The following is a 144179-nucleotide window of genomic DNA, read 5'->3' on the forward strand; positions in this document are numbered from 1 at the left end:
GTGGTGGTGGTGGGTGGTGGTGGCGGCTGTGGTGGGTGGTGGCGGTGGTGTCGGCGGCGGCTGTGGTGGGTGGTGGCGGCGGCGGCGGTGATGGGTGGTGGCGGCGGTGGTGGTGGGTGGTGGTGGCGGCGGCGGCTGGTGGTGGTGGGTGGTGGTGGTGGGTGGTGGCGGCGGGTGGCGGTGGTGGGTGGCGGTGGCTGGTGGCGGGTGGCGGCTGGTGGTGGGTGGTGGCGGCGGGTGGTGAGTGGCGGTGGTGGGTGGCGGTGGCTGGTGGCGGGTGGTGGCGGGTGGCGGGTGGTGGCGGGTGGCGGCTAGTGGTGGGTGGTGGCGGGTGGCGGCTGGTGGTGGGTGGCGGGTGGCGGCGGGTGGTGAGTGGCGGTGGTGGGTGGCGGTGGCTGGTGGCGGGTGGCGGCTGGTGGTGGGTGGTGGCGGGTGGCGGCTGGTGGTGGGTGGTGGCGGGTGGCGGCTGGTGGTGGGTGGTGGCGGGTGGCGGGTGGCGGCTGGTGGTGAGTGGTGGCGGGTGGCGGCTGGTGGTGGGTGGCGGCTGGCGGCTGGTGGTGGGTGGTGGCGGCTGGTGGTGGGTGGTGGCGGCGGGTGGTGAGTGGCGGTGGTGGGTGGCGGTGGCTGGTGGCGGGTGGCGGCTGGTGGTGGGTGGTGGCGGGTGGCGGCTGGTGGTGGGTGGTGGCGGGTGGCGGCTGGTGGTGGGTGGTGGCGGCGGGTGGTGAGTGGCGGTGGTGGGTGGCGGTGGCTAGTGGCGGGTGGTGGCGGGTGGCGGGTGGCGGCTGGTGGTGGGTGGTGGCGGGTGGCGGCTGGTGGTGGGTGGCGGGTGGCGGCGGGTGGTGGGTGGTGGCGGCGGGTGGTGAGTGGCGGTGGTGGGTGGCGGTGGCTGGTGGCGGGTGGCGGCTGGTGGTGGGTGGTGGCGGCTGGCGGCTGGTGGTGGGTGGTGGCGGGTGGCGGGTGGCGGCTGGTGGTGGGTGGTGGCGGGTGGCGGCTGGTGGTGGGTGGTGGCGGGTGGCGGCTGGTGGTGGGTGGTGGGGGCGGGTGGTGAGTGGCGGTGGTGGGTGGCGGTGGCTGGTGGCGGGTGGCGGCTGGTGGTGGGTGGTGGCGGGTGGCGGCTGGTGGTGGGTGGTGGCGGGTGGCGGCTGGTGGTGGGTGGTGGCGGGTGGCGGCTGGTGGTGGCTGGTGGCGGGTGGCGGCTGGTGGTGGGTGGTGGGGGCGGGTGGTGAGTGGCGGTGGTGGGTGGCGGTGGCTGGTGGCGGGTGGCGGCTGGTGGTGGGTGGTGGCGGGTGGCGGCTGGTGGTGGGTGGTGGCGGGTGGCGGCTGGTGGTGGGTGGTGGCGGGTGGCGGCTGACGGTGGGTGGTGGCGGGTGGCGGCTGGTGGTGGGTGGCGGCTGGTGGTGGGTGGCGGCGGGTGGCGGCTGGTGGTGGGTGGCGGCGGGTGGCGGCTGGTGGTGGGTGGCGGGTGGCGGCGGGTGGCGGGTGGCGGCTTGTGGTGGCGGGTGGCGGCTGGTGGTGGGTGGTGGCGGCGGCGGCGGTGATGGGTGGTGGCGGCGGCGGTGGTGGTGGGTGGTGGTGGCGGCGGTGATGGGTGGTGGCGGCGGCGGTGGTGGTGGGTGGTGGTGGCAGCGGCGGTGATGGGTGGTGGCGGCGGTGGTGGTGGGTGGTGGTGGCGGCGGCGCCTGGTGGTGGTGGGTGGTGGTGGTGGGTGGTGGTGGTGGCGGTGGTGGGTGGCGGTGGGTGGTGGCGGCTGGTGGTGGGTGGTGGCGGCTGGTGGCGGGTAGCGGCTGGTGGTGGGTGGTGGCGGCTGGTGGCGGGTGGTGGTGGGTGGCGGCTGGTGGTGGGTGGTGGGTGGTGGCGGGTGGCGGCTGGTGGTGGGCGGCGGGTGGCGGCTGGTGGCGGCCAGCTGGGACACACCCTTCACCACTGAAGGTCTGAGCACAAATAACCATATGTCTCTCTCACCCACCAGCCCAGTGTTGCCAGCTCGCGCTCTCAAAATGTTTCCTTCAAAGATTGTATATTATCTTTGAACAACAAGTTTGATTATCAAGGAAATAATGCATATATTATTGTCACATTAATACTGTGCAATATCTTATTACATTCCTGGTAAATAATTATAATTTGAAACAGGACAAAAAATCCCACATATATATAAAAACCAACATTAGAGATCACGAGGCCTAGGCCTCGTGATCCTGCCTCCCTGGCCTGCTACACTTACACACCTCACACTCTTAACTCTCTCATAATCACTCTTACTCTCTGTCACTCTTACTCTCTGTCACTCTTACTCTGTCACTCTTACTCTCTGTCACTCTTACTCTCTGTCACTCTTACTCTCTGTCACTCTTACTCTGTCATTCTTACTCTCTGTCACTCTTACTCTGTCACTCTTACTCTCTGTCACTCTTACTCTCTGTCACTCTTACTCTCTGTCACTCTTACTCTGTCACTCTTACTCTCTGTCACTCTTACTCTCTGTCACTCTTACTCTCTGTCACTCTTACTCTGTCACTCTTACTCTCTGTCACTCTTACTCTCTGTCACTCTTACTCTCTGTCACTCTTACTCTCTGTCACTCTTACTCTCTGTCACTCTTACTCTGTCACTCTTACTCTCTGTCACTCTTACTCTCTGTCACTCTTACTCTCTGTCACTCTTACTCTCTGTCACTCTTACTCTGTCACTCTTACTCTCTGTCACTCTTACTCTCTGTCACTCTTACTCTCTGTCACTCTTACTCTCAATCACTCTTACTCTCATTCTTACTCTTACTCACTCTTACTCTCAATCACTCTTACTCCCAATCACTCCTACTCCCAATCACTACTACTCTCAATCACTCCTACTCTCATTCTTACTCTTACTCTTACTCCCAATCACTCTTACTCTCAATCACTCTTATTCTCATTCTTACTCTCACTCTTACTCTTACTCCCAATCACTCTTACTCCCAATCACTCTTACTCTCAATCACTCTTACTCTCAATCACTCTTACTCTCAATCACTCTTACTCTCATTCTTACTCTTACTCACTCTTACTCTCAATCACTCTTATTCTCATTCTTACTCCTACTCCCAATCACTCTTACTCCCAATCACTCTTACTCTCAATCACTCTTACTCCCAATCACTCTTACTCTCAATCACTCTTACTCTCAATCACTCTTACTCTCAATCACTCTTACTCTCATTCTTACTCTTACTCACTCTTACTCTCAATCACTCTTATTCTCATTCTTACTCCTACTCCCAATCACTCTTACTCCTACTCCCAATCACTCTTACTCCCAATCACTCTTACTCTCAATCACTCTTACTCTCAATCACTTTTACTCTCAATCACTCTTACTCTCAATCACTCTTACTCTCACTAACTTTCAATCACTCTTACTCTCACTCTAACTCTCAATCACTCTTACGCACTATTACTCACTCTTTCTCTCAGTCATCCTTACTCACTCTCATACTCACTCTTACTCTGTCACTCTTACTCTCTGTCACTCCTACTCTCTGTCACTCTTACTCTCTGTCACTCTTACTCTCTGTCACTCTTACTCTCTGTCACTCTTACTCTGTCACTCTTACTCTCTGTCACTCTTACTCTCTGTCACTCTTACTCTGTCACTCTTACTCTCTGTCACTCTTACTCTCTGTCACTCTTACTCTCTGTCACTCTTACTCTCTGTCACTCTTACTCTCTGTCACTCTTACTCTGTCACTCTTACTCTCTGTCACTCTTACTCTCTGTCACTCTTACTCTCTGTCACTCTTACTCTCAATCACTCTTACTCTCATTCTTACTCTTACTCACTCTTACTCTCAATCACTCTTACTCCCAATCACTCCTACTCCCAATCACTACTACTCTCAATCACTCCTACTCTCATTCTTACTCTTACTCTTACTCCCAATCACTCTTACTCTCAATCACTCTTATTCTCATTCTTACTCTCACTCTTACTCTTACTCCCAATCACTCTTACTCCCAATCACTCTTACTCTCAATCACTCTTACTCTCAATCACTCTTACTCTCAATCACTCTTACTCTCATTCTTACTCTTACTCACTCTTACTCTCAATCACTCTTATTCTCATTCTTACTCCTACTCCCAATCACTCTTACTCCCAATCACTCTTACTCTCAATCACTCTTACTCCCAATCACTCTTACTCTCAATCACTCTTACTCTCAATCACTCTTACTCTCAATCACTCTTACTCTCAATCACTCTTACTCTCATTCTTACTCTTACTCACTCTTACTCTCAATCACTCTTATTCTCATTCTTACTCCTACTCCCAATCACTCTTACTCCTACTCCCAATCACTCTTACTCCCAATCACTCTTACTCTCAATCACTCTTATTCCCAATCACTCTTACTCTCAATCACTCTTACTCTCAATCACTTTTACTCTCAATCACTCTTACTCTCAATCACTCTTACTCTCACTAACTTTCAATCACTCTTACTCTCACTCTAACTCTCAATCACTCTTACGCACTATTACTCACTCTTTCTCTCAGTCATCCTTACTCACTCTCATACTCACTCTTACTCTGTCACTCTTACTCTCTGTCACTCCTACTCTCTGTCACTCTTACTCTCTGTCACTCTTACTCTCTGTCACTCTTACTCTCTGTCACTCTTACTCTGTCACTCTTACTCTCTGTCACTCTTACTCTCTGTCACTCTTACTCTCTATTACTCTTACTCTGTCATTCATACTCTGTCACTCTTACTCACTCTCAGTCACCCTTACCCATTCATACTCACTCTCTCACTCTTACTCTCATACTCTTACTCTCAATTACTCTTACTCTCAATCACTCTTACTCCCAATCACTCCTACTCCCAATCACTCCTACTCTCAATCACTCCTACTCTCATTCTTACTCTTACTCTTACTCCCAATCACTCTTACTCTCAATCACTCTTATTCTCATTCTTACTCTCACTCTTACTCTTACTCCCAATCACTCTTACTCCTAATCACTCTTACTCTCAATCACTCTTACTCTCAATCACTCTTACTCTCAATCACTCTTACTCTCATTCTTACTCTTACTCACTCTCAATCACTCTTATTCTCATTCTTACTCCTATTCTCACTCTAACTCCTACTCCCAATCACTCTTACTCCCAATCACTCTTACTCTCAATCACTCTTACTCCCAATCACTCTTACTCTCAATCACTCTTACTCTCAATCACTCTTACTCTCAATCACTCTTACTCTCAATCACTCTTACTCTCACTAACTCTCAATCACTCTTACTCTCACTCTAACTCTCAATCACTCTTACTCTCATACTCACCCTTACTCTCAATCACTTTACTCTCACTCTTACTCATTCTGTCACCCTTACTCTCACTCTTACTCACTCTGTCACTCTTACTTATACTCACTCTTACTCACACTTACACACTCTCTGGCACTCTCACTCACCTTCAGTCACTCTTACTCACACTTACACACTCTCTGGCACTCTCACTCACCTTCAGTCACTCTTACTCACTCTTACCCACTCTCGCTCACTCTTACTCACTCTAGTTAATAAGAACACGCCAATATAAGACAACAAAACGTTTTCAGATTCTTTCTCACCACTTTCCAGCAACTTTTATAATTTATATAAATTATCTTAGGGAATAATACATAAATTATATATTTAAACATGATATTAGTGTTTAGTGGAATGCATAAGGAGTCAAATTGTGTTAAAAAGAGCGATTTTTAGAAAATTTGGAAAACTACTTTTTTCTGTTCATATTATAACTAAATGGATTTTAAAGGTTTCACTCAGCCAATATATATCATTCACAATTTATTAATGAATTTTACAAAAAAACACCATAAATTTTATATTTAAACATGTAAAAACTATTTGTTTTACATTTGGAAGAAAATAATTGTAGAAAAACAATTTATAATTAAACCTTTGTGTTTGGATTTTTTGAGTAAAAGTTTCTCAAAGGCTCTCCTGCACCATTCTCAATGCAAATCATTCCCACACCTATGGGAAGAGATAGGCGAACGTTGTGTAGATGATTTGTGTTTGCTGGGTTGACTCTCCCAACGGTTTTTTTTTTGGGGGGGGGTAAGGACGGAGGGGTGAACGTTGCCCCTCCCCCCACCATGTGAGACATTGCGCCACTGTCTTTAGGCCTCCCCCTCCTTGTGACGAAACGGGACGCCTGAGGGTGAGGGAGGCCTGTGATTGGTTTAGGCATCTCTACTCCTAGCTGAGTTTTGGCGCGAACAGCTGTGATTGGAAGCGGCACCATGGAGTTGTGCCGGCTTTGTGCTGATTGGTCAAGACAAGGTAGGGGGGAGAGATGGGCATTTTGAGTTCCCTTAGCCTGCCAAATAGGCAGTTTGAGCTGGGCAGTGAGCTGGAGCAAGACGTAGCTGGCTGGAGATGTCAGCCTGCCACCTCCACCCCCCGTTAATCGCTGTGTCATTACTCATCGTGGATGGCACTCCTGCCATCCTGGGTTGTGTCAAGGCCCAATTTGCGTGAAATTGGGGCCGATGAGGTACGGAAGGACCAGTAAAAAAGCCTCAGAGACAGTGGGCACCCATGAGGCAGCTGGCAGAGCCTCATGGTGTAACAGGTGGTTCGAATATCCTGTCTAGTGTTGACGGACAATTGGTGGAATATGGGCAGGGCCTCCTAGTGTAATTGAGGGTGATATTACAGGCCCCTGTTGGACTTTGAATTTCACCTGGCAGCTTCCATGTGGTGACGCCGCCGGCCATTGTCACCCGAGTGTACGAGCGAGCATGCTGATGATGGGGTGTGAAGTGATCTCCCATCCACGTGTGTATGCCGGTGGGCGCCAACCAGCCAGTCGAGGGCCACCCCAGGCTGCCCGTGCGCCACCCGCGCCGCCCACCTTAGCCAGCTGCCCGGAGGCCACCCACCCAGGCCACCCACGCAGCCAAACCCCACCCCACCCCCCGCACCAGCTCTGCCCAGATGGGGTGCTGTGTCGTCATGCGCTACCCTTGGCCACCCCGTAGGGCCACGAGGTGGCTACATGTTTGGGCCACGTGGTTAGGCCACCTTCCCTGGACATTCTAGGGCCACACCTCACACGAGGAGCGAGCTAGGTGTTTACAGCCAGAGAGGTATTGACCAGGGAAAGGATTGTGGAGGAGTCAAGGAGCCGTGAGTACAATTAAAGTGATACAGTGAGGAAGCAGCTGAGAGACAGCTGTCTGTACTGTCGTCCAGGTGACTGGTTGGGATGTACCTGGAGATGGATGTTGTACACGGTACCACACTGTAGATATAGAGTTATATATATAAGTGTGTAGACTGACTCGGGTATGTAACCGGTCAGTGTAGAGATTTACCATATAAATGATCCAGTTGTCGATTCTATATAATCGGTCAGACTGGATTAGTGCTATGGAGTACCAGCATGTAAAATTATAATCATTGCAGAGGTAGGCAGGCCAGTGTTGCAGGGATGTCAGTGGATACCCTGAGGTCTGTGTAGTTCAAGATACATATATCTGGTGATATAATTTTCATTGATTATGTGAATGCCATTTCTATGTGTTCATTTGCATGTTTTATGTACTGGGTTGTGTGGTGAGTCAGTAGATGTGATTGCCTAATGATGTCATTAGCATGTGGGGTATGCTGACGGCATCATTATGTTGCAGGTTTGTGCAGTGTTGTTATCAGGTATACGATATTACTGCCCTAGGAGCTGTGTTGAGGGTTTAAGGGACCTCTAGGATTATTCAGGGGAATTGACAGTACTTAATGAGAGCAGGCAATTGATTTGTTAATTGCCATGCTGAGGTAAGTGTGTGCTCACAGTAGTCCTTTGCAACGGTTGCAAGATATGGGGGGCAGTAATACTGGTATACTCTTGTTGTTGCCAAACCGTGTGTCATTACTGTGTGGGCACAGTAATTAACGAGTTGCAGTAGCCGCAACCGTATGTGGGCAGTGCATTTGTGTTGTTATGCATGCCGTAGTAAGTGTGACCTATGTAACACTGGGGTTACTTTGTTTCTTTAAGTTGTGTTGAGGACTTAAGGATTCAGTGAGTTAATTAAAAGGGGTAATTAACTAGATAAGGGGTGCACACTTAATGTTGAGTGAGTGAGAGCTGTTAGAGGAGAACAGTGTTGAGCTTGAGCGAGATTCGTCTTGGGAGCAATTAATTGTCCATGTGACAACTAATTGACCACTCTAGCTAATTATGTAATTAGCCTTCTCATCATGAATTCACGTAGTGGGAGAGGATCTGTCAGTATTTGTGTTAACGTAATTTGCTCGGGACTAATTACCTTTCTGGGGTATAACAACTAGTGGCTCATGATAATTAGTGGAGTAATTAACGTCTGGAGTCTTGAGGACTCAGATGACTCAGTAAAGCGAGGTCATGGAGCTAGCATAAATCGTTATATTAATCATATCCTGTCTGAGGACAGTGGATTAATTGCACTCATGTTAATTAGGGTAATTAACTCCTTTCCCGTGAATTCACAGTGTTTGATGAGACCTGCTTAGGCAGTGCGGAGTGAGACGTATTTATGTATGATTAATTATCGGTCCTGGTGACAGTTAATTAAATGCTCGGAGTTAATTAGGGTAATTATCACTCAGTAAAGTAAATTTTGACAGACTGTTGAGAAGCTACCAAGTTAGGGTAGGCTTAGTTAACATAACTCAATGGGGATGTAATTAGTGGTCCGTTTGACCTTAATTGAGAATTACTCACTGAATACTTGCAAGGAGTCAAGTGTGATGTAATATAAGAGAGTTTTGAGTTATTGTTAACAAGATAACATGTGTTAAGAGAGACAAGTGTTAATGATTAACGTAGTGTAGCATGTTGTTGTTGTCTACGAGAGACAATTGTTTGTGATTACCATAGTACTTTGTTGCTGACTGCTGTGATCAGTCAATTAACGTAATTAATCACATAATCAGTTTGGTAATTGATTAAGGCAATTTCTTTTGTTTATCGTCTGGTGATGAGAGTAAAGTAACTTAGGGATTACTGGAGCTGTGTCCTAGAATCCCACCTTGCCTGACTTTGTTTACTGTTTACAGTGCAACTTCTTGTAGGGAGTTGCAAAGAGTGTTCACACTAGGTTGTGATAGGGGGAGTCACTGTTGGACTACCCACCTAGTTACGGGGGTCACTCCTGTTTGGAAGGAGGACCCTTAAGCTTGTGGTTTGCTCCCACTTTTCCTTTTTCTATTGGACTCATGCTTAACTGCCGTGAGCAGCCTTTAAACTTGTAGTCCATCTCCTAAGAGAGGTAGGCGTAGAAAAAAATCTCACATCCTCCATGTCGACGCCAGTGGTACCGGCATCGGGGGCGTCCTGATGCAACAACGAGGCGAGGAGGTTCTACCTGTTAGCTACTACAGCTACAAGTTAAAACCTCACCAGAAGAATTACAGCACTATCGAAAAGGAACTTCTCTTCATCGTCCTGAACTTACAGCACTTTGCATCATACCTACAAGGTGCTCGGTCTACCACCATCTACTCGGACCACAATCCCCTACGCTTCTTGCAGCAAGCCCAATTCACCAATCAACGACTTCTACGATGGGCTTTGTATCTGCAGAGTTTCAACCTGGAGAGCTTCTACATCAAGGGTTCTGACAACATCATAGCAGACGCCCTCTCCAGAGTCTATGAGGTAGAAGCATACCACTCTACCATCAGAAGAAGTAACTTGACCCGTTAGAGCAGACTTCGGGGGAGAGTTGTAACGGTAATCTCTTTCAAGAGAGATTGAGACTGCTCTTCCCTACATAAAGTTACTTATATATATACAACACTAAGATGCTACCTTCAAGATACGTCTACCAGTAGCACAAAACGTTTTGACCAGGAGGCAAACGTATCCTAAACTCCCCCCACTCCTCACTCTCTCCATGCCGGCTCGCCACTGTCGTCAACCAGCAAACTACCATTCCAGCCTGCCTGCTTCTGATTGGTGACTCGCCGACTGCACACCTGCACCTCTGCACCTCAGCGCCCTCTACCAAGTCGATGTCTGGGCTTGAACCAGCCACTGAAGTTAGAATTTCCTTGTGCTCTCAAGCTGTGAACAACCAACTGATATACGCTCTGATTATTGGTGGAGGTTCTCAGCTAGCGCTATATTCTCAGCACCTGTTTAATCATTCTTTTGTCTTTATTTTATTTGCAGAGTAACGTCACCCTTGTTCTTAATTTTTATGTTATATTTTTTAGACTTGTTTGTTTGCACTGTACATAGCCAAAGAATTGTCTTATTCATAATTTTTTAAAGTTAATTAAAGTTTCATTGTTCATACTATGTGTTTTGCGTGTCTTCATTTACTTTACCATAGACAACAGCCAAGCAGTCGATCTTTTTTTTCTAAAATGTGCTAGGCATTGACACCAGCCATTAGGAGGACTGCCGAACACCTACACTTCTACACTTTCCTGTCACTATATATATTGTGACGGTAACGCGTTGGTGTTCGGCTGTTCAAAAGCTAGGGGTATGGCCTCGTCACATATAGAAAAAAAAATAGAAAATCTGGAACTTCGTCTGTGGTAAGGTAAGGAGAAGACACACAAAACACAAGTAAATTTTAACAATGAAATTTTAATTACGTTAAAGAAAGCAAAACATGAATAAAATGGACATACAAATTCGTATAATAAAATCAATCAAAGTAATAAGAATAATCAAATGGCAAAATGAAAAGTTACGTTAAGACAAGTGAGCAAATAACAAGAGTATGGCAAACAAAGTAAATAGGTGCAGGAATAGTGGCTTCAAGCTATCACTTCTCTTAGTACACGTAAGCCTGGGGCTTAGTCTACCAACGAGACGTGTTAACTTGTCGAAAGCACGGGATATTCTGAGGACTGAGGTCGTGGCGGCCCCAGACATCAAGTAGTATGGTGGGTGGAGTGCAGTTACAGCTGGACCTGCAGCCAATCAGCGAGAAGCAGGCGACAAGACAGGTAGTTTGGCGGTTCGAGGTGGAGCAGGTGTTCCTGGCTGCATACGTTTTGCTCTCTGGCAAACCTTGGAGATGTTGTTGTCGTTGTTGGATATTTCTTCCATAGTAGTTGTATATAGATTTGCAGAGACGTATTTTGGAGGGAAGAGCAGGCTCAATCTCTTAAAGGAGATTATCGTCACAACTCTCCCCCGAAGCCTGCGGTTCTGGAAGAAGTACGTCGTTATGTGGTGGAGTAATAGATGGAGTCGCTTCTACTTCATAAACTCTGGAGAGATCATTGGCTAAGATGTTGTTGGAATCTTGGTATAGCGTGTCTCCAGGTGGAATTTCTGCAGTTATCAAGCCCATAGTAGAAGATGTTGAGAAGAGAAGTGGGCGTGCTGTAGGAGGTGTAGGGTGGTGTGGTCCGTGTTGATGGTGGACCGAGCACTTTTCAGGTGTGGAGTGAAGTGCTGGAGCTTCAGGATGATGAAGAGTAGCTCCTTGCCAATTGTTCCGTAGTTCCTTGTAGCAGTAGTCGCTGACAGGTGTATTCTCCTCGCCTCGTTGTTGCATCACGACACCACCAACGTCGGTACCACAGGCGTCGACATGGAGGATGAAGGGCTTATCTGACGAGGTGAGAGTGGAATTAGAATATGGCAAAGGAGCACGATTATTATCCTGAAAGTATTTGGGAAGATCATTAAGGATTTCGGAATTAGAAAGCGCTGACTCCTTGTCAGTGCTTTCGGGAGGAGAAGCTGGGAAGGTCTCACTGTGGATGTAGGGTTCTGTGAAGGTAGAATAATTTATTAGGACAGTGGGAGGAGTACCATTATATTGCTTCAGGAGGTTGACGTGACACAGCTGGGTCTTCCGCCGCCTATCTGGAGTCTATATGACGTAGTTGTTGTTGTTTCTGCACACTTTGACGCGTTAGGGTCCTGAAAACCTGTTTTGTAAAGGTGAACCTGGGATAGGGAAGTATGCTAGAATGAAGTCTCCTGGCTTAAATTTTCGTACTTTGCTGGTCTGGTCGTAATGAGTCTTCATCTTCTCCTGGGCTTTCAATAGATTATTATGGGCAAAACGGTGGACTCTCTCTAGAATGTGTTGAAGGTTTTGAAGAAACTGGGGCACATTCTGATGCTCACTGAAGGTGGCATCTCGGAGAGAGTCTTTGAAAGCCTTAAGGGGAGTACGGCACTTACGGCCGTAGAGCATCTCATAAGGAGATACTCCTAGGGACTCATTGGGGAGGCTTCTGTAAATACACATTATAAGGTCGATTTGCTTATCCCAATCCTTAGAGGTTTCACTACAAAACTTTTTCAAGAGTGCTTTGATAGTCTGATGACTACGTTCAAGAGAACCATGTGAAGCAGGATGATAGGGGCTGGAAAATACCTGTTTGATGTTGAACTCCTCCAGTGTCCTTTTGAAGAGATCACTGGTGAAGTTGGTACCACAGTCGCTCTGAATCTCCCTGGGAAATCCGTATTGAGTGAAGATCTTCAATAGATGTTTTACAACCGTAGCAGCCGTGATGTTCTTCACTGGAACTGCTATGGGAAATCTGGTGGTAGGACACAGGATGGTTAAGATATAGGCGTTACCTGAACTGGTCCGAGGTAAAGGACCAACACAGTCTATTATGAGTCTGTGGAAAGGTTCCGCAGGCACCTGTATGGGAATCAGTGGCGCTCTGGGAATGGAGATGTTCGGTTTGCCTGCCATCTGACATGTATGACACTGTTTTACGTACTGTTTGACGCTATTTACCATACCTGGCCAGTAGTAGTCTTCACGAATTCCATGGTAAGTCTTGTTGAAGCCGTAGTGGGAGAGTGCTCCGTGGGCCAGGTGTAGAATAGTGGGCCGCAGGCTGGTAGGAATCACAAGTTGTTCGATGTTGGCCCAATCGTCCTCCTCCTTCAGTTTACTGGGTCTATATCTGCGGTAGAGCAAGTCGTTCTCTAGGAAGAACCCAGGAATACTGTCGGGTTGAGTCTCAGCCTGGAAAAACAATGGTGTTAAAGTAAGATCTTCCCTCTGCAACTTACGGAACTCCAACTTGGTCAGATTCGGGGGTAGTTTCTGAGGGTCTTGAGGGACAGCGGTAGCAGTAGAGTCAGCTGGCTGTGGACGTGCGGCTTGTGCACGGGTGGTCACGAGAACCGGAGGAGAAACTTCATCACTCTCTTGAACCTCTGCTGGAACATACGCTAGAATAGGGTTACTTGGCACAGAGTTACACACCTGGGGTTTGTCCATGACGATCAGGTTGGTTGGTTGCAGGTCTTCTGCCAAGTCGTTGCCTAGGAGAAGTTGCACTCCAGGCATGGGAAAAGGCTTTTCCCTGACGGCGACTTGGACTTTTCCGTTCACGTAGGGACAATCCAGGTGGACTCTGGCAAGAGGGTATGGAGTGGTAGCAGTGAGGTCAGTGATGAAGACAGTTTCTCCGGTGTAGACGATGTTGGGCACAGCCGACTTCAAGATGATCGATTGAAGAGCCGCTGTGTCCCTCAAGATCTTCAATTTGAAACGTCCCTCCGGATTTGAACCATTGGCAGAGACAGTTCCAGTATACAGGTGGTTACTGAAAAGAGAAAGATCATTAACATTAACACCAACATTCATCACAGGCTTACCGGACTTAGGAGGAGTTGGTTTTGGTTTCTGTGGGTCAGTGGTTCCCTTGTATTGAGACTTACCACACTTGTCTATGGTATGTCCATAGAGTCTACAATACTTGCAGTACAATTGCGAGCCAGCTTGATCGGTGCTCACTTTCTCGTAACTGTACCACGACTTCTTACTGGAGGATGGTTCGGGTGTCAGCCGGTGGATGAGGCTGTAAGTGTCAGCCGACTTAGCACACTTCAGGTAGTCGGTTTCTTCTTTATCTGCCAAGTAGAGACGGACAGGAGGCGGCACACGCCTCAAGAATTCTTCAACTAGCATCAGGTTGACGAGTTCTGTAAAAGTAGAGACATGTGCTGCTTCCAGCCATTTCATGAAATATCTCCGTTTTGTGTTAGCAAACTCGAGGAAGGTAGTGGTACTTGCCTTCAGGTGGTCACGGAATTTCCTTCGATAACTTTCTGTGGAAAGGAGGTAGGCGTCCAATACTGCTTGTTTCAGAGTCTGGTAGTCATTCTCAGACGCCAAAGTACTGAGTGTGACTGCAGCTCTACCTGTAAGATGGACTCTGAGAAGTGTGGCCCATTGGTCGACAGGCCAACTGAGTTGATTAGCAAGGGTTTCAAAGGTGAAAAACACATCAACTTCTGCTTCTACAAAGGATGGCATTAACTTACTTGCATGTGATATATTAAAACTGACGGGAAGATTGGCAGTAGCTTGCTGGCGTTCAGTGAAGTGTGAAGTTTCCAAGGCGATTTCGCGTTGACGACACTCTAGAGCCAGAGTCGCTTGTTGCTTGTCATGTTCGCGTTGCATCTCCAACTCGCGTTGTTTGGTTTCAAGCTGTACTCGTTCACGTTCACGGAGTAATGCGACCTCACGTTCGTATTCTTCTCTCCTCAAGGCAGCTTCGCGTTCTTGTTCTTCTCTCCTCAAAGCAGCCTCACGTTCGTGTTCTTCCCTTCGTATGGCAGCTGCTCGTTCTTGTTGTTCGAGGGCTTCCCTTTGCTGCTCGCGTTCAATCTTGGCCAGCTCTACTTTGAGTTTCATCGTTGTCAAATCAGTTTTATCTGCAATATAGTAAGTTTCATGAGTTTCAGAGTCTATCTTACCTTGCTCTAAATAGTAATCCAGCAACAGGTTGTGTAGGTCATTTTTGTTGGCTTGGTAGGGAACTTCTAGTTGATACTCATGTGCAAGAGTTTGTAATTCAGTCCTCTTGGCACGACTTAAAGTCCCTATTTCACCTGCTGGATTTGCACGGAAAGCTTGGAGACGAAACATGGTGAAATTAGCAAATAAATTTACACGAATATATAGTTATAGTGAATGTCAGAAACAGGACAACGTGGCAACTGGTACCTATCCTGTGGGATCTTTAACAATTAAAGTTAAGTACAAGATGTTAAATGATTAATTTAAATCAAAGGCGCAGGAAATCTTGTACCCGGTACTCGTGTAAGAGGATAAGGGCAAGAAAATCCTACTAACAAATGAAACAGAGTTTCGAAAACAAATGAAACGGTTAATTGCCTCAAAAGTAAAATTGGTAGTCCAAGGATGTAGGCATACCTTGCCGAGTCTCTATAGGACATAAAGCAAGTTTTTCCTACTGTAATTTAATATGATACTTACAGAATTAGCGAACTTTTGTGCTCTGAAAAAGTAAGCTAATTCCCTACCGTTGTATGTATCATCATCTCTGACTGACGTGTACGGGTGCGAGGTGTCAACTGGTGACGAGAACTGCTGCTGAGGTCCCAATTCAGCAACTAAAGTTCGAGCTAGAGGAACTATGGCCCTCTTTGTCCTCCTACAGTCAGATTGCAGAAGATTGGGTGCACTTGAACCGGGGCAGACCACAGTACCAGGGTACCAATATGATGATCTGTCAAAAATGAGAAATATCCAAGGGACAAAGATGGTAAACACGAGTAATAACACGGAGGGAGAGATGACCAATTAAGAGTATGACTGCGGCCTACAGTCACCACGTAATCCAAAGTTGTCTCACCTTCACCATATGCTACTCTCATAATGCACAATACACCGCACCATATAAAAAATGAAATTGAATATGAAAAATAGTAAAAGCTACGTTAACAAAGTTAAATACGCTTACCATTAATTACCACTTGGCACCAGTACCTGAGTGAAGCATCCCGGACAGGCCCCCATATAATATGTGACGGTAACGCGTTGGTGTTCGGCTGTTCAAAAGCTAGGGGTATGGCCTCGTCACATATAGAAAAAAAAATAGAAAATCTGGAACTTCGTCTGTGGTAAGGTAAGGAGAAGACACACAAAACACAAGTAAATTTTAACAATGAAATTTTAATTACGTTAAAGAAAGCAAAACATGAATAAAATGGACATACAAATTTGTATAATAAAATCAATCAAAGTAATAAGAATAATCAAATGGCAAAATGAAAAGTTACGTTAAGACAAGTGACCAAATAACAAGAGTATGGCAAACAAAGTAAATAGGTGCAGGAATATTGGCTTCAAGCTATCACTTCTCTTAGTACACGTAAGCCTGGGGCTTAGTCTACCAACGAGACATGTTAACTTGTCGAAAGCACGGGATATTCTGAGGACTGAGGTCGTGGCGGCCCCAGACATCAAGTAGTATGGTGGGTGGAGTGCAGTTACAGCTGGACCCGCAGCCAATCAGCGAGGAGCAGGCGACAAGACAGGTAGTTTGGCGGTTCGAGGTGGAGCAGGTGTTCCTGACTGCATACGTTTTGCTCTCTGGCAAACCTTGGAGATGTTGTTGTCGTTGTTGGATATTTCTTCCATAGTAGTTGTATATAGATTTGTAGAGACGTATTTTGGAGGGAAGAGCAGGCTCAATCTCTTGAAGGAGATTATCGTCACAATATATATATATATATATATATATATATATATATATATATATATATATATATATATATATATATATATATATATATATATATATATATATATGACAATGTCAGACCACGGAGGAAAATGAAACAGGAATTTCCTTAAGTACTTTCGCATATTAAATACATCTTCAGAAGGAATGATTCAGATTCCATCTTCAGATTCCTTCTGAAGATGTATTTAATATACGAAAGTACTTAAGGAAATTCCTGTTTCATTTTCCTCCGTGGTCTGACATTGTCACATTCTTAATCACGTGTTTATTTTCGTGATATACACACACACACACACACACACACACATATATATATATATATATATATATATATATATATATATATATATATATATATATATATATATATATATATATATATATATATATATATATATGTTGTACCTAGTAGCCAGAACGTCGTACTCGGCCTACTATGCAAGGCCTGATTTTCCTAATAAGCCAACTTTTCGTGAATTAATATATTTTCTCTAATTATTTTCTTATGAAATGATAAAGCTACCCATCAGACTTGAAATAAAAATGAATTTTGGAGAATTGATTTTTCAATTTCCATCAACAGTGAAAAGAAACATAAGAAAGATCGAGAAAATTCGTGTTAGAATTATTTATCTTACTTTTTCGGTCATATTTAATAATATATGTCTACAGGAAAGACTGCTACCAAAATATACTAATATAAAAACACACGACCCAGCAGCAAGGAATCAAGCCTTCACGATAAAATATCACCAAGATCTGATTCGTAATCAGATATACAAGGCAGAAAATGAAATCAAAGACAACAAAACGCAACTACTTCATGCTACAAACGAATGGAGAAACAGCAACATCGACGAAAGTCTCCGTACTCGCATCGAGCAACACCTCGACATCCTCACAGACCGACATCACCTCAGCACTGAAAGAAGGATAATCAAGTAACTAACAACGTTATATGGAGTACCTATGGCGATTCCACGACCAAGAGACGGCTTCCTGAACCTTGCAGGAATCAACCTCACTGAGGACCAAGTCACTCTCCTAAATCTGGGTATAAACTGTCACGTTATGTCCAGACCAAGTGAGATGGCCCGGAAAGTGGAGTTGGAGATTCTGTTGGACGACATATTCGACCTCGACGCACAAAAGAAGGTCACCACCAAAGACACATTACAAGCAGAACTTATTGCGGAAGGAGGAAAGAATCGAGGCAACTACAGAAGCACCATACTGTCCCCCGAGCTCAAAGCGGTAGCTAAGAGCCTTCGTGAGAACAAGGAGATAGTTGTCAGGGGAGGTGATAAGTCGCCAATATACGTCATTCTCAAAAAAGACGAATATCTTGCGAAAATGAACATCATACTCTCTGACCAAACTAAATTCCAAAAGGTAACGAAGGACACTACAGCCGAATTGAAAGCAAAGGTCAACAAATTGATCGAAACTGTGAACGCCAAGAAATTCGGAATCCACATGCCAAAGATTATTGGGGAATATAAACCTGGATATGCGTATGGAAATGTCAAGACACACAAGCCTGGAAACCCACTTCGGCCAATCATTAGCCAGATACCCATACCCACGTTCAGACTGGCGAAACGACTCAACGGCTTGCTATATATATATATATATATATATATATATATATATATATATATATATAGGAGGCAGGAGGCATATATATAGCACGGCAGGAGCCGCAGCGACACACAGAGAAAAACAAAAGTCAGTCAAGTACAGGCAATTAGATCAAAGGTACAACTTCGTTCCAATAGGGTCTGAGACCCTAGGCCCATGGGGTGAGAGTGCAAGAAGGTTTCTTAAGGATCTTGGTTCCAAGCTCATTGACACCACAAGAGACCCTAGAGCAGCAAGTTTTCTCTTTCAGCGCCTCAGTGTCGCGATCCAGAGGGGAAATGCCCGCTGCATCCTCGGTTCCTGCCCGGCGTCGGAGGAGTTCGAGGAAATCTACAGCCTCTAGGAAGCGAACTTTTTCTTGTGTCCTCTTAATGTTCATTTTTTGTATAAAATCAGATATGTAACTGTATAACCTTGCATAATAAAGTGTACATCATAATAAAAAAAAAGGGGGTGGTAGGAGAAGTGAACACTCTTTCGTATTCAGAGATAAATGTCAAGTTTTTCCCTGAGTGCTCTGTGTTCCCTTCTCTGAGGCTGTGGGTCCCTATAATTGCACCAGTGGTGGTACCCCCCTATATATATATATATGTCGTACCTAGTAGCCAGAACGCACTTCTTAGCCTACTATGCAAGGCCCGATTTGGCTAATAAGCCAAGTTTTCCCTAGTTAATATATTTTCTCTAATTTTTTTCTTATGAAATGATAAAGCTACCCATTTCATTACATATGAGGTCAATTTTATTTTATTGGAGTTAAAATTAACGTAGATATATGACCGAACCTATCCATCCCTACCTAACCTAACCTAACCTATCTTTATAGGTTAGGTTAGGTTAGGTAGCCGAAAAAGTTAGGTTAGGTTAGGTTAGGTAGGTTAGGTAGTCGAAAAACAATTAATTCATGAAAACTTGGCTTATTAGGCAAATCGGGCCTTGCATAGTAGGCCGAGAAGTGCATTCTGGCTAATAGGTACGACATATATATATATATATATATATATATATATATATATATATATATATATATATATATATATATTTATATATATGTCGTACCTAGTAGCCAGAATGCACTTCTCGGCCTACTATGCAAGGCCCGATTTGCCTAATAAGCCAAGTTTTCCTGAATTAATATATTTTCTCTATTTGTTTTCTTATGAAGTGATAAAGCTACCCATTTCATTGTGTATGAGGTCAATTTTTTTTTATTGGAGTTAAAATTAACGTAGATATATGACCGAACCTAACCTAACCTAACCTAACCTATCTTTATAGGTTAGGTTAGGTTAGGTAGCCGAAAAAGTTAGGTTAGGTTAAGTTAGGTAGGTTAGGTAGTCGAAAAATAATTAATTCATGAAAACTTGGCTTATTAGGCAAATCGGGCCTTGCATAGTAGGCTGAGAAGTGCGTTCTGGCTACTAGGTACGACATATATATATATATATATATATATATATATATATATATATATATATATATATATATATATATATATATATATATATATTGTGACGATAATCTCTTTCAAGAGAGATTGAGCCTGCTCTTTCCTACCTAATGTTACGTTAAATCTACAAGTATAAGATGCTACATTCAAGATACATCCACCAGTAGCACAAAACGTTTTGATCAGGAGGAAAAACGTACCCAAGAACCTTCCTACTCCACACACCCTCCACGCCGGCTCGTCGTCAACCAGCCAACTACCCTTCCCAGCCTGCCTGCTCCTGATTGGTGACTCACCGACTGCACACCTGCACCGTGCACCTTAGTGCCCTCTACCTGAGTCGATGTCTGAGCCTGGACCAGCCATCAACTTCAGAATATTCTTTTTGCTCTAAGAGTTGACATCTCTCTCTGGCATACTAAGCTCTCTGGCTTTTGTATATTACGGGAGGTCTCAGCCATAGCCAATATTCTCAGCACCATTGTTGACTTCTTGATGTGTAGTGCCTCGCAGACGTCAAGCCGCCTGCTATCGCTGTATCTATCGATGATTTCTGTGTTGTTTGCTAAGATTTCTCTGGTGATGGTTTGGATGGTTGGTGATGGTTTAGTTCTCTGGTTATCACCAGAGAAATCTTAGCAAACACAGAAATCATCGATAGACACAGCGATAGCTGGCGGCTTGACGTCTGCGAGGCACTACACATCAAGAAGTCAACACCAGCAATCAACAGCCAATTAATGCACAACTATATTCTACCCACTTCAAGACTCCATTCCAATATAGAATCATCAAGAAATATGGACCAATAGGCTTTCTACAATTACTTCCATTCAATACCCATTGTTTCGTGTTCTGTCTTGTGTTTGAATTTAATACCCATTCAATACCCATTGTTGAAAGTTTGTTTTCACCTCATCCACCTCACCCAAATGTAGATATAAAATCGAAGATGTGTAAGCTCTATTCAGTTTCAGTTGTGTGTTTGTAAACTAAAGTCTTTGAAAATGAAATAAGTTTTACGAAACGCGCTCAAGTGTCGCGTCAGACTAGAAATAATAATGATTTTTGGAGAATTGATCTTTGAATTACCATCAAGAGTGAAAAGAAACGTAAGAAAGATCGAGAAAGTTCGTGTTAAAATTATTAATCTTACTTTTTCGGTCATATTTAATAATATATGTCTACAGGAAAGACTGCTACCAATATATATATATATATATATATATATATATATATATATATATATATATATATATATATATATATATATATATATATATATATATATATATATATATATATGTCGTACCTAGTAGCCAGAACGCACTTTTCAGCCTAATATGCAAGGCCCGATTTGCCTAATAAGCCAAGTTTTCCTGAATTAATATATTTTCTCAAATTTTTTTCTGATGAAATGATAAAGCTTCCCATTTCATTATGTATGAGGTCAATTTTTTTTTATTGGAGTTAAAATTAACATAGATATATGACCGAACCTAACCAACCCTACCTAACCTAAGCTAACCTATCTTTATAGGTTAGGTTAGGTTAGGTAGCCGAAAAAGTTAGGTTAGGTTAGGTTAGGTAGTCGAAAAACAATTAATTCATGAAAACTTGGCTTATTAGGCAAATCGGGCCTTGCATAGTAGGCTGAGAAGTGCGTTCTGGCTACTAGGTACGACATATATATATATATATATATATATATATATATATATATATATATATATATATATATATATATATATATATATATATAAATATAGGAAGGGAGTACCACCTCTAGCTGGAAGAAGGGGGACCCATAGCCTCGGAGGAAACCACGCATAACGCATTAGAGGGAATGTTTAGATCCCCTGATATATATATATATATATATATATATATATATATATATATATATATATATATATATATATATATATATATATATATATATATATATATATATATATATATATATATTTGATCGATGTTCCCTTCGGGAATTTTAATTTTAAGATGAATAGGAAAACCAGGGAAATACTGAACATCTAGTTTCAGATTCTTTACTTTGAAATGCATAACGTTTCGAATACTTCTCGTATTCATCATCAGATCTAAAAGAAAAAACAGAAATCACAACTCACAATAAAAAAACTAGTAAACAAAGAACTCATATTGAATATAATTGCCTATCAGAGAGCAGAGAGGAAAAAGATTAAAAAAGAAAGCACTTAAGGTTACTTAAAGTGATCAATACAAATAAAACTTATTAACTACCACATAGATATAAGCTAAATTAAAAGTTAATGATATTACAAGAGGAATTTTAAAACTAATAAAAACAAACCATACTACTAAATTCAAACGAAGTGATCAACTAGAGTGAAACTTGTTAGTTAACACATGGATACTAAACACTATTACAAATATTAATATAATGACTTCACATCTACAAACAATGTATGTAAAATGAAAGAAAAATAAACGACAATTATAAAGTATTAACCAAAATCTTTTAAAAAACTCAAATATAAAGCAAAACTAAATACCAAAAAATGTTTTATATATCCTAAATAAAAATATATAATAATGTACAATGTCAATACTTGAAATAAGTAAGAAAGGGCAAAGACATGGTAAACTAAACAAAAATTATAATACAATTAAAATGCCAGTATGACTTATAGATCAAATTACAGGGCCTACTGTGCCCTATACAGTGTACAATTGAACAGCTGAAAGGTTGCTGTTTAACAGAGGCCGCAGCTCCCTTATATATAAGGATTCCATTACTCTCAAATCTGACTGGCTATTCATACAAGTGTCCAGAATTTTAAAAACAGATTCCAGCAGAGAATGATTAAACTCATAACAATGGTTTCTAATCTCCGAAAATGCTGGTTTAGATAATAGTAATCCAGTCCTAAAAGATACTCCCCGGTGTTCAAGTATCCTAATCTTAAAGTTCCGAATGAAACTCCCGATATATCCAGCATTACAGCTGGAACAATTATACATATATACGACATTAGAGCACAGGGTGTAGGCACTTTTTCTTTAAATTTAAAATAAGAGCCTATGGTATTTGTGTTGACAAAAATAAATCTAAAGTCTATTGACTTTATGCTACTATTGACTTTATGCTACTATTGACTTTATGCTACTTCCCCTGGCCCACGCTGTGGCATTGATCTCATTAGTTCCTTTGACAGGTTTGTCAATTCTAACTCTAGTACTCTTTCGGACCTGTCTGCCTTTAGAGGGGCCCTTATCCCCGTTCTTGACAGCTTGTTTTCCAAAAATAACCACCTTCCTCGTCGCTTCCAGCTTTCCCTTGCCTCCCTGAAATCTAACAACTCTATTCTTATCCTTCCTTCCGACAAAAGCAATTCGGTGGTTGTCCTTGACCGTGAGGACTACCTCCGAAAAGCAGATGTCTTGCTCTCTGACTCTCGCACTTATGCTCCTCTGACTTCTAACCCTTTGGATCGCCTCAAAACTTCCTTTAACCGCAAACTAAGACAGCTCTCTAGTCTTTGCCCTCATTAAACGTTTCCGTGTCATCTGCCCTTCTCTTCCTTATTTCTATGGTCTTCCTAAGACTCATAAACCTGGTGTTCCTCTTCGTCCAATCATTTCTTCACGGGGCTCTGTCAGCTATCCTCTTGCCTCCTGGCTCGCTAAAACCCTGACACCTTACCTTTGCACTTTTTCCCCTGCCCACCTTCGTCACTCTCAGGACTTCATAGAAAGACTGCGCCTGCAGCCCTCTTGTAAGATGATTAGTCTTGATGTCGACTCTCTGTTCACTAATGTTCTGCTCGATGACGTTCTCTCTTTCCTCAGACAGAAGGCGTCAGAGGGCCTCCTTCCTCTCCCACTTCCCACTGACGTTTTCCTCGATCTCATTAGACTCTGTGTTGAATCTAACTCTTTCTCTTTCGACGGTAAATATTACACTCAAACTTTCGGTGTCGCTATGGGTTCCCCTCTCTCCCCTGTTCTTGCTAATTTCTACATGGAATACTTCGAAACTGTTCTTCTTCCTTCTCTTGATACTTGTCCCTCTCTCTGGCTTCGCTATGTTGATGACATTTTTGCTTTATGGCCTCATGACCTTAGTCTTTTCCAGCCTTTCCTCGCCTCTCTTAACAATCTGGCTCCTTCTATCCATTTCAAAGTTGAGTGGGAATCTAATTCCCTCCTTCCTTTTCTTGATGTTCATGTTCACAGCTCTGTGTCTGGGTTCTCTTTCTCTGTCTACCGTAAACCCATGCATAGTGGCATGTACATTCACTTCTTTTCCTACCATCCTCTTTCTGTTAAGAAAAGTGTCCTCGTCTCTCTCTTCCTCCGCGCTCTACGCATCAGCGACCCTCAGTTTCTTGTTTCTGAAATTGCCTTTATCTACAAATCATTCTCTCGCCTTGGTTATCCTTTGCATTTCATCAACTGTGCCCACTCTCAAGCTAAACGAAATTTCTTTCATCCTAAACCCGCTTCCAACACTAGTAGCACTGTACTAAGCCTTCCCTTCATATCTGAACTCAAAACTTTTACCAATACCTTTCGTCCTCTTGACATTAAACTCGCCTTTCGACAAACTAACACACTTCGTAGCAATCTAGTTCACACTGCTCCTAATGCTTCTAATGCTGCTGGTGTCTACTCTATTTCTTGTTCATCTTGTCCTCTCCAATACTTTGGCGAAACTGGCCGTACACTGAATGACAGACTTAAAGAACACAAGAGAAGTGTTAAGTCTGCAGACACTAACAATACTCTCTTCTGCCATGTGAGGGATTCTGATCATCCCATTGATTGGTCTTCCTCCAAAATAATCTTTCCTGCCTCTACTCTACACAGACGCCGTCTTGTAGAATCGGCTCTTATACACAATGTACCCAACATGAACTTGAGTCCTGGCTTTGTTCCTGTGGACTCTTCCCTTTCACAGTATATACTCAAATGCTCTAATCTTTCTAACAAACGTGACTTAACATAAGCTTACCCCTTCCATTTATCTTTCTTTCTCTTTCCTTTTCTTTCTCTCTTCTCCCTGTTTCTGTTCATTGTCTTCTCCTACGCTCCCTTGCTTTCCTCTTCTTATTCCTATTACTTTCTCCTTCGGTGGTTATAATAGGAGCTGCCTCGTATGGGCCAATAGGCCTTCTGAAGTTCTCATTATTACTACTATCCCCTACACCTTACTTTCCTCCTCAGCTCTCTCTTGCCTATTTATTGCCTGTCCCTACCTCCTCATCACAATCGACTTGAGAATGGTCCAGGACGGACCGAAACGTCGTCGTCCCTTCAACTTCTAGTGTGTGGTTTGGTCAACATACTTCAGCCACGTTATTGTGACTCATCGCCTGCAAATCTAAAGTCAACTTCAGGATAACAATGCTGCAACAGTTTCCTCAATCGACTCCTTACAGAAAAACTAATAGTGCCATAAAATGGCAATTTAATATCCCTTTCTACTGTAGTAATCCTACAGGATGGGTGAAACTTCTTATTTAAGAAATTTCTTATAAAGGAATAAACCATATGCAAAGGATAACCATTATTTGAAAAAAAATCACAAGAAAATTAATTTCTTGATCAAAGTTATTCCAATTTGAACATAAAACAAAGGCCCTATTCAGTAGAGTATTAATTGCATTTTTCTTAAAAATATCAGGAACAAAAGAATTCAAATTTAAACCTAAACCAGTCAAAGTTGGTTTTCTGAAAACATTAGTGTTGAACCCATTATTTTATTTATTTTTATCAATGTTATTCACTTTGACATCAAGAAACGACAATGAATTATTCACTTCACACTCTGCAGTGAAACGTATATTACTATGTTGTGCATTAAGAAACTCTCTAAATTTCTCAATAAGACATTGGTCCTTAAATAACAAAAAAGTGTCATCTACATATTTCCTGTACAAGACTGGTTTAAAGTCCAAAGGACATTTATCAAGCCAATTTTTTCCCTGAAAACTCAAAAAAGCATTAGCCAGTGCAGGACCTAAGGGAGAACCCGTTGCTACTCCATCAATTTGTTTATAATATTTATTATTAAACATAAAGAGAGAGTCTTTAACCGCTAATTCTAACAACCGTCTGAATATTTTACAACAAAACCAAGACACTAAATTAGTGTCAGCAAATAACTGATTTATACAAATATCAATGGTTTCCAAGATAGGAATATTAGTAAAGAGTGATTCAACATCGAAACTGGCCATTATAGTTGGGAACTCAAAATTTGAAGAGAAAAGTTCCCTTACAAAATCCTGAGAATTTCTCACAGTAAATTCATTATGCATTAATGGTTCTAATAATGGAACCAGAAACTTTGCCTGTTTGTAATTAAAAGTACCAATTGCTGATAAAATAGGACGAATCGATATACCTTTTTTAAGAACCTTAGGTAACCCATATAAGATGCCTGGCTTAGAGCCAGTTGCAAGCAATTTTGTATAATCAAAAAGAAAGTCTTTCAGACCTCTTAAAACTCTATTTAGTTTATCCTCACATTTCAAAATATACGAAAAGCGGTCTATATCAACCACATAAATTTAGAGGGGTCTTTTAACAATCTTTCAAGCTTAATCACATAATCTAACTTGTCCAACGCCACTACACCCCTACCTTTATCTGGTCTAGTAATACAAATACTTCTATCATTCTTTAAACCATTAATACAATCTAATTTCCTATTATCAAATGGAGGGAATGTAGATTTATATTTACCAAAGTCATTAAAGACTTCATGTGCTAAGGAAGAAACAGTACTGATGATATTTGTCCAACTATAATTTGTACCAGTCCTTAGGGTACAAGTTTTTAATGTATTATATAACCGCTCAAAACCTAAAAAATTATTAACAAATTTAGGTTTTTTACACGTCAACCCGAAGTCTAAGCCCAAAGAGAGAAGTTCTTTCTCGATGGGAGACAAAATTCTATTTGAAAAATTAAAAACCACCTTATCAGGGTCCACCGAATTAAATGTAGGTATACCCAAGTTCTGCATTTTCTTCCCGTGAATAAGTCTACATTTTTAAACCTTTATCATTATAATTCTCATATTTACATTTTAAGGATGTAAAATCAACCCAGGAAACCAAGGTCTTAAATTTCTCCAAGTTCCCAATCAATTCACTTTCAACTTATATACCCACTTCTGCTTTTCCGAAATTTCAAAATCCAACAATCTTAATAGCCAAGAATTATATTCAATTGTTAACGCAAATATGTCGAAATACACTTTAAACCTAAGGAATCTTGGGACCAAACGATGCACCTTGCAGGTTTGCAGAAATTCCAAATCCAAACTAGCCTTCTTAAATGCGAAATCCACTATTTATATTCTTCTGTATAAAGTAATAAAGTAACTACAGGTCTGTATAAAGTAACTACAGGCACCTTGCAGGTTTCTGCAAACCTGCAAGGTGCCTATATATATATTATATATAAATATATATATATATATATATATATATATATATATATATATATATATATATATATATATATATATATATATATATATATATATATATATATATATATATATAAATATATATATATATATATATATATATATATATATATATATATATATATAAATATATATATATAAATATATATATATATAAATATATATATATATAATACATATATATATAGGGGGGTACCACCACTAGTGCAATTATAGGGACCCACAGCCTCAGAGAAGGGAACACAGAGCACTCAGGGAAAAACTTGACATTTAACTCTGAATACGAAAGAGTGTTCACTTCTCCTACCACCCCCTTTTTTTTTTATTATGATGTACACTTTATTATGCAAGGTTATACAGTTACATATCTGATTTTATACAAAAAATGAACATTAAGAGGACACAAGAAAAAGTTCGCTTCCTAGAGGCTGTAGATTTCCTCGAACTCCTCCGACGCCGGGCAGGAACCGAGGATGCAGCGGGCATTTTCCCTCTGGATCGCGACACTGAGGCGCTGAAAGAGAAAACTTGCTGCTCTAGGGTCTCTTGTGGTGTCAATGAGCTTGGAACCAAGATCCTTAAGAAACCTTCTTGCACTCTCACCCCATGGGCCTAGGGTCTCAGACCCTATTGGAACGAAGTTGTACCTTTGATCTAATTGCCTGTACTTGACTGACTTTTGTTTTTCTCTGTGTGTCGCTGCGGCTCCTGCCGTGCCGGCAGAGAGGGTGATGTATGTCGTTGCCAGGGTGGATACGCAAGTATAGTCCCATGCTAACTGCCTGCCACCCTTCCACGGACGCAGTGTGATTCCATCTGGTCGGCCGGCAAAGCTAACAGAGTCACGGTTCAGTAGGTTGCGGGGCTCTCTCTCCGCTGGACACTGAGCAGAGGCAAGGCTTCTTTTAATGATGTCGTTGACTTCGTCGTGTCTAGTGTGCCAACCACCCGATTTTCCACAGTGAAGGCCATGCAATCCATATTCGTCAGCATCTGCCTCGCCGCAAATACACCTGTGAACAGTGTGGATAGGGGCAGCAAGGCGGAGAGCGACTGCAATACGGAGCTCCTGCGGATCAAGACGTGTGCCTGTCGCAGACATAGGGACTGCTAGAAGGAAGTCCCCTGCATGGGGAGCCTGCACAGCTGTGAGGCGTGCACGATTACTGGGGGTTGTTGCTGCCTCCAGCAAAGCTGTGGCTTCTTTGTCTACAATGGGGCTGTCCCAACTGGATTGTTTCTTGGCTTTCGGCATGGCTGGTCTGAGTGCTGGGTCTGTCATGGCACCCCATTTCGTGTCGCATTCCGTGTAGTGGGGGTCCTGTATCCCCGCTACATCACTCAGGGTGTCAGGTAGAATTTCCTTAACCAGGTCATCTGATGCTGAGGAGGAAGACAGGAAGGCTGGGACAGCAATTTGGGTGGCGGTGCGGACACCCAAGCCACCGAGCCTGACAGGAAGAGTGGCTTGTTTCCACTGGCATTCGTTGAGGGAGAGGTTAACAACTTTTTCCAGCATGGTCTTCAGTAGGAGGTCATACTCGTCAAGCTTTGGGTTGTTGTAAGATGGGGCGCACCTCAGAAAGTAGGTTAGCCTCGGAAGGGATAGGCATTTGGTGAGGAGATAAAAAGCATCGTGGGCATCGATGTCACCTATTCTGTCTTCCATCCTCCTAAGGTCTGCGATTTTCTTGTCGAGGATCTCCTCAATGGCGTTAGACCCGAGGGGAGCTCCAAGGAGGGTGCTGTTCTCGGCCCCAATGACATGGGCTCCAGGCAAGGCAGACCTTATTCTAGCTACGATGTCTGGGTTGGAGGAGACTACTTCACACTTGGAAGGGTTCAGGACGAGACCCAGGCTTACTTCTTGCTCCCTTATTTTCCTGATATCTGACAAGAGGTGGTCTACGGTGCCAGCTATAGTGCCATCATCCAAAAACCAGATGTTGAACTCGCTGGACAAGCTTTCGGTGATTTCTTTTAAGACTAAGCAGAAAAGAAGGGGAGCAGGAGGATCACCTTGCTGAACACCTTCACATGATCTGATTTCATGTTCACCAAAGAGCAGTTTTGACTCACCACTGTAGCAGGATAGTATGAACGGGTAGAGGGGCCGGAAATGGCGATGTACGGCACAAAGTACTGCATCTCTTCTTACCATGTTGAAGGCATTCTTAAAGTCCAGTTTGAGCAGGGCCTTTTCATCAGAAATGTTGGTGATGTATGCTCGTGCTGCATGGGCAGCCGCTTCACAGCCTTGGGGGGATTCCAAATCCTAGCTGGATTGGTTTCAGCAATTCAGCCGCTTGCTGGCTGACAACCCTCGTAGCAGCCTTGGCAATCAGGCGTCGGAGAGTGTTGCCAACAGCGATTGGCCTGATTCCTTCGTCCTTCTTTTTGAGAGCACAGAGGGAGGCACCAAAAAAGAGAGGCCTGATGACCTCAGGTATATCACCAGCCAGGCACGCGTTGACGAACCTTGTGAGTTCCATAAGAAGATCTTGTGCAGCATCACCAACCGCAGGATTTAACATCTGCTTGATATGTTGAGGTTTTAACCCTGTAAATCCGCCTGCTGACCCAGGTGGAAAAGAAAGGGCTGCTTTGTAGACCTCAGATTCACCAACGATTAATGGGTCTGAAATGGTGTCGGCTGATGGCGGAACGATGTTGTCGCCTTGAGGGGCTCTGGGTGGGTGCTTGCTTTGCAGGGCCCGTGCTGTGGCTGAGTTTCGAGGAGCAATTTTCTCGTCACTGGTGAGGACTCTAATAGCACTTGCGGTATTTCCCTCTTCAATTTTCTTGGTGATTTGTGCTCTGATTTTGTACATTTCCGGTATGTTGTTGTTACCATTTCTGCGGTGGGTGTGTTTTGCTCGCAGAGGCAGGCGAACTAGGTTGTCCCCCCTTGGGTATTCATTTATCGCCCTCAGGACCGAGGAAGCAAGTGATTTGTCCCTCCTTGGAGGGACGGTGAGGCATACATTGCCAAACAGAAGGACATTATGCCACGCTTGAATGTTTTCCGGTGCATCATTGACCCTTCTCAGAAGATTACAAAGTTTGGCTGCTGCATTTGGGCGGGCTGCTTTTGGGATGTGTGGTAATGTTCTAGCAGACGTCGCTATGATCGCTTGGGTGAGGTTCTCAGATGAGATTAGGTTAATGGGAGTCTCTTCCCTAACTGTTAATGGCAGCTGGCCATTGCTTCCCTTCGGAAGCTGGTGGGAACCGCTGCATCTTTCCTCGTTGAAGGTGTGAAAGCGGATAACACCACCGTTGGAGTTTATGGCGGTGTTTTTGTTGCATACTCGGCAAAAACCTCTTTTAGGAGCAGTTGTTGGCACCTCAAGGCTTGTGGAGTCCTGCCCGACCGCTGGGACTCCTTCCATTTCAACTCGGTTGGGAGAGTTAAACTGTGCATTATTCTATAGAGTGGAGCAAACACACTGGGTCATGGCCAAGCAACCGGGTGTGGAGCCAGCAACTGGGTGTGGAGCCAGCAACTGGGTGTAGAGCCAGCAACTGGGTGTGGAGCCAGCAACTGGGTGTGGAGCCAGCAACTGGGTGTGGAGCCAGCAACTGGGTGTAGAGCCAGCAACTGGGTGTGGAGCCAGCAACTGGGTGTGGAGCCAGCAACTGGGTGTGGAGCCGGCAACTGGGTGTGGAGCCGGCAACTGGGTGTGGAGCCAGCAACTGGGTGTGGAGCCAGCAACTGGGTGTGGAGCCAGCAACTGGGTGTGGAGCCAGCAACTGGGTGTGGAGCCAGCAACTGGGTGTGGAGCCAGCAACTGGGTGTGGAGCCAGCAACTGGGTGTGGAGCCAGCAACTGGGTGTGGAGCCAGCAACTGGGTGTGGAGCCAGCAACTGGGTGTGGAGCCAGCAACTGGGTGTGGAGCCAGCAACTGGGTGTGGAGCCAGCAACCGGGTGTGGAGCCAGCAACTGGGTGTGGAGCCAGCAACCGGGTGTGGAGCCAGCAACTGGGTGTGGAGCCAGCAACCGGGTGTGGAGCCAGCAACCGGGTGTGGAGCCAGCAACCGGGTGTGGAGCCAGGAACCGGGTGTGGAGCCAGGAACCGGGTGTGGAGCCAGCAACCGGGTAAGGCACTAATAAAGTTTGCAGCTTTACTGTTCCGTTCGGAATATTTTGTGGACAAAATTCCTGTCAATGTGGGACAGAAAATTGTACAAGAGATAACGTTATTACATTCGCATATCCTTCCAGTTTTGGTTTCCACTTGGCTGTTGTGGTTGGCTTTGTGTCTGGCCTAGAGCCTGTCAGATTATGAAGAGTTATTGATGCTGTGGCACGAGCCTGCTGACCAGCCGGCAGGTTTAATTGGGTCCTGGATATGGTGTGTGGAACTCCAAGGAAGGTATATACAGAGAGAGGTTACTTCAGTCCATCATGTCTAGGTCAACAGTCTACCTGTTGGTGGTGGGTCAGTATACCTGTAATGGTTTGGCGTCTTTCTCCTCATACTTCTCTTCACCCCCCCCCCATATGCCTGGCGTCTATAACAGTTTCTGAAGTTTCAGTTTCTGAGCCCAAGCGTTTCCGTCAGGCACGTATCCGAGCTGAGAACCAATGGACCATTTAAGAGTCGAGGCGGAAATTTTCAATATTTACCGAGAAAACTGCGAGAGATTTGCTTTGTAAAGGATCTTAAGTGGTTTAAACGTTTGTGAATATGGTGACCGACCTTGTGGGAAATGTTGCGTTAGAGTTTACCAGAAATGTGAGTAGTGAGTTTACCAGGCTGGACACACTCATGAGTATGTAGTGAGTTTACCAAGCTGGACACACTCATGAGTATGTAGTGAGTTTACCAAGCTGGACACACTCATGAGTGTGTAGTGAGTTTCCAGGCTGGACACACTCATGAGTATGTAGTGAGTTTACCAAGCTGGACAAGGTTACACACATAGTGAAATTAACATATATAATGTGCTAATATTCCCTATGTAATAAAGGGCAGGTAACTATCAGGAGGAAAGCGCCAAGCCGTTAAACTATATATCAGTAGGAAGGATAAGGATTAGGGATGGGACGGGGGGGGGGGGGTGTAGGTATAAATATTACTTCACTTTCCAACTGTTTTTTTTATCCATAAACAAATCCTGACATTCAGAATAATTTCCTCCGTAGCTTTGCTACTATTACCGTCTCTCTCGGTCTCGCTTCTTGCAGGTCAGCGTTCAATCCCCGACCGTCCACAAGTGGTTGGGCACCATTCCTTTCCCCCCGTCCCATCCTAAATCCTTATATCCTGATTCCTTCCAAGTGCTATATAGTCGTATTGGCTTGATAATCGTTTTTCCTTCATAATTTTCTTTCTTCTTTCATTGGCTTAAAAAGATATCACATATACAATGAGTGATATCTTGTCTATTACCCTTTATATATGTGATATCATTGTACGTAAGTGAAAGAGAAAGAGGAAGAGAGAGAGAATAGACGATAATAGCAAACTCTGAAGGTAGTTAACCTGACTATCAGAATTTCTTTTCAGGGATAAAGAAAACAGTTGGAAAGTGAACGAAAAGTTAAACCTGTACCGGAAATTATAGGGACCGAAGAACAAGTAACTGACGCTCAGCGAAGACCAGACTGCTTCCCAGCACGCAACATGAGAGAACACTGTCTGAAACATGAGAGAACACTGAAACCTGAGAGAACACTGTCTGAAACATGAGAGAACACTGTCTGAAACATGAGAGAACACTGAAACCTGAGAGAACACTGTCTGAAACATGACAACACTGAAACCTGAGAGAACACTGTCTGAAACATGACAACACTGAAACCTGAGAGAACACTGAAACCTGAGAGAACACTGAAACATAAAAGAACACTGAAACATGAGAGAACACTGTCTGAAACATGAGAGAACATTGTCTGAAACATGAGAGAACACTGAAACATGAGAACACTGAAACCTGAGAGAACACTGTCTGAAACCTGGTCATGTAGCGTAAAGGACCATCAGCAAGAAAGTACTGAAAATCACATACGAAAAACAAAATGACATTGATGAGAATGAGAGAGAACAGAGTATTTCTCATCAACCATAAATAAGTTGAGAAGGATTACAAGAGATTATAATGAGAAGGAGAGAAGTAACGTGAGAATAATAAAACAGAACTATCAAGAGATTAAGACTGATTGAGATTATATATATATATATATATATATATATATATATATATATATATATATATATATATATATATATATATATATATATATATATATATATATATATATATATATATATATGTGTGTGTGTATGTCGTACCTAGTAGCCAGAATGCACTTCTCTGCCTACTATGCAAGGCCCGATTTGCCTAATAAGCCAAGTTTTCATGAATTAATGTTTTTTCGACGACCTAACCTACCTAACCTAACCTAACCTAACTTTCTCGGCTACCTAACCTAAACTAACCTATAAAGATAGATTAGGTTAGGTTAGGTAGGGTTGGTTAGGTTCGGTCATATATCTACGTTAATTTTAACTCCAATAAAAAAAATTACCCTCATACATAATGAAATGGGTAGCTTTATCATTTCATAAGAAAAAAAATAGAGAAAATATATTAATTCAGGAAAACTTGGCTTATTAGGCAAATCGGGCCTTTCATAGTAGGCTGAGAAGTGCGTTCTGGCTACTAGGTACGACATATATATATATATCAACAGTTATCTCTTCACTTAAATATCTAAATTACTGATGAATTGCCTAAAGCAGTCATACATGTGCTAATTAGAGTCGGATCCCTTACCATTAATTGTGTCGAAGATAGAATGATCATTCGTGATGATATGTGAATGATATGATGATAAGGCATCATCATATTCGTGATGATATGATGATACCTTATACCCTTATAAGGTATAACCCGCCCACCATATACACAACGAAACTACAACGTGGCTACAACGTACCAACAATGTTTAACACCTAACAAGTTATAACAAGCAATATAACAAGTTGTAACAACTTTATTACAAGTTGTAACAAGCGGAAAATAGGGACAGTTTAGATCATCACAGTTCTTCTGTGATGATTACAATAATAATCCAGTGAGTAATATAATCCACGGAAGCTGTAATAAGGATTCGAACCCGACTCCTAGATTCGAAACCTAATCACAGCTATGGATTTTCCCCATTGCTAATGTCATTTCTCTTGTGACTCCAGTGACTGCCAAGTCTCCTGAAGCACCAACGATTCTAAGATAAACATCAACTTAGCATTTGGGATGATGGCACTATTAAACCCGCAGGTGAAGATTGAACTCATCATCTTCCGCCAAACACACACTGAAACTACGACGTTGGTACAACGTTCGAACAACTTTTAACACCTCCTAACCAGCTATAACAACCAATATAGCAAGTTGTAACAACGTTCGAATACGTTATAAACACGTTAAGCCAAGATGTAACAACTTTATTACAAGTTGTAACAAGCGGAAAATAGAGACATTTTCGGTTTGTGTTTCCAGGGCTGTCACTGAAGGAATGATTAATCTCAGTTAATGGACCCTTGGTTCGGTGCTTCTCCTAATGTGCCTTTGCTATTGGCTGCATAATGGTCGAACAATGGGGGGCCATCACATCCCACACAAAAGTTTTTTTCAGTAAGAGAGGTTATAAAGAGGCAATTAACTCTTTTGTGAAACCTTTTATCTTGCTCATAATAAAGAGAGAGGGAGAGAGAGAGAGAGAGAGAGAGAGAGAGAGAGAGAGAGAGAGAGAGAGAGAGAGAGAGAGAGAGAGAGAGAGAGAGAGAGAGAGAGAGAGAGAGAGAGAGAGAGAGAGAGAGAGAGAGAGAGAGAGAGAGAGAGAGAGAGAGAGAGAGAGAGAGAGAGAGAGAGAGAGAGAGAGAGAGAGAGAGAGTTTGAAATAAATGAGTTTCTAGGAGCAGGCTTCAGATGAGGTGAGGTAGGATAACAGCTCTTGCTTGCAATTTTACTAGTTACCTGGTCTTAAAATAAGAAAGAGGGAGAGAGAAAGTGGTAGGGAAAGTGAGAGACAATGAGAGGGAGTGAGAGAGAGAACGAGAGAGAGTGGATATCTCTGATATATCCATCCCTTGATCTCTTATCTCCCTTAAATCCTATCTCCTTCCTACGATGGCTGTCAGCTCCCCTTGGACGGGTGACACCTCCCCTTGGACGGGTGACACCTCCCCTTGGACGGGTGTCACCTCCACTTGGACGGGTGACACCTCCTCTTGGACGGGTGTCACCTCCACTTGGACGGGTGACACCTCCTCTTGGACGGGTGTCACCTCCACTTGGACGGGTGTCACCTCCACTTGGACGGGTGACACCTCCTCTTGGACGGGTGTCACCTCCACTTGGACGGGTGTCACCTCCCCTTGGACGGGTGACACCTCCCCTTGGACGGGTGTCACCTCCACTTGGACGGGTGACACCTCCCCTTGGACGGGTGACACCTCCCCTTAGACGGGTGACACCTCACCTTGGACGGGTGACACCTCCCCTTGGACGAGTGACAGCTCCCCTTGTCATACCCCATACCTGTCACGCCTTACACCTGTCACGCCTTACACCTGTCACACCCCACACCTGTCACACCACACACCTGTCACACCCCACACCTGTCACACCACACACCTGTCACACCATACATCTGTCAGCCGAGCCGTCAGCTATTTCGCGAGAGAAAGTGCCAGACACCTGAGACAGGTGTGTACCCACACGCTGAAAACACCGCCGGTCGGGAAGCCCGCCGGTCGGGAAGCCCGCCGGTCGGGAAGCCCGCCGGGAGGGGAACTCGCTGGGAGGGGAACTCGCTGGGAGGGGGACTCGCCGGGAGGGGGACTCGCTGGGAGGGGGACTCGCTGGGAGGGGGACTCGCTGGGAGGGGGACTCGCCGGGAGGGGGACTCGCTGGGAGAGGGACTCGCTGGGAGGGGGACACGCTGGGAGGGGGACTCGCTGGGAGGGGGACTCGCTGGGAGGGGGACTCGCCGGGAGGGGGACTCGCTGGGAGGGGGACTCGCTGGGAGGGGGACTCGCTGGGAGGGGGACTCGTCGGGAGGGGGACTCGCTGGGAGAGGGACTCGCTGGGAGGGGGACTCGCCGGGAGGGGGACTCGCCGGGAGGGGGACTCGCTGGGAGAGGGACTCGCTGGGAGGGGGACTCGCTGGGAGGGGGACTCGCTGGGAGGGGGACTCGCCGGGAGGGGGACTCGCTGGGAGGGGGTCTCGCTGGGAGAGGGACTCGCCGGGAGGGGGACTCGCTGGGAGGGGGACTCGCTGGGAGGGGGACTGGTCGGGGGGGGGACTCGCTGGGAGGGGGACTCGCTGGGAGGGGGTCTCGCTGGGAGAGGGACTCGCAGGGAGGGGGACTCGCTGGGAGGGGGACTCGCTGGGAGGGGGACTCGCCGGGAGGGGGACTCGCTGGGAGGGGGTCTCGCTGGGAGAGGGACTCGCCGGGAGGGGGACTCGCTGGGAGGGGGACTCGCTGGGAGGGGGACTCGCCGGGGGGGGGGACTCGCTGGGAGGGGGACTCGCTGGGAGGGGGTCTCGCTGGGAGAGGGACTCGCTGGGAGGGGGACTCGCCGGGGGGGGACTCGCTGGGAGGACGACTCGCTGGGAGGGGGACTCGCCGGGGGGGGGACTCGCTGGGAGGGGAACTCGCTGGGAGGGGGACTCGCTGGGAGGGGGTCTCGCTGGGAGAGGGACTCGCTGGGAGGGGACTACCAGGTCGTAGTCGTCTCCTCTGTGAAGGAACTCACCTCAGGTACTTCCTCGGTGATGGAGCTCACCTGGGGTACTTCCACGGTGATGGAGCTCACCTCGGGTACTTCCACGGTAATGGAGCTCACCTGGGGTACTTCCTCGGTATTGGAGCTCACCTGGGGTACTTCCTCGGTAATGGAGCTCACCTCCTGTACTTCCTCGGTGATGGAGCTCACCTGGGGTACTTCCTCGGTGATGGAGCTCACCTGGGGTACTTCCTCGGTAATGGAGCTCATCTCACGTTCTTCCTCGGTGATGGAGCTCACCTGGGGTACTTCCACGGTGATGGAGCTCACCTCACGTTCTTCCTCGGTGATGGAGCTCACCTGGGGTACTTCCACGGTGATGGAGCTCACCTCACGTTCTTCCTCGGTGATGGAGCTCACCTGGGGTACTTCCACGGTGATGGAGCTCACCTCACGTTCTTCCTCGGTGATGGAGCTCACCTCACGTTCTTCCTCGGTGATGGAGCTCACCTCACGTTCTTCCTCGGTGATGGAGCTCACCTGGGGTACTTCCTCGGTGATGGAGCTCACCTCACGTTCTTCCTCGGTGATGGAGCTCACCTCACGTTCTTCCTCGGTGATGGAGCTCACGTCTCGTTCTTCCTCGGTGATGGAGCTCACCTGGGGTACTTCCACGGTGATGGAGCTCACCTCACGTTCTTCCTCGGTGATGGAGCTCACCTGGGGTACTTCCTCTGTGATGGAGCTCACCTCGGGTTCTTCCTCGGTGATCGAGCTCACCTCGGGTTCTTCCTCGGTGATGGAGCCCACCTTGGGTACTTCCTCGGTGATGAAGCCCACCTCGGGTACTTCCTCGGTGATGGAGCCCACCTCGGGTACTTCCTCGGTGATGGAGCCCACCTCGGGTACTTCCTCGGTGATGGAGCCCACCTCGGGTACTTCCTCGGTGATGGAGCCCACCTCGGGTACTTCCTCGGTGATGGAGCCCACCTCGGGTTCTTCCTCGGTGATGGAGCCCACCTCGGGTTCTTCCTCGGTGATGGATCCCACCTCGGGTTCTTCCTCGGTGATGGAGCCCACCTCGGCTACTTCCTCGGTGATGGAGCCCACCTCGGGTTCTTCCTCGGTGATGGAGCCCACCTCGGGTTCTTCCTCGGTGATGGAGCCCACCTCGGGTTCTTCCTCGGCGATGGAGCCCACCTCGGGTTCTTCCTCGGTGATGGAGCCCACCTCGGCTACTTCCTCGGTGATGGAGCCCACCTCGGGTACTTCCTCGGTGATGGAGCCCACCTCGGGTACTTCCTCGGTGATGGAGCCCACCTCGGGTTCTTCCTCGGTGATGGAGCTCACCTCGGGTACTTCCTCGGTGATGGAGCCCACCTCGGGTACTTCCTCGGTGATGGAGCCCACCTCGGGTTCTTCCTCGGTGATGGAGCTCACCTTGGGTACTTCCTCGGTGATAGAGCCCACCTCGGGTTCTTCCTCGGTGATGGACCTCACCTCGGGTACGTCCTCGGTGATGGAGCTCACCTCGGGTACTTCCTCGGTGATGGAGCTCACCTCGGGTACTTCCTTGGTGATGGAGCCCACCTCGGGTACTTCCTCGGTGATGGAGCCCACCTCGGGTACTTCCTTGGTGATGGAGCCCACCTCGGGTACTTCCTCGATGATGGAGCCCACCTCGGGTACTTCCTCGGTGATGGAGCCCACCTCGGGTACTTCCTCGGTGATGGAGCTCACCTCGGGTACTTTCTCGGTGATGGAGCCCACCTCGGGTTCTTCCTCGGTGATGGAGTCCACCTCGGGTACTTCCTCGGTGATGGAGCCCACCTCTGGTACTTCCTCGGTGATGGAGCCCACCTCGGGTACTTCCTCGGTGATGGAGCCCACCTCGGGTTCTTCCTCGGTGATGGAGCCCACCTCGGGTTCTTCCTCGCCGATGGAGCTCACCTCGGGTACTTCCTCGGTGATGGAGCCCACCTCGGGTTCTTCCTCGGTAATGGAGCCCACCTCGGGTACTTCCTCGGTGATGGAGCCCACCTCGGGTTCTTCCTCGGTGATGGAGCCCACCTCGGGTACTTCTTCGTTGATGGAGCCCACCTCGGCTACTTCCTCGGTAATGGAGCCCACCTCGGGTACTTCCTCGGTGATGCAGGTCACCCCGGGTACTTCCTCGGTGACGAAGCTCACCTCAGGTACTTCCTCGGTGATGAAGCTCACCTCAGGTACTTCCTCAGCGATGCAGGTCACCCCGGGTACTTCCTCGGTGATGAAGCTCACCTCAGGTACTTCCTCGGTGATGCAGGTCACCTGGGGTACTTCCACGGTGATGAAGTTCACCTGGGGTACTTCCACGGTGATGGAGCTCACCTCACGTTCTTCCTCGGTGATGGAGCTCACCTGGGGTACTTCCACAGTGATGGAGCTCACCTCACGTTCTTCCTCGGTGATGGAGCTCACCTGGGGTACTTCCACAGTGATGGAGCTCACCTCACGTTCTTCCTCGGTGATGGAGCTCACCTGGGGTACTTCCACGGTGATGGAGCTCACCTCACGTTCTTCCTCGGTGATGGAGCTCACCTCACGTTCTTCCTCGGTGATGGAGCTCACCTCACGTTCTTCCTCGGTGATGGAGCTCACCTCACGTTCTTCCTCTGTGATTGAGCTCACCTGGGGTACTTCCTCGGTGATGGAGCTCACCTCACGTTCTTCCTCGGTGATGGAGCTCACCTCACGTTCTTCCTCGGTGATGGAGCTCACCTCACGTTCTACCTCGGTGATGGAGCTCACCTGGGGTACTTCCTCGGTGATGGAGCTCACCTGGGGTACTTCCTCGGTAATGGAGCTCATCTCACGTTCTTCCTCGGTGATGGAGCTCACCTGGGGTACTTCCACGGTGATGGAGCTCACCTCACGTTCTTCCTCGGTGATGGAGCTCACCTGGGGTACTTCCACGGTGATGGAGCTCACCTCACGTTCTTCCTCGGTGATGGAGCTCACCTGGGGTACTTCCACGGTGATGGAGCTCACCTCACGTTCTTCCTCGGTGATGGAGCTCACCTCACGTTCTTCCTCGGTGATGGAGCTCACCTCACGTTCTTCCTCGGTGATGGAGCTCACCTGGGGTACTTCCTCGGTGATGGAGCTCACCTCACGTTCTTCCTCGGTGATGGAGCTCACCTCACGTTCTTCCTCGGTGATGGAGCTCACGTCTCGTTCTTCCTCGGTGATGGAGCTCACCTGGGGTACTTCCACGGTGATGGAGCTCACCTCACGTTCTTCCTCGGTGATGGAGCTCACCTGGGGTACTTCCTCTGTGATGGAGCTCACCTCGGGTTCTTCCTCGGTGATCGAGCTCACCTCGGGTTCTTCCTCGGTGATGGAGCCCACCTTGGGTACTTCCTCGGTGATGAAGCCCACCTCGGGTACTTCCTCGGTGATGGAGCCCACCTCGGGTACTTCCTCGGTGATGGAGCCCACCTCGGGTACTTCCTCGGTGATGGAGCCCACCTCGGGTACTTCCTCGGTGATGGAGCCCACCTCGGGTACTTCCTCGGTGATGGAGCCCACCTCGGGTTCTTCCTCAATGATGGAGCCCACCTCGGGTTCTTCCTCGGTGATGGATCCCACCTCGGGTTCTTCCTCGGTGATGGAGCCCACCTCGGCTACTTCCTCGGTGATGGAGCCCACCTCGGGTTCTTCCTCGGTGATGGAGCCCACCTCGGGTTCTTCCTCGGTGATGGAGCCCACCTCGGGTTCTTCCTCGGCGATGGAGCCCACCTCGGGTTCTTCCTCGGTGATGGAGCCCACCTCGGCTACTTCCTCGGTGATGGAGCCCACCTCGGGTACTTCCTCGGTGATGGAGCCCACCTCGGGTACTTCCTCGGTGATGGAGCCCACCTCGGGTTCTTCCTCGGTGATGGAGCCCACCTCGGGTACTTCCTCGGTGATGGAGCCCACCTCGGGTACTTCCTCGGTGATGGAGCCCACCTCGGGTTCTTCCTCGGTGATGGAGCTCACCTTGGGTACTTCCTCGGTGATAGAGCCCACCTCGGGTTCTTCCTCGGTGATGGACCTCACCTCGGGTACGTCCTCGGTGATGGAGCTCACCTCGGGTACTTCCTCGGTGATGGAGCTCACCTCGGGTACTTCCTTGGTGATGGAGCCCACCTCGGGTACTTCCTCGGTGATGGAGCCCACCTCGGGTACTTCCTTGGTGATGGAGCCCACCTCGGGTACTTCCTCGATGATGGAGCCCACCTCGGGTACTTCCTCGGTGATGGAGCCCACCTCGGGTACTTCCTCGGTGATGGAGCTCACCTCGGGTACTTTCTCGGTGATGGAGCCCACCTCGGGTTCTTCCTCGGTGATGGAGTCCACCTCGGGTACTTCCTCGGTGATGGAGCCCACCTCTGGTACTTCCTCGGTGATGGAGCCCACCTCGGGTACTTCCTCGGTGATGGAGCCCACCTCGGGTTCTTCCTCGGTGATGGAGCCCACCTCGGGTTCTTCCTCGCCGATGGAGCTCACCTCGGGTACTTCCTCGGTGATGGAGCCCACCTCGGGTTCTTCCTCGGTAATGGAGCCCACCTCGGGTACTTCCTCGGTGATGGAGCCCACCTCGGGTTCTTCCTCGGTGATGGAGCCCACCTCGGGTACTTCTTCGTTGATGGAGCCCACCTCGGCTACTTCCTCGGTAATGGAGCCCACCTCGGGTACTTCCTCGGTGATGCAGGTCACCCCGGGTACTTCCTCGGTGACGAAGCTCACCTCAGGTACTTCCTCGGTGATGAAGCTCACCTCAGGTACTTCCTCAGCGATGCAGGTCACCCCGGGTACTTCCTCGGTGATGAAGCTCACCTCAGGTACTTCCTCGGTGATGCAGGTCACCTGGGGTACTTCCACGGTGATGAAGTTCACCTGGGGTACTTCCACGGTGATGGAGCTCACCTCACGTTCTTCCTCGGTGATGGAGCTCACCTGGGGTACTTCCACAGTGATGGAGCTCACCTCACGTTCTTCCTCGGTGATGGAGCTCACCTGGGGTACTTCCACAGTGATGGAGCTCACCTCACGTTCTTCCTCGGTGATGGAGCTCACCTGGGGTACTTCCACGGTGATGGAGCTCACCTCACGTTCTTCCTCGGTGATGGAGCTCACCTCACGTTCTTCCTCGGTGATGGAGCTCACCTCACGTTCTTCCTCGGTGATGGAGCTCACCTCACGTTCTTCCTCTGTGATTGAGCTCACCTGGGGTACTTCCTCGGTGATGGAGCTCACCTCACGTTCTTCCTCGGTGATGGAGCTCACCTCACGTTCTTCCTCGGTGATGGAGCTCACCTCACGTTCTACCTCGGTGATGGAGCTCACCTCACGTTCTTCCTCGGTGATGGAGCTCACCTGGGGTACTTCCTCGGTGATGGAGCCCACCTCGGGTTCTTCCTCGGTGATGGAGCCCACCTCGGGTTCTTCCTCGCCGATGGAGCTCACCTCGGGTACTTCCTCGGTGATGGAGCCCACCTCGGGTTCTTCCTCGGTAATGGAGCCCACCTCGGGTACTTCCTCGGTGATGGAGCCCACCTCGGGTTCTTCCTCGGTGATGGAGCCCACCTCGGGTACTTCTTCGTTGATGGAGCCCACCTCGGCTACTTCCTCGGTAATGGAGCCCACCTCGGGTACTTCCTCGGTGATGCAGGTCACCCCGGGTACTTCCTCGGTGACGAAGCTCACCTCAGGTACTTCCTCGGTGATGAAGCTCACCTCAGGTACTTCCTCAGCGATGCAGGTCACCCCGGGTACTTCCTCGGTGATGAAGCTCACCTCAGGTACTTCCTCGGTGATGCAGGTCACCTGGGGTACTTCCACGGTGATGAAGTTCACCTGGGGTACTTCCACGGTGATGGAGCTCACCTCACGTTCTTCCTCGGTGATGGAGCTCACCTGGGGTACTTCCACAGTGATGGAGCTCACCTCACGTTCTTCCTCGGTGATGGAGCTCACCTGGGGTACTTCCACAGTGATGGAGCTCACCTCACGTTCTTCCTCGGTGATGGAGCTCACCTGGGGTACTTCCACGGTGATGGAGCTCACCTCACGTTCTTCCTCGGTGATGGAGCTCACCTCACGTTCTTCCTCGGTGATGGAGCTCACCTCACGTTCTTCCTCGGTGATGGAGCTCACCTCACGTTCTTCCTCTGTGATTGAGCTCACCTGGGGTACTTCCTCGGTGATGGAGCTCACCTCACGTTCTTCCTCGGTGATGGAGCTCACCTCACGTTCTTCCTCGGTGATGGAGCTCACCTCACGTTCTACCTCGGTGATGGAGCTCACCTCACGTTCTTCCTCGGTGATGGAGCTCACCTGGGGTACTTCCTCGGTGATGGAGCCCACCTCGGGTTCTTCCTGGGTGATGGAGCCCACCTCGGGTACTTCCTCGGTGATGGAGCCCACCTCGGGTTCTTCCTCGGTGATGGAGCCCACCTCGGGTTCTTCCTGGGTGATGGAGCCCACCTCGGGTACTTCCTCGGTGATGGAGCCCACCTCGGCTACTTCCTCTGTGATGGAGCCCACCTCGGGTTCTTCCTCGTTGATGGAGCCCACCTCGGGTTCTTCCTCGGTGATGGAGCCCACCTCGGCTAGTTCCTCGGTGATGGAGCCCACCTCGGGTACTTCCTCGGCGATGGAGCCCACCTCGGGTACTTCCTCGGTGATGGAGCCCACCTCGGGTACTTCCTCGGTGATGGAGCCCACCTCGGGTTCTTCCTCGGTGATTTAGCCCACCTCGGGTTCTTCCTCGGTGATGGAGCCCACCTCGGGTTCCTCCTCGGTGATGGAGCCCACCTCGGGTACTTCCTCGGTGATGGAGCCCACCTCGGGCACTTCCTCGGTGATGGAGCTCACCTCGGGTACTTCTTCGGTGATGGAGCCCACCTCGGGTTCTTCCTCGGTGATGGAGCCCACCTCGGGTACTTCCTCGGTGATGGAGCCCACCTCGGGTACTTCCTCGGTGATGGAGCCCACCTCGGGTACTTCCTCGGTGATGGAGCCCACCTCGGGTACTTCCTCGGTGATGGAGCCCACCTCGGGTACTTCCTCAGCGATGCAGGTCACCCCGGGTACTTCCTCGGTGATGAAGCTCACCTCAGGTACTTCCTCGGTGATGCAGGTCACCTGGGGTACTTCCACGGTGATGAAGTTCACCTGGGGTACTTCCACGGTGATGGAGCTCACCTGGGGTACTTCCACGGTGATGGAGCTCACCTCACGTTCTTCCTCGGTGATGGAGCTCACCTGGGGTACTTCCACAGTGATGGAGCTCACCTCACGTTCTTCCTCGGTGATGGAGCTCACCTGGGGTACTTCCACAGTGATGGAGCTCACCTCACGTTCTCCTCGGTGATGGAGCTCACCTGGGGTACTTCCACGGTGATGGAGCTCACCTCACGTTCTTCCTCGGTGATGGAGCTCACCTAACGTTCTTCCTCGGTGATGGAGCTCACCTCACGTTCTTCCTCGGTGATGGAGCTCACCTCACGTTCTTCTTCGGTGATGGAGCTCACCTCACGTTCTTCCTCGGTGATTGAGCTCACCAGGGGTACTTCCTCGGTGATGGAGCTCACCTCACGTTCTTCCTCGGTGATGGAGCTCACCTCACGTTCTTCCTCGGTGATGGAGCTCACCTCACGTTCTACCTCGGTGATGGAGCTCACCTCACGTTCTACCACGGTGATGGAGCTCACCTCACGTTCTTCCTCGGTGATGGAGCTCACCTCACGTTCTTCCTCGGTGATGGAGCTCACCTCACGTTCTTCCTCGGTGATGGAGCTCACCTCACGTTCTACCACGGTGATGGAGCTCACCTGGGGTATTACCACGGTGATGGAGCTCACCTCACGTTCTACCTCGGTGATGGAGCTCACCTCACGTTCTTCCTCGGTGATGGAGCTCACCTGGGGTACTTCCTCGGTGATGGAGCCCACCTCGGGTTCTTCCTGGGTGATGGAGCAAACCTCGGGTACTTCCTCGGTGATGGAGCCCACCTCGGGTACTTCCTCTGTGATGGAGCCCACCTCGGGTTCTTCCTCGGTGATGGAGCCCACCTCGGGTTCTTCCTGGGTGATGGAGCCCACCTCGGGTACTTCCTCGGTGATGGAGCCCACCTCGGCTACTTCCTCTGTGATGGAGCCCACCTCGGGTTCTTCCTCGTTGATGGAGCCCACCTCGGGTTCTTCCTCGGTGATGGAGCCCACCTCGGCTAGTTCCTCGGTGATGGAGCCCACCTCGGGTACTTCCTCGGCGATGGAGCCCACCTCGGGTACTTCCTCGGTGATGGAGCCCACCTCGGGTACTTCCTCGGTGATGGAGCCCACCTCGGGTTCTTCCTCGGTGATTTAGCCCACCTCGGGTTCTTCCTTGGTGATGGAGCCCACCTCGGGTTCCTCCTCGGTGATGGAGCCCACCTCGGGTACTTCCTCGGTGATGGAGCCCACCTCGGGTACTTCCTCGGTGATGGAGCTCACCTCGGGTACTTCTTCGGTGATGGAGCCCACCTCGGGTTCTTCCTCGGTGATGGAGCCCACCTCGGGTACTTCCTCGGTGATGGAGCCCACCTCGGGTACTTCCTCGGTGATGGAGCCCACCTCGGGTACTTCCTCGGTGATAGAGCCCACCTCGGGTACTTCCTCGGTGATGGAGCCCTCCTCGGGTTCTTCCTCGGTGATGGATCTCACCTCGGGTACTTCCTCGGTGATGGAGCCCACCTCGGGTACTTCCTCGGTGATGGAGCCCACCTCGGGTTCTTCCTCGGTGATGGAGCCCACCTCGGGTTCTTCCTCGGTGATGGAGCCCACCTCGGGTTCCTTCTCGGTGATGGAGCCCACCTCGGGTACTTCCTCGGTGATGGAGCCCACCTCGGGTACTTTCTCGGTGATGGAGCTCACCTCGGGTACTTGTTCGGTGATGGAGCCCACCTTGGGTTCTTCCTCGGTGATGGAGCCCACCTCGGGTACTTCCTCGGTGATGGAGCCCACCTCGGGTTCTTCCTCGGTGATGGAGCTCACCTCGGGTTCTTCCTCGGTGATGGAGCCCACCTCGGGTACTTCCTCGGTGATGGAGCCCACCTCGGGTACTTCCTCGGTGATGGAGCCCACCTCGGGTACTTCCTCGGATCTGTATCATGATTATATGATACAATCATGACGTCTACATGATAGAATACAATGTATCATGTCTGTATCATGCATCATGACGTCTGATCATGATACAATACAATGATTGTATCATGATGACATGATACAATCTAACTGAACACGGCGGCTACTGCTACACGTGATGACACGATCGGCTTTAGTTTAATCCAAGTCTTTGAGTTTCTATTCATCTGTAAAGCTGTTATGTTGATGAACGAAGAACACCAACAAGCGTACTTCATACGGTGATGAAACCGCCAGTTCGGGATCGTTGAGACACTCAGTGATTTACTCGATGATTTACACGGTGATTTACACGGTGTTCATATTTTACATAATTTTGGTTTTGTTGCTTGTTGGAAGGTCTTCGTGGCATTCTGGTGCTTCACGTGTAGACGGAGGCGCGAACACAGCTCCACTCATCACCAGCTCTGACCTGAAACACTTAACTATTATTAACAATGCTGTAGAGAGCATTTAGGCACTGTGGTTTGTTATGAATCACGGACAAGACCCCGCACTTTAGTGTTATGAGAGGGAGACACCTTTAGCACCACTGAAACACACAGCCTGGGCCAAATATCAATTAATGTTCTAGGGGAGTGAAAGGCTAGCAAAATATATTCCAGTATACTAGTGTCACGGAATCACCCATTCTCTAAAGCCTTCAAGGGGTAACTGTTGTATGTTAACTTGTGTGTCGGATTTCCGACAATTGGAAATCAGGATTATTTCTTATTTCACGCCAATGGGTGGCATGGGGCTCGAACCTGACCCTCTGTGACCATCCCCGGACACAAACCAGTCACCCAGCAAAGTTTCTTGATCGCTGGGCCTCCCATATCTCCTCTCCATAGTTATATTTTGATACAAAAAAAAATGAAACAAAACTTTGAAACTCGGTGATGGAACTCGCCTCGGGTACTTCCACGGTGATGGAGCTCACCTTACGTTCTTCCTAGGTGATGGAGCTCACCTGAGGTACTTCCACGGTGATGGAGCTCACCTAACGTTCTTCCTCAGTGATGGAGCTCACCTCACGTTCTTCCTCGGTGATAGAGCTCACCTGGGGTACTTCCACGGTGATGGAGCTCACCTCACGTTCTTCCTCGGTGATGGAGCTCACCTGGGGTACTTCCACTGTGATGGAGCTCACCTCACGTTCTTCCTCGGTGATGGAGCTCACCTCACGTTCTTCCTCGGTGATAGAGCTCATCACCGGACGCCAGTGACCAGACCGGACGCCACTGGTGGTCGGTCTGGTCACGGACTTCAGATCAAATACGTCCCGACCGGTGAGCGACCCGACCGGTGAGCGACCCGACCGGCGAGCGACCCGACCGGCGAGCGACCCGTCCGGCGAGACCCCCTCCCTGCGAGTTCCCCTCCCGGCGAGTCCCCCTCCCAGCGAGTTCCCCTCCCGGCGAGTTCCCCTCCCAGCGAGTTCCCCTCCCGGCGAGTTCCCCTCCCAGCGAGTTCCCCTCCCGGCGAGTTCCCCTCCCAGCGAGTTCCCCTCCCAGCGAGTTCCCCTCCCGGCGAGTTCCCCTCCCAGCGAGTCCCCCTCGCCGGTCGGGACGCCCGCCGGCCGGGACGCCCGCCGGTCGGGAAACCCGCCGGTCGGGACGCCCGCCGGTCGGGAAGCCCGCCGGCCGGGACGCCCGCCGGTCGGGACGCCCGCCGGTCGGGACGCCCGCCGGTCGGGAAGCCCGCCGGTCGGGACGCCCGCCGGTCGGGACGCCCGCCGGCCGGGACGCCCGCCGGTCGGGAAGCCCGCCGGTCGGGAAGCCCGCCAGTCGGGTCGCCCGCCGGTCGGGAAGCCCGCCGGGAGGGGGACTCGCTGGGAGGGGGACTCGCTGGGAGGGGGACTCGCTGGGAGGGGGACTCGCCGGGAGGGGAACTCGCTGGGAGGGGGACTCGCCGGGAGGGAGACTCGCCGGGAGGGGGACTCGCTGGGAGGGGGACTCGCTGGGAGGGGGACTCGCCGGGAGGGGGACTCGCCGGGAGGGGGACTCGCTGGGAGGGGGACTCGCTGGGAGGGGGACTCGCCGGCAGGGGGACTCGCCGGGAGGGGTACTACAAGGTCGTAGTCGTCTCCTCGGTGATGGAGCTCAACTGGGGTACTTCCACGGTGATGGAGCTCACCTCACGTTCTTCCTCGGTGATGGAGCTCACCTGGGGTACTTCCACGGTGATGGAGCTCACCTCACGTTCTTCCTCGGTGATGGAGCTCACCTGGGGTACTTCCACGGTGATGGAGCTCACCTCACGTTCTTCCTCGGTGATGGAGCTCACCTGGGGTACTTCCACGGTGATGGAGCTCACCTCACGTTCTTCCTCGGTGATGGAGCTCACCTGGGGTACTTCCACGGTGATGGAGCTCACCTCACGTTCTTCCTCGGTGATGGAGCTCACCTGGCGTACTTCCACGGTGATGGAGCTCACCTGGGGTATTACCACGGTGATGGAGATCACCTCACGTTCTACCTCGGTGATGGAGCTCACCTCACGTTCTTCCTCGGTGATGGAGCTCACCTGGGGTACTTCCTCGGTGATGGAGCCCACCTCGGGTTCTTCCTCGGTGATGGAGCTCACCTCACGTTCTTCCTCGGTGATGGAGCTCACCTGGGGTACTTCCACGGTGATGGAGCTCACCTCACGTTCTTCCTCGGTGATGGAGCTCACCTGGGGTACTTCCTCGGTGATGGAGCCCACCTCGGCTTCTTCCTCGGTGATGGAGCTCACCTCGGGTTCTTCCTCGGTGATGGAGCCCACCTCGGGTACTTCCTCGGTGATGGAGCCCACCTCGGGTTCTTCCTCGGTGATGGAGCTCACCTCGGGTTCTTCCTCGGTGATGGAGCCCACCTCGGGTACTTCCTCGGTGATGGAGCCCACCTAGGGTACTTCCTCGGTGATGGAGCCCACCTCGGGTTCTTCCTCGGTGATGGAGCCCACCTCGGGTTCTTCCTCGGTGATGGAGCCCACCTCGGGTACTTCCTCGGTGATGGAGCCCACCTTGGGTACTTCCTCGGTGATGGAGCTCACTTCGGGTACTTCTTCGGTGATGGAGCCCACCTCGGGTTCTTCCTCGGTGATGGAGCCCACCTCGGGTACTTCCTCGGTGATGGAGCCCACCTCGGGTTCTTCCTCGGTGATGGAGCTCACCTCGGGTACTTCCTCGGTGATGGAGCTCACCTCGGGTTCTTCCTCGGTGATGGAGCTCACCTCGGGTACTTCCTCGGTGATGGAGCCCACCTCGGGTACTTCCTCGGTGTTGGAGCTCACCTCGGGTACTTCCTCGGTGATGGAGCCCACCTCGGGTACTTCCTCGGTGTTGGAGCTCACCTCGGGTTCTTCCTCGGTGATGGAGCCCACCTCGGGTTCCTCCTCGGTGATGGAGCCCACCTCGGGTACTTCCTCGGTGATGGAGCCCACCTCGGGTACTTCCTCGGTGATGGAGCTCACCTCGCGTACTTTCTCGGTGATGGAGCCCACCTCGGGTTCCTCCTCGGTGATGGAGCCCACCTCGGGTTCTTCCTCGGTGATGGAGCCCACCTCGGGTACTTCCTCGGTGATGGAGCTCACCTCGGGTATTTCCTCGGTGATGGAGCTCACCTCGGGTACTTCTTCGGTGATGGAGCCCACCTCAGGTTCTTCCTCGGTGATGGAGCCCACCTCGGGTACTTCCTCGGTGATGGAGCCCACCTCGGGTACTTCCTCGGTGATGGAGCCCACCTCGGGTACTTCCTCGGTGATGAAGCCCACCTCGGGTTCTTCCTCGGTGATGAAGCCCACCTCGGGTTCTTCCTCGGTGATGGATCTCACCTCGGGTTCTTCCTCGGTGATGGAGCCTACATCGGGTTCTTCCTCGGTGATGGAGCCCACCTCGGGTTCTTCCTCGGTGATGGAGCCCACCTCGGCTACTTCCTCGGTGATGGAGCCCACCTCGGGTATTTCCTCGGTGATGGAGCTCACCTCGGGTACTTCCTCGGTGATGGAGCCCACCTCGGGTTCTTCCTCTGTGATGGAGCCCACCTCGGGTACTTCCTCGGTGATGGAGCCCACCTCGGCTACTTCCTCGGTGATGGAGCCCACCTCATGTACTTCCTCGGTGATGGAGCTCACCTCGGGTACTTCCTCTGTGATGGAGCCCACCTCGGGTACTTCCTCGGTGATGGAGCCCACCTCGGGTTCTTCCTCGGTGATGGAGCCCACCTCGGGTACTTCCTCTGTGATGGAGCCCACCTCGGGTTCTTCCTCGGTGATGGAGCCCACCTCGGGTACTTCCTCGGTGATGGAGCCCACCTCGGGTTCTTCCTCGGTGATGGAGCCCACCACGGGTTCTTCCTGGGTGAAGGAGCCCACCTCGGGTACTTCCTCGGTGATGGAGCCCACCTCGGCTACTTCCTCTGTGATGGAGCCCACCTCGGGTTCTTCCTCGTTGATGGAGCCCACCTCGGGTTCTTCCTCGGTGATGGAGCCCACCTCGGCTAGTTCCTCGGTGATGGAGCCCCCCTCGGGTACTTCCTCGGTGATGAAGCTCACCTCGGGTACTTCCTCGGTGATGGAGCCCACCTCGGGTACTTCCTCGGTGATGGAGCCCACCTCGGGTTCTTCCTCGGTGATGGAGCCCACCTCGGGTTCTTCCTCGGTGATGGAGCCCACCTCGGGTTCCTCCTCGGTGATGGAGCCCACCTCGGGTACTTCCTCGGTGATGGAGCCCACCTCGGGTACTTCCTCGGTGATGGAGCTCACCTCGGGTACTTCTTCGGTGATGGAGCCCACCTCGGGTTCTTCCTCGGTGATGGAGCCCACCTCGGGTACTTCCTCGGTGATGGAGCCCACCTCGGGTACTTCCTCGGTGATGGAGCCCACCTCGGGTACTTCCTCGGTGATGGAGCCCACCTCGGGTATTTCCTCGGTGATGGAGCCCACCTCGGGTTCTTCCTCGGTGATGGATCTCACCTCGGGTACTTCCTCGGTGATGGAGCCCACCTAGGGTACTTCCTCGGTGATGGAGCCCACCTCGGGTTCTTCCTCGGTGATGGAGCCCACCTCGGGTTCTTCCTGGGTGATGGAGCCCACCTCGGGTACTTCCTCGGTGATGGAGCCCACCTCGGCTACTTCCTCTGTGATAGAGCCCACCTCGGGTTCTTCCTCGTTGATGGAGCCCACCTCGGGTTCTTCCTCGGTGATGGAGCCCACCTCAGCTAGTTCCTCGGTGATGGAGCCCACCTCGGGTACTTCCTCGGTGATGAAGCTCACCTCGGGTACTTCCTCGGTGATGGAGCCCACCTCGGGTACTTCCTCGGTGATGGAGCCCACCTCGGGTTTTTCCTCGGTGATGGAGCCCACCTCGGGTTCTTCCTCGGTGATGGAGCCCACCTCGGGTTCCTCCTCGGTGATGGAGCCCACCTCGGGTACTTCCTCGGTGATGGAGCCCACCTCGGGTACTTCCTCGGTGATGGAGCTCACCTCGGGTACTTCTTCGGTGATGGAGCCCACCTCGGGTTCTTCCTCGGTGATGGAGCCCACCTCGGGTACTTCCTCGGTGATGGAGCCCACCTCGGGTACTTCCTCGGTGATGGAGCCCACCTCGGGTACTTCCTCGGTGATGGAGCCCACCTCGGCTACTTCCTCGGTGATGGAGCCCACCTCGGGTTCTTCCTCGGTGATGGAGCCCACCTCGGGTTCTTCCTCGGTGATGGAGCCCACCTCGGGTTCCTCCTCGGTGATGGAGCCCACTTCGGGTACTTCCTCGGTGATGGAGCCCACCTCGGGTACTTCCTCGGTGATGGAGCTCACCTCGGGTACTTCTTCGGTGATGGAGCCCACCTCGGGTTCTTCCTCGGTGATGGAGCCCACCTCGGGTACTTCCTCGGTGATGGAGCCCACCTCGGGTACTTCCTCGGTGATGGAGCCCACTTCGGGTACTTCCTCGGTGATGGAGCCCACCTCGGGTACTTCCTCGGTGATGGATCTCACCTCGGGTTCTTCCTCGGTGATGGAGCTCACCTCCGGTACTTCCTCGGTGATGGATCTCACCTCGGGTTCTTCCTCGGTGATGGAGCTCACCTCGGGTACTTCCTCGGTGATGGAGCCCACCTCGGGTACTTCCTCGGTGATGGAGCCCACCTCGGGTTCTTCCGCGGTGATGGAGCCCACCTCGGGTACTTCCTCGGTGATGGAGCCCACCTCGGGTACTTCCTCGGTGATGGAGCTCACCTCGGGTTCTTCCTCGGTGATGGAGCCCACCTCGGCTTCTTCCTGGGTGATGGAGCCCACCTCGGGTACTTCCTAGGTGATGGAGCCCACCTCGGCTACTTCCTCTGTGATGGAGCCCACCTCGGGTTCTTCCTCGATGATGGAGCCCACCTCGGGTTCTTCCTCGGTGATGGAGCCCACCTCGGCTACTTCCTCGTTGATGGAGCCCACCTCGGCTACTTCCTCGGTGATGGAGCCCACCTCGGGTACTTCCTCAGTGATGAAGCTCACCTCGGGTACTTCCTCGGTGATGGAGCCCACCTCGGGTACTTCCTCGGTGATGGAGCCCACCTCGGGCTCTTCCTCGGTGATGGAGCCCACCTCGGGTTCTTCCTCGGTGATGGAGCCCACCTCGGGTACTTCCTCGGTGATGGAGCTCACCTCGGGTACTTCCTCGGTGATGGAGCCCACCTTGGGTACTTCCTCGGTGATGCAGCTCACCTCGAGTTCTTCCTCGGTGATGGAGCCCACCTCGGGTTCTTCCTGGGTGATGGAGCCCACCTCGGGTTCTTGCTCGGTGATGGAGCCCACCTCGGGTTCTTCCTCGGCGATGGAGCCCACCTCGGGTTCTTCCTCGGCGATGGAGCCCACGTCGGGTTCTTCCTCGGTGATGGAGCCCACCTCGGCTACTTCCTCGGTGATGGAGCCCACCTCGGGTACTTCCTCGGTGATGGAGCCCACCTCGGGTACTTTCTCGGTGATGGAGCCCACCTCGGTTTCTTCCTGGGTGATGGAGCCCACCTCGGGTACTTCCTCGGTGATGGAGCCCACCTCGGCTACTTCCTCTGTGATGGAGCCCACCTCGGGTTCTTCCTCGATGATGGAGCCCACCTCGGGTTCTTCCTCGGTGATGGAGCCCACCTCGGCTACATCCTCTTTGATGGAGCCCACCTCGGCTACTTCCTCGGTGATGGAGCCCACCTCGGGTACTTCCTCGGTGATGGAGCCCACCTCGGGTACTTCCTCGGTGATGGAGCCCACCTCGGCTACTTCCTCGGTGATGGAGCCCACCTCGGGTTCTTCCTCGGTGATGGAGCCCACCTCGGGTTCTTCCTCGGTGATGGAGCCCACCTCGGGTTCCTCCTCGGTGATGGAGCCCACTTCGGGTACTTCCTCGGTGATGGAGCCCACCTCGGGTACTTCCTCGGTGATGGAGCTCACCTCGGGTACTTCTTCGGTGATGGAGCCCACCTCGGGTTCTTCCTCGGTGATGGAGCCCACCTCGGGTACTTCCTCGGTGATGGAGCCCACCTCGGGTACTTCCTCGGTGATGGAGCCCACTTCGGGTACTTCCTCGGTGATGGAGCCCACCTCGGGTACTTCCTCGGTGATGGATCTCACCTCGGGTTCTTCCTCGGTGATGGAGCTCACCTCCGGTACTTCCTCGGTGATGGATCTCACCTCGGGTTCTTCCTCGGTGATGGAGCTCACCTCGGGTACTTCCTCGGTGATGGAGCCCACCTCGGGTACTTCCTCGGTGATGGAGCCCACCTCGGGTACTTCCTCGGTGATGGAGCCCACCTCGGGTACTTCCTCGGTGATGGAGCTCACCTCGGGTTCTTCCTCGGTGATGGAGCCCACCTCGGCTTCTTCCTGGGTGATGGAGCCCACCTCGGGTACTTCCTAGGTGATGGAGCCCACCTCGGCTACTTCCTCTGTGATGGAGCCCACCTCGGGTTCTTCCTCGATGATGGAGCCCACCTCGGGTTCTTCCTCGGTGATGGAGCCCACCTCGGCTACTTCCTCGTTGATGGAGCCCACCTCGGCTACTTCCTCGGTGATGGAGCCCACCTCGGGTACTTCCTCAGTGATGAAGCTCACCTCGGGTACTTCCTCGGTGATGGAGCCCACCTCGGGTACTTCCTCGGTGATGGATCTCACCTCGGGTTCTTCCTCGGTGATGGAGCTCACCTCGGGTACTTCTTCGGTGATGGAGCCCACCTCGGGTTCTTCCTCGGTGATGGAGCTCACCTCGGGTACTTCTTCGGTGATGGAGCCCACCTCGGGTTCTTCCTCGGTGATGGAGCTCACCTCCGGTACTTCCTCGGTGATGGATCTCACCTCGGGTTCTTCCTCGGTGATGGAGCTCACCTCGGGTACTTCCTCGGTGATGGAGCCCACCTCGGGTACTTCCTCGGTGATGGAGCCCACCTCGGGTTCTTCCTCGGTGATGGAGCCCACCTCGGGTACTTCCTCGGTGATGGAGCCCACCTCGGGTACTTCCTCGGTGATGGAGCTCACCTCGGGTTCTTCCTCGGTGATGGAGCCCACCTCGGCTTCTTCCTGGGTGATGGAGCCCACCTCGGGTACTTCCTAGGTGATGGAGCCCACCTCGGCTACTTCCTCTGTGATGGAGCCCACCTCGGGTTCTTCCTCGATGATGGAGCCCACCTCGGGTTCTTCCTCGGTGATGGAGCCCACCTCGGCTACTTCCTCGTTGATGGAGCCCACCTCGGCTACTTCCTCGGTGATGGAGCCCACCTCGGGTACTTCCTCAGTGATGAAGCTCACCTCGGGTACTTCCTCGGTGATGGAGCCCACCTCGGGTACTTCCTCGGTGATGGCGCCCACCTCGGGTTCTTCCTCGGTGATGGAGCCCACCTCGGGTTCTTCCTCGGTGATGGAGCCCACCTCGGGTACTTCCTCGGTGATGGAGCTCACCTCGGGTACTTCCTCGGTGATGGAGCCCACCTTGGGTACTTCCTCGGTGATGCAGCTCACCTCGAGTTCTTCCTCGGTGATGGAGCCCACCTCGGGTTCTTCCTCGGTGATGGAGCCCACCTCGGGTACTTCCTCGGTGATGGAGCCCACCTCGGCTACTTCCTCGGTGATGGAGCCCACCTCGGGTTCTTCCTCGGTGATGGAGCCCACCTCGGGTTCTTCCTCGGTGATGGAGCCCACCTCGGGTTCCTCCTCGGTGATAGAGCCCACTTCGGGTACTTCCTCGGTGATGGAGCCCACCTCGGGTACTTCCTCGGTGATGGAGCTCACCTCGGGTACTTCTTCGGTGATGGAGCCCACCTCGGGTTCTTCCTCGGTGATGGAGCCCACCTCGGGTTCTTCCTCGGTGATGGAGCCCACCTCGGGTTCCTCCTCGGTGATGGAGCCCACTTCGGGTACTTCCTCGGTGATGGAGCCCACCTTGGGTACTTCCTCGGTGATGCAGCTCACCTCGGGTTCTTCCTCGGTGATGGAGCCCACCTCGGGTTCTTCCTGGGTGATGGAGCCCACCTCGGGTTCTTCCTCGGTGATGGAGCCCACCTCGGGTTCTTCCTCGGCGATGGAGCCCACCTCGGGTTCTTCCTCGGCGATGGAGCCCACCTCGGCTACTTCCTCGGTGATGGAGCCCACCTCGGGTACTTCCTCGGTGATGGAGCCCACCTCGGGTTCTTCCTCGGCGATGGAGCCTACGTCGGGTTCTTCCTCGGTGATGGAGCCCACCTCGGCTATTTCCTCGGTGATGGAGCCCACCTCGGGTACTTCCTCGGTGATGGAGCCCACCTCGGGTACTTCCTCGGTGATGGAGCCCACCTCGGTTTCTTCCTCGGTGATGGAGCCCACCTCGGATTCTTCCTCGGTGATGGAGCCCACCTCGGGTTCTTCCTCGGTGATGGAGACCACCTCGGGTTCTTCCTCGGTGATGGAGCCCACCTCGGGTTCTTCCTCGGCGATGGAGCCCACCTCGGGTTCTTCCTTGGTGATGGAGCCCACCTTGGGTTCTTCCTCGGTGATGGAGCCCACCTCGGGTTCTTCCTCGGTGATGGAGCCCACCTCGGGTTCTTCCTCGGCGATGGAGCCCACCTCGGGTTCTTCCTTGGTGATGGAGCCCACCTCGGGTTCTTCCTCGGCGATGGAGCCCACCTCTGGTTCTTCCTCGGTGATGGAGCCCACCTCGGCTACTTCCTCGGTGATGGAGCTCACCTCGGGTACTTCCTCGGTGATGGAGCCCACCTCGGCTACTTCCTCGGTGATGGAGCCCACCTCGGGTACTTCCTCGGTGATGGAGCCCACCTCGGGTTCTTCCTCAGTGATGGAGCCCACCTCGGCTACTTCCTCGGTGATGGAGCCTACCTCGGGTTCTTCCTCGGTGATGGAGCCCACCTCGGGTACTTCCTCGGTGATGGAGCCCACCTCTGGTTCTTCCTCGGTGATGGAGCCCACCTCGGGTACTTCCTCGGTGATGGAGCCCACCTCAGGTTCTTCCTCGGTGATGGAGCCCACCTCTTGTACTTCCTCGGTGATGGAGCCCACTTCGGCTACTTCCTCGGTGATGGAGCCCACCTCCGGTACTTCCTCGGTGATGGAGCCCACCTCGGCTACTTCCTCGGTGATGGAGCCCACCTCGGGTTCTTCCTCGGTGATGGAGCCCACCTCGGGTTCTTCCTCGGTGATGGAGCCCACCTCGGGTTCTTCCTCGGTGATGGATCCCACCTCGGGTTCTTCCTCGGTGATGGAGCCCACCTCGGCTACTTCCTCGGTGATGGAGCCCACCTCGGGTTCTTCCTCGGTGATGGAGCCCACCTCGGGTTCTTCCTCGGTGATGGAGCCCACCTCGGGTACTTCCTCGGTGATGGATCCCACCTCGGGTTCTTCCTCGGTGATGGAGCCCACCTCGGCTACTTCCTCGGTGATGGAGCCCACCGCGGGTACTTCCTCGGTGATGGAGCCCACCTCGGGTACTTCCTCGGTGATGGAGCTCAACTCGGGTACTTCCTCGGTGATGGAGCACACTTCGGGTACTTCCTCGGTGATGGAGCCCACCTCGGGTACTTCCTCGGTGATGGAGCCCACCTCGGGTACTTCCTCGGTGATGGAGCCCACCTCGGGTACATCCTCGGTGATGGAGCTCACCTCGGGTACTTCCTCGGTGATGGTGCTCACCTCGGGTACTTCCTCAATGATGGAGCCCACCTCGGGTACTTCCTCGGTGATGGAGCCCACCACGGGTACTTCCTCGGTGATGGAGCCCACCTCGGGTACTTCCTCGGTGATGGAGCCCACCTCGGGTACTTCCTCGGTGATGGAGCTCACCTCGGGTTCTTCCTCGGTGATGGAGCCCACCTCGGGTTCTTCCTCGGTGATGGAGCCCACCTCGGGTACTTCCTCGGTGATGGAGCCCACCTCGGCTACTTCCTCGGTGATGGAGCCCACCTCGGGTACTTCCTCGGTGATGGAGCCCACCTCGGGTACTTCCTCGGTGATGGAGCCCACCTCGGGTACTTCCTCGGTGATGGAGCCCACCTCGGGTTCTTCCTCGGTGATGGAGCCCACCTCGGGTTCTTCCTCGGTGATTGAGCCCACCTCGGGTACTTCCTCGGTGATGGAGCCCACCTCGGGAACTTCCTCGGTGATGGAGCCCACCTCGGCTACTTCCTCGGTGATGGAGCCCACCTCGGGTACTTCCTCGGCGATGGAGCGCACCTCGGGTACTTCCTCGGCGATGGAGCGCACCTCGGGTACTTCCTCGGCGATGGAGCGCACCTCGGGTTCTTCCTCGGTGATGGAGCCCACCTCGGGTTCTTCCTCGGTGATGGAGCCCACCTCGGGTTCTTCCTCGGTGATGGAGCTCACCTCGGGTTCTAGATCGGTGATGGTGCCCACCTCGGGTTCTTCCTCGGTGATGGAGACCACCTCAGGTTCTTCCTCGGTGATGGAGCTCACCTCGGGTACTTCCTCGGTGATGGAGCCCACCTCGGGTTCTTCCTCGGCGATGGAGCCCACCTCGGGTTCTTCCTCGGTGATGGAGCCCACCTCGGGTACTTCCTCGGTGATGGAGCCCACCTCGGGTTCTTCCTCGGTGATGGAGCTCACCTCGGGTTCTTCCTCGGAGATGGAGCCCACCTCGGCTACTTCCTCGGTGATGGAGCCCACCTCGGGTTCTTCCTCGGCGATGGAGCACACCTCGGGTTCTTCCTCGGTGATGGAGCACACCTCGGGTACTTCCTCGGTGATGGAGCCCACCTCGGGAACTTCCTCGGTGATGGAGCCCACCTCGGCTACTTCCTCGGTGATGGAGCCCACCTCGGGTACTTCCTCGGCGATGGAGCGCACCTCGGGTACTTCCTCGGCGATGGAGCGCACCTCGGGTACTTCCTCGGCGATGGAGCGCACCTCGGGTTCTTCCTCGGTGATGGAGCCCACCTCGGGTTCTTCCTCGGTGATGGAGCCCACCTCGGGTTCTTCCTCGGTGATGGAGCTCACCTCGGGTTCTAGCTCGGTGATGGTGCCCACCTCGGGTTCTTCCTCGGTGATGGAGACCACCTCAGGTTCTTCCTCGGTGATGGAGCTCACCTCGGGTACTTCCTCGGTGATGGAGCCCACCTCGGGTTCTTCCTCGGCGATGGAGCCCACCTCGGGTTCTTCCTCGGTGATGGAGCCCACCTCGGGTACTTCCTCGGTGATGGAGCCCACCTCGGGTTCTTCCTCGGTGATGGAGCTCACCTCGGGTTCTTCCTCGGTGATGGAGCTCACCTCGGGTTCTTCCTCGGAGATGGAGCCCACCTCGGCTACTTCCTCGGTGATGGAGCCCACCTCGGGTTCTTCCTCGGCGATGGAGCACACCTCGGGTTCTTCCTCGGTGATGGAGCACACCTCGGGTACTTCCTCGGTGATGGAGCCCACCTCGGGTACTTCCTCGGTTGTATGTTAACTTGTGTGTCGGATTTCCGACAATTGGAAATCAGGATTATTTCTTATTTCACGCCAATGGGTGGCATGGGGCTCGAACCTGACCCTCTGTGACCATCCCCGGACACAAACCAGTCACCCAGCAAAGTTTCTTGATCGCTGGGCCTCCCATATCTCCTCTCCATAGTTATATTTTGATACAAAAAAAATGAAACAAAACTTTGAAACTCGGTGATGGAACTCGCCTCGGGTACTTCCACGGTGATGGAGCTCACCTTACGTTCTTCCTAGGTGATGGAGCTCACCTGAGGTACTTCCACGGTGATGGAGCCCACCTCTTGTACTTCCTCGGTGATGGAGCCCACCTCGGGCTCCATCACCTCTCCATCCTTCACCTCACGTTCTTCCTCGGTGATAGAGCTCACCTGGGGTACTTCCACGGTGATGGAGCTCACCTCACGTTCTTCCTCGGTGATGGAGCTCACCTGGGGTACTTCCACTGTGATGGAGCTCACCTCACGTTCTTCCTCGGTGATGGAGCTCACCTGGGGTACTTCCACGGTGATGGAGCTCACCTCACGTTCTTCCTCGGTGATGGAGCTCACCTGGCGTATTTCCACGGTGATGGAGCTCACCTGGGGTATTACCACGGTGATGGAGATCACCTCACGTTCTACCTCGGTGATGGAGCTCACCTCACGTTCTTCCTCGGTGATGGAGCTCACCTGGGGTACTTCCTCGGTGATGGAGCCCACCTCGGGTTCTTCCTCGGTGATGGAGCTCACCTCACGTTCTTCCTCGGTGATGGAGCTCACCTGGGGTACTTCCACGGTGATGGAGCTCACCTCACGTTCTTCCTCGGTGATGGAGCTCACCTGGGGTACTTCCTCGGTGATGGAGCCCACCTCGGCTTCTTCCTCGGTGATGGAGCTCACCTCGGGTTCTTCCTCGGTGATGGAGCCCACCTCGGGTACTTCCTCGGTGATGGAGCCCACCTCGGGTTCTTCCTCGGTGATGGAGCTCACCTCGGGTTCTTCCTCGGTGATGGAGCCCACCTCGGGTACTTCCTCGGTGATGGAGCCCACCTCGGGTACTTCCTCGGTGATGGAGCCCACCTCGGGTACTTCCTCGGATCTGTATCATGATTATATGATACAATCATGACGTCTACATGATAGAATACAATGTATCATGTCTGTATCATGCATCATGACGTCTGATCATGATACAATACAATGATTGTATCATGATGACATGATACAATCTAACTGAACACGGCGGCTACTGCTACACGTGATGACACGATCGGCTTTAGTTTAATCCAAGTCTTTGAGTTTCTATTCATCTGTAAAGCTGTTATGTTGATGAACGAAGAACACCAACAAGCGTACTTCATACGGTGATGAAACCGCCAGTTCGGGATCGTTGAGACACTCAGTGATTTACTCGATGATTTACACGGTGATTTACACGGTGTTCATATTTTACATAATTTTGGTTTTGTTGCTTGTTGGAAGGTCTTCGTGGCATTCTGGTGCTTCACGTGTAGACGGAGGCGCGAACACAGCTCCACTCATCACCAGCTCTGACCTGAAACACTTAACTATTATTAACAATGCTGTAGAGAGCATTTAGGCACTGTGGTTTGTTATGAATCACGGACAAGACCCCGCACTTTAGTGTTATGAGAGGGAGACACCTTTAGCACCACTGAAACACACAGCCTGGGCCAAATATCAATTAATGTTCTAGGGGAGTGAAAGGCTAGCAAAATATATTCCAGTATACTAGTGTCACGGAATCACCCATTCTCTAAAGCCTTCAAGGGGTAACTGTTGTATGTTAACTTGTGTGTCGGATTTCCGACAATTGGAAATCAGGATTATTTCTTATTTCACGCCAATGGGTGGCATGGGGCTCGAACCTGACCCTCTGTGACCATCCCCGGACACAAACCAGTCACCCAGCAAAGTTTCTTGATCGCTGGGCCTCCCATATCTCCTCTCCATAGTTATATTTTGATACAAAAAAAAATGAAACAAAACTTTGAAACTCTGTGATGGAACTCGCCTCGGGTACTTCCACGGTGATGGAGCTCACCTTACGTTCTTCCTAGGTGATGGAGCTCACCTGAGGTACTTCCACGGTGATGGAGCCCACCTCTTGTACTTCCTCGGTGATGGAGCCCACCTCGGGCTCCATCACCTCTCCATCCTTCACCTCACGTTCTTCCTCGGTGATAGAGCTCACCTGGGGTACTTCCACGGTGATGGAGCTCACCTCACGTTCTTCCTCGGTGATGGAGCTCACCTGGGGTACTTCCACTGTGATGGAGCTCACCTCACGTTCTTCCTCGGTGATAGAGCTCATCACCGGACGCCAGTGACCAGACCGGACGCCACTGGTGGTCGGTCTGGTCACGGACTTCAGATCAAATACGTCCCGACCGGTGAGCGACCCGACCGGTGAGCGACCCGTCCGGCGAGACCCCCTCCCGGCGAGTCCCCCTCCCAGCGAGTTCCCCTCCCGGCGAGTTCCCCTCCCGGCGAGTTCCCCTCCCAGCGAGTTCCCCTCCCGGCGAGTTCCCCTCCCAGCGAGTTCCCCTCCCAGCGAGTTCCCCTCCCGGCGAGTTCCCCTCCCAGCGAGTCCCCCTCGCCGGTCGGGACGCCCGCCGGCCGGGACGCCCGCCGGTCGGGACGCCCGCCGGTCGGGAAGCCCGCCAGCCGGGACGCCCGCCGGTCGGGACGCCCGCCGGTCGGGAAGCCCGCCGGTCTGGACGCCCGCCGGTTGGGAAGCCCGCCGGTCGGGACGCCCGCCGGCCGGGAAGCCCGCCGGTCGGGAAGCCCGCCGGTCGGGAAGCCCGCCGGTCGGGAAGCCCGCTGGGAGGGGGACTCGCCGGGAGGGAGACTCGCCGGGAGGGGGACTCGCTGGGAGGGGGACTCGCTGGGAGGGGGACTCGCTGGGAGGGGGACTCGCCGGGAGGGTGACTCGCCGGGAGGGGGACTACAAGGTCGTAGTCGTCTCCTCGGTGATGGAGCTCAACTGGGGTACTTCCACGGTGATGGAGCTCACCTCAGGTACTTCCTCGGTGATGGAGCTCACCTCGGGTACTTCCTCGGTGATGGAGCTCACCTCAGGTTCTTCCTCGGGGATGGAGCTCACCTGGAGTACTTCACCTGAGGTACTTCCTCAGTGATGAAGCTCACCTCGGGTACTTCCTCGGTGATGAAGCTCACCTCAGGTACTTCCTCGGTGATGCAGGTCACCCCGGGTACTTCCTCGGTGATGAAGCTCACCTCAGGTACTTCCTCGGTGATGCAGGTCACCCCGGGTACTTCCTCGGTGATGAAGCTCACCTCGGGTACTTCCTCGGTGATGCAGGTCACCTCACGTTCTTCCTCGGTGATGGAGCTCACCTGGGGTACTTCCACGGTGATGGAGCTCACCTCACGTTCTTCCTCGGTGATGGAGCTCACCTGGGGTACTTCCACGGTGATGGAGCTCACCTCACGTTCTTCCTCGGTGATGGAGCTCACCTGGGGTACTTCCACGGTGATGGAGCTCACCTCACGTTCTTCCTCGGTGATGGAGCTCACCTGGGGTACTTCCACGGTGATGGAGCTCACCTCACGTTCTTCCTCGGTGATGGAGCTCACCTGGCGTTCTTCCTCGGTGATGGAGCTCACCTGGGGTACTTCCACGGTGATGGAGCTCACCTCGCGTTCTTCCTCGGTGATGGAGCTCACCTGGCGTATTTCCACGGTGATGGAGCTCACCTGGGGTATTACCACGGTGATGGAGATCACCTCACGTTCTACCTCGGTGATGGAGCTCACCTCACGTTCATCCTCGGTGATGGAGCTCACCTGGGGTACTTCCTCGGTGATGGAGCCCACCTCGGGTTCTTCCTCGGTGATGGAGCTCACCTCACGTTCTTCCTCGGTGATGGAGCTCACCTGGGGTACTTCCACGGTGATGGAGCTCACCACACGTTCTTCCTCGGTGATGGAGCTCACCTGGGGTACTTCCTCGGTGATGGAGCCCACCTCGGCTTCTTCCTCGGTGATGGAGCTCACCTCGGGTTCTTCCTCGGTGATGGAGCCCACCTCGGGTACTTCCTCGGTGATGGAGCCCACCTCGGGTTCTTCCTCGGTGATGGAGCCCACCTCGGGTACTTCCTCGGTGATGGAGCCCACCTCGGGTTCTTCCTCGGTGATGGAGCCCACCTCGGGTACTTCCTCGGTGATGGAGCCCACCTCGGGTACTTCCTCGGTGATGGAGCCCACCTCGGGTACTTCCTCGGTGATGGAGCTCACCTCGGGTTCTTCCTCGGTGATGGAGCCCACCTCGGGTTCTTCCTCGGTGATGGAGCCCACCTCGGGTACTTCCTCGGTGATGGAGCCCACCTCGGCTACTTCCTCGGTGATGGAGCCCACCTCGGGTACTTCCTCGGTGATGGAGCCCACCTCGGGTACTTCCTCGGTGATGGAGCCCACCTCGGGTACTTCCTCGGTGATGGAGCCCACCTCGGGTTCTTCCTCGGTGATGGAGCCCACCTCGGGTTCTTCCTCCGTGATTGAGCCCACCTCGGGTACTTCCTAGGTGATGGAGCCCACCTCGGGAACTTCCTCGGTGATGGAGCCCACCTCGGCTACTTCCTCGGTGATGGAGCCCACCTCGGGTACTTCCTCGGCGATGGAGCGCACCTCGGGTACTTCCTCGGCGATGGAGCGCACCTCGGGTACTTCCTCGGCGATGGAGCGCACCTCGGGTTCTTCCTCGGTGATGGAGCCCACCTCGGGTTCTTCCTCGGTGATGGAGCCCACCTCGGGTTCTTCCTCGGTGATGGAGCTCACCTCGGGTTCTAGCTCGGTGATGGTGCCCACCTCGGGTTCTTCCTCGGTGATGGAGACCACCTCGGGTTCTTCCTCGGTGATGGAGCTCACCTCGGGTACTTCCTCGGTGATGGAGCCCACCTCGGGTTCTTCCTCGGCGATGGAGCCCACCTCGGGTTCTTCCTCGGTGATGGAGCCCACCTCGGGTACTTCCTCGGTGATGCAGGTCACCTCACGTTCTTCCTCGGTGATGGAGCTCACCTGGGGTACTTCCACGGTGATGGAGCTCACCTCACGTTCTTCCTCGGTGATGGAGCTCACCTGAGGTACTTCCACGGTGATGGAGCTCACCTCACGTTCTTCCTCGGTGATGGAGCTCACCTGGGGTACTTCCACGGTGATGGAGCTCACCTCACGTTCTTCCTCGGTGATGGAGCTCACCTGGCGTTCTTCCTCGGTGATGGAGTTCACCTGGGGTACTTCCACGGTGATGGAGCTAGCCTCGCGTTCTTCCTCGGTGATGGAGCTCACCTGGCGTATTTCCACGGTGATGGAGCTCACCTGGGGTATTACCACGGTGATGGAGATCACCTCACGTTCTACCTCGGTGATGGAGCTCACCTCACGTTCTTCCTCGGTGATGGAGCTCACCTGGGGTACTTCCTCGGTGATGGAGCCCACCTCGGGTTCTTCCTCGGTGATGGAGCTCACCTCACGTTCTTCCTCGGTGATGGAGCTCACCTGGGGTACTTCCACGGTGATGGAGCTCACCTCACGTTCTTCCTCGGTGATGGAGCTCACCTGGGGTACTTCCTCGGTGATGGAGCCCACCTCGGCTTTTTCCTCGGTGATGGAGCTCACCTCGGGTTCTTCCTCGGTGATGGAGCCCACCTCGGGTACTTCCTCGGTGATGGAGCCCACCTCGGGTTCTTCCTCGGTGATGGAGCCCACCTCGGGTACTTCCTCGGTGATGGAGCCCACCTCGGGTTCTTCCTCGGTGATGGAGCCCACCTCGGGTACTTCCTCGGTGATGGAGCCCACCTCGGGTACTTCCTCGGTGATGGAGCCCACCTCGGGTACTTCCTCGGTGATGGAGCTCACCTCGGGTACTTCCTCGGTGATGGAGCCCACCTCGGGTTCTTCCTCGGTGATGGAGCCCACCTCGGGTACTTCCTCGGTGATGGAGCCCACCTCGGCTACTTCCTCGGTGATGGAGCCCACCTCGGGTACTTCCTCGGTGATGGAGCCCACCTCGGGTACTTCCTCGGTGATGGAGCCCACCTCGGGTACTTCCTCGGTGATGGAGCCCACCTCGGGTTCTTCCTCGGTGATGGAGCCCACCTCGGGTTCTTCCTCGGTGATTGAGCCCACCTCGGGTACTTCCTCGGTGATGGAGCCCACCTCGGGAACTTCCTCGGTGATGGAGCCCACCTCGGCTACTTCCTCGGTGATGGAGCCCACCTCGGGTACTTCCTCGGCGATGGAGCGCACCTCGGGTACTTCCTCGGCGATGGAGCGCACCTCGGGTACTTCCTCGGCGATGGAGCGCACCTCGGGTTCTTCCTCGGTGATGGAGCCCACCTCGGGTTCTTCCTCGGTGATGGAGCCCACCTCGGGTTCTTCCTCGGTGATGGAGCTCACCTCGGGTTCTAGCTCGGTGATGGTGCCCACCTCGGGTTCTTCCTCGGTGATGGAGACCACCTCGGGTTCTTCCTCGGTGATGGAGCTCACCTCGGGTACTTCCTCGGTGATGGAGCCCACCTCGGGTTCTTCCTCGGCGATGGAGCCCACCTCGGGTTCTTCCTCGGTGATGGAGCCCACCTCGGGTACTTCCTCGGTGATGGAGCCCACCTCGGGTTCTTCCTCGGTGATGGAGCTCACCTCGGGTTCTTCCTCGGTGATGGAGCTCACCTCGGGTTCTTCCTCGGTGATGGAGCCCACCTCGGCTACTTCCTCGGTGATGGAGCCCACCTCGGGTTCTTCCTCGGCGATGGAGCACACCTCGGGTTCTTCCTCGGTGATGGAGCACACCTCGGGTACTTCCTCGGTGATGGAGCCCACCTCGGGTACTTCCTCGGTTGTATGTTAACTTGTGTGTCGGATTTCCGACAATTGGAAATCAGGATTATTTCTTATTTCACGCCAATGGGTGGCATGGGGCTCGAACCTGACCCTCTGTGACTATCCCCGGACACAAACCAGTCACCCAGCAAAGTTTCTTGATCGCTGGGCCTCCCATATCTCCTCTCCATAGTTATATTTTGATACAAAAAAAATGAAACAAAACTTTGAAACTCGGTGATGGAACTCGCCTCGGGTACTTCCACGGTGATGGAGCTCACCTTACGTTCTTCCTAGGTGATGGAGCTCACCTGAGGTACTTCCACGGTGATGGAGCCCACCTCTTGTACTTCCTCGGTGATGGAGCCCACCTCGGGCTCCATCACCTCTCCATCCTTCACCTCACGTTCTTCCTCGGTGATAGAGCTCACCTGGGGTACTTCCACGGTGATGGAGCTCACCTCACGTTCTTCCTCGGTGATGGAGCTCACCTGGGGTACTTCCACTGTGATGGAGCTCACCTCACGTTCTTCCTCGGTGATGGAGCTCACCTGGGGTACTTCCACGGTGATGGAGCTCACCTCACGTTCTTCCTCGGTGATGGAGCTCACCTGGCGTATTTCCACGGTGATGGAGCTCACCTGGGGTATTACCACGGTGATGGAGATCACCTCACGTTCTACCTCGGTGATGGAGCTCACCTCACGTTCTTCCTCGGTGATGGAGGTCACCTGGGGTACTTCCTCGGTGATGGAGCCAACCTCGGGTTCTTCCTCGGTGATGGAGCTCACCTCACGTTCTTCCTCGGTGATGGAGTTCACCTGGGGTACTTCCACGGTGATGGAGCTCACCTCACGTTCTTCCTCGGTGATGGAGCTCACCTGGGGTACTTCCTCGGTGATGGAGCCCACCTCGGCTTCTTCCTCGGTGATGGAGCTCACCTCGGGTTCTTCCTCGGTGATGGAGCCCACCTCGGGTACTTCCTCGGTGATGGAGCCCACCTCGGGTTCTTCCTCGGTGATGGAGCTCACCTCACGTTCTTCCTCGGTGATGGAGCTCACCTGGGGTACTTCCACGGTGATGGAGCTCACCTCACGTTCTTCCTCGGTGATGGAGCTCACCTGGGGTACTTCCTCGGTGATGGAGCCCACCTCGGCTTCTTCCTCGGTGATGGAGCTCACCTCGGGTTCTTCCTCGGTGATGGAGCCCACCTCGGGTACTTCCTCGGTGATGGAGCCCACCTCGGGTTCTTCCTCGGTGATGGAGCCCACCTCGGGTACTTCCTCGGTGATGGAGCCCACCTCGGGTTCTTCCTCGGTGATGGAGCCCACCTCGGGTACTTCCTCGGTGATGGAGCCCACCTCGGGTACTTCCTCGGTGATGGAGCCCACCTCGGGTACTTCCTCGGTGATGGAGCTCACCTCGGGTACTTCCTCGGTGATGGAGCCCACCTCGGGTTCTTCCTCGGTGATGGAGCCCACCTCGGGTACTTCCTCGGTGATGGAGCCCACCTCGGCTACTTCCTCGGTGATGGAGCCCACCTCGGGTACTTCCTCGGTGATGGAGCCCACCTCGGGTACTTCCTCGGTGATGGAGCCCACCTCGGGTACTTCCTCGGTGATGGAGCCCACCTCGGGTTCTTCCTCGGTGATGGAGCCCACCTCGGGTTCTTCCTCGGTGATTGAGCCCACCTCGGGTACTTCCTCGGTGATGGAGCCCACCTCGGGAACTTCCTCGGTGATGGAGCCCACCTCGGCTACTTCCTCGGTGATGGAGCCCACCTCGGGTACTTCCTCGGCGATGGAGCGCACCTCGGGTACTTCCTCGGCGATGGAGCGCACCTCGGGTACTTCCTCGGCGATGGAGCGCACCTCGGGTTCTTCCTCGGTGATGGAGCCCACCTCGGGTTCTTCCTCGGTGATGGAGCCCACCTCGGGTTCTTCCTCGGTGATGGAGCTCACCTCGGGTTCTAGCTCGGTGATGGTGCCCACCTCGGGTTCTTCCTCGGTGATGGAGACCACCTCGGGTTCTTCCTCGGTGATGGAGCTCACCTCGGGTACTTCCTCGGTGATGGAGCCCACCTCGGGTTCTTCCTCGGCGATGGAGCCCACCTCGGGTTCTTCCTCGGTGATGGAGCCCACCTCGGGTACTTCCTCGGTGATGGAGCCCACCTCGGGTTCTTCCTCGGTGATGGAGCTCACCTCGGGTTCTTCCTCGGTGATGGAGCTCACCTCGGGTTCTTCCTCGGTGATGGAGCCCACCTCGGCTACTTCCTCGGTGATGGAGCCCACCTCGGGTTCTTCCTCGGCGATGGAGCACACCTCGGGTTCTTCCTCGGTGATGGAGCACACCTCGGGTACTTCCTCGGTGATGGAGCCCACCTCGGGTACTTCCTCGGTTGTATGTTAACTTGTGTGTCGGATTTCCGACAATTGGAAATCAGGATTATTTCTTATTTCACGCCAATGGGTGGCATGGGGCTCGAACCTGACCCTCTGTGACCATCCCCGGACACAAACCAGTCACCCAGCAAAGTTTCTTGATCGCTGGGCCTCCCATATCTCCTCTCCATAGTTATATTTTGATACAAAAAAAATGAAACAAAACTTTGAAACTCGGTGATGGAACTCGCCTCGGGTACTTCCACGGTGATGGAGCTCACCTTACGTTCTTCCTAGGTGATGGAGCTCACCTGAGGTACTTCCACGGTGATGGAGCCCACCTCTTGTACTTCCTCGGTGATGGAGCCCACCTCGGGCTCCATCACCTCTCCATCCTTCACCTCACGTTCTTCCTCGGTGATAGAGCTCACCTGGGGTACTTCCACGGTGATGGAGCTCACCTCACGTTCTTCCTCGGTGATGGAGCTCACCTGGGGTACTTCCACTGTGATGGAGCTCACCTCACGTTCTTCCTCGGTGATGGAGCTCACCTGGGGTACTTCCACGGTGATGGAGCTCACCTCACGTTCTTCCTCGGTGATGGAGCTCACCTGGCGTATTTCCACGGTGATGGAGCTCACCTGGGGTATTACCACGGTGATGGAGATCACCTCACGTTCTACCTCGGTGATGGAGCTCACCTCACGTTCTTCCTCGGTGATGGAGGTCACCTGGGGTACTTCCTCGGTGATGGAGCCAACCTCGGGTTCTTCCTCGGTGATGGAGCTCACCTCACGTTCTTCCTCGGTGATGGAGTTCACCTGGGGTACTTCCACGGTGATGGAGCTCACCTCACGTTCTTCCTCGGTGATGGAGCTCACCTGGGGTACTTCCTCGGTGATGGAGCCCACCTCGGCTTCTTCCTCGGTGATGGAGCTCACCTCGGGTTCTTCCTCGGTGATGGAGCCCACCTCGGGTACTTCCTCGGTGATGGAGCCCACCTCGGGTTCTTCCTCGGTGATGGAGCTCACCTCGGGTTCTTCCTCGGTGATGGAGCCCACCTCGGGTTCTTCCTCGGTGATGGAGCCCACCTCGGCTACTTCCTCGGTGATGGAGCCCACCTCGGGTACTTCCTCGGTGATGGAGCCCACCTCGGGTACTTCCTCGGTGATGGAGCCCACCTCGGGTACTTCCTCGGTGATGGAGCCCACCTCGGGTTCTTCCTCCGTGATTGAGCCCACCTCGGGTACTTCCTCGGTGATGGAGCCCACCTCGGGAACTTCCTCGGTGATGGAGCCCACCTCGGCTACTTCCTCGGTGATGGAGCCCACCTCGGGTACTTCCTCGGCGATGGAGCGCACCTCGGGTACTTCCTCGGCGATGGAGCGCACCTCGGGTACTTCCTCGGCGATGGAGCGCACCTCGGGTTCTTCCTCGGTGATGGAGCCCACCTCGGGTTCTTCCTCGGTGATGGAGCCCACCTCGGGTTCTTCCTCGGTGATGGAGCTCACCTCGGGTTCTAGCTCGGTGATGGTGCCCACCTCGGGTTCTTCCTCGGTGATGGAGACCACCTCGGGTTCTTCCTCGGTGATGGAGCTCACCTCGGGTACTTCCTCGGTGATGGAGCCCACCTCGGGTTCTTCCTCGGCGATGGAGCCCACCTCGGGTTCTTCCTCGGTGATGGAGCCCACCTCGGGTACTTCCTCGGTGATGCAGGTCACCTCACGTTCTTCCTCGGTGATGGAGCTCACCTGGGGTACTTCCACGGTGATGGAGCTCACCTCACGTTCTTCCTCGGTGATGGAGCTCACCTGGGGTACTTCCACGGTGATGGAGCTCACCTCACGTTCTTCCTCGGTGATGGAGCTCACCTGGGGTACTTCCACGGTGATGGAGCTCACCTCACGTTCTTCCTCGGTGATGGAGCTCACCTGGCGTTCTTCCTCGGTGATGGAGCTCACCTGGGGTACTTCCACGGTGATGGAGCTCACCTCGCGTTCTTCCTCGGTGATGGAGCTCACCTGGCGTATTTCCACGGTGATGGAGCTCACCTGGGGTATTACCACGGTGATGGAGATCACCTCACGTTCTACCTCGGTGATGGAGCTCACCTCACGTTCTTCCTCGGTGATGGAGCTCACCTGGGGTACTTCCTCGGTGATGGAGCCCACCTCGGGTTCTTCCTCGGTGATGGAGCTCACCTCACGTTCTTCCTCGGTGATGGAGCTCACCTGGGGTACTTCCACGGCGATGGAGCTCACCTCACGTTCTTCCTCGGTGATGGAGCTCACCTGGGGTACTTCCTCGGTGATGGAGCCCACCTCGGCTTCTTCCTCGGTGATGGAGCTCACCTCGGGTTCTTCCTCGGTGATGGAGCCCACCTCGGGTACTTCCTCGGTGATGGAGCCCACCTCGGGTTCTTCCTCGGTGATGGAGCCCACCTCGGGTACTTCCTCGGTGATGGAGCCCACCTCGGGTTCTTCCTCGGTGATGGAGCCCACCTCGGGTACTTCCTCGGTGATGGAGCCCACCTCGGGTACTTCCTCGGTGATGGAGCCCACCTCGGGTACTTCCTCGGTGATGGAGCTCACCTCGGGTTCTTCCTCGGTGATGGAGCCCACCTCGGGTTCTTCCTCGGTGATGGAGCCCACCTCGGGTACTTCCTCGGTGATGGAGCCCACCTCGGCTACTTCCTCGGTGATGGAGCCCACCTCGGGTACTTCCTCGGTGATGGAGCCCACCTCGGGTACTTCCTCGGTGATGGAGCCCACCTCGGGTACTTCCTCGGTGATGGAGCCCACCTCGGGTTCTTCCTCGGTGATGGAGCCCACCTCGGGTTCTTCCTCGGTGATTGAGCCCACCTCGGGTACTTCCTCGGTGATGGAGCCCACCTCGGGAACTTCCTCGGTGATGGAGCCCACCTCGGCTACTTCCTCGGTGATGGAGCCCACCTCGGGTACTTCCTCGGCGATGGAGCGCACCTCGGGTACTTCCTCGGCGATGGAGCGCACCTCGGGTACTTCCTCGGCGATGGAGCGCACCTCGGGTTCTTCCTCGGTGATGGAGCCCACCTCGGGTTCTTCCTCGGTGATGGAGCCCACCTCGGGTTCTTCCTCGGTGATGGAGCTCACCTCGGGTTCTAGCTCGGTGATGGTGCCCACCTCGGGTTCTTCCTCGGTGATGGAGACCACCTCGGGTTCTTCCTCGGTGATGGAGCTCACCTCGGGTACTTCCTCGGTGATGGAGCCCACCTCGGGTTCTTCCTCGGCGATGGAGCCCACCTCGGGTTCTTCCTCGGTGATGGAGCCCACCTCGGGTACTTCCTCGGTGATGGAGCCCACCTCGGGTTCTTCCTCGGTGATGGAGCTCACCTCGGGTTCTTCCTCGGCGATGGAGCACATCTCGGGTTCTTCCTCGGTGATGGAGCACACCTCGGGTACTTCCTCGGTGATGGAGCCCACCTCGGGTACTTCCTCGGTTGTATGTTAACTTGTGTGTCGGATTTCCGACAATTGGAAATCAGGATTATTTCTTATTTCACGCCAATGGGTGGCATGGGGCTCGAACCTGACCCTCTGTGACCATCCCCGGACACAAACCAGTCACCCAGCAAAGTTTCTTGATCGCTGGGCCTCCCATATCTCCTCTCCATAGTTATATTTTGATACAAAAAAAATGAAACAAAACTTTGAAACTCGGTGATGGAACTCGCCTCGGGTACTTCCACGGTGATGGAGCTCACCTTACGTTCTTCCTAGGTGATGGAGCTCACCTGAGGTACTTCCACGGTGATGGAGCCCACCTCTTGTACTTCCTCGGTGATGGAGCCCACCTCTGGCTCCATCACCTCTCCATCCTTCACCTCACGTTCTTCCTCGGTGATAGAGCTCACCTGGGGTACTTCCACGGTGATGGAGCTCACCTCACGTTCTTCCTCGGTGATGGAGCTCACCTGGGGTACTTCCACTGTGATGGAGCTCACCTCACGTTCTTCCTCGGTGATGGAGCTCACCTGGGGTACTTCCACGGTGATGGAGCTCACCTCACGTTCTTCCTCGGTGATGGAGCTCACCTGGCGTATTTCCACGGTGATGGAGCTCACCTGGGGTATTACCACGGTGATGGAGATCACCTCACGTTCTACCTCGGTGATGGAGCTCACCTCACGTTCTTCCTCGGTGATGGAGCTCACCTGGGGTACTTCCTCGGTGATGGAGCCCACCTCGGGTTCTTCCTCGGTGATGGAGCTCCCCTCACGTTCTTCCTCGGTGATGGAGCTCACCTGGGGTACTTCCACGGTGATGGAGCTCACCTCACGTTCTTCCTCGGTGATGGAGCTCACCTGGGGTACTTCCTCGGTGATGGAGCCCACCTCGGCTTCTTCCTCGGTGATGGAGCTCACCTCGGGTTCTTCCTCGGTGATGGAGCCCACCTCGGGTACTTCCTCGGTGATGGAGCCCACCTCGGGTTCTTCCTCGGTGATGGAGCTCACCTCGGGTTCTTCCTCGGTGATGGAGCCCACCTCGGGTACTTCCTCGGTGATGGAGCCCACCTCGGGTTCTTCCTCGGTGATGGAGCCCACCTCGGGTACTTCCTCGGATCTGTATCATGATTATATGATACAATCATGACGTCTACATGATAGAATACAATGTATCATGTCTGTATCATGCATCATGACGTCTGATCATGATACAATACAATGATTGTATCATGATGACATGATACAATCTAACTGAACACGGCGGCTACTGCTACACGTGATGACACGATCGGCTTTAGTTTAATCCAAGTCTTTGAGTTTCTATTCATCTGTAAAGCTGTTATGTTGATGAACGAAGAACACCAACAAGCGTACTTCATACGGTGATGAAACCGCCAGTTCGGGATCGTTGAGACACTCAGTGATTTACTCGATGATTTACACGGTGATTTACACGGTGTTCATATTTTACATAATTTTGGTTTTGTTGCTTGTTGGAAGGTCTTCGTGGCATTCTGGTGCTTCACGTGTAGACGGAGGCGCGAACACAGCTCCACTCATCACCAGCTCTGACCTGAAACACTTAACTATTATTAACAATGCTGTAGAGAGCATTTAGGCACTGTGGTTTGTTATGAATCACGGACAAGACCCCGCACTTTAGTGTTATGAGAGGGAGACACCTTTAGCACCACTGAAACACACAGCCTGGGCCAAATATCAATTAATGTTCTAGGGGAGTGAAAGGCTAGCAAAATATATTCCAGTATACTAGTGTCACGGAATCACCCATTCTCTAAAGCCTTCAAGGGGTAACTGTTGTATGTTAACTTGTGTGTCGGATTTCCGACAATTGGAAATCAGGATTATTTCTTATTTCACGCCAATGGGTGGCATGGGGCTCGAACCTGACCCTCTGTGACCATCCCCGGACACAAACCAGTCACCCAGCAAAGTTTCTTGATCGCTGGGCCTCCCATATCTCCTCTCCATAGTTATATTTTGATACAAAAAAAAATGAAACAAAACTTTGAAACTCTGTGATGGAACTCGCCTCGGGTACTTCCACGGTGATGGAGCTCACCTTACGTTCTTCCTAGGTGATGGAGCTCACCTGAGGTACTTCCACGGTGATGGAGCCCACCTCTTGTACTTCCTCGGTGATGGAGCCCACCTCGGGCTCCATCACCTCTCCATCCTTCACCTCACGTTCTTCCTCGGTGATAGAGCTCACCTGGGGTACTTCCACGGTGATGGAGCTCACCTCACGTTCTTCCTCGGTGATGGAGCTCACCTGGGGTACTTCCACTGTGATGGAGCTCACCTCACGTTCTTCCTCGGTGATAGAGCTCATCACCGGACGCCAGTGACCAGACCGGACGCCACTGGTGGTCGGTCTGGTCACGGACTTCAGATCAAATACGTCCCGACCGGTGAGCGACCCGACCGGTGAGCGACCCGTCCGGCGAGACCCCCTCCCGGCGAGACCCCCTCCCGGCGAGTCCCCCTCCCAGCGAGTTCCCCTCCCGGCGAGTTCCCCTCCCGGCGAGTTCCCCTCCCAGCGAGTTCCCCTCCCGGCGAGTTCCCCTCCCAGCGAGTTCCCCTCGCCGGTCGGGACGCCCGCCGGCCGGGACGCCCGCCGGTCGGGAAACCCGCCGGTCGGGACGCCCGCCGGTCGGGAAGCCCGCCGGCCGGGACGCCCGCCGGTCGGGACGCCCGCCGGTCGGGAAGCCCGCCGGTCGGGAAGCCCGCCGGTCGGGACGCCCGCCGGCCGGGAAGCCCGCCGGTCGGGAAGCCCGCCGGTCGGGAAGCCCGCCGGTCGGGAAGCCCGCTGGGAGGGGGACTCGCCGGGAGGGAGACTCGCCGGGAGGGGGACTCGCTGGGAGGGGGACTCGCTGGGAGGGGGACTCGCTGGGAGGGGGACTCGCCGGGAGGGGGACTCGCCGGGAGGGGGACTACAAGGTCGTAGTCGTCTCCTCGGTGATGGAGCTCAACTGGGGTACTTCCACGGTGATGGAGCTCACCTCAGGTACTTCCTCGGTGATGGAGCTCACCTCGGGTACTTCCTCGGTGATGGAGCTCACCTCAGGTTCTTCCTCGGTGATGGAGCTCACCTGGAGTACTTCACCTGAGGTACTTCCTCAGTGATGAAGCTCACCTCGGGTACTTCCTCGGTGATGAAGCTCACCTCAGGTACTTCCTCGGTGATGCAGGTCACCCCGGGTACTTCCTCGGTGATGAAGCTCACCTCAGGTACTTCCTCGGTGATGCAGGTCACCCCGGGTACTTCCTCGGTGATGAAGCTCACCTCGGGTACTTCCTCGGTGATGCAGGTCACCTCACGTTCTTCCTCGGTGATGGAGCTCACCTGGGGTACTTCCACGGTGATGGAGCTCACCTCACGTTCTTCCTCGGTGATGGAGCTCACCTGGGGTACTTCCACGGTGATGGAGCTCACCTCACGTTCTTCCTCGGTGATGGAGCTCACCTGGGGTACTTCCACGGTGATGGAGCTCACCTCACGTTCTTCCTCGGTGATGGAGCTCACCTGGGGTACTTCCACGGTGATGGAGCTCACCTCACGTTCTTCCTCGGTGATGGAGCTCACCTGGGGTACTTCCACGGTGATGGAGCTCACCTCACGTTCTTCCTCGGTGATGGAGCTCACCTGGGGTACTTCCACGGTGATGGAGCTCACCTCACGTTCTTCCTCGGTGATGGAGCTCACCTGGCGTTCTTCCTCGGTGATGGAGCTCACCTGGGGTACTTCCACGGTGATGGAGCTCACCTCGCGTTCTTCCTCGGTGATGGAGCTCACCTGGCGTATTTCCACGGTGATGGAGCTCACCTGGGGTATTACCACGGTGATGGAGATCACCTCACGTTCTACCTCGGTGATGGAGCTCACCTCACGTTCTTCCTCGGTGATGGAGCTCACCTGGGGTACTTCCTCGGTGATGGAGCCCACCTCGGGTTCTTCCTCGGTGATGGAGCTCACCTCACGTTCTTCCTCGGTGATGGAGCTCATCTGGGGTACTTCCACGGTGATGGAGCTCACCTCACGTTCTTCCTCGGTGATGGAGCTCACCTGGGGTACTTCCTCGGTGATGGAGCCCACCTCGGCTTCTTCCTCGGTGATGGAGCTCACCTCGGGTTCTTCCTCGGTGATGGAGCCTTTAGCACCACTGAAACACACAGCCTGGGCCAAATATCAATTAATGTTCTAGGGGAGTGAAAGGCTAGCAAAATATATTCCAGTATACTAGTGTCACGGAATCACCCATTCTCTAAAGCCTTCAAGGGGTAACTGTTGTATGTTAACTTGTGTGTCGGATTTCCGACAATTGGAAATCAGGATTATTTCTTATTTCACGCCAATGGGTGGCATGGGGCTCGAACCTGACCCTCTGTGACCATCCCCGGACACAAACCAGTCACCCAGCAAAGTTTCTTGATCGCTGGGCCTCCCATATCTCCTCTCCATAGTTATATTTTGATACAAAAAAAAATGAAACAAAACTTTGAAACTCTGTGATGGAACTCGCCTCGGGTACTTCCACGGTGATGGAGCTCACCTTACGTTCTTCCTAGGTGATGGAGCTCACCTGAGGTACTTCCACGGTGATGGAGCCCACCTCTTGTACTTCCTCGGTGATGGAGCCCACCTCGGGCTCCATCACCTCTCCATCCTTCACCTCACGTTCTTCCTCGGTGATAGAGCTCACCTGGGGTACTTCCACGGTGATGGAGCTCACCTCACGTTCTTCCTCGGTGATGGAGCTCACCTCACGTTCTTCCTCGGTGATAGAGCTCATCACCGGACGCCAGTGACCAGACCGGACGCCACTGGTGGTCGGTCTGGTCACGGACTTCAGATCAAATACGTCCCGACCGGTGAGCGACCCGACCGGTGAGCGACCCGTCCGGCGAGACCCCCTACCGGCGAGACCCCCTCCCGGCGAGTCCCCCTCCCGGCGAGTTCCCCTCCCGGCGAGTTCCGCTCCCAGCGAGTTCCCCTCCCGGCGAGTTCCCCTCCCAGCGAGTTCCCCTCGCCGGTCGGGACGCCCGCCGGCCGGGACGCCCGCCGGTCGGGAAACCCGCCGGTCGGGACGCCCGCCGGTCGGGAAGCCCGCCGGCCGGGACGCCCGCCGGTCGGGACGCCCGCCGGTCGGGAAGCCCGCCGGTCGGGACGCCCGCCGGTCGGGAAGCCCGCCGGTCGGGACGCCCGCCGGCCGGGAAGCCCGCCGGTCGGGAAGCCCGCCGGTCGGGAAGCCCGCCGGTCGGGAAGCCCGCTGGGAGGGGGACTCGCCGGGAGGGAGACTCGCCGGGAGGGGGACTCGCTGGGAGGGGGACTCGCTGGGAGGGGGACTCGCTGGGAGGGGGACTCGCTGGGAGGGGGACTCGCCGGGAGGGGGACTCGCCGGGAGGGGGACTCGCCGGGAGGGGGACTACAAGGTCGTAGTCGTCTCCTCGGTGATGGAGCTCAACTGGGGTACTTCCACGGTGATGGAGCTCAACTGGGGTACTTCCACGGTGATGGAGCTCACCTCAGGTACTTCCTCGGTGATGGAGCTCACCTCGGGTACTTCCTCGGTGATGGAGCTCACCTCAGGTTCTTCCTCGGTGATGGAGCTCACCTGGAGTACTTCACCTGAGGTACTTCCTCAGTGATGAAGCTCACCTCGGGTACTTCCTCGGTGATGAAGCTCACCTCAGGTACTTCCTCGGTGATGCAGGTCACCCCGGGTACTTCCTCGGTGATGAAGCTCACCTCAGGTACTTCCTCGGTGATGCAGGTCACCCCGGGTACTTCCTCGGTGATGAAGCTCACCTCGGGTACTTCCTCGGTGATGCAGGTCACCTCACGTTCTTCCTCGGTGATGGAGCTCACCTGGGGTACTTCCACGGTGATGGAGCTCACCTCACGTTCTTCCTCGGTGATGGAGCTCACCTGGGGTACTTCCACGGTGATGGAGCTCACCTCACGTTCTTCCTCGGTGATGGAGCTCACCTGGGGTACTTCCACGGTGATGGAGCTCACCTCACGTTCTTCCTCGGTGATGGAGCTCACCTGGGGTACTTCCACGGTGATGGAGCTCACCTCACGTTCTTCCTCGGTGATGGAGCTCACCTGGGGTACTTCCACGGTGATGGAGCTCACCTCACGTTCTTCCTCGGTGATGGAGCTCACCTGGCGTTCTTCCTCGGTGATGGAGCTCACCTGGGGTACTTCCACGGTGATGGAGCTCACCTCGCGTTCTTCCTCGGTGATGGAGCTCACCTGGCGTATTTCCACGGTGATGGAGCTCACCTGGGGTATTACCACGGTGATGGAGATCACCTCACGTTCTACCTCGGTGATGGAGCTCACCTCACGTTCTTCCTCGGTGATGGAGCTCACCTGGGGTACTTCCTCGGTGATGGAGCCCACCTCGGGTTCTTCCTCGGTGATGGAGCTCACCTCACGTTCTTCCTCGGTGATGGAGCTCATCTGGGGTACTTCCACGGTGATGGAGCTCACCTCACGTTCTTCCTCGGTGATGGAGCTCACCTGGGGTACTTCCTCGGTGATGGAGCCCACCTCGGCTTCTTCCTCGGTGATGGAGCTCACCTCGGGTTCTTCCTCGGTGATGGAGCCCACCTCGGGTACTTCCTCGGTGATGGAGCCCACCTCGGGTTCTTCCTCGGTGATGGAGCCCACCTCGGGTACTTCCTTGGTGATGGAGCCCACCTCGGGTTCTTCCTCGGTGATGGAGCCCACCTCGGGTACTTCCTCGGTGATGGAGCCCACCTCGGGTACTTCCTCGGTGATGGAGCTCACCTCGGGTACTTCTTCGGTGATGGAGCCCACCTCGGGTTCTTCCTCGGTGATGGAGCCCACCTCGGGTACTTCCTCGGTGATGGAGCCCACCTCGGGTTCTTCCTCGGTGATGGAGCTCACCTCGGGTACTTCCTCGGTGATGGAGCTCACCTCGGGTTCTTCCTCGGTGATGGAGCCCACCTCGGGTACTTCCTCGGTGTTGGAGCTCACCTCGGGTTCTTCCTCGGTGATGGAGCCCACTTCGGGTACTTCCTCGGTGATGGAGCCCACCTCGGGTACTTCCTCGGTGATGGAGCCCACCTCGAGTACTTCCTCGGTGACGGAGCTCACCTCGCGTACTTCCTCGGTGATGGAGCCCACCTCGGGTACTTCCTCGGTGATGGAGCCCACCTCGGGTTCCTCCTCGGTGATGGAGCCCACCTCGGGTTCCTCCTCGGTGATGGAGCCCACCTCGGGTACTTCTTCGGTGATGGAGCCCACCTCGGGTTCTTCCTCGGTGATGGAGCCCACCTCGGGTTCTTCCTCGGTGATGGAGCCCACCTCGGGAACTTCCTCGGTGATGGATCTCACCTCGGGTTCTTCCTCGGTGATGGATCTCACCTCGGGTTCTTCCTCGGTGATGGAGCCCACCTCGGGTACTTCCTCAGTGATGGAGCCCACCTCGGCTACTTCCTCGGTGATGGAGCCCACCTCGGCTACTTCCTCTGTGATGGAGCCCTCCTCGGCTAGTTCCTCGGTGATGGAGCCCACCTCGGGTACTTCCTCGGTGATGGAGCCCACCTCGGGTACTTCCTCGGTGATGGAGCCCACCTCGGGTACTTCCTCGGTGATGGAGCCCACCTCGGGTACTTCCTCGGTGATGGAGCCCACCTCGGGTTCTTCCTCGGTGATGGAGCCCACCTCGGGTTCTTCCTCGGTGATGGAGCCCACCTCGGGTACCTCCTCGGTGATGGAGCCCACCTCGGGTTCTTCCTCGGTGATGGAGCCCACCTCGGGTACCTCCTCGGTGATGGAGCCCACCTCGGGTACTTCCTCGGTGATGGAGCTCACCTCGGGTACTTCTTCGGTGATGGAGCCCACCTCGGGTACTTCCTCGGTGATGGAGCCCACCTCGGGTACTTCCTCGGTGATGGATCTCACCTCGGGTACTTCCTCGGTGATGGAGCCCACCTCGGGTACTTCCTCGGTGATGGAGCCCACCTCGGGTTCTTCCTCGGTGATGGAGCCCACCTCGGGTTCTTCCTCGGTGATGGAGCCCACCTCGGGTACTTCCTCGGTGATGGAGCCCACCTCGGGTACTTCCTCGGTGATGGAGCCCACCTCGGGTACTTCCTCGGTGATGGAGCTCACCTCGGGTTCTTCCTCGGTGATGGAGCCCACCTCGGGTACTTCCTCGGTGATGGAGCCCACCTCGGGTACTTCCTCGGTTATGGAGCCCACCTCGGGTACTTCCTCGGTGATGGAGCCCACCTCGGGTTCTTCCTCGGTGATGGAGCCCACCTCGGGTTCTTCCTCGGTGATGGAGCCCACCTCGGGTTCTTCCGCGATGATGGAGCCCACCTCGGGTTCTTCCGCGATGATGGAGCCCACCTCGGCTACTTCCTCGTTGATGGAGCCCACCTCGGCTACTTCCTCGGTGATGGAGCCCACCTCGGGTACTTCCTCGGTGATGGAGCCCACCTCGGGTTCTTCCTCGGTGATGGAGCCCACCTCGGGTTCTTCCTCGGTGATGGAGCCCACCTCGGGTACTTCCTCGGTGATGGAGCCCACCTCGGGTACTTCCTCGGTGATGGAGCCCACCTCGGGTACTTCCTCGGTGATGCAGCTCACCTCGGGTTCTTCCTCGGTGATGGAGCCCACCTCGGGTTCTTCCTGGGTGATTGAGCCCACCTCGGGTTCTTCCTCGGTGATGGAGCCCACCTCGGGTTCTTCCTCGGTGATGGAGCCCACCTCGGGTTCTTCCTCGGTGATGGAGCCCACCTCGGCTACTTCCTCGGTGATGGAGCCCACCTCGGCTACTTCCTCGGTGATGGAGCCCACCTCGGGTACTTCCTCGGTGATGGAGCCCACCTTGGGTTCTTCCTCGGCGATGGAGCCCACGTCGGGTTCTTCCTCGGTGATGGAGCCCACCTCGGCTACTTCCTCGGCGATGGAGCCCACCTCGTGTACTTCCTCGGTGATGGAGCCCACCTCGGTTTCTTCCTCGGTGATGGAGCCCACCTCGGGTTCTTCCTCGGTGATGGAGCCCACCTCGGGTTCTTCCTCGGTGATGGAGCACACCTCGGGTTCTTCCTCGGCGATGGAGCCCACCTCGGGTTCTTCCTCGGCGATGGAGCCCACCTCTGGTTCTTCCTCGGCGATGGAGCCCACCTCGGCTACTTCCTCGGCGATGGAGCCCACCTCGGGTACTTCCTCGGTGATGGAGCGCACCTCGGGTACTTCCTCGGTGATGGAGCCCACCTCGGGTTCTTCCTCGGTGATGGAGCCCACCTCGGGTACTTCCTCGGTGATGGAGCTCACCTCAGGTTCTTCCTCGGTGATGGAGCTCACCTGGAGTACTTCACCTGAGGTACTTCCTCAGTGATGAAGCTCACCTCGGGTACTTCCTCGGTGATGAAGCTCACCTCAGGTACTTCCTCGGTGATGCAGGTCACCCCGGGTACTTCCTCGGTGATGAAGCTCACCTCAGGTACTTCCTCGGTGATGCAGGTCACCCCGGGTACTTCCTCGGTGATGAAGCTCACCTCGGGTACTTCCTCGGTGATGCAGGTCACCTCACGTTCTTCCTCGGTGATGGAGCTCACCTGGGGTACTTCCACGGTGATGGAGCTCACCTCACGTTCTTCCTCGGTGATGGAGCTCACCTGGGGTACTTCCACGGTGATGGAGCTCACCTCACGTTCTTCCTCGGTGATGGAGCTCACCTGGGGTACTTCCACGGTGATGGAGCTCACCTCACGTTCTTCCTCGGTGATGGAGCTCACCTGGGGTACTTCCACGGTGATGGAGCTCACCTCACGTTCTTCCTCGGTGATGGAGCTCACCTGGGGTACTTCCACGGTGATGGAGCTCACCTCACGTTCTTCCTCGGTGATGGAGCTCACCTGGGGTACTTCCACGGTGATGGAGCTCACCTCACGTTCTTCCTCGGTGATGGAGCTCACCTGGCGTTCTTCCTCGGTGATGGAGCTCACCTGGGGTACTTCCACGGTGATGGAGCTCACCTCGCGTTCTTCCTCGGTGATGGAGCTCACCTGGCGTATTTCCACGGTGATGGAGCTCACCTGGGGTATTACCACGGTGATGGAGATCACCTCACGTTCTACCTCGGTGATGGAGCTCACCTCACGTTCTTCCTCGGTGATGGAGCTCACCTGGGGTACTTCCTCGGTGATGGAGCCCACCTCGGGTTCTTCCTCGGTGATGGAGCTCACCTCACGTTCTTCCTCGGTGATGGAGCTCATCTGGGGTACTTCCACGGTGATGGAGCTCACCTCACGTTCTTCCTCGGTGATGGAGCTCACCTGGGGTACTTCCTCGGTGATGGAGCCCACCTCGGCTTCTTCCTCGGTGATGGAGCTCACCTCGGGTTCTTCCTCGGTGATGGAGCCTTTAGCACCACTGAAACACACAGCCTGGGCCAAATATCAATTAATGTTCTAGGGGAGTGAAAGGCTAGCAAAATATATTCCAGTATACTAGTGTCACGGAATCACCCATTCTCTAAAGCCTTCAAGGGGTAACTGTTGTATGTTAACTTGTGTGTCGGATTTCCGACAATTGGAAATCAGGATTATTTCTTATTTCACGCCAATGGGTGGCATGGGGCTCGAACCTGACCCTCTGTGACCATCCCCGGACACAAACCAGTCACCCAGCAAAGTTTCTTGATCGCTGGGCCTCCCATATCTCCTCTCCATAGTTATATTTTGATACAAAAAAAAATGAAACAAAACTTTGAAACTCTGTGATGGAACTCGCCTCGGGTACTTCCACGGTGATGGAGCTCACCTTACGTTCTTCCTAGGTGATGGAGCTCACCTGAGGTACTTCCACGGTGATGGAGCCCACCTCTTGTACTTCCTCGGTGATGGAGCCCACCTCGGGCTCCATCACCTCTCCATCCTTCACCTCACGTTCTTCCTCGGTGATAGAGCTCACCTGGGGTACTTCCACGGTGATGGAGCTCACCTCACGTTCTTCCTCGGTGATGGAGCTCACCTCACGTTCTTCCTCGGTGATAGAGCTCATCACCGGACGCCAGTGACCAGACCGGACGCCACTGGTGGTCGGTCTGGTCACGGACTTCAGATCAAATACGTCCCGACCGGTGAGCGACCCGACCGGTGAGCGACCCGTCCGGCGAGACCCCCTACCGGCGAGACCCCCTCCCGGCGAGTCCCCCTCCCGGCGAGTTCCCCTCCCGGCGAGTTCCGCTCCCAGCGAGTTCCCCTCCCGGCGAGTTCCCCTCCCAGCGAGTTCCCCTCGCCGGTCGGGACGCCCGCCGGCCGGGACGCCCGCCGGTCGGGAAACCCGCCGGTCGGGACGCCCGCCGGTCGGGAAGCCCGCCGGCCGGGACGCCCGCCGGTCGGGACGCCCGCCGGTCGGGAAGCCCGCCGGTCGGGACGCCCGCCGGTCGGGAAGCCCGCCGGTCGGGACGCCCGCCGGCCGGGAAGCCCGCCGGTCGGGAAGCCCGCCGGTCGGGAAGCCCGCCGGTCGGGAAGCCCGCTGGGAGGGGGACTCGCCGGGAGGGAGACTCGCCGGGAGGGGGACTCGCTGGGAGGGGGACTCGCTGGGAGGGGGACTCGCTGGGAGGGGGACTCGCTGGGAGGGGGACTCGCCGGGAGGGGGACTCGCCGGGAGGGGGACTCGCCGGGAGGGGGACTACAAGGTCGTAGTCGTCTCCTCGGTGATGGAGCTCAACTGGGGTACTTCCACGGTGATGGAGCTCAACTGGGGTACTTCCACGGTGATGGAGCTCACCTCAGGTACTTCCTCGGTGATGGAGCTCACCTCGGGTACTTCCTCGGTGATGGAGCTCACCTCAGGTTCTTCCTCGGTGATGGAGCTCACCTGGAGTACTTCACCTGAGGTACTTCCTCAGTGATGAAGCTCACCTCGGGTACTTCCTCGGTGATGAAGCTCACCTCAGGTACTTCCTCGGTGATGCAGGTCACCCCGGGTACTTCCTCGGTGATGAAGCTCACCTCAGGTACTTCCTCGGTGATGCAGGTCACCCCGGGTACTTCCTCGGTGATGAAGCTCACCTCGGGTACTTCCTCGGTGATGCAGGTCACCTCACGTTCTTCCTCGGTGATGGAGCTCACCTGGGGTACTTCCACGGTGATGGAGCTCACCTCACGTTCTTCCTCGGTGATGGAGCTCACCTGGGGTACTTCCACGGTGATGGAGCTCACCTCACGTTCTTCCTCGGTGATGGAGCTCACCTGGGGTACTTCCACGGTGATGGAGCTCACCTCACGTTCTTCCTCGGTGATGGAGCTCACCTGGGGTACTTCCACGGTGATGGAGCTCACCTCACGTTCTTCCTCGGTGATGGAGCTCACCTGGGGTACTTCCACGGTGATGGAGCTCACCTCACGTTCTTCCTCGGTGATGGAGCTCACCTGGCGTTCTTCCTCGGTGATGGAGCTCACCTGGGGTACTTCCACGGTGATGGAGCTCACCTCGCGTTCTTCCTCGGTGATGGAGCTCACCTGGCGTATTTCCACGGTGATGGAGCTCACCTGGGGTATTACCACGGTGATGGAGATCACCTCACGTTCTACCTCGGTGATGGAGCTCACCTCACGTTCTTCCTCGGTGATGGAGCTCACCTGGGGTACTTCCTCGGTGATGGAGCCCACCTCGGGTTCTTCCTCGGTGATGGAGCTCACCTCACGTTCTTCCTCGGTGATGGAGCTCATCTGGGGTACTTCCACGGTGATGGAGCTCACCTCACGTTCTTCCTCGGTGATGGAGCTCACCTGGGGTACTTCCTCGGTGATGGAGCCCACCTCGGCTTCTTCCTCGGTGATGGAGCTCACCTCGGGTTCTTCCTCGGTGATGGAGCCCACCTCGGGTACTTCCTCGGTGATGGAGCCCACCTCGGGTTCTTCCTCGGTGATGGAGCCCACCTCGGGTACTTCCTTGGTGATGGAGCCCACCTCGGGTTCTTCCTCGGTGATGGAGCCCACCTCGGGTACTTCCTCGGTGATGGAGCCCACCTCGGGTACTTCCTCGGTGATGGAGCTCACCTCGGGTACTTCTTCGGTGATGGAGCCCACCTCGGGTTCTTCCTCGGTGATGGAGCCCACCTCGGGTACTTCCTCGGTGATGGAGCCCACCTCGGGTTCTTCCTCGGTGATGGAGCTCACCTCGGGTACTTCCTCGGTGATGGAGCTCACCTCGGGTTCTTCCTCGGTGATGGAGCCCACCTCGGGTACTTCCTCGGTGTTGGAGCTCACCTCGGGTTCTTCCTCGGTGATGGAGCCCACTTCGGGTACTTCCTCGGTGATGGAGCCCACCTCGGGTACTTCCTCGGTGATGGAGCCCACCTCGAGTACTTCCTCGGTGACGGAGCTCACCTCGCGTACTTCCTCGGTGATGGAGCCCACCTCGGGTACTTCCTCGGTGATGGAGCCCACCTCGGGTTCCTCCTCGGTGATGGAGCCCACCTCGGGTTCCTCCTCGGTGATGGAGCCCACCTCGGGTACTTCTTCGGTGATGGAGCCCACCTCGGGTTCTTCCTCGGTGATGGAGCCCACCTCGGGTTCTTCCTCGGTGATGGAGCCCACCTCGGGAACTTCCTCGGTGATGGATCTCACCTCGGGTTCTTCCTCGGTGATGGATCTCACCTCGGGTTCTTCCTCGGTGATGGAGCCCACCTCGGGTACTTCCTCAGTGATGGAGCCCACCTCGGCTACTTCCTCGGTGATGGAGCCCACCTCGGCTACTTCCTCTGTGATGGAGCCCTCCTCGGCTAGTTCCTCGGTGATGGAGCCCACCTCGGGTACTTCCTCGGTGATGGAGCCCACCTCGGGTACTTCCTCGGTGATGGAGCCCACCTCGGGTACTTCCTCGGTGATGGAGCCCACCTCGGGTACTTCCTCGGTGATGGAGCCCACCTCGGGTTCTTCCTCGGTGATGGAGCCCACCTCGGGTTCTTCCTCGGTGATGGAGCCCACCTCGGGTACCTCCTCGGTGATGGAGCCCACCTCGGGTTCTTCCTCGGTGATGGAGCCCACCTCGGGTACCTCCTCGGTGATGGAGCCCACCTCGGGTACTTCCTCGGTGATGGAGCTCACCTCGGGTACTTCTTCGGTGATGGAGCCCACCTCGGGTACTTCCTCGGTGATGGAGCCCACCTCGGGTACTTCCTCGGTGATGGATCTCACCTCGGGTACTTCCTCGGTGATGGAGCCCACCTCGGGTACTTCCTCGGTGATGGAGCCCACCTCGGGTTCTTCCTCGGTGATGGAGCCCACCTCGGGTTCTTCCTCGGTGATGGAGCCCACCTCGGGTACTTCCTCGGTGATGGAGCCCACCTCGGGTACTTCCTCGGTGATGGAGCCCACCTCGGGTACTTCCTCGGTGATGGAGCTCACCTCGGGTTCTTCCTCGGTGATGGAGCCCACCTCGGGTACTTCCTCGGTGATGGAGCCCACCTCGGGTACTTCCTCGGTTATGGAGCCCACCTCGGGTACTTCCTCGGTGATGGAGCCCACCTCGGGTTCTTCCTCGGTGATGGAGCCCACCTCGGGTTCTTCCTCGGTGATGGAGCCCACCTCGGGTTCTTCCGCGATGATGGAGCCCACCTCGGGTTCTTCCGCGATGATGGAGCCCACCTCGGCTACTTCCTCGTTGATGGAGCCCACCTCGGCTACTTCCTCGGTGATGGAGCCCACCTCGGGTACTTCCTCGGTGATGGAGCCCACCTCGGGTTCTTCCTCGGTGATGGAGCCCACCTCGGGTTCTTCCTCGGTGATGGAGCCCACCTCGGGTACTTCCTCGGTGATGGAGCCCACCTCGGGTACTTCCTCGGTGATGGAGCCCACCTCGGGTACTTCCTCGGTGATGCAGCTCACCTCGGGTTCTTCCTCGGTGATGGAGCCCACCTCGGGTTCTTCCTGGGTGATTGAGCCCACCTCGGGTTCTTCCTCGGTGATGGAGCCCACCTCGGGTTCTTCCTCGGTGATGGAGCCCACCTCGGGTTCTTCCTCGGTGATGGAGCCCACCTCGGCTACTTCCTCGGTGATGGAGCCCACCTCGGCTACTTCCTCGGTGATGGAGCCCACCTCGGGTACTTCCTCGGTGATGGAGCCCACCTTGGGTTCTTCCTCGGCGATGGAGCCCACGTCGGGTTCTTCCTCGGTGATGGAGCCCACCTCGGCTACTTCCTCGGCGATGGAGCCCACCTCGTGTACTTCCTCGGTGATGGAGCCCACCTCGGTTTCTTCCTCGGTGATGGAGCCCACCTCGGGTTCTTCCTCGGTGATGGAGCCCACCTCGGGTTCTTCCTCGGTGATGGAGCACACCTCGGGTTCTTCCTCGGCGATGGAGCCCACCTCGGGTTCTTCCTCGGCGATGGAGCCCACCTCTGGTTCTTCCTCGGCGATGGAGCCCACCTCGGCTACTTCCTCGGCGATGGAGCCCACCTCGGGTACTTCCTCGGTGATGGAGCGCACCTCGGGTACTTCCTCGGTGATGGAGCCCACCTCGGGTTCTTCCTCGGTGATGGAGCCCACCTCGGCTACTTCCTCGGTGATGGAGCCTACCTCGGGTTCTTCCTCGGTGATGGAGCCCACCTCGGGTACTTCCTCGGTGATGGAGCCCACCTCTGGTTCTTCCTCGGTGATGGAGCCCACCTCGGCTACTTCCTCGGTGATGGAGCCCACCTCGGCTACTTCCTCGGTGATGGAGCCCACCTCCGGTACTTCCTCGGTGATGGAGCCCACCTCGGGTTCTTCCTCGGTGATGGAGCCCACCTCGGGTTCTTCCTCGGTGATGGAGCCCACCTCGGGTTCTTCCTCGGTGATGGAGCCCACCTCGGGTTCTTCCTCGGTAATGGAGCCCACCTCGGCTACTTCCTCGGTGATGGAGCCCACCTCGGGTTCTTCCTCGGTGATGGAGCCCACCTCGGCTACTTCCTCGGTGATGGAGCCCACCTCGGGTTCTTCCTCGGTGATGGAGCCCACCTCGGGTTCTTCCTCGGTGATGGAGCCCACCTCGGGTTCTTCCTCGGTGATGGAGCCCACCTCGGCTACTTCCTCGGTGATGGATCCCACCTCGGCTACTTCCTCGGTGATGGAGCCCACCTCGGCTACTTCCTCGGTGATGGATCCCACCTCTGGTTCTTCCTCGGTGATGGAGCCCACCTCGGCTACTTCCTCGGTGATGGAGCCCACCTCGGGTACTTCCTCGGTGATGGAGCTCAACTCGGGTACTTCCTCGGTGATGGAGCCCACTTCGGGTACTTCCTCGGTGATGGAGCCCACCTCGGGTACTTCCTCGGTGATGGAGCCCACCTCGGGTACTTCCTCGGTGATGGAGCTCACCTCGGGTACTTCCTCGGTGATGGAGCTCACCTCGGGTACTTCCTCGGTGATGGAGCCCACCTCGGGTACTTCCTCGGTGATGGAGCCCACCTCGGGTACTTCCTCGGTGATGGAGCCCACCTCGGGTACTTCCTCGGTGATGGAGCCCACCTCGGGTACTTCCTCGGTGATGGAGCCCACCTCGGGTACTTCCTCGGTGATGGAGCTCACCTCGGGTACTTCCTCGGTGATTGAGCCCACCTCGGGTACTTCCTCGGTGATTGAGCCCACCTCGGGTTCTTCCTCGGTGATTGAGCCCACCTCGGGTTCTTCCTCGGTGATTGAGCCCACCTCGGGTACTTCCTCGGTGATGGAGCCCACCTCGGGAACTTCCTCGGCGATGGAGCCCACCTCGGGAACTTCCTCGGCGATGGAGCCCACCTCGGGTACTTCCTCGGCGATGGAGCGCACCTCGGGTACTTCCTCGGCGATGGAGCGCACCTCGGGTAATTCCTCGGCGATGGAGCGCACCTCGGGTAATTCCTCGGCGATGGAGCGCACCTCGGGTACTTCCTCGGCGATGGAGCGCACCTCGGGTTCTTCCTCGGCGATGGAGCGCACCTCGGGTTCTTCCTCGGTGATGGAGCCCACCTCGGGTTCTTCCTCGGTGATGGAGCCCACCTCGGGTTCTTCCTCGGTGATGGAGCCCACCTCTGGTTCTTCCTCGGTGATGGAGACCACCTCGGGTTCTTCCTCGGTGATGGAGCTCACCTCGGGTACTTCCTCGGTGATGGAGCCCACCTCGGGTTCTTCCTCGGCGATGGAGCCCACCTCGGGTTCTTCCTCGGTGATGGAGCCCACCTTGGGTTCTTCCTCGGTGATGGAGCCCACCTCGGGTACTTCCTCGGTGATGGAGCCCACCTCGGGTACTTCCTCGGTGATGGAGCCCACCTCGGCTACTTCCTCGGTGATGGAGCCCACCTCGGCTACTTCCTCGGTGATGGAGCCCACCTCGGGTACTTCCTCGGTGATGGAGCCCACCTCGGGTACTTCCTCGGTGATGGAGCCCACCTCGGGTACTTCCTCGGTGATGGAGCCCACCTCGGGTACTTCCTCGGTGATGGAGCCCACCTCGGGTACTTCCTCGGTGATGGAGCCCACCTCGGGTTTTTCCTCGGTGATGGAGCCCACCTCGGGTTCTTCCTCGGTGATGGAGCCCACCTCGGGTTCTTCCTCGGTGATGGAGCCCACCTCGGGTTCTTCCTCGGTGATGGAGCCCACCTCGGGTTCTTCCTCGGTGATGGAGCTCACCTCGGGTTCTTCCTCGGTGATGGATCCCACCTCGGGTTCTTCCTCGGTGATGGAGCCCACCTCGGGTTCTTCCTCGGTGATGGAGCTCACCTCGGGTTCTTCCTCGGTGATGGAGCCCACCTCGGGTTCTTCCTCGGTGATGGAGCTCACCTCGGGTTCTTCCTCGGTGATGGAGCCCACCTCGGGTACTTCCTCGGTGATGGAGCCCACCTCGGGTTCTTCCTCGGTGATGGAGCCCACCTCGGGTTCTTCCTCGGTGATGGAGCCCACCTCGGGTACTTCCTCGGTGATGGAGCCCACCTCGGGTTCTTCCTCGGTGATGGAGCTCACCTCGGGTTCTTCCTCGGTGATGGATCCCACCTCGGGTTCTTCCTCGGTGATGGAGCCCACCTCGGGTACTTCCTCGGTGATGGAGCTCACCTCGGGTTCTTCCTCGGTGATGGAGCTCACCTCGGGTTCTTCCTCGGTGATGGAGCCCACCTCGGGTTCTTCCTCGGTGATGGAGCTCACCTCGGGTTCTTCCTCGGTGATGGAGCCCACCTCGGGTACTTCCTCGGTGATGGAGCCCACCTCGGGTACTTCCTCGGTGATGGAGCCCACCTCGGGTTCTTCCTCGGTGATGGATCCCACCTCGGGTTCTTCCTCGGTGATGGAGCCCACCTCGGGTTCTTCCTCGGTGATGGATCCCACCTCGGGTTCTTCCTCGGTGATGGAGCCCACCTCGGGTACTTCCTCGGTGATGGAGCTCACCTCGGGTTCTTCCTCGGTGATGGAGCTCACCTCGGGTTCTTCCTCGGTGATGGAGCCCACCTCGGGTTCTTCCTCGGTGATGGAGCTCACCTCGGGTTCTTCCTCGGTGATGGAGCCCACCTCGGGTACTTCCTCGGTGATGGAGCTCACCTCGGGTACTTCCTCGGTGATGGAGCTCACCTCGGGTACTTCCTCGGTGATGGAGCCCACCTCGGGTTCTTCCTCGGTGATGGAGCCCACCTCGGGTACTTCCTCGGTGATGGAGCCAACCTCGGGTACTTCCTCGGTGATGGAGCCCACCCCGGGTACTTCCTCGGTGATGGAGCCCACCTCGGGTACTTCCTCGGTGATGGAGCCCACCTCGGGTTCTTCCTCGGTGATGGAGCCCACCTCGGGTTCTTCCTCGGTGATGGAGCCCACCTCGGGTTCTTCCTCGGTGATGGAGCCCACCTCGGGTTCTTCCTCGGTGATGGAGCTCACCTCGGGTTCTTCCTCGGTGATGGAGCCCACCTCGGGTTCTTCCTCGGTGATGGAGCTCACCTCGGGTTCTTCCTCGGTGATGGAGCCCACCTCGGGTACTTCCTCGGTGATGGAGCCCACCTCGGGTACTTCCTCGGTGATGGAGCCCACCTTGGGTACTTCCTCGGTGATGGAGCTCACCTCGGGTACTTCCTCGGTGATGGAGCCCACCTCGGGTTCTTCCTCGGTGATGGAGCCCACCTCGGGTACTTCCTCGGCGATGGAGCTCACCTCGGGTACTTCCTCGGTGATGGAGCCCACCTCGGGTACTTCCTCGGTGATGGAGCTCACCTCGGGTTCTTCCTCGGTGATGGAGCCCACCTCGGGTTCTTCCTCGGTGATGGAGCTCACCTCGGGTTCTTCCTCGGTGATGGAGCCCACCCCGGGTACTTCCTCGGTGATGGAGCTCACCTCGGGTACTTCCTCGGCGATGGAGCTCACCTCGGGTACTTCCTCGGGGATGGAGCCCACCTCGGGTTCTTCCTCGGTGATGGAGCCCACCTCGGGTACTTCCTCGGCGATGGAGCTCACCTCGGGTACTTCCTCGGCGATGGAGCTCACCTCGGGTACTTCCTCGGTGATGGAGCCCACCTCGGGTACTTCCTCGGTGATGGAGCCCACCTCGGGTACTTCCTCGGTGATGGAGCTCACCTCAGGTTCTTTCTCAGTGATGGAGCCCACCTCGGGTACTTCCTCGGCGATGAAGCTCACCTCGGGTTCTTTCACAGTGATGGAGCTCACCTCAGGTACTTCTTCCACCTCAGGTTCCTCTTCGGTGGTTGAGATGAGCGTGTGTTCTTCAGGCACCGATCGAATCCCAGATTTTTCCTCTAATGCCGGACGATCATCGATCTTCTTTTCGGGATCAGAGAAGACCTCGTATTCTGTTCTGGTTCTCGAGTGGTCCCGAGGTTCCTCTTTGGGGGCCAAGCGCACTATGGGATGTTCCTGCCTCCAGTCGTCTCCTCTATCTCTCTCCTGCCATTTCTTCATAATCTGCTCGAAGCAGTCTTGTCGTCCGCATGGCTCAGGTCGTCCGCAGAGCGCTGATCGTCTGGAGGATTCAGGTCGTCCGCTGGGTTCAGGTCGTCCGCTGGGTTCAGAGATGTAAGTGGTCTGCTCCTGCTGTTTCTGGGATTCGCCCGTTGTGGACGGAGAGAGATCCGCAACAATCCTATGCTGGAGGCGGGATGAGTGAGCCCCTACCTCAGGTTCTCCTTTGGTTATTGAGCTCATCTGAGGTCCCTCTTTGCTGCCCGAGTGTGCCTTGGAATGCCCTTCTGTGGCCGAGCACTCGTAGTGGAGAGGAGTGAGCGAGTGATGCGCCTGCAAGTAGAACTGAAAGTGGTGCTTGAGACAGGCGGCGCACGCACATCCGCCAACTTTGAAGTAAACCAAGACGAGTTCTGCGTCTCGTACTGGCGATGGAATGTCTGCGAGACCCTGCTGAAGCTTCTGTAAACTCACCACCTTCCAGTATGCTTCACACTGTCTCTGCGGCAGCATTAACTGCATCCAGTCTGCGGTACGCTGATCTTCCTGCGACGTCATCTGTCTCTGGTCCGCGGTACGCTGATCTTCTTGCGGCGTCCTCTGCTTCCGGTCTGCGGTACGCTGATCTTCCTGCGGTGTCCTCTGCCTCCGGTCTGTGGAACGCTGATCTTCCTGCGGTGTCCTCTGCCTCCGGTCTGCGGTACGCTGATCTTCCTGCGGCGTCCTCTGCCTCCGGTTTGCGGTACGCTGATCTTCCTGCGGTGTCCTCTGCCTCCGGTCTGCGGTACGCTGATCTTCCTGCGGCAGAACTAACTGCCTCCAGTCGTCTTCTCTCACTCTCTTCTTCAGTATCCGCTTGAAGCATTCTGATCGTCCGCAGGGCTCCGATCGTCCGCAGGGCGGTCGTCCGCAGGGCTCCGGTCGTCCGCAGGGCTCCGATCGTCCGCAGGGCTCCGGTCGTCCGCAGGGCTCCGGTCGTCCGCAGGGCTCCGGTCGTCCGCAGGGCTCCGGTCGTCCGCAGGGCTCCGGTCGTTCGCAGGGCTCCGGTCGTCCGCAGGGTTCAGAGAGGCAGATTACCTGCTGCTGCTGGGAACAACCGTTTTTGGAGGAAGGGAGATTCGCAACCACTCTATGCTGGAGCCGGAGAGAGTGGTCCTCTTCCCCCTGCTGCTGCTGGTGGTGGGGAGAGTGGTCCTCATCCCCCTGCTGGTGGTCCTGGTGGGGAGAGTGGTCCTCATCCCCCTGCTGCTGGTGCTGCTGGTGGGGAGAGTGGTCCTCTTCCCCCTGCTGCTGGTGCTGCTGCTGGTGGTCCTGGTGGGGAGAGTGGTCCTCTTCCCCCTGCTGGTGGTGGTGCTGGTGGTGGTGCTGCTGGTGCGGAGAGTGGTCCTCATCCCCCTGCTGCTGCTGGTGCTGCTGCTGGTGGTGCTGGTGGGGAGAGTGGTCCTCTTCCACCTGCTGATGCTGCTGCTGCTGGTGCTGGTGGGGAGAGTGGTCCTCTTCCACCTGCTGCTGCTGCTGGTGGTGCTGGTGGGGAGGACCGGGAGACCGGGCCCTCACCCGGAGGTCCGCCATACGAGTCTTCATAAAGACGATAACAGCTCCACAGATAACACACAGGAGGGCTGCCAGCTGCCCAGCACCGTAGAGGGCGCCTCCCTCCAGCAGGCGACGCGGCTCTACACGCCACAAGAGGACCGACACCTGCCAGATGCGGCAGCAGAGAGTAACCAGCGAGCCAGCGAGTGGCACTTGCGTCATCATTGTGTCCGGGTCTTGGGAAAGGCCCCTGATGGCATCCTGCGACGTGAAGAACCTGCCCACAACAGGCAGATAGCTCCAGCAGCCCTGCTGCTCCTGCAGCAGGTGCAAGAGGTGGTGCCTGAGGCAGCCCAGGACGTAGATCACTCCTGCCGACGACACCCACACGAACAAGCCAATCAGCACGCAATTGAAGAAGAACTCGTAACAAAACTCTTTAAAACTCTTCACCATATTTAATGAATTATCTCAAGTATTATCAAAACTGTATTGATTCCTTACCAAGAGGTAATGGAGTCATTTGCGCTTCAAGGGGAAAGGGGATGGTGAATGAGTAAAGTGAATCAAGTGGGTAATAAGTGAATCATGCGGTGAGTCAGTGAGGACCTGGACCAGCCCAACCACTTGGACGGTCGGGGATTGAACTCCGACCTGCATGAAGCGGGGCAAGTTACCAAAAGCCTTAAACAGCGTCTCTTTCACTACGACTAAGAGCCCTTAATCTCTAATGTCTATGATGGGGCGAGGTAAACCCATGTATATGTATATGTATGATGCTTCATGTAAATTTTAGTATACCTGTGTCCTCTCTACCATGTGTATATTCCATAAGTCATCACGTTGTTGAAGCCGTGCCCAACCACCTGGGCTGACCGGCTTGGCTTCATGCAGGCCGGCGTTCAATCCCCGACCGTCCAAGTGGCTGGGAACCATTCCTTCCCCCCGTCCCATCCAAATGGGGGGAAGGAATGGATTATCCTGACTATCGGGAATTATCCAGAGTTCTGGATTATCCAGAACCCTTATCCTGACCTCTTCCCAGTGCTAAATACTCGTAATGTCTTGGTCTTTTCACCTAAAGCTTCGTTATAGCTGTAATAACCGAACAGCTTCGTTGGAACGGCTGCAGCTGAACGGCGCTGGAACCAGTCGTATTAGCGTTTGTCTTTCAATTGGAGACTTTTCGGCGCCGTGGAGAGGGGGACTTGCTGCATGGGTAACCACTTCTTCCCCGCATCAACCTACCCAGGCTTTGCGCCCTGGAGAGGCCACTCCAGACCGACAGCCAGAGCGCAACTCCATAGTCTCCTGAGACTCATGGATGCCTACTGCTACAATTTTAATATTCATCGTATCAATGTTGTTCAGCCTCATCCTATTCAACATTTTCAGACGCCAGAAAAGGGTATACAGATCAAAGACCACAACAGGCTCGAAGATCAGGCGCCAGATTCACGAAGCAGTTATGCAAGCACGTACGAACGTGTACATCTTTCCTCAATCTTTGACGGCTTTGGTTACATTTATTAAACAGTTTACAAGCAGGAAAACTTGCCAATCAACTGTTGTTATTGTTATAAACAGCCTCCTGGTGCTTCGGAGCTCATTAACTGTTTAATAATTGTAAACAAAGCCGCCAGAGATTGAGAAAAGATGTACAGGCTCGTAAGTGCTTGCGTAACTGCTTCGTGAATCTAGCCCCTAAGCTGGTACAGGAGTTGAGTATTCTCAAACATTCTTAACAGTAAAGCTGAGTACACAGCTTAGTCTTAAGCATAATTTTTGCATAACTTTGTGAATAATTATCTCGAAAATAGAGAGATACTTCTACTCTATTAATTAAAACAGAGAAAAAAAGTTTTATCGAATTATTGGGAAAAAAAGTAGTAAATTATAGGGTAACTAATTTAAAAAAAAAAAAATTTTATTGCTCATGATATATAATTATATATAACTATCGTCCATCTACTTAATATATTATTCATATAAGAAAGATATCTAAGTAATGATAGAGATGCAAAGTTTAGAAAATTAATATAACTGACTCAATAGATAAATACTTAAACAAAATCAATAAAACCGATAAAACGAACATAAAGTTTAAATAAAAATATAAAGCACCCACTCAAGGTATAGTTAATATAAAGTTAAGATTATTAAACAACCAATCAGGATGCTTTGCCTGGATAAACACAATTATCCCATCGGTCAGTATTCATTCAGTCTGTATAATTGCTTGGATACATAGCAATACATCAAACTCTCGTATACATTGCTTGGACGTATACAGTAATACATCACAGGCTTTGGATACTTCATTAGTATTCATACATGCAAAGCTTCACCCCACTCACACAGTCCTCACAGTTTTGTATAAATGTATTCACAGATATGAACCAGTTCTCACTTGGCATATATGGATATTTATACACGCAGAGTGGGCTATGTTTATGAGTCCCTGGAGTGTGTTTGAGTCCCTGGAGTATGTTCATGAGTCCATGGGGTGTGTTTATGAGTCCCTGGAGTGTGTTTGAGTCCCTGGAGTATGTTCATGAGTCCATGGGGTGTGTTTATGAGTCCATGGGCTGTGCTTATGAGTCCATGGAGTGTACTCACCTAGTTGTGCTTGCGGGGGTTGAGCTCTGGCTCTTTGGTCCCGCCTCTCAACTGTCAATCAACTGGTGTACTGATTCCTGAGCCTATTGGGCTCTATCATATCTACATTTGAAACTGTGTATGGAGTCAGCCTCCACCACAACACTACTTAATGCATTCCATTTGTTAACTACCCTGACACTGAAAAAGTTCTTTCTAACGTCTCTGTGGCTCATGTGGGTACTAAGTTTCCACCTGTGTCCCCTACTGCGTGTTCCACCCGCGCTAAAGAGTTTGTCTTTGTCCACCCTGTCAATTCCCCTGAGAACTTTGTAGGTGGTTATCATGTCTCCTCTTACTCTTCTATTTTCCAGGGATGTGAGGTTCAGCTCCCTTAGCCTTTCCTCGTAACTCATTCCTCTCAGTTCCGGGACCAGTCTGGTGGCATACCTCTGAATCTTCTCTAACTTCGTCTTGTGTTTATCTAGGTATGGACTCCAGGCTGGAGCTGCATACTCCAGGATTGGTCTGACATAAGTGGTATACAGGGTCCTGAACGATTCCTTACACAAGTTTCTAAAGGCAATTCTTATATTGGCCAGTCTAGCATATGCTGCTGATGATATCCTTTTGATGTGGGCCTCTGGGGACAGGTTCGGTGTTATATCAACCCCAGATCTTTCTCTCTCTTTGACTCTTGCAGGATTTCACCTCCCAGATGGTACCTTGTGTTCAGCCTCCTGCTCCCTTCACCTAATTTCATTACTTTACACTTTCCTGAGTTGAACTTTAGCAGCCATTTTCTAGACCATTCCTCCAGTTTGTCCAGGTCGTCCTGTAGTCTCTGTCTATCTTCATCCGTCTTGATTCTTCTCATAATTTTTGCATCATCAGCAAACATTGAGAGGAATGAGTCTATACTCTCTGGAAGGTCGTTTACATATACTAGAAACAGGATGGGTCCGAGTACAGAGCCCTGTGGGAGTCCGCTAGTGACATCTCGCCACTCTGATGTCTCCCCTCTCACCGTTACTCGCTGTTTCCTGTTGCTTAGATACTCCCTTATCCACTGGAGCACCTTACCTTTTACTCCTGCCTGCTGCTCCAACTTTTGTAACAGCCTTTTGTGAGGTACTGTGTTTACGAGTCCATGACTGTGGGTCTGAGTCCATTGGCTGTGGGTCTGAGTCCATGGGCTGTGGGTCTGAGTCCATGGGCTGTGGGTCTGAGTCCATGGGCTGTGTGTCTGAGTCCATGGACTCTGGGTCTGAGTCCATGGGCTGCTGGAGGAGCGAACACTGGCAGTGTGGTGTATGATGTCAGGTCCTGGGTCACATAGCTCAGTGTATGATACAACGCCATAAGTAATACAGATCAAAGTGTATGATGCAGTGTAATAAGTAATGCAGTTGTAAGTGGATGATCCATTATCACGAGTAAGACATGTGGAAATGAGTGATATCTCCAGCTACCACCATGACCTCTGGTCGCGACGTCTCTCCTGATCTTCTGTGTCTCCAGCTTCCACCATGACCTCTGGTCGCGACGTCTCTCCTGATCTTCTGTGTCTCCAGCTTCCACCATGACCTCTGGTCGCGACGTCTCTCCTGATCTTCTGTGTCTCCAGCTTCCACCATGACCTCTGGTCGCGACGTCTCTCCTGATCTTCTGTGTCTCCAGCTTCCACCATGACCTCTGGTCGCGACGTCTCTCCTGATCTTCTGTGTCTCCAGCTTCCACCATGACCTTTGGTCGCGACGTCTCTCCTGATCTTCTGTGTCTCCAGCTTCCACCATGACCTCTGGTCGCGACGTCTCTCCTGATCTTCTGTGTCTCCAGCTTCCACCATGACCTCTGGTCGCGACGTCTCTCCTGATCTTCTGTGTCTCCAGCTTCCACCATGACCTTTGGGCCCCTTCATCTCTATACTCTTCACATGACATATTTCAGATTTAGAAGTAATTAAGCATCAAGATCTCCTTGACCACCGCTGGATGGCATCTTGGTGTCCCAGACGTAGACCTTAGTCAGCTGCGTGTCTCAATTTTCTCATCAATGTTGCAAAATTCACAAAAACACAGATATGGCAGACAATTTCCTCTGCAAAGGCGCCGACGTAAGTAAGGAATATATTGCCTGCTAATATGGAAATAATTATGGAATATATTATGAAATATGTTGCGTGCTAATATAGTTTCCTACCAGAAAAAGATAACTTTTCAGGCGTCCTGGCTGTTGTCTAGTTATGCCGGCCAAGACCTAATTGTTAACATGACCCCCATTAATGAGGAACTATGCAGGTCGGCGTTCAATCCCCGACATGCATAGTCGGGGATTGCAGACATACAAGTGGTTGGGCACCATTCCTTTCCTCCGTCCCATCCCAAATCATTTTCCTGATCCCTTCCCAGTGCTATGTAGTCGAAATGGCTTGGCACTTTCCCCTAATAATTAAATAAATAGATAAAACCTTTCCGACTCTCAAGAAATATTCACTCTGCCCAACTTTCTCCCAACAAGGGAGAAAGCTGCACAATAGCTCCTGTCAGCTGCACAATAATATTACTCAACACACTGTCAGCTGCACAGTAATATTGCTCAACACACTGTCAGCTGCACAGTAATATTGCTCAACACACTGTCAGCTGCACAGTAATATTGCTCAACACACTGTCACCTGCACAGTAATATTGCACAACACACTGTCAGCTGCACAATAATATTGCTCAGCACGCTGTCAGCTGCACAATAATATTGCTCAACACTGTCAGCTGCACAGTAATATTGCTCAACACACTGTCAGCTGCACAGTAATATTGCTCAACACACTGTCAGCTGCACAGTAATATTGCTCAACACACTGTCAGCTGCACAATAATATTGCACAACACACTGTCAGCTGCACAATAATATTGCTCAACACACTGTCAGCTGCACAATAATATTGCTCAACACACTGTCAGCTGCACAATAATATTGCTCAACACACTGTCAGTTGCACAATAATATTGCTCAGCACACTGTCAGCTGCACAATAATATTGCTCAGCACACTGTCAGCTGCACAATAATATTGCTCAACACACTGTCAGCTGCACAATAATATTGCTCAACACACTGTCAGCTGCACAATAATATTGCTCTACACACTGTCAGCTGCACAGTAATATTGCTCAACACACTGTCAGCTGCACAATAATATTACTCAACACACTGTCAGCTGCACAGTAATATTGCTCAACACACTGTCAGCTGCACAGTAATATTGCTCAACACATTGTCAGCTGCACAGTAATATTGCTCAACACACTGTCAGCTGCACAGTAATATTGCACAACACACTGTCAGCTGTACAATAATATTGCTCAACACACTGTCAGCTGCACAGTAATATTGCTCAACACTGTCAGCTGCACAGTACTATTGCTCAACACACTGTCAGCTGCACAATAATATTGCTCAGCACACTGTCAGCTGCACAATAATATTGCTCAGCACACTGTCAGCTGCACAATAATATTGCTCAGCACACTGTCAGCTGCACAATAATATTGCTCAGCACACTGTCAGCTGCACAATAATATTGCTCAGCACACTGTCAGCTGCACAATAATATTGCTCAGCACACTGTCAGCTGCACAATAATATTGCTCAGCACACTGTCAGCTGCACAATAATATTGCTCAACACACTGTCAGCTGCACAATAATATTACTCAACACACTGTCAGCTGCACAGTAATATTGCTCAACACACTGTCAGCTGCACAGTAATATTGCTCAACACACTGTCAGCTGCACAATAATATTGCTCAGCACACTGTCAGCTGCACAATAATATTGCTCAACACACTGTCAGCTGCACAATAATATTACTCAACACACTGTCAGCTGCACAGTAATATTGCTCAACACACTGTCAGCTGCACAGTAATATTGCTCAACACATTGTCAGCTGCACAGTAATATTGCTCAACACACTGTCAGCTGCACAGTAATATTGCACAACACACTGTCAGCTGTACAATAATATTGCTCAACACACTGGCAGCTGCACAGTAATATTGCTCAACACTGTCAGCTGCACAGTACTATTGCTCAACACACTGTCAGCTGCACAATAATATTGCTCAGCACACTGTCAGCTGCACAATAATATTGCTCAGCACACTGTCAGCTGCACAATAATATTGCTCAGCACACTGTCAGCTGCACAATAATATTGCTCAGCACACTGTCAGCTGCACAATAATATTGCTCAGCACACTGTCAGCTGCACAATAATATTGCTCAGCACACTGTCAGCTGCACAGTAATATTGCTCAACACTGAGCCATCAAGGTGACTCTTTATTACTTACTGAGCACAGCGTCAACTGCGTCACTCTTCATTACTAAATTATCAAGTTATGACTTTATTAGTAGTGACTTTATTGTGCACGTGTGTTATTGTTGTTGTTGTTGTAGTTGTTGTTGTTGTTGTTGTTGTTGTTGTTGTTGTTGTTGTTGTTGTTCAGAGCGTGGACTCCTACACCTGCGGCCTTATTGTCAAACACACACATCTGTTTTTTATTAATAATATCGTTGGTATCTGTTATTACAACTATTTACTCAATACAGGGACACTTGTACTCGCCTAGTTGTGTTTGTGGGGGTTGAGCTCTGGCTCTCTCGGCCCGCCTCTCAACTGTCAATCTACCTTTTTACTTGTACTCCTGAATCTTTTCAATTTCTTTAATCGGGAATGAATAGTGTATTTGCAGCTGTATTTTTCCGTAATCTCCCGTGTGGGCTGTACAAGGAACTCTCATTAAGTTGCTGTATTGTTGAGAAATCAGTAGGAGCCTTCAGCAAGGGTTCGATCCCCCTGCTGGGGTTGGACTGCTTCTACTCCCCGGCTCCGGGGAGTACAAGAACTCCAGAAACTCTCTGCAGGTATGTTCCAGGTAAGCAGTAGCGGAGGTTGAGCTTTGGCTCTTTGGTCCCGCCTCTCAACCGTCAGTCTACTGTTGAATAGATTCTTGAGCTTCTCGAGCTCTATCAAATCTACATTATAAACTGTGTATGGGGTCAGCCTCCATCACATCACTGCCTAATGCATTTCACTTGCTAACTACTCTGACACTGAAAAAAAATCTTTCTAATGGCTCATTTTGGTATTACGTTTCTACCTGTGTTCCCTTGTTCGTGTTCCACCAGTGCTAAATAGTTTGTCTTAGTCCACCCTGTCAATTCCCCTGAGTATTTTGTAGGTAGTTATCATGTCTCCCCCTACTCTTCTGTTGTCCAGGAATGGTTCTATATATTGTGTGACTAGCACAATGTTCAGCCATTTATGGAGGAAGCTGTAAATGTACACACCCGGGTATTAATGACCATACCACTGTTAGACTCAGTGCATATGAATGATTATTTACTTAAAACATTTATATGAAAATTGACATGATTGTAAATTGTATGACACGTGTGTGTAGGAAGCAATTTGAGACTTTGAACTTATAAATGAAAAATTCTTTTTGAGATCAAGTAATACATTTCTTTTTTTCGTGTTTACTAATTATTCAGTAAAAGGGAAAAATGTTTGGATCAAATATTTTGTTTTAAATATCACCTTTTCATTTTGATAGACAATCATGATATTTATTTTGGAATTTCGAGTAAATTGACAGTCAATGATATGTTAATTGATATTGCCATTTATTGTAGGTGCTTTGTTCATGTGCATTATCGACCAGATTATACATTGCTGATTGCTGGTGTTGACTTCTTGATGTGTAGTGCCTCAAAGATGTCAAGCCGCCTGCTATCGCTGTATCTATCGATGTATCTATCAAACAACACAGAAATCATCGATAGATACAGCGATAGCAGGCGGCTTGACATCTGCGAGGCACTACACATCAAGAAGTCAACACCAGCAATCAACAGCCAATTAATGCACAACTATATTCTACCCACTTCAAGACTCCGCTCCAATATAGAAGCATCAAGAAATATGGGCCAATAGGTCCTCTGCAATTACTTCCATTCTTACCTGCAATACCCATTGTTTCGTGTTCTGGCTTGTGTTGAAAGTTTGTTTTCACCTCATACAAAACTGTTGTAACATATCACCTCACCCAAATGCAGGTATAAAAAATCGAAGATGTTTAAGCTCTATTCAGTTATAGTTGTGTGTGTGTGTAAACTAAAGTCTTTGAAAATGTAATAAGTTTTACAAAACGCGCTCAAGTGTCGCGTCAGACTAGAAACAAAAATGAATTTTGGAGAATTGATTTTTCATTTACCATCAACAGTGAAAAGAAACATTAGAAAGAACGAAAAAATTCGTGTTAGAATTATTAATCTTACTTTTTCGGTCATATTAATAATTATATATATATATATATATATATATATATATATATATATATATATATATATATATATATATATATATATATATATATATATATATATATATATATATATATATATATATATATATATATATATATATATATATATATATATATATATATTTCATTGAATATGACCGCATATTCTGTATTTATTATTTTCTAGTTTAGGGCTTCTATCCCTCTATTTTCTTAGCATCAGGGCTTAATTGAAATAGGAGTTCTCCAAAACTCATTTTCGTACTTTTAAGGTGAAGAAAAGAAGTGATTTACTATAGAGTGTATTACACTTATTTATATAATTTGCACAACGTACGTACGTTGTGCAAATACAGAATATGCGGTCATATTCAATGAAACATGTTTGAAAGAAAACCTGCTGCCAGTATACACCAATATATATATATATATATATATATATATATATATATATATATATATATATATATATATATATATATATATATATATATATATATATATGTATATATATATACCAATATATATATATATATATTGGTAGCAGTCTTTCTTGTCAACATATATTGTTGAATATATATATATATATTTTTTTTTTTGAGATATATACAATAGTTGTTACGTTCTTGTACACATGACCGAAAGGGTAAGATTAATGATTCTAACACGAATCTTCTCAATATTTCTTACGTTTTTCTTCACTGTCGGGGGGTAATTGAAAAATTAACTCTCCAAAGTGCATTTTCTTATTTTTTATTTATGGTCTGACGTCTAAAAGCGTTTTGCAAGGGCTTCTCACATTTTCAAAGACAGGTTTACACATCATTTCATGCTTATATTCGTTTTGAGTGAGGTGACAAAAGATAGAACTCGAATCAATGGATAATATATATATATATATATATATATATATATATATATATATATATATATATATATATATATATATATATGTATATATATATATATATATATATATATATATATATATATATATATATATATATATATATATATATATATATATATATATATATATATATATATGTATATATATATATATATATTAATAGGGTATTAATATGAAAATATATACCCTATTAATATATATATATATATTAATAGGGTATATATATATATATATTAATAGGGTATTAATATGAAATTAATACCCTATTAATGCCACCTCGTGTTCTGTCTTGTGTTGATGAAATTAATACCCTATTAATGCCACCTCACCCCATCCACCTCACTAAAATGTAGATATAAAATCGGAGATGCGTAAGTTCTATTCAGTTGTGTATTTGTAAACTAAAGTCTTTGAAAATGTAATAAGTTTTACGAAACGCGCTCGTGTCGCGTCAGACTAGAAATAAAAATGAATTTTGGAGAATTGATTTTTGATTTACCTCCAACAGTGAAAAGAAATGTACGAAAGATTGAGAAAATTCGTGTTAGAATTATTAATCTTACTTTTTCGGTCATATTTAATAATATATGTCTACAGGAAAGACTGCTACCAAAATATACTAATATATATATATATATATATATATATATATATATATATATATATATATATATATATATATATATATATATATATATATATATATATATATGTATTTGAGAGCATAATAATGAAAGTAACTACAGAAGGCCTTTCGGCCCATATTTTCTCTTGCTGCTATGTTGGTTCGGGGTCTTGAAGTGGGTAGAATATAGTTGTGTTATGAGTTCTACATTTTGGAATAAAGACCTTCATAAGTTCCAAGCCTCCACTTTTTCAGAGAATCAAAGCAGTCACCAGCCTAGAGTACATATTTTGTCCTAAACATTGCTTCAATATTCAGGACACAGAAAACTGGCCTTCCAGTCACCTGGGCTGTAGGAGACTCGAACAGCGAACCCCAGCGTCTCGAGGTTCGTTTATTTAAGCCAAATCTTCTCTGGCTAAAGTTGGTAATTCTTCCCACGCCGGAGCCGCGTCGCCTGATCCTTCTGGAGGAGTGAGGGAGGGAGTACAAGTACACACCCACAGCTGTCAACACCCAAGAACACACCCACAGCTGTCAACACCCAAGAACACACCCACAGCTGTCAACACCCAAGAACACACCCACAGCTGTCAACACCCAAGAATACACACACAGCTGTCAACACCCAAGAACACAACCACAGCTGTCAACACCCAAGAACACACCCACAGCTGTCAACACCCAAGAACACACCCACAGCTGTCAACACCCAAGAATACACACACAGCTGTCAACACCCAAGAACACAACCACAGCTGTCAACACCCAAGAACACACCCACAGCTGTCAACACCCAAGAACACACACACAGCTGTCAACACCCAAGAACACACACACAGCTGTCAACACCCAAGAACACACCCACAGCTGTCAACACCCAAGAACACACCCACAGCTGTCAACACCCAAGAACACACCCACAGCTGTCAACACCCAAGAACACACCCACAGCTGTCAACACCCAAGAACACACACACAGCTGTCAACACCCAAGAACACACCCACAGCTGTCAACACCCAAGAACACAACCACAGCTGTCAACACCCAAGAACACACCCACAGCTGTCAACACCCAAGAACACACCCACAGCTGTCAACACCCAAGAACACACACACAGCTGTCAACACCCAAGAACACACCCACAGCTGTCAACACCCAAGAACACACACACAGCTGTCAACACCCAAGAACACACCCACAGCTGTCAACACCTAAAAACACACCCACAGCTGTCAACACCCAAGAACACACCCACAGCTGTCAACACCCAAGAACACACACACAGCTGTCAACACCCAAGAACACACCCACAGCTGTCAACACCTAAGAACACACCCACAGCTGTCAACACCCAAGAACACACCCACAGCTGTCAACACCCAAGAACACACCCACAGCTGTCAACACCCAAGAACACACACACAGCTGTCAACACCCAAGAACACACCCACAGCTGTCAACACCCAAGAACACACCCACAGCTGTCAACACCCAAGAACACACCCACAGCTGTCAACACCCAAGAACACAACCACAGCTGTCAACACCCAAGAACACACCAACAGCTGTCAACACCCAAGAACACACCCACAGCTGTCAACACCCAAGAACACACCCACAGCTGTCAACACCCAAGAACACACCCACAGCTGTCAACACCTAAGAACACACCCACAGCTGTCAACACCCAAGAACACACACACAGCTGTCAACACCCAAGAACACACCCACAGCTGTCAACACCTAAGAACACACCCACAGCTGTCAACACCCAAGAACACACCCACAGCTGTCAACACCCAAGAACACACACACAGCTGTCAACACCCAGGAACACACCCACAGCTGTCAACACCTAAGAACACACCCACAGCTGTCAACACCCAAGAACACACCCACAGCTGTCAACACCCAAGAACACACCCACAGCTGTCAACACCGAAGAACACACCCACAGCTGTCAACACCCAAGAACACACACACAGCTGTCAACACCCAAGAACACACACACAGCTGTCAACACCCAAGAACACACCCACAGCTGTCAACACCCAAGAACACACACACAGCTGTCAACACCCAGGAACACACCCACAGCTGTCAACACCTAAGAACACACCCACAGCTGTCAACACCCAAGAACACACCCACAGCTGTCAACACCCAAGAACACACCCACAGCTGTCAACACCGAAGAACACACCCACAGCTGTCAACACCCAAGAACACACACACAGCTGTCAACACCCAGGAACACACCCACAGCTGTCAACACCTAAGAACACACCCACAGCTGTCAACACCCAAGAACACACCCACAGCTGTCAACACCCAAGAACACACCCACAGCTGTCAACACCGAAGAACACACCCACAGCTGTCAACACCCAAGAACACACACACAGCTGTCAACACCCAAGAACACACACACAGCTGTCAACACCCAAGAACACACACACAGCTGTCAACACCCAAGAACACACCCACAACTGTCAACACCCAAGAACACACCCACAGCTGTCAACACCCAAGAACACACCCACAGCTGTCAACACCCAAGAACACACACACAGCTGTCAACACCCAAGAACACACCCACAACTGTCAACACCCAAGAACACACACACAGCTGTCAACACCCAAGAACACACACACAGCTGTCAACACCCAAGAACACACCCACAACTGTCAACACCCAAGAACACACCCACAGCTGTCAACACCCAAGAACACACACACAGCTGTCAACACCCAAGAACACACCCACAACTGTCAACACCCAAGAACACACCCACAGCTGTCAACACCCAAGAACACACCCACAGCTGTCAACACCCAAGAACACACCCACAGCTGTCAACACCGAAGAACACACCCACAGCTGTCAACACCCAAGAACACACACACAGCTGTCAACACCCAAGAACACACACACAGCTGTCAACACCCAAGAACACACACACAGCTGTCAACACCCAAGAACACACCCACAACTGTCAACACCCAAGAACACACCCACAGCTGTCAACACCCAAGAACACACCCACAGCTGTCAACACCCAAGAACACACACACAGCTGTCAACACCCAAGAACACACCCACAGCTGTCAACACCCAAGAACACACCCACAGCTGTCAACACCCAAGAACACACCCACAGCTGTCAACACCCAAGAACACACCCACAGCTGTCAACACCCAAGAACACACACACAGCTGTCAACACCCAAGAACACACACACAGCTGTCAACACCCAAGAACACACACACAGCTGTCAACACCCAAGAACACACCCACAACTGTCAACACCCAAGAACACACACACAGCTGTCAACACCCAAGAACACACCCACAGCTGTCAACACCCAAGAACACACACACAGCTGTCAACACCCAAGAACACACACACAGCTGTCAACACCCAAGAACACACCCACAACTGTCAACACCCAAGAACACACCCACAGCTGTCAACACCCAAGAACACACCCACAGCTGTCAACACCCAAGAACACACACACAGCTGTCAACACCCAAGAACACACCCACAGCTGTCAACACCCAAGAACACACACACAGCTGAGAACACCGACATATTTTATCCTTCCTTTCAGGATAAAACAGAACAGAGCTGAACGTAGCACTGAATATCCAATCCTCCACTTGAGAGTTTTCCGTCTCATTTGTCTCATGGATCTCCTGAGAGATCTCATTGATGTCTCTCATGAGAATGCGAACGTTTGCTCTATATGAGAACTCCAACATACCTTCCTACCCCAAAAATCGAACGTTTAAAGAGGCTGAAACAACGTTTAGTGAACAACCCGCGCTAATTAAGAGGGCTGAATACAGCGTCCACAGCACTGTTGATGTTACCGATCCAAGGAAAATCTAACAGTGAAAATACATTCCAATAATTTCTTTGTTTTCTGAGGAGGGCATTGACCATACTTCCCCAGACGGGGAAAAAAGCAAGCGGATGGTGGGGGAAGTTTCCCTAGACACTGATGTCTCTTTCAGGCATCAATCTTTTCCAACTTTTGCTGAAGGTTTTTATGTAGATTTATGAAGTGTAGTGAGGCAGCTGGTGTAGTGGGGCAGCTGGTGTAGTGAGGCAGCTGGTGTAGTGGGGCAGTTGGTGGTGTAGTGAGGCAGCTGGTGTAGTGGGGCAGTTGGTGGTGTAGTGGGGCAGTTGGTGGTGTAGTGAGGCAGTTGGTGTAGTGAGGCAGTTGGTGGTGTAGTGAGGCAGTTGGTGGTGTAGTGAGGCAGTTGGTGGTGTAGTGAGGCAGCTGGTGTAGTGAGGCAGTTGGTGGTGTAGTGAGGCAGTTGGTGGTGTAGTGGGGCAGTTGGTGGTGTAGTGGGCCATCTGGTGGTGTAGTGAGGCAGTTGGTGTAGTGAGGCAGCTGGTGTAGTGGGGCAGCTGGTGTATTGGGCCAGCTGGTGGTGTAGTGGGGCAGTTGGTGTAGTGGGGCAGCTGGTGTAGTGGGGCAGTTGGTGGTGTAGTGGGCCAGCTGGTGTAGTGGGCCAGCTGGTGGTGTAGTGGGGCAGTTGGTGGTGTAGTGGGGCAGTTGGTGGTGTAGTGGGGCAGTTGGTGTAGTGGGGCAGTTGGTGTAGTGGGGCAGCTGGTGTACTGGGGCAGCTGGTGTAGTGGGGCAGTTGGTGTAGTGAGGCAGCTGGTGTAGTGGGGCAGCTGGTGTAGTGAGGCAGTTGGTGTAGTGAGGCAGCTGGTGTAGTGGGGCAGCTGGTGTAGTGGGGCAGCTGGTGGTGTAGTGGGGCAGTTGGTGTAGTGGGGCAGCTGGTGTAGTGGGGCAGCTGGTGGTGTAGTGAGGCAGCTGGTGTAGTGGGGCAGTTGGTGTTGTGAGGCAGCTGGTGTAGTGGGGCAGCTGGTGTAGTGGGGCAGTTGGTGGTGTAGTGGGGCAGTTGGTGGTGTAGTGAGGCAGTTTGTGGTGTAGTGAGGCAGTTGGTGGTGTAGTGGGGCAGTTGGTGGTGTAGTGGGGCAGTTGGTGGTGTAGTGGGGCAGTTGGTGGTGTTGTGAGGCAGTTGGTGGTGTAGTGGGGCAGTTGGTGGTGTAGTGGGGCAGTTGGTGGTGTAGTGAGGCAGTTGGTGGTGTAGTGAGGCAGTTGGTGGTGTAGTGGGGCAGTTGGTGGTGTAGTGGGGCAGTTGGTGGTGTAGTGGGGCAGTTGGTGGTGTAGTGAGGCAGTTGGTGGTGTAGTGGGGCAGTTGGTGGTGTAGTGAGGCAGTTGGTGGTGTAGTGAGGCAGTTGGTGGTGTAGTGGGGCAGTTGGTGGTGTAGTGAGGCAGTTGGTAGTGTAGTGAGGCAGTTGGTGGTGTAGTGGGGCAGTTGGTGGTGTAGTGGGGCAGTTGGTGGTGTAGTGGGGCAGTTGGTGGTGTAGTGGGGCAGTTGGTGGTGTAGTGGGGCAGTTGGTGGTGTAGTGGGGCAGTTGGTGGTGTAGTGGGCAGCTGGTGTAGTGGGGCAGTTGGTGGTGTAGTGAGGCAGTTGGTGGTGTAGTGGGGCAGTTGGTGGTGTAGTGGGGCAGTTGGTGGTGTAGTGGGGCAGTTGGTGGTGTAGTGGGGCAGGTGGTGTAGTGGGGCAGTTGGTGGTGTAGTGAGGCAGTTGGTGGTGTAGTGGGGCAGTTGGTGGTGTAGTGGGGCAGTTGGTGGTGTAGTGGGGCAGTTGGTGGTGTAGTGGGGCAGCTGGTGTAGTGGGGCAGTTGGTGGTGTAGTGGGGCAGTTGGTGGTGTAGTGGGGCAGTTGGTGGTGTAGTGGGGCAGTTGGTGGTGTAGTGAGGCAGTTGGTGGTGTAGTGGGGCAGTTGGTGGTGTAGTGGGGCAGTTGGTGGTGTAGTGGGGCAGTTGGTGGTGTAGTGAGGCAGTTGGTGGTGTAGTGGGGCAGTTGGTGGTGTAGTGGGGCAGTTGGTGGTGTAGTGGGGCAGTTGGTGGTGTAGTGGGGCAGTTGGTGGTGTAGTGGGGCAGTTGGTGGTGTAGTGGGGCAGTTGGTGGTGTAGTGGGGCAGTTGGTGGTGTAGTGGGGCAGTTGGTGGTGTAGTGAGGCAGTTGGTGGTGTAGTGGGGCAGTTGGTGGTGTAGTGAGGCAGTTGGTGGTGTAGTGGGGCAGTTGGTGGTGTAGTGAGGCAGTTGGTGGTGTAGTGAGGCAGTTGGTGGTGTAGTGGGGCAGTTGGTGGTGTAGTGAGGCAGTTGGTGGTGTAGTGAGGCAGTTGGTGGTGTAGTGAGGCAGTTGGTGGTGTAGTGAGGCAGTTGGTGGTGTAGTGAGGCAGTTGGTGGTGTAGTGGGGCAGGTGGTGTAGTGAGGCAGTTGGTGGTGTAGTGGGGCAGTTGGTGGTGTAGTGGGGCAGTTGGTGGTGTAGTGGGGCAGCTGGTGTAGTGAGGCAGTTGGTGGTGTAGTGAGGCAGTTGGTGGTGTAGTGAGGCAGTTGGTGGTGTAGTGGGGCAGCTGGTGTAGTGAGGCAGTTGGTGGTGTAGTGAGGCAGTTGGTGGTGTAGTGGGGCAGTTGGTGGTGTAGTGAGGCAGTTGGTGGTGTAGTGAGGCAGTTGGTGGTGTAGTGAGGCAGTTGGTAGTGTAGTGGGGCAGTTGGTGGTGTAGTGGGGCAGTTGGTGGTGTAGTGGGGCAGTTGGTGGTGTAGTGGGGCAGTTGGTGGTGTAGTGGGGCAGTTGGTGGTGTAGTGAGGCAGTTGGTGGTGTAGTGAGGCAGTTGGTGGTGTAGTGAGGCAGTTGGTGGTGTAGTGGGGCAGTTGGTGGTGTAGTGGGGCAGGTGGTGTAGTGGGGCAGTTGGTGGTGTAGTGGGGCAGTTGGTGGTGAAGTGAGGCAGTTGGTGGTGTAGTGAGGCAGTTGGTGGTGTAGTGGAGCAGTTGGTGGTGTAGTGGGGCAGGTGGTGTAGTGGGGCAGTTGGTGGTGTAGTGAGGCAGTTGGTTGTGTAGTGAGGCAGTTGGTGGTGTAGTAAGGCAGTTAGTGGTGTAGTGGGGCAGTTGGTGGTGTAGTGGGGCAGTTGGTGGTGTAGTGGAGCAGATGGTGGTGTAATGAGGCAGTTGGTGGTGTAGTGGGGCAGTTGGTGGTGTAGTGGGGCAGTTGGTGGTGTAGTGGGGCAGTTGGTGGTGTAGTGAGGCAGTTGGTGGTGTAGTGGGGCAGTTGGTGGTGTAGTGGGGCAGTTGGTGGTGTAGTGAGGCAGTTGGTGGTGTAGTGGGGCAGTTGGTGGTGTAGTGGGGCAGTTGGTGGTGTAGTGAGGCAGTTGGATGTGTAGTGGGGCAGTTGGTGGTGTAGTGAGGCAGTTGGTGGTGTAGTGAGGCAGTTGGTGGTGTAGTGGGGCAGTTGGTGGTGTAGTGGGCAGTTGGTGGTGTAGTGGGCAGTTGGTGGTGTAGTGGGGCAGTTGGTGGTGTAGTGGGGCAGGTGGTGTAGTGAGGCAGTTGGTGGTGTAGTGAGGCAGTTGGTGGTGTAGCGAGGCAGTTGGTAGTGTAGTGGGGCAGTTGGTGGTGTAGTGGGGCAGTGGTGGTGTAGTGAGGCAGTTGGTGGTGTAGTGGGGCAGTTGGTGGTGTAGTGAGGCAGTTGGTGGTGTAGTGGAGGCAGTTGGTGGTGTAGTGGGGGCAGTTGGTGGTGTAGTGAGGTCCAGTTTGGTGGTGTAGTGGGGCAGAGGGTGGTGTAGTGGGGGCAGGTGGTGTAGTGGTGCTAGTTGGTGGTGTAGTGGCAGTTGGTGGTGTAGTGAGGCAGTGGTTGGTGTAGTGGGGCAGTTGGTGGTGTAGTGAGGGCAGTTGGTGGGGTAGTGAGGCAGTAGTGGTGGTGTAGTGAGGGCAGTTGGTGGTGTAGGAGGGCAGTTGGTGGTGTAGTGGGGCAGTTTGTGGTGTAGTGGGCAGTTGTTGGTGTAGTGGGGCAGATGGTGGTGTAGTTGGGGTGGGCAGTTTGGTGTAGTGAGGCAGTTGGTGGTGTAGATGAGGGCAGTTGTGTGTGGGGCAGTTGTGGTGTGTGGGCAGTTGTGGTGGTAGTGGGGCAGTTGGTGGTGTAGTGGGGGCAGTTGGTGGTGTAGTCGGGGCAGTTGGTGGTGTAAGTGAGGAAGTTGTGGTGTAGTGAGGGTCAGTTGGTGGTGTAGTGGGAGCAGTTGGTGGTTTAGTGGGGGGCAGGTGTGGTGTAGTGAGGGCAGTTTGGTGGTGTAGTGAGGCCAGGTTGGTGGTGTAGTTGAGGCCAGTTGGTGGTGTAGTGGGGCAGTTGGTGTAGTGGGGCAGTTGGTGGTGTAGTGGGGCAGTTGGTGTAGTGGGGCAGTTGGTGGTGTAGTGGGGCAGTTGGTGGTGTAGTGGGGCAGTTGGTGGTGTAGTGGGCAGTTGGTGGTGTAGTGAGGCAGTTGGTGGTGTAGTGAGGCAGTTGGTGGTGTAGTGGGGCAGTTGGTGGTGTAGTGGGGCAGTTGGTGGTGTAGTGGGGCAGTTGGTGGTGTAGTGGGGCAGTTGGTGTAGTGGGCAGTTGGTGGTGTAGTGGGCAGTTGGTGTAGTGGGCAGTTGGTGGTGTAGTGGGCAGTTGGTGGTGTAGTGGGGCAGTTGGTGGTGTAGTGGGGCAGTTGGTGGTGTAGTGGGGCAGTTGGTGTGTAGTGGGCAGTTGGTGGTGTAGTGGGGCAGTTGGTGGTGTAGTGGGGCAGTTGGTGGTGTAGTGGGGCAGTTGGTGGTGTAGTGGGCAGTTGGTGGTGTAGTGGGGCAGTTGGTGGTGTAGGGGCAGTTGGTGGTGTAGTGGGCAGTTGGTGGTGTAGTGGGGCAGTTGGTGGTGTAGTGGGCAGTTGGTGGTGTAGTGGGGCAGTTGGTGGTGTAGTGGGCAGTTGGTGGTGTAGTGGGGCAGTTGGTGGTGTAGTGGGGCAGTTGGTGGTGTAGTGGGCAGTTGGTGGTGTAGTGGGCAGTTGGTGGTGTAGTGGGGCAGTTGGTGGTGTAGTGGGGCAGTTGTGGTGTAGTGGGGCAGTTGGTGGTGTAGTGGGGCAGTTGGTGGTGTAGTGGGCAGTTGGTGTGTAGTGGCAGTTGGTGGTGTAGTGGGCAGTTGGTGGTGTAGTGGGGCAGTTGGTGGTGTAGTGGGGCAGTTGGTGGTGTAGTGAGGCAGTTGGTGGTGTAGTGGGGCAGTTGGTGGTGTAGTGGGGCAGTTGGTGGTGTAGTGGGGCAGTTGGTGGTGTAGTGGGGCAGTTGGTGGTGTAGTGGGCAGTTGGTGGTGTAGTGAGGCAGTTGGTGGTGTAGTGGGCAGTTGGTGGTGTAGTGAGGCAGTTGGTGGTGTAGTGGGCAGTTGGTGGTGTAGTGGGGCAGTTGGTGGTGTAGTGGGGCAGTTGGTGGTGTAGTGGGGCAGTTGGTGGTGTAGTGGGGCAGTTGGTGGTGTAGTGGGGCAGTTGGTGGTGTAGTGGGGCAGTTGGTGGTGTAGTGGGGCAGTTGGTGGTGTAGTGAGGCAGTTGGTGGTGTAGTGGGGCAGTTGGTGGTGTAGTGGGCAGTTGGTGGTGTAGTGGGGCAGTTGGTGGTGTAGTGAGGCAGTTGGTGGTGTAGTGGGGCAGTTGGTGGTGTAGTGGGCAGTTGGTGGTGTAGTGGGGCAGTGGTGTAGTGGGCAGTTGGTGGTGTAGTGGGGCAGTTGGTGGTGTAGTGGGGCAGTTGGTGGTGTAGTGGGCAGTTGGTGGTGTAGTGGGGCAGTTGGTGGTGTAGTGGGCAGTTGGTGGTGTAGTGGGGCAGTTGGTGGTGTAGTGAGGCAGTTGGTGGTGTAGTGGGGCAGTTGGTGTAGTGGGGCAGTTGGTGGTGTAGTGGGGCAGTTGGTGGTGTAGTGGGGCAGTTGGTGGTGTAGTGGGGCAGTTGGTGGTGTAGTGAGGCAGTTGGTGGTGTAGGGGCAGTTGGTGGTGTAGTGGGGCAGTTGGTGGTGTAGTGGGGCAGTTGGTGGTGTAGTGGGGCAGTTGGTGGTGTAGTGGGGCAGTTGGTGGTGTAGTGGGCAGTTGGTGGTGTAGTGGGCAGTTGGTGGTGTAGTGGGGCAGTTGGTGGTGTAGTGGGGCAGTTGGTGGTGTAGTGGGGCAGTTGGTGGTGTAGTGAGGCAGTTGGTGGTGTAGTGGGGCAGTTGGTGGTGTAGTGGGGCAGTTGGTGGTGTAGTGAGGCAGTTGGTGGTGTAGTGGGGCAGTTGGTGGTGTAGTGAGGCAGTTGGTGGTGTAGTGGGGCAGTTGGTGGTGTAGTGAGGCAGTTGGTGGTGTAGTGGGGCAGTTGGTGGTGTAGTGGGGCAGTTGGTGGTGTAGTGGGGCAGTTGGTGGTGTAGTGAGGCATTGGTGGTGTAGTGGGGCAGTTGGTGGTGTAGTGGGGGCAGTTGGTGGTGTAGTGGGGCAGTGGTGGTGTAGTGGGGCAGTTGGTGGTGTAGTGGGGCAGTTGGTGGTGTAGTGAGGCAGTTGGTGGTGTAGTGGGGCAGTTTGGTGTGTAAGTGGGGCAGTTGGTGGTGTAGTGAGGCAGTTGGTGGTGTAGTGGGGCAGTTGGTGTGTAGTGGGCAGTTGGTGGTGTAGTGAGGCAGTTGGTGGTGTAGTGGAGGCAGTTGGTGGTGTAGTGGGGCAGTTGGTGGTGTAGTGAGGGGCAGTTGGTGGTGTAGTGGGGCAGTTGGTGGTGTTAGTGGGGCAGTTGGTGTGTAGTGGGGCAGGTGGTGTAGTGAGGCAGTTGGTGGTGTAGTGAGGCAGTTGGTGGTGTAGTGAGGCAGTGTGGGTATGTGTGGGGGCAGTTGGTGGTGTAGTGGGGCAGTTGGTGGTGTAGTGGGGCAGTTGGTGGTGTAGTGGGGCAGTTGGTGGTGTAGTGAGGCAGTTGGTGGTGTAGTGAGGCAGTTGGTGGTGTAGTGGGGGCAGGTTGGTGGTGTAGTGGGGCAGTTGGTGGTGTTAGAGGGGCAGTTGGTGGTGTAGTGGGCAGTTGGTGGTGTAGTGAGGCAGTTGGTGGTGTAGGGAGGCAGTTGGTGGTGTAGTGAGGCAGTTGGTGGTGTAGTGGGGCAGTTGGTGGTGTAGTGAGGCAGTTGGTGGTGTAGTGGGGCAGATGGTGGTGTAGTGGGGCAGTTGGTGGTAGTGGGGCAGTTTGGTGGTGTAGTGGGGCAGTTGGTGGTAGTGGGGCAGTTGGTGGTGTAGTGGGGCAGTTGGTGGTGTAGTGGGGGCAGTTGGTGGTGTAGTGGGCAGTTGGTGGTGTAGTGAGGCAGTTGGTGGTGTAGTGAGGCAGTTGGTGGTGTAGTGGGGCATGTTGGTGGTGTAGTGGGCAGTTGGTGGTGTAGTGGGGCAGATGGTGGGTGTAGTGGGGCAGTTGGTGTAGTGGGCATTGTGTGTAGTGGGGCAGTTGGTGGTGTAGTGGGGCAGTTGGTGGTGTAGTGGGGCAGTTGGTGGTGTAGTGGGGCAGTTGGTGGTGTAGTGGGGCAGTTGGTGTGTAGTGGGGCAGTTGGTGGTGTAGTGGGGCAGTTGGTGGTGTAGTGAGGGCAGTTGGTGGTGTAGTGAGGCAGTTGTGGTGTAGTGAGGCAGTTGGTGGTGTAGTGGGCAGTTGGTGGTGTAGTGGGCAGTTGGTGGTGTAGTGAGGCAGTTGGTGGTGTAGTGGGGCAGTTGGTGGTGTAGTGGGGCAGTTGGTGGTGTAGTGAGGCAGTTGGTGTGTAGTGAGGCAGTTGGTGGTGTAGTGGGGCAGTTGGTGAGTGTAGTGGGGCAGTTGGTGGTGTAGTGAGGCAGTTGTGGTGTAGTGGAGGCAGTTGGTGGTGTAGTGGGGCAGTTGGTGGTGTAGTGGGGCAGTTGGTGGTGTAGTGAGGCAGTTGGTGGTGTAGTGGGGCAGTTGGTGGTGTAGTGGGCAGTTGGTGGTGTAGTGGCAGTTGGTGGTGTAGTGGGCAGTTGGTGGTGTAGTGGGGCAGTTGGTGGTGTAGTGGGGCAGTTGGTGGTGTAGTGAGGCAGTTGGTGGTGTAGTGGGGCAGTTGGTGTGTAGTGAGGCAGTTGGTGGTGTAGTGGGGCAGGTGGTGTAGTGGGGCAGTTGGTGGTGTAGTGGGGCAGTTGGTGGTGTAGTGGGGCAGTTGGTGGTGTAGTGAGGCAGTTGGTGGTGTAGTGGGGCAGTTGGTGGTGTAGTGGGCAGTTGGTGGTGTAGTGGGGCAGTTGGTGGTGTAGTGAGGCAGTTGGTGGTGTAGTGGGGCAGTTTGGTGTAGTGGGGCAGTTGGTGGTGTAGTGGGGCAGTTGGTGGTGTAGTGGGGCAGTTGGTGGTGTAGTGGGGCAGTTGGTGGTGTAGTGAGGCAGTTGGTGGTGTAGTGGGGCAGTTGGTGGTGTAGTGGGCAGTTGGTGGTGTAGTGGGGCAGTTGGTGGTGTAGTGGGGCAGTTGGTGGTGTAGTGGGCAGTTGGTGGTGTAGTGGGGCAGTTGGTGGTGTAGTGGGGCAGTTGGTGGTGTAGTGGGGCAGTTGGTGGTGTAGTGGGGCAGTTGGTGGTGTAGTGGGGCAGTTGGTGGTGTAGTGAGGCAGTTGGTGGTGTAGTGGGGCAGTTGGTGGTGTAGTGGGGCAGTTGGTGGTGTAGTGAGGCAGTTGGTGGTGTAGTGGGGCAGTTGGTGGTGTAGTGAGGCAGTTGGTGGTGTAGTGGGGCAGTTGGTGGTGTAGTGAGGCAGTTGGTGGTGTAGTGGGGCAGTTGGTGGTGTAGTGGGGCAGTTGGTGGTGTAGTGGGGCAGTTGGTGGTGTAGTGAGGCAGTTGGTGGTGTAGTGGGGCAGTTGGTGGTGTAGTGGGGCAGTTGGTGGTGTAGTGAGGCAGTTGGTGGTGTAGTGGGGCAGTTGGTGGTGTAGTGGGGCAGTTGGTGGTGTAGTGAGGCAGTTGGTGTGTAGTGGGGCAGTTGGTGGTGTAGTGGGGCAGTTGGTGGTGTAGTGAGGCAGTTGGTGGTGTAGTGGGGCAGTTGGTGGTGTAGTGGGGCAGTTGGTGGTGTAGTGAGGCAGTTGGTGGTGTAGTGAGGCAGTTGGTGGTGTAGTGGGGCAGTTGGTGGTGTAGTGGGGCAGTTGGTGGTGTAGTGGGGCAGTTGGTGGTGTAGTGGGGCAGTTGGTGGTGTAGTGGGGCAGGTGGTGTAGTGAGGCAGTTGGTGGTGTAGTGGGCAGTTGGTGGTGTAGTGAGGCAGTTGGTGTGTAGTGGGGCAGTTGGTGGTGTAGTGGGGCAGTTGGTGGTGTAGTGGGCAGTTGGTGGTGTAGTGGGGCAGTTGGTGGTGTAGTGCAGTTGGTGGTGTAGTGGGCAGTTGGTGGTGTAGTGGGCAGTTGGTGGTGTAGTGGGGCAGTTGGTGGTGTAGTGAGGCAGTTGGTGGTGTAGTGGGGCAGTTGGTGGTGTAGTGGGCAGTTGGTGGTGTAGTGGGCAGTTGGTGGTGTAGTGAGGCAGTTGGTGGTGTAGTGGGGCAGTTGGTGGTGTAGTGAGGCAGTTGGTGGTGTAGTGGGGCAGTTGGTGTAGTGGGGCAGTTGGTGTAGTGGGGCAGTTGGTGGTGTAGTGGGGCAGTTGGTGTGTGGGGCAGTTGGTGGTGTAGTGGGGCAGTTGGTGGTGTAGTGGGGCAGTTGGTGGTGTAGTGGGGCAGTTGGTGGTGTAGTGAGGCAGTTGGTGGTGTAGTGAGGCAGTTGGTGGTGTAGTGGGGCAGTTGGTGGTGTGGGGCAGTTGGTGGTGTAGTGGGGCAGTTGGTGGTGTAGTGGGGCAGTTGGTGTAGTGGGCAGTTGGTGGTGTAGTGGGCAGTTGGTGTAGTGGGGCAGTTGGTGGTGTAGTGGGGCAGTTGGTGGTGTAGTGGGGCAGTTGGTGGTGTAGTGGGGCAGTTGGTGGTGTGTAGTGGGGCAGTTGGTGGTGTAGTGGGGCAGTTGGTGGTGTAGTGGGGCAGTTGGTGGTGTAGTGGGGCAGTTGGTGGTGTAGTGGGGCAGTTGGTGGTGTAGTGAGGCAGTTGGTGGTGTAGTGGGCAGTTGGTGGTGTAGTGAGGCAGTTGGTGGTGTAGTGGGGCAGTTGGTGGTGTAGTGGGGCAGTTGGTGGTGTAGTGGGCAGTTGGTGTGTAGTGAGGCAGTTGGTGGTGTAGTGGGGCAGTTGGTGGTGTAGTGGGCAGTTGGTGGTGTAGTGAGGCAGTTGGTGGTGTAGTGGGGCAGTTGGTGGTGTAGTGGGGCAGTTGGTGGTGTAGTGAGGCAGTTGGTGGTGTAGTGGGGCAGTTGGTGGTGTAGTGGGCAGTTGGTGGTGTAGTGAGGCAGTTGGTGGTGTAGTGGGGCAGTTGGTGGTGTAGTGAGGCAGTTGGTGGTGTAGTGGGGCAGTTGGTGGTGTAGTGGGGCAGTTGGTGGTGTAGTGAGGCAGTTGGTGGTGTAGTGAGGCAGTTGGTGGTGTAGTGGGGCAGTTGGTGGTGTAGTGGGGCAGTTGGTGGTGTAGTGGGGCAGTTGGTGGTGTAGTGGGGCAGTTGGTGGTGTAGTGGGGCAGGTGGTGTAGTGAGGCAGTTGGTGGTGTAGTGAGGCAGTTGGTGGTGTAGTGAGGCAGTTGGTAGTGTAGTGGGGCAGTTGGTGGTGTAGTGGGGCAGTTGGTGGTGTAGTGGGCAGTTGGTGGTGTAGTGGGGCAGTTGGTGGTGTAGTGAGGCAGTTGGTGGTGTAGTGAGGCAGTTGGTGGTGTAGTGGGGCAGTTGGTGGTGTAGTGGGGCAGTTGGTGGTGTAGTGAGGCAGTTGGTGGTGTAGTGGGGCAGTTGGTGGTGTAGTGGGCAGTTGGTGGTGTAGTGAGGCAGTTGGTGGTGTAGTGGCAGTTGGTGGTGTAGTGGGGCAGTTGGTGGTGTAGTGAGGCAGTTGGTGGTGTAGTGGGCAGTTGGTGGTGTAGTGGGCAGTTGGTGTAGTGGGGCAGTTGGTGGTGTAGTGGGGCAGTTGGTGTAGTGGGGCAGTTGGTGGTGTAGTGGGGCAGTTGGTGTGTAGTGGGGCAGTTGGTGGTGTAGTGGGCAGTTGGTGGTGTAGTGGGCAGTTGGTGGTGTAGTGAGGCAGTTGGTGGTGTAGTGGGCAGTTGGTGGTGTAGTGGGGCAGTTGGTGGTGTAGTGGGCAGTTGGTGGTGTAGTGGGGCAGTTGGTGTAGTGGGGCAGTTGGTGGTGTAGTGGGCAGTTGGTGGTAGTGGGGCAGTTGGTGGTGTAGTGGGGCAGTTGGTGGTGTAGTGGGGCAGTTGGTGGTGTAGTGGGCAGTTGGTGTGTAGTGGGGCAGTTGGTGGTGTAGTGGGGCAGTTGGTGGTGTAGTGGGCAGTTGGTGGTGTAGTGGGGCAGTTGGTGGTGTAGTGGGGCAGTTGGTGTGTAGTGAGGCAGTTGGTGGTGTAGTGGGGCAGTTGGTGGTGTAGTGAGGCAGTTGGTGGTGTAGTGAGGCAGTTGGTGGTGTAGTGGGGCAGTTGGTGGTGTAGTGGGCAGTTGGTGGTGTAGTGGGCAGTTGGTGGTGTAGTGGGCAGTTGGTGGTGTAGTGGGGCAGTTGGTGGTGTAGTGGGGCAGTTGGTGGTGTAGTGGGCAGTTGGTGGTGTAGTGAGGCAGTTGGTGGTGTAGTGGGGCAGTTGGTGGTGTAGTGGGGCAGTTGTGGTGTAGTGGGGCAGTTGGTGGTGTAGTGGGGCAGTTGGTGGTGTAGTGAGGCAGTTGGTGGTGTAGTGGGCAGTTGGTGGTGTAGTGGGGCAGTTGGTGGTGTAGTGGGGCAGTGGTGTAGTGGGCAGTTGGTGGTGTAGTGGGCAGTTGGTGTAGTGGGCAGTTGGTGGTGTAGTGAGGCAGTTGGTGGTGTAGTGGGGCAGTTGGTGGTGTAGTGGGGCAGTTGGTGGTGTAGTGGGCAGTTGGTGGTGTAGTGAGGCAGTTGGTGGTGTAGTGGGGCAGTTGGTGGTGTAGTGAGGCAGTTGGTGGTGTAGTGGGCAGTTGGTGGTGTAGTGGGGCAGTTGGTGTGTAGTGGGGCAGTTGGTGGTGTAGTGAGGCAGTTGGTGGTGTAGTGAGGCAGTTGGTGGTGTAGTGGGCAGTTGGTGGTGTAGTGGGCAGTTGGTGGTGTAGTGGGAGTTGGTGGTGTAGTGGGCAGTTGGTGGTGTAGTGGGGCAGTTGGTGGTGTAGTGGGGCAGTTGGTGGTGTAGTGGGGCAGTTGGTGGTGTAGTGAGTTGGTGGTGTAGTGGGGCAGTTGGTGGTGTAGTGAGGCAGTTGGTGGTGTAGTGGGGCAGTTGGTGTAGTGGGCAGTTGGTGGTGTAGTGGGGCAGTTGGTGGTGTAGTGGGGCAGTTGGTGGTGTAGTGAGGCAGTTGGTGGTGTAGTGGGGCAGTTGGTGGTGTAGTGGGCAGTTGGTGGTGTAGTGGGGCAGTTGGTGGTGTAGTGAGGCAGTTGGTGGTGTAGTGGGGCAGTTGGTGTAGTGGGGCAGTTGGTGGTGTAGTGGGCAGTTTGGTGTAGTGGGCAGTTGGTGGTGTAGTGGGGCAGTTGGTGGTGTAGTGAGGCAGTTGGTGGTGTAGTGGGGCAGTTGGTGGTGTAGTGGGGCAGTTGGTGGTGTAGTGGGGCAGTTGGTGGTGTAGTGGGCAGTTGGTGGTGTAGTGGGGCAGTTGGTGTAGTGGGGCAGTTGGTGGTGTAGTGGGCAGTTGGTGGTGTAGTGGGCAGTTGGTGGTGTAGTGGGGCAGTTGGTGGTGTAGTGGGCAGTTGGTGGTGTAGTGAGGCAGTTGGTGGTGTAGTGGGGCAGTTGGTGGTGTAGTGGGGCAGTTGGTGGTGTAGTGAGGCAGTTGGTGGTGTAGTGGGGTTGGTGGTGTAGTGGCAGTTGGTGGTGTAGTGGGCAGTTGGTGGTGTAGTGAGGCAGTTGGTGGTGTAGTGGGGCAGTTGGTGGTGTAGTGAGGCAGTTGGTGGTGTAGTGGGCAGTTGGTGGTGTAGTGGGCAGTTGGTGGTGTAGTGGGGCAGTTGGTGGTGTAGTGGGGCAGTTGGTGGTGTAGTGAGGCAGTTGGTGGTGTAGTGGGGCAGTTGGTGGTGTAGTGGGCAGTTGGTGGTGTAGTGAGGCAGTTGGTGGTGTAGTGGGGCAGTTGGTGGTGTAGTGGGGCAGGTGGTGTAGTGGGCAGTTGGTGGTGTAGTGGGGCAGTTGGTGGTGTAGTGGGGCAGTTGGTGGTGTAGTGGGCAGTTGGTGGTGTAGTGGGGCAGTTGGTGGTGTAGTGGGGCAGTTGGTGGTGTAGTGGGGCAGTTGGTGGTGTAGTGAGGCAGTTGGTGGTGTAGTGAGGCAGTTGGTGGTGTAGTGGGGCAGTTGGTGGTGTAGTGGGGCAGTTGGTGGTGTAGTGAGGCAGTTGGTGGTGTAGTGGGGCAGTTGGTGGTGTAGTGAGGCAGTTGGTGGTGTAGTGGGGCAGTTGGTGGTGTAGTGGGGCAGTTGGTGGTGTAGTGGGCAGTTGGTGGTGTAGTGGGCAGTTGGTGGTGTAGTGAGTTGGTGGTGTAGTGGGGCAGTTGGTGTGTAGTGGGGCAGTTGGTGGTGTAGTGAGGCAGTTGGTGGTGTAGTGGGGCAGTTGGTGGTGTAGTGAGGCAGTTGGTGGTGTAGTGGGGCAGTTGGTGTGTAGTGAGGCAGTTGGTGGTGTAGTGAGGCAGTTGGTGGTGTAGTGGGCAGTTGGTGTGTAGTGGCGTTGGTGGTGTAGGAGGCAGTTGGTTGTGTAGTGGGGCAGTTGGTGGTGTAGTGGGCAGTTGGTGGTGTAGTGGGCAGTTGGTGGTGTAGTGGGGCAGTTGGTGGTGTAGTGGGGCAGTTGGTGGTGTAGTGGGCAGTTGGTGGTGTAGTGGGGCAGTTGGTGGTGTAGTGGGCAGTTGGTGGTGTAGTGGGGCAGTTGGTGGTGTAGTGGGGCAGTTGGTGGTGTAGTGGGGCAGTTGGTGGTGTAGTGAGGCAGTTGGTGGTGTAGTGGGCAGTTGGTGGTGTAGTGGGGCAGTTGGTTGTAGTGGGGCAGTTGGTGGTGTAGTGGGCAGTTGGTGGTGTAGTGGGGCAGTTGGTGGTGTAGTGCAGTTGGTGGTGTAGTGGGGCAGTTGGTGGTGTAGTGGGGCAGTTGGTGGTGTAGTGGGCAGTTGGTGGTGTAGTGGGCAGTTGGTGTGTAGTGAGGCAGTTGGTGGTGTAGTGGGGCAGTTGGTGGTGTAGTGGGCAGTTGGTGGTGTAGTGAGGCAGTTGGTGGTGTAGTGAGGCAGTTGGTGGTGTAGTGGGGCAGTTGGTGGTGTAGTGGGCAGTTGGTGGTGTAGTGGGGCAGTTGGTGGTGTAGTGGGCAGTTGGTGGTGTAGTGGGCAGTTGGTGGTGTAGTGGGCAGTTGGTGTGTAGTGGGCAGTTGGTGGTGTAGTGAGGCAGTTGGTGGTGTAGTGGGCAGTTGGTGGTGTAGTGAGGCAGTTGGTGGTGTAGTGGGCAGTTGGTGGTGTAGTGGGGCAGTTGGTGGTGTAGTGGGCAGTTGGTGGTGTAGTGGGGCAGTTGGTGGTGTAGTGAGGCAGTTGGTGGTGTAGTGGGGCAGTTGGTGTAGTGGGGCAGTTGGTGGTGTAGTGAGGCAGTTTTGTGTGTTAGTGAGGTCAGTTGGTGGTGTAGGGAGGCAGTTGGGGTGTAGTGAGGGCAGTTGTGTGGTGTAGTCGGGGGCAGTTGGTGGTAGTAGTGGGGCAGTTGTGGTGTAGTGGGGCCAGTTGGTGTGTAGTGGCGTCAGTTGGTAGGTGTAGTAGGGGCACTTGGTGGTGTAGTGGGGGCAGTTGTGTGTAGTGGGGCAGTTGGTGGTGTAGTGGGGGCAGTTGGTAGTGTAGTTGGGGCAGTGGTGGTGTAGTGGGGCAGTTGGTGGTGTAGTGAGGCAGGTTGGTGGTGTAGTGGGGCAGTTGGTGGTGTAGTTGGGCAGTTGGTGGTGTAGTGGGCAGTTGGTGGTGTAGTGGGGCAGTGTTGGTGTAGTGAGGCAGTTGGTGGTGAGTGGGGCAGTTGGTGGTGTAGTGGGGCAGTTGGTGGGTAGTGGGGCAGTTGGTGGTGTAGTGGGGCAGTGGTGGTGTAGTGGGGCAGTTGGTGGGGTAGTGGGGCAGTTGGTGGTGTAGTGGGGGCAGTTGTGGTGGTGTTAGTGGGGCAGTTGGTGGTAGTAGTGGGGCAGTTGTAGGTGTAGTGGGGGCAGTTGGGGGGGTAGTGGGGCAGTTGTGTGTAGTGGGCTTAGTTGGTGGTGTAGTGGGGCAGTTGGTGTGTAGTGAGGACAGTTGGTGGTGTAGTGGGGCAGTTGGTGGTGTAGTGGGGCAGTTGGTGTGTAGTGGGCAAGTTGGTGGTGTAGTGAGGCAGTTGGTGGTGTAGTGGGCAGTTGGTGGTGTAGTGGGGGCAGTTGGTGGTGTAGTGAGGCAGTTGGTGGTGTAGGTGGGCAGTTGGTGGTGTATGGGGCAGTTGGTGGTGTAGTGGGGCAGTTGGTGTAGTGGGCAGTTGGTGGTGTAGTGGGGCAGTTGGTGGTGTAGTGGGCAGTTGGTGGTGTAGTGGGGCAGTTGGTGGTGTAGTGAGGCAGTTGGTGGTGTAGTGGGCAGTGGTGTAGTGGGGCAGTTGGTGGTGTAGTGAGGCAGTTGGTGGTGTAGTGGGGCAGTTGGTGGTGTAGTGGGCAGTTGGTGGTGTAGTGGGGCAGTTGGTGGTGTAGTGGGGCAGTGGTGTAGTGGGCAGTTGGTGGTGTAGTAGGCAGTTGTGGTGTAGTGGGGCAGTTGGTGGTGTAGTGGGCAGTTGGTGTGTAGTGGGCAGTTGGTGGTGTAGTGGGCAGTTGGTGGTGTAGTGGGGCAGTTGGTGGTGTAGTGGGGCAGTTGGTGGTGTAGTGAGGCAGTTGGTGGTGTAGTGGGGCAGTTGGTGGTGTAGTGGGCAGTTGGTGTGTAGTGGGGCAGTTGGTGGTGTAGTGGGGCAGTTGGTGGTGTAGTGAGGCAGTTGGTGGTGTAGTGGGGCAGTTGGTGGTAGTGAGGCAGTTGGTGGTGTAGTGGGGCAGTTGGTGGTGTAGTGAGGCAGTTGGTGGTGTAGTGAGGCAGTTGGTGGTGTAGTGGGGCAGTTGGTGGTGTAGTGGGGCAGTTGGTGGTGTAGTGAGGCAGTTGGTGGTGTAGTGGGGCAGTTTGGTGTTGTAGTGGGGCAGTTGGTGGTGTAGTGGGGCAGTTGGTGGTGTAGTGGGGCAGTTGGTGGTGTAGTGAGGCAGTTGGTGGTGTAGTGGGGCAGTTGGTGGTGTAGTGAGGCAGTTGGTGGTGTAGTGGGGCAGTTGGTGGTGTAGTGGGGCAGTTGGTGGTGTAGTGGGGCAGTTGGTGGTGTAGTGAGGCAGTTGGTGGTGTAGTGAGGCAGTTGGTGGTGTAGTGGGGCAGTTGGTGGTGTAGTGGGGCAGTTGGTGGTGTAGTGGGGCAGTTGGTGGTGTAGTGAGGCAGTTGGTGGTGTAGTGAGGCAGTTGGTGGTGTAGTGAGGCAGTTTGGTGGTGTAGTGAGGCAGTTGGTGGTGTAGTGAGGCAGTTGGTGGTGTAGTGAGGCAGTTGGTGGTGTAGTGGGCAGTTGTGTGTAGTGGGGCAGTTGGTGGTGTAGTGGGCAGTTGGTGGTGTAGTGGGGCAGTTGGTGGTGTAACTGAGGCAGTTGGTGGTGTAGTGAGGCAGTTGGTGGTGTAGTGAGGCAGTTGGTGGTGTAGTGGGCAGTTGTGGTGTAGTGAGGCAGTTGGTGGTGTAGTGGGGCAGTTGGTGGTGTAGTGGAGGCAGTTGGTGGTGTAGTGAGGCAGTTGGTGGTGTAGTGGGGCAGTTGGTGGTGTAGTGAGGCAGTTGGTGGTGTTAGTGGGCAGTTGGTGGTGTAGTGAGGGCAGTTGGTGGTGTAGTGGGGCAGTTGGTGGTGTAGTGGGCAGTTGGTGGTGTAGTGAGGGCATTGTGGTGTAGTGAGGCATTGTGGTGTAGTGGGGCAGTTGGTGGTGTAGTGGGGCAAGTTGGTGGTGTAGTGGGGCAGTGGTGTGTAGTGGGCAGTTGGTGGGTGTAGTGAGGCAGTTGGTGGTGTAGTGGAGGCAGTTGGTGGTGTAGTGAGGCAGTTGGTGGTGTAGTGGGGCAGTGGTGGTGTAGTGAGCAAGTTGGTGGTGTAGTGAGGCAGTTGGTGGTGTAGTGGGGCAGTTGGTGGTGTAGTGAGGCAGTTGGTGGTGTAGTGGGGCAGTTGGTGGTGTAGTGGAGGCAGTTGGTGGTGTAGTGAGGCAGTTGGTGGTGTAGTGAGGCAGTTGGTGGTGTAGTGGGGCAGTTGGTGGTGTAGTGAGGCAGTTGGTGGTGTAGTGGGGCAGTTGGTGGTGTAGTGGGGCAGTTGGTGGTGTAGTGAGGCAGTTGGTGGTGTAGTGGGGCAGTTGGTGGTGTAGTGAGGGCAGTTGGTGGTGTAGTGGGGCAGTTGGTGGTGTAGTGGGGCAGTTGGTGGCCTGTAGTGGGGCAGTTGGTGGGTGTAGTGGGGCAGTTGGTGGTGTAGTGAGGGCAGTTGGTGGTGTAGTGAGGCAGTTGGTAGTGTAGTGAGGCAGTTGGTGGTGTAGTGAGGCAGGTTGGTGGTGTAGTGGGGCAGTTGGTGGTGTAGTGAGGCAGTTGGTGGTTGTAGTGAGGCAGTTGGTGGTGTAGTGGGGCAGTTGGTGGTGTAGTGGGGCAGTTGGTGGTGTAGTGAGGCAGTTGGTGGTGTAGTGGGGCAGTTGGTGGTGTAGTGAGGCAGTTGGTGGTGTAGTGGGGCAGTTGGTGGTGTAGTGGGGCAGTTGGTGGTGTAGTGGGGCAGTTGGTGGTGTAGTGAGGCAGTTGGTGGTGTAGTGAGGCGGTTGGTGGTGTAGTGGGGCAGTTGGTAGTGTAGTGGGGCAGTTGGTGGTGTAGTGAGGCAGTTGGTGGTGTAGTGGGGCAGTTGGTGGTGTAGTGAGGCAGTTGGTGGTGTAGTGGGGCAGTTGGTGGTGTAGTGAGGCAGTTGGTGGTGTAGTGAGGCAGTTGGTGGTGTAGTGAGGCAGTTGGTAGTGTAGTGAGGCAGTTGGTGGTGTAGTGAGGCAGTTGGTGGTGTAGTAGGGCAGTTGGTGGTGTAGTGAGGCAGTTGGTGGTGTAGTGAGGCAGTTGGTGGTGTAGTGGGGCAGTTGGTGGTGTAGTGAGGCAGTTGGTGGTGTAGTGGGGCAGTTGGTGGTGTAGTGAGGCAGTTGGTGGTGTAGTGAGGCAGTTGGTGGTGTAGTGAGGCAGTTGGTAGTGTAGTGAGGCAGTTGGTGGTGTAGTGAGGCAGTTGGTGGTGTAGTGGGGCAGTTGGTGGTGTAGTGAGGCAGTTGGTGGTGTAGTGAGGCAGTTGGTGGTGTAGTGAGGCAGTTGGTGGTGTAGTGAGGCAGTTGGTGGTGTAGTGGGGCAGTTGGTGGTGTAGTGAGGCAGTTGGTGGTGTAGTGGGGCAGTTGGTGGTGTAGTGAGGCAGTTGGTGGTGTAGTGGGGCAGTTGGTGGTGTAGTGAGGCAGTTGGTGGTGTAGTGGGGCAGTTGGTGGTGTAGTGGGGCAGTTGGTGGTGTAGTGGGGCAGTTGGTGGTGTAGTGGGGCAGTTGGTGGTGTAGTGAGGCAGTTGGTGGTGTAGTGGGGCAGTTGGTAGGTGTAGTGGGCAGTTGTGGTGTAGTGAGGGCAGTTGGTGGTGTAGTGGGGCAGTTGGTGGTGTAGTGAGGCAGTTGGTGGTGTAGTGGGGCAGTTGGTGGTGTAGTGAGGCAGTTGGTGGTGTAGTGAGGCAGTTGGTGGTGTAGTGGGGCAGTTGGTGGTGTAGTGAGGCAGTTGGTGGTGTAGTGGGGCAGTTGGTGGTGTAGTGGGCAGTTGGTGGTGTAGTGAGGCAGTTGGTGGTGTAGTGGAGGCAGTTGGTGGTGTAGTGGGGCAGTTGGTGGTGTAGTGGGGCAGTTGGTGGTGTAGTGGGGCAGTTGGTGGTGTAGTGAGGCAGTTGGTGGTGTAGTGGGCAGTTGGTGGTGTAGTGAGGCAGTTGGTGGTGTAGTGAGGCAGTTGGTGGTGTAGTGAGGCAGTTGGTGGTGTAGTGGGGCAGTGTGGTGTAGTGAGGCAGTTGGTGGTGTAGTGAGGCAGTTGGTGGTGTAGTGGAAGGCAGTTGGTGGTGTAGTGGAGGCAGTTGGTGGTGTAGTGAGGGCAGTGTTGGTGTAGTGGGGGGCAGTTGGTGGTGGTAGTGGGGCAGTTGGTGGTGTAGTGAGGCAGTTGAGGTGTAGTGGGCAGTGGTGGTGAGTGGGCAGTTGGTGGTGTAGTGGGGCAGTTGGTGGTGTAGTGGGGCAGTTGGTGGTGTAGTGGGGCAGTTGGTGGTGTAGTGGGGCAGTGGTGGTGTGAGTGAGGCCGTGCAGTTGGTGTTGTAGTGGAGGCAGTGGTGGTGTAGTGGGGCAGTTGGTGGTGTAGTGAGGCAGTTGGTGGTGTAGTGGGGCAGTTGGTGGTTGTAGTGAGGCAGTTGGTGGTGTAGTGGGGCAGTGGTGGTGTAGTGGTGGAGGCAGATTGGTGGTGTAGTGGGGCAGTTGGTGGTGTAGTGGGGCAGTTGGTGGTGTAGTGGGGCAGGTGGGGTGTAGTGAGGCAGTTGGTGGTGTAGTGAGGCAGTTGGTGGTGTAGTGGGGCAGTTGGTGGTGTAGTTGGTGGTGTAGTGAGGCAGTTGGTGGTGTAGTGTGGCAGTGGTGAGCAGTTGGGTGGTGTAGTGAGGGCAGTTGGTGGTGTAGTGGGGCAGTTGGTGGTGTAGTGGGGCAGTTGGTTGGTGTAGTGAGGCAGTTGGTGGTGTAGTGGGGCAGTGGTGGTGTAGTGGGGCAGTTGGTGGTGTAGTGAGGCAGTTGGTGGTGTAGTGGGGCAGTTGGTGGTGTAGTGGGGCAGTGGTGGTGTAGTGAGGCAGTTGGTGGTGTAGTGAGGGCAGTTGGTGGTGTAGTGAGGCAGTTGGTGGTGTAGTGGGGCAGTTGGTGGTGTAGTGAGGCAGTGGTGGTGTAGTGAGGCAGTTGGTGGTGTAGTGGGGCATTTGGTGGTGTAGTGGGGCAGTTGGTGGTGTAGTGAGGGCAGTTGGGTGGTGTAGTGAGGCAGTTGGTGGTGTAGTGAGGCAGTTGGTGGTGTAGTGAGGCAGTTGGTGGTAGTGGGGCAGTTGGTGGTGTAGTGAGGCAGTTGGTGGTGTAGTGGGGCAGTTGGTGGTGTAGTGAGGCAGTTGGTGGTGTAGTGGGGCCAGTTGGTGGTGTAGTGAGGCAGTTGGTGGTGTAGTGGGGCAGTTGGTGGTGTAGTGAGGGCAGTTGGTGGTGTAGTGGGGCAGGTGGTGGTGTAGTGAGGCAGTTGGTGGTGTAGTGAGGCAGTTGGTGGTGTAGTGAGGCAGTTGGTGGTGTAGTGGGGCAGTTGGTGGTGTAGTGAGGCAGTTGGTGGTGTAGTGGGGCAGTTGGTGGTGTAGTGAGGCAGTTGGTGGTGTAGTGGGGCAGTTGGTGGTGTAGTGAGGCAGTTGGTGGTGTAGTGAGGCAGTTGGTGGTGTAGTGAGGCAGTTGGTGGTGTAGTGGGGCAGTTGGTGGTGTAGTGAGGCAGTTGGTGGTGTAGTGAGGCAGTTGGTGGTGTAGTGGGGCAGTTGGTGGTGTAGTGAGGCAGTTGGTGGTGTAGTGGGGCAGTTGGTGGTGTAGTGGGGCAGTTGGTGGTGTAGTGGGGCAGTTGGTGGTGTAGTGGGGCAGTTGGTGGTGTAGTGAGGCAGTTGGTGGTGTAGTGGGGCAGTTGGTGGTGTAGTGGGGCAGTTGGTGGTGTAGTGGGGCAGGTGGTGTAGTGAGGCAGTTGGTGGTGTAGTGGGGTAGGTGGTGGTGTAGTGGGGCAGTTGGTGGTGTAGTGGGGCAGTTGGTGGTGTAGTGAGGCAGTTGGTGGTGTAGTGGGGCAGTTGGTGGTGTAGTGAGGCAGTTGGTGGTGTAGTGGGGCAGTTGGTGGTGTAGTGAGGCAGTTGGTGGTGTAGTGGGGCAGTTGGTGGTGTAGTGAGGCAGTTGGTGGTGTAGTGAGGCAGTTGGAGGTGTAGTGAGGCAGTTGGTGGTGTAGTGGGGCAGTTGGTGGTGTAGTGAGGCAGTTGGTGGTGTAGTGGGGCAGTTGGTGGTGTAGTGAGGCAGTTGGTGGTGTAGTGAGGCAGTTGGTGGTGTAGTGGGGCAGTTGGTGGTGTAGTGAGGCAGTTGGTGGTGTAGTGAGGCAGTTGGTGGTGTAGTGGGGCAGTGATAAAGCGCTACAAGTGATATTTGAATTTCTCCCATAAGAACTTTAACAAACTCATATGAACTTATTTTCAGCATAAGAACTTTTAACAAAATTCTATAATCTCAGAAATTACTCGCTCATAAGATATACTTAATTCCAAATCTGTGACTCCCCAAATTAGCCTGAAAACCCCGAAGTGTTACAGGAAACTTTTTCCCCGAGAAAAAACAATTACCTGTGGCGCTTACCCCCTACTACTCCACGCCTCACACCACGCCACTACCACGCCTCACACCACGACACTACCACGCCTCACACCACGCCACACTACACGCCTTACATCATGCCACTACCACGCCTCACACCATGCCACTACCACGCCTCACACCATGCCACTACCACGCCTCACACGACGCCACTACTACGCCTCACACCACGACACTACCACGCCTCACACCACGCCACTACACGCCTCACATCACGCCACTACACGCCTTACACCATGCCACTACCACGCCTCACACCATGCCACTACCACGCCTCACACCATGCCACTACCACGCATCACGCCAAGCCAGTACCACGCTTCACACCACGCCACTACACGCCTTACACCATGCCACTCCCACGCCTCACACCATACCACTACCACGCCTCACACCACGCCACTACCACGCCTCACACCACGACACTACATGCCTTACACCATGCCACTACCACGCCTCACACCATGCCACTACCACGCCTCACACCATGCCACTACCACGCATCACGCCAAGCCACTACCACGCCTCACACCACGCCTCACACCACGCCAATACCACGCCTCACACCATACCACTACACGCCTTACACGATGCCACTACCACGCCTCACACCATACCACTACCACGCCTCACACCACGCCACTACCACGCCTCACACCACGCCACTACCACGCCTCACACCACGCCTTACACCCTGTCACTACCACGCCTCACACCACGCCACTACAACGCCTCACACCACGCCACTACCACGCCTCACACCGCGCCACTACCACGCCTCACACCATGTCACTACCACGCCACTACAACGCCTCACAACACGCCACTACTACGCCTCACACCACGCCACTACTACGCCTCACACCACGCCACTACCACCCCTCACACCGCGCCACTACTACGCCTCACACCACGCCACTACTACGCCTCACACCACGCCACTACCACGCCTCACACCACACCTCACACCATGCCACTAGCACGCCTCACACCACCCCACTACCACGCCTCACACCGCGCCACTACCACGCCTCACACCACGCCACTACCACGCCTCACACCACGCCACTACCACGCCTCACACCGCGCCACTACTACGCCTCACACCACGCCACTACCACGCCTCACACCACGCCTCACACCACGCCACTAGCACGCCTCACACCACGCCTCACACCGCGCCACTACCACGCCTCTTACCACGCCACTACCACGCCTCACACCACGCCACTACCACGCCTCACACCACGCCACTACACGCCTTATACCATGCCACTACCAAGCCTCACACCACGCCCCTACACACCTCACACCACGCCACTACACGCCTCACACCACGCCACTACTACACCTCACACCACGACACTACCACGCCTCACACCACGCCACTACCACGCCTCACACCACGCCACTACCACGCCTCACACCACGACACTACCACGCCTCACACCACGACACTACCACGCCTCACACCACGCCACTACCACGCCTCACACCACGACACTACCACGCCTTACACCACGCCACTACCACGCCTCACACCACGACACTACCACGCCTCACACCACGCCACTACCACGCCTCACACCACGACACTACCACGCCTTACACCACGCCACTACCACGCCTCACACCATGCCACTACCACGCCTCACACCACGCCACTACCACGCCTCACACCACGCCACTACCACGCCTCACACCATGCCACTACCACGCCTCACACCACGCCACTACCACGCCTCACACCACGACACTACCACGCCTTACACCACGCCACTACCACGCCTCACACCACGCCACTACCACGCCTCACACCATGCCACTACCACGCCTCACACCACGCCACTACCACGCCTCACACCACGCCACTACCACGCCTCACACCATGCCACTACCACGCCTCACACCACGCCACTTCCAAGCCTCACACCACATCACAACCACGCCTCACGCCAACCCAATACCACGCCTCACACCACGCCACTACCACGCCTTGCACCACGCCACTACCACGCCTCACACCGTGCCACTACCACGCCTCACACAACGACACTACCACGCCTCACACCACGCCACTACCACGCCTCACACCACGCCACTACCACGCCTCACACCACGACACTACCACGCCTTACACCACGCCACTACCACGCCTCACACCATGCCACTACCACGCCTCACACCACGCCACTACCACGCCTCACACCACGACACTACCACGCCTTACACCACGCCACTACCACGCCTCACACCACGCCAATACCACGCCTCACACCACGACACTACCACGCCTCACACCACGCCACTGCCACGCCTCACACCACGACACTACCACGCCTCACACCACGCCAATACCACGCCTCACACCACGACACTACCACGCCTTACACCATGTCACTACCACGCCTCACACCACGCCACTACACGCCTCACACCACGTCACTACCACGCCTCACACCACGCCACTACACGCCTCACACAACGCCACTACCACGCCTCACACCACGCCACTACCACGCCTCACACCACGCCACTACACGCCTCACACCACGGCACTTCCACGCCTCACACCACATCACAACCACGCCTCACGCAAACCCAATACCACGCCACTACCATGCCTCACACCACGCCACTACCACGCCTCACACCACGCCACTACCAGGACTCACACCACGCCACTACACGCCTCACACCACGCCACTACCACGCCTCACACCACGACATTACCACGCCTCACACCACGCCACTATACGCCTCACACCACGCCACTTCCAAGCCTTACACCACGCCACTACCACGCCTCACACCACGCCACTACCAGGACTCACACCACGCCACTACACGCCTCACACCACGCCACTACCACGCCTCACACCACGCCACTTCCACGCCTCACACCACGCCACTACCACGCCTCACACCACGCCACTACACGCCTCACACCACGACACTACCACGCCTAACACCACGCCACTACCACGCCTCAAACCACGCCACTACCACGCCTCACACCACGCCACTACACGCCTCACACCACGCCACTACCACGCCTCACACCACGACACTACCACGCCTCACACCACGCCACTTCCAAGCCTCACACCACATCACAACCACGCCTCACACCACGCCACTTCCAAGCCTCACACCACATCACAACCACGCCTCACGCCAACCCAATACCATGCCTCACACCACGCCACTACCACGCCTTACACCACGCCACTACCACGCCTCACACCATGCCATTACCACGCCTCACACCACGACACAACCACGCCTCACACCACGACACTACCACGCCTCACACCACACCACTACCACGCCTCACACCACGACACTACCACGCCTCACACCACACCACTACCACGCCTCACACCACGCCACTACCACGCCTCACACCACGCCAATACCACGCCTCACACCACGACACTACCACGCCTCACACCACGCCACTACCACGCCTCACACCACGACACTACCACGCCTCACACCACGCCAATACCACGCCTCACACCACGACACTACCACGCCTTACACCATGTCACTACCACGCCTCACACCACGCCACTACACGCCTCACACCACGTCACTACCACGCCTCACACCACGCCACTACACGCCTCACACCACGCCACTACCACGCCTCACACCACGCCACTACCACGCCTCACACCACGCCACTACACGCCACACACCACGGCACTTCCACGCCTCACACCACATCACAATCACGCCTCACGCCAACCCAATACCACGCCACTACCACGCCTCACACCACGCCACTACCACGCGTCACACCACGCCACTACCAGGACTCACACCACGCCACTACACGCCTCACACCACGCCACTACCACGCCTCACACCACGACATTACCACGCCTCACACCACGCCACTACACGCCTCACACCACGCCACTTCCACGCCTCACACCACGCCACTACCACGCCTCACACCACGCCACTAACAGGACTCACACCACGACACTACACGCCTCACACCACGCCACTACCACGCCTCACACCCCGACACTACACGCCTCACACCACGCCACTACCACGCCTCACACCACGACACTACCACGCCTCACACCACGCCACTACACGCCTCACACCACGCCACTTCCACGCCTCACACCACGCCACTACCACGCCTCACACCACGCCACTACACGCCTCACACCACGACACTACCACGCCTAACACCACGCCACTACCACGCCTCAAACCACGCCACTACCACGCCTCACACCACGCCACTACACGCCTCACACCACGCCACTACCACGCCTCACACCACGACACTACCACGCCTCACACCACGACACTACCACGCCTCACACCACGCCACTACACGCCTCACACCACGCAACTACCACGCCTCACACCACGCCACTACCACGCCTCACACCACGCCACTACACGCCTCACACCACGCCACTATCACGCCTCACACCACTCCACTACTACGCCTCTCACCACACCACTACCACGCCTCACACCACGACACTACCACGCCTCACACCACACCACTACCACGCCTCACACCACGCCACTACCACGCCTCACACCACGCCAATACCACGCCTCACACCACGACACTACCACGCCTCACACCACGCCACTGCCACGCCTCACACCACGACACTACCACGCCTCACACCACGCCAATACCACGCCTCACACCACGACACTACCACGCCTTACACCATGTCACTACCACGCCTCACACCACGCCACTACACGCCTCACACCACGTCACTACCACGCCTCACACCACGCCACTACACGCCTCACACAACGCCACTACCACGCCTCACACCACGCCACTACCACGCCTCACACCACGCCACTACACGCCTCACACCACGGCACTTCCACGCCTCACACCACATCACAACCACGCCTCACGCAAACCCAATACCACGCCACTACCATGCCTCACACCACGCCACTACCACGCCTCACACCACGACACTACCACGCCTCACACCACACCACTACCACGCCTCACACCACGCCACTACCACGCCTCACACCACGCCAATACCACGCCTCACACCACGACACTACCACGCCTCACACCACGCCACTACCACGCCTCACACCACGACACTACCACGCCTCACACCACGCCAATACCACGCCTCACACCACGACACTACCACGCCTTACACCATGTCACTACCACGCCTCACACCACGCCACTACACGCCTCACACCACGTCACTACCACGCCTCACACCACGCCACTACACGCCTCACACCACGCCACTACCACGCCTCACACCACGCCACTACCACGCCTCACACCACGCCACTACACGCCTCACACCACGGCACTTCCACGCCTCACACCACATCACAATCACGCCTCACGCCAACCCAATACCACGCCACTACCACGCTTCACACCACGCCACTACCACGCGTCACACCACGCCACTACCAGGACTCACACCACGCCACTACACGCCTCACACCACGCCACTACCACGCCTCACACCACGACATTACCACGCCTCACACCACGCCACTACACGCCTCACACCACGCCACTTCCACGCCTCACACCACGCCACTACCACGCCTCACACCACGCCACTACCAGGACTCACACCACGCCACTACACGCCTCACACCACGCCACTACCACGCCTCACACCCCGACACTACACGCCTCACACCACGCCACTACCACGCCTCACACCACGACACTACCACGCCTCACACCACGCCACTACACGCCTCACACCACGCCACTTCCACGCCTCACACCACGCCACTACCACGCCTCACACCACGCCACTACACGCCTCACACCACGACACTACCACGCCTAACACCACGCCACTACCACGCCTCAAACCACGCCACTACCACGCCTCACACCACGCAACTACCACGCCTCACACCACGCCACTACCACGCCTCACACCACGCCATTACACGCCTCACACCACGCCACTATCACGCCTCACACCACTCCACTACCACGCCTCACACCACACCACTACCACGCCTCACACCACGACACTACCACGCCTCACACCACACCACTACCACGCCTCACACCACGCCACTACCACGCCTCACACCACGCCTCACACCACGACACTACCACGCCTCACACCACGCCACTGCCACGCCTCACACCACGACACTACCACGCCTCACACCACGCCAATACCACGCCTCACACCACGACACTACCACGCCTTACACCATGTCACTACCACGCCTCACACCACGCCACTACACGCCTCACACCACGTCACTACCACGCCTCACACCACGCCACTACACGCCTCACACAACGCCTCTACCACGCCTCACACCACGCCACTACCACGCCTCACACCACGCCACTACACGCCTCACACCACGGCACTTCCACGCCTCACACCACATCACAACCACGCCTCACGCAAACCCAATACCACGCCACTACCATGCCTCACACCACGCCACTACCACGCCTCACACCACGCCACTACCAGGACTCACACCACGCCACTACACGCCTCACACCACGCCACTACCACGCCTCACACCACGACATTACCACGCCTCACACCACGCCACTACACGCCTCACACCACGCCACTTCCACGCCTCACACCACGCCACTACCACGCCTCACACCACGCCACTAACAGGACTCACACCACGCCACTACACGCCTCACACCACGCCACTACCACGCCTCACACCCCGACACTACACGCCTCACACCACGCCACTACCACGCCTCACACCACGACACTACCACGCCTCACACCACGCCACTACACGCCTCACACCACGCCACTTCCACGCCTCACACCACGCCACTACCACGCCTCACACCACGCCACTACACGCCTCACACCACGACACTACCACGCCTAACACCACGCCACTACCACGCCTCAAACCACGCCACTACCACGCCTCACACCACGCCACTACACGCCTCACACCACGCCACTACCACGCCTCACACCACGCCACTACCACGCCTCACACCACGACACTACCACGCCTCACACCACGCCACTACACGCCTCACACCACGCAACTACCACGCCTCACACCACGCCACTACCACGCCTCACACCACGCCACTACACGCCTCACACCACGCCACTATCACGCCTCACACCACTCCACTACTACGCCTCTCACCACACCACTACCACGCCTCACACCACGACACTACCACGCCTCACACCACACCACTACCACGCCTCACACCACGCCACTACCACGCCTCACACCACGCCAATACCACGCCTCACACCACGACACTACCACGCCTCACACCACGCCACTGCCACGCCTCACACCACGACACTACCACGCCTCACACCACGCCAATACCACGCCTCACACCACGACACTACCACGCCTTACACCATGTCACTACCACGCCTCACACCACGCCACTACACGCCTCACACCACGTCACTACCACGCCTCACACCACGCCACTACACGCCTCACACAACGCCACTACCACGCCTCACACCACGCCACTACCACGCCTCACACCACGCCACTACACGCCTCACACCACGGCACTTCCACGCCTCACACCACATCACAACCACGCCTCACGCAAACTCAATACCACGCCACTACCATGCCTCACACCACGCCACTACCACGCCTCACACCACGACACTACCACGCCTCACACCACACCACTACCACGCCTCACACCACGCCACTACCACGCCTCACACCACGCCAATACCACGCCTCACACCACGACACTACCACGCCTCACACCACGCCACTACCACGCCTCACACCACGACACTACCACGCCTCACACCACGCCAATACCACGCCTCACACCACGACACTACCACGCCTTACACCATGTCACTACCACGCCTCACACCACGCCACTACACGCCTCACACCACGTCACTACCACGCGTCACACCACGCCACTACACGCCTCACACCACGCCACTACCACGCCTCACACCACGCCACTACCACGCCTCACACCACGCCACTACACGCCTCACACCACGGCACTTCCACGCCTCACACCACATCACAATCACGCCTCACGCCAACCCAATACCACGCCACTACCACGCTTCACACCACGCCACTACCACGCGTCACACCACGCCACTACCAGGACTCACACCACGCCACTACACGCCTCACACCACGCCACTACCACGCCTCACACCACGACATTACCACGCCTCACACCACGCCACTACACGCCTCACACCACGCCACTTCCACGCCTCACACCACGCCACTACCACGCCTCACACCACGCCACTACCAGGACTCACACCACGCCACTACACGCCTCACACCACGCCACTACCACGCCTCACACCCCGACACTACACGCCTCACACCACGCCACTACCACGCCTCACACCACGACACTACCACGCCTCACACCACGCCACTACCACGCCTCACACCACGCCACTTCCACGCCTCACACCACGCCACTACCACGCCTCACACCACGCCACTACACGCCTCACACCACGACACTACCACGCCTAACACCACGCCACTACCACGCCTCAAACCACGCCACTACCACGCCTCACACCACGCAACTACCACGCCTCACACCACGCCACTACCACGCCTCACACCACGCCATTACACGCCTCACACCACGCCACTATCACGCCTCACACCACTCCACTACCACGCCTCACACCACACCACTACCACGCCTCACACCACGACACTACCACGCCTCACACCACACCACTACCACGCCTCACACCACGCCACTACCACGCCTCACACCACGCCAATACCACGCCTCACACCACGACACTACCACGCCTCACACCACGCCACTGCCACGCCTCACACCACGACACTACCACGCCTCACACCACGCCAATACCACGCCTCACACCACGACACTACCACGCCTTACACCATGTCACTACCACGCCTCACACCACGCCACTACACGCCTCACACCACGTCACTACCACGCCTCACACCACGCCACTACACGCCTCACACAACGCCTCTACCACGCCTCACACCACGCCACTACCACGCCTCACACCACGCCACTACACGCCTCACACCACGGCACTTCCACGCCTCACACCACATCACAACCACGCCTCACGCAAACCCAATACCACGCCACTACCATGCCTCACACCACGCCACTACCACGCCTCACACCACGCCACTACCAGGACTCACACCACGCCACTACACGCCTCACACCATGCCACTACCACGCCTCACACCACGACATTACCACGCCTCACACCACGCCACTACACGCCTCACACCACGCCACTTCCAAGCCTCACACCACGCCACTACCACGCCTCACACCACGCCACTACCAGGACTCACACCACGACACTACCACGCCTCACACCACGCCACTAAACGCCTCACACCACGCCACTTCCACGCCTCACACCACGCCACTACCACGCCTCACACCACGCCACTACACGCCTCACACCACGACACTACCACGCCTAACACCACGCCACTACCACGCCTCAAACCACGGCACTACCACGCCTCACACCACGCCACTACACGCCTCACACCACGCCACTACCACGCCTCACACCACGACACTACCACGCCTCACACCACGCCACTTCCAAGCCTCACACCACATCACAACCACGCCTCACACCAGGCCACTTCCAAGCCTCACACCACATCACAACCACGCCTCACGCCAACCCAATACCATGCCTCACACCACGCCACTACCACGCCTTACACCACGCCACTACCACGCCTCACACCACGACACTACCACGCCTCACACCACACCACTACCACGCCTCACACCACGACACTACCACGCCTCACACCACACCACTACCACGCCTCACACCACGCCACTACCACGCCTCACACCACGCCAATACCACGCCTCACACCACGACACTACCACGCCTTACACCATGTCACTACCACGCCTCACACCACGCCACTGCACGCCTCACACCACGTCACTACCACGCCTCACACTACGCCACTACACGCCTCACACCACGCCACTACCACGCCTCACACCACGCCACTACCACGCCTCACACCACGCCACTACACGCCTCACACCACGGCACTTCCACGCCTCACACCACATCACAATCACGCCTCACGCCAACCCAATACCACGCCACTACCACGCCTCACACCACGCCACTACCACGCGTCACACCACGCCACTACCAGGACTCACACCACGCCACTACACGCCTCACACCACGCCACTACCACGCCTCACACCACGACATTACCACGCCTCACACCACGCCACTACACGCCTCACACCACGCCACTTCCACGCCTCACACCACGCCACTACCACGCCTCACACCACGCCACTAACAGGACTCACACCACGCCACTACACGCCTCACACCACGCCACTACCACGCCTCACACCCCGACACTACACGCCTCACACCACGCCACTACCACGCCTCACACCACGACACTACCACGCCTCACACCACGCCACTACACGCCTCACACCACGACACTACCACGCCTAACACCACGCCACTACCACGCCTCAAACCACGCCACTACCACGCCTCACACCACGCCACTACACGCCTCACACCACGCCACTACCACGACTCACACCACGACACTACCACGCCTCACACCACGACACTACCACGCCTCACACCACGCCACTACACGCCTCACACCACGCAACTACCACGCCTCACACCACGCCACTACCACGCCTCACACCACGCCACTACACGCCTCACACCACGCCACTATCACGCCTCACACCACTCCACTACCACGCCTCTCACCACACCACTACCACGCCTCACACCACGACACTACCACGCCTCACACCACACCACTACCACGCCTCACACCACGCCACTACCACGCCTCACACCACGCCAATACCACGCCTCACACCACGACACTACCACGCCTCACACCACGCCACTGCCACGCCTCACACAACGCCACTACCACGCCTCACACCACGCCACTACCACGCCTCACACCACGCCACTACACGCCTCACACCACGGCACTTCCACGCCTTACACCACATCACAACCACGCCTCACGCAAACCCAATACCACGCCACTACCATGCCTCACACCACGACACTACCACGCCTCACACCACGCCAATACCACGCCTCACACCACGACACTACCACGCCTTACACCATGTCACTACCACGCCTCACACCACGCCACTACACGCCTCACACCACGTCACTACCACGCCTCACACCACGCCACTACACGCCTCACACCACGCCACTACCACGCCTCACACCACGCCACTACCACGCCTCACACCACGCCACTACACGCCTCACACCACGGCACTTCCACGCCTCACACCACATCACAATCACGCCTCACGCCAACCCAATACCACGCCACTACCACGCTTCACACCACGCCACTACCACGCGTCACACCACGCCACTACCAGGACTCACACCACGCCACTACACGCCTCACACCACGCCACTACCACGCCTCACACCACGACATTACAACGCCTCACACCACGCCACTACACGCCTCACACCACGCCACTTCCACGCCTCACACCACGCCACTACCACGCCTCACACCACGCCACTACCAGGACTCACACCACGCCACTACACGCCTCACACCACGCCACTACCACGCCTCACACCCCGACACTACACGCCTCACACCACGCCACTACCACGCCTCACACCACGACACTACCACGCCTCACACCACGCCACTACACGCCTCACACCACGCCACTTCCACGCCTCACACCACGCCACTACCACGCCTCACACCACGCCACTACACGCCTCACACCACGACACTACCACGCCTAACACCACGCCACTACCACGCCTCAAACCACGCCACTACCACGCCTCACATCACGCCACTACACGCCTCACACCACGCCACTACCACGCCTCACACCACGACACTACCACGCCTCACACCACGACACTACCACGCCTCACACCACGCCACTACACGCCTCACACCACGCAACTACCACGCCTCACACCACGCCACTACCACGCCTCACACCACGCCACTACACGCCTCACACCACGCCACTATCACGCCTCACACAACTCCACTACCACGCCTCTCACCACACCACTACCACGCCTCACACCACGACACTACCACGCCTCACACCACACCACTACCACGCCTCACACCACGCCACTACCACGCCTCACGCCACGCCAATACCACGCCTCACACCACGACACTACCACGCCTCACACCACGCCACTGCCACGCCTCACACCACGACACTACCACGCCTCACACCACGCCAATACCACGCCTCACACCACGACACTACCACGCCTTACACCATGTCACTACCACGCCTCACACCACGCCACTACACGCCTCACACCACGTCACTACCACGCCTCACACCACGCCACTACACGCCTCACACAACGCCACTACCACGCCTCACACCACGCCACTACCACGCCTCACACCACGCCACTACACGCCCCACACCACGGCACTTCCACGCCTCACACCACATCACAACCACGCCTCACGCAAACCCAATACCACGCCACTACCATGCCTCACACCACGCCACTACCACGCCTCACACCACGCCACTACCAGGACTCACACCACGCCACTACACGCCTCACACCACGCCACTACCACGCCTCACACCACGACATTACCACGCCTCACACCACGCCACTACACGCCTCACACCACGCCACTTCCAAGCCTCACACCACGCCACTACCACGCCTCACACCACGCCACTACACGCCTCACACCACGACACTACCACGCCTAACACCACGCCACTACCACGCCTCAAACCACGCCACTACCACGCCTCACACCACGCCACTACACGCCTCACACCACGCCACTACCACGCCTCACACCACGACACTACCACGCCTCACACCACGCCACTTCCAAGCCTCACACCACATCACAACCACGCCTCACACCACGCCACTTCCAAGCCTCACACCATATCACAACCACGCCTCACGCCAACCCAATACCATGCCTCACACCACGCCACTACCACGCCTTACACCACGCCACTACCACGCCTCACACCACGACACTACCACGCCTCACACCACACCACTACCACGCCTCACACCACGACACTACCACGCCTCACACCACACCACTACCACGCCTCACACCACGCCACTACCACGCCTCACACCACGCCAATACCACGCCTCACACCACGACACTACCACGCCTCACACCACGCCACTACCACGCCTCACACCACGACACTACCACGCCTCACACCACGCCAATACCACGCCTCACACCACGACACTACCACGCCTTACACCATGTCACTACCACGCCTCACACCACGCCACTACACGCCTCACACCACGTCACTACCACGCCTCACACCACGCCACTACACGCCTCACACCACGCCACTACCACGCCTCACACCACGCCACTACCACGCCTCACACCACGCCACTACACGCCTCACACCACGGCACTTCCACGCCTCACACCACATCACAATCACGCCTCACGCTAACCCAATACCACGCCACTACCACGCCTCACACCACGCCACTACCACGCGTCACACCACGCCACTACCAGGACTCACACCACGCCACTACACGCCTCACACCACGCCACTACCACGCCTCACACCACGACATTACCACGCCTCACACCACGCCACTACACGCCTCACACCACGCCACTTCCACGCCTCACACCACGCCACTACCACGCCTCACACCACGCCACTACCAGGACTCACACCACGCCACTACACGCCTCACACCACGCCACTACCACGCCTCACACCCCGACACTACACGCCTCACACCACGCCACTACCACGCCTCACACCACGACACTACCACGCCTCACACCACGCCACTACACGCCTCACACCACGCCACTTCCACGCCTCACACCACGCCACTACCACGCCTCACACCACGCCACTACACGCCTCACACCACGACACTACCACGCCTAACACCACGCCACTACCACGCCTCAAACCACGCCACTACCACGCCTCACACCACGCCACTACACGCCTCACACCACGCCACTACCACGCCTCACACCACGACACTACCACGCCTCACACCACGACACTTCCACGCCTCACACCACGCCACTACACGCCTCACACCACGCAACTACCACGCCTCACACCACGCCACTACCACGCCTCACACCACGCCACTACACGCCTCACACCACGCCACTATCACGCCTCACACCACTCCACTACCACGCCTCTCACCACGCCACTACCACGCCTCACACCACGCCACTACCACGTCTCGCACCACGCCACTACCACGCCTCACACCACGCCACTACCACGCCTCACACCACGCCACTACCACGCCTCACACCACGCCACTACCACGCCTCACACCACGCCACTACCACGCCTCACACCACGCCACTACCACGTCTCGCACCACGCCACTACTACGCCTCACACCACGACACTACCACGCCTCACACCACGCCACTACCACGCCTTACACCACGCCACTACCACGCCTCACACCACGCCACTACCACGCCTCACACCACGCCACTACCACGCCTCACACCACGCCACTACCACGCCTCACACCACGCCACTACCACGTCTCGTACCACGCCACTACCACGCCTCACACCACGCCTCACACCACGCCACTACCACGCATCACGCCAAGCCACTACCACGCCTCACACCAAGCCACTACCACGCCTTACACCACGCCACTACCACGCCTCACACCACGCCACTACCACGCCTCACACCACGCCACTACCACGCCCACACCACGCCACTACCACGTCTCGCACCACGCCACTACCACGTCTCGCTCCACCCCACTGCCACGCCTCACACCGCGCCTCACACCACGCCACTACCACGCATCACGCCAAGCCACTACCACGCCTCACACCACGCCACTACCACGCATCACGCCAAGCCACTACCACGCCTCACACCACGCCACTACCACGCCTCACGCCAAGCCACTACCACGCCTCACACCACGCCACTACCACGCCTCACGCCAAGCCACTACCACGCCTCACACCACGCCACTACCACGCCTCACACCACGCCACTACACGCCTTATACAATGCCACTACTACGCCTCACACCATACCACTACCACGCCTCACACCACGCCACTACCACGCCTCACACCACGACACTACCACGCCTCACACCACGCCAATACCACGC

The 144179-nt window shown here is 54.3% G+C and overlaps 2 protein-coding genes and 2 long non-coding RNA genes across 4 annotated transcripts; all 4 read right to left on the reverse strand.

The window, feature by feature from the left end:
* Positions 1-9595: 9595 nt before the first annotated feature.
* LOC138368033 (fap1 adhesin-like) lies at positions 9596-60945 on the reverse strand. Its single transcript, XM_069330330.1, has 22 exons — positions 60866-60945; positions 60001-60070; positions 59512-59661; positions 58451-58642; positions 57821-58012; positions 55151-55282; positions 54971-55102; positions 52961-53092; positions 52691-52792; positions 50321-50452; positions 49031-49162; positions 48431-48580; positions 44390-44521; positions 43890-44030; positions 42591-42710; positions 41631-41750; positions 40881-41012; positions 39651-39782; positions 39051-39170; positions 38301-38432; positions 36891-37202; positions 9596-9805 (listed from the first exon to the last, which is right to left on the reverse strand). The coding sequence occupies exons 1-22, from the start codon at positions 60943-60945 to the stop codon at positions 9596-9598; spliced, it is 3147 nt and encodes a 1048-aa protein (XP_069186431.1).
* Positions 60946-60961: 16 nt separating this feature from the next.
* On the reverse strand, positions 60962-61432 carry LOC138368128 (uncharacterized). Its single transcript, XR_011229495.1, has 2 exons — positions 61277-61432; positions 60962-61246 (listed from the first exon to the last, which is right to left on the reverse strand). It is a non-coding gene; the product is annotated as an uncharacterized lncRNA (long non-coding RNA).
* A 507-nt stretch (positions 61433-61939) lies between these two features.
* LOC138368035 (aggrecan core protein-like) lies at positions 61940-73689 on the reverse strand. Its single transcript, XM_069330331.1, has 13 exons — positions 73610-73689; positions 72745-72814; positions 72256-72405; positions 71285-71416; positions 70205-70354; positions 69665-69796; positions 68795-68944; positions 67734-67865; positions 66414-66563; positions 65353-65484; positions 63733-63864; positions 62653-62802; positions 61940-62098 (listed from the first exon to the last, which is right to left on the reverse strand). Exons 1-13 carry the CDS (start codon positions 73687-73689, stop codon positions 61940-61942), a joined length of 1719 nt encoding a protein of 572 aa, XP_069186432.1.
* Positions 73690-73705: 16 nt separating this feature from the next.
* On the reverse strand, positions 73706-74188 carry LOC138368129 (uncharacterized). Its single transcript, XR_011229496.1, has 2 exons — positions 74021-74188; positions 73706-73990 (listed from the first exon to the last, which is right to left on the reverse strand). It is a non-coding gene; the product is annotated as an uncharacterized lncRNA (long non-coding RNA).
* Between the last annotated feature and the right edge of the window lie 69991 nt (positions 74189-144179).

This window comes from Procambarus clarkii, chromosome 24 (genome assembly GCF_040958095.1).
Source record: "Procambarus clarkii isolate CNS0578487 chromosome 24, FALCON_Pclarkii_2.0, whole genome shotgun sequence".
NCBI lineage: Eukaryota > Metazoa > Arthropoda > Malacostraca > Decapoda > Cambaridae > Procambarus > Procambarus clarkii.

Excerpts from the sequence above, each read along its gene's own strand:
- LOC138368033 (XM_069330330.1), bottom strand. The coding sequence starts at position 60,945 with ATGGAGAGGAGATATGGGAGGCCCAGCGATCAAGAAACTTTGCTGGGT. Across the intron at positions 58,643-59,511 it reads TCACCGAGGAAGAACGTGAG|GAAGAACCCGAGGTGGGCTC; the intron begins GTGAGCTCCATC and ends TCCATCGCCGAG. Across the intron at positions 9,806-36,890 it reads TCACCGAGGAAGTACCTGAG|GGAAGAGCAGTCTCAATCTC; the intron begins GTGAGTTCCTTC and ends AACTTTATGTAG.
- LOC138368035 (XM_069330331.1), bottom strand. The coding sequence starts at position 73,689 with ATGGAGAGGAGATATGGGAGGCCCAGCGATCAAGAAACTTTGCTGGGT. Across the intron at positions 72,406-72,744 it reads TGGGCTCCATCACCGAGGAA|GTGAGCTCCATCACCGAGGA; the intron begins GTACCCGAGGTG and ends GAAGTACCCCAG. Across the intron at positions 62,099-62,652 it reads TCACCGAGGAAGAACGCGAG|GTGAGCTCCATCCCCGAGGA; the intron begins GTGAGCTCCATC and ends GAAGTACTCCAG.